This window comes from Pan troglodytes, chromosome 12, assembly GCF_028858775.2.
Source record: "Pan troglodytes isolate AG18354 chromosome 12, NHGRI_mPanTro3-v2.0_pri, whole genome shotgun sequence".
NCBI lineage: Eukaryota > Metazoa > Chordata > Mammalia > Primates > Hominidae > Pan > Pan troglodytes.
Genome location: NC_072410.2, coordinates 35,554,186 through 35,698,364, shown reverse-complemented (window position 1 = coordinate 35,698,364; position 144,179 = coordinate 35,554,186). Strand labels below are relative to the sequence as shown.

Sequence of the window (144,179 nt, the reverse complement as noted above, 5' to 3'; positions counted from 1 at the left end):
TGTTTTTCATGTTTATTTTCTGTCTCTCCCAAGAAAATGTAAGTTTCATTACAGCAAGTTTTTTTCTTTATTGCTGTATTCCTGATCTTAGAACAATATGTATTAAGCTTCATGTTTAATGAAAATGACTGAAAAGCTTCCTAACTTGTCTTCCTTCTACTGATCTCCCCTTCTGTAGTCCACTTCCTCCTATCCCCCAGGTAGTATACCAAAAAATGCATCTGATCATTCTCCTGCTTAAAAGACTTTGATGGGATCCCCACATCCTTCAGGGTCTGGCCCCAAATTTAATCTGTTTCCCCATTCCCCAAAATAGTTGTACACTCTCCACATACTAACACTTTTATCATCCCTGAACCTACTTGTGCCATTTATCCATGCTTTTCGTGTATCTCTGTTTTTACTTGGCCAAAGTTTTATTCATCCTCCAGGTCTAGTTATGCCATGATGTCTCCCAGAAGCCTTCATCTGTGTACCCCCAAAGCACTCAGTTCAGGCCTCCATTATAGTACTTGTGCTATACTATGTATTTACCAATCTGCTTCTGCAACTAGATTATAAGATCCCAGAGAGCAAGTTCATGATGTTGTGTCCAGAGTTCTTTTGCCAGTGCTTAACACTATACTTAGCAGAGAGGAAACACTGCAAGTCTGAAGAATGAAAATGTAATGAATGAAATTTTATAATGAATGAAATAATTTGTTTATGAGAGGTTGGGGGAAAAAAAGAGTCTTCCTAAGAGTCAGAGTGCTTTACAACATCAAACCTGAGACCTGATATGAGTTTTTACATTTGCTAAAGAAAAATTTCCTTTAGTAATGTCAACAATAGTTAAATTAGTGGATTCAGGAATCAGAAGTAAGTTAATAGCTAGTCAGGAAAGGTATTTACTCCACGGAACATACTAATTTACACACCAGATATTGTGTGGAGCAAAAAGTGTACTCCAATCTGAGAAAAGGCATCTGCAATTTTTTAAATTAAAGTTTATTTAAGTGGGAAGGAAAATTGAAAATGATCTAGTGCAACTACTTCATTTCACAAATGAAAAAAATCATGAAAAGGGGAAGAGCATTAACCCAAGTTAGAAGATCAGGATCAGTACCAAGGTTTTATTCAAAATGAAGGGCTCTCTCTCAAATGTAACACATTACAGTTCCAAACTACTCAAGGATTAAAGCCCAGAACTTATTCCATTACTTTGCTGTGCAAACTTAATGAAGAGTGAAGATAATATTGCAAGTAGGAAAATAATATTGCAAGACTGAAAATAATAATACCTGGGTTCTTATCTAGGTTGTATTTGTGAGATCTCAGACAATTCACTGAACCTTGTAATGCTACCTTAATTAACTACCACATGGGATTAATGTGAGAATCAAATGAAAGCCCTGTTGCAAATGAAAAGTATAATCATCTTTTCCATCCTCATCCTTTCAGGTTCTCCAGTGCAGTCTCTTAGCAAGTTTTCAATCTATATGGGGGGCCATAAACCACTTGCAATTCTGACTAGTTGGAGTTTTGTTGTTCTTGTAGTACAGGACAGAAAGCTGCGAGGGAAGGGTGGGGAGGTTGTTTATGTATTATAAACCTCCTCCCAAAGGGGAGTATTATCCATATCACCTATCAATTAAAGACTCTTTGAGACTCACAAGCTCTTAAAAGGTTCATGTTGAAAAATTATGTTTTTCCCCAGTACACGCCCTACAAAACCTTTTACCATTTGTATATTTCAGAAGATTCTGTAACAATTACTTGGGTTATATTTATCTTTTCCTACTCTACTACAGATGTGTCCAAAGCAGGGACTCATAGTATTTCATCTTCAGGAGCTGTGAATTGTTTTAATTGGGTCAACATCCAGTTGAAATATAAAACTAAGTGGCTGAAGTCGTGCCTGAGAGAACTGAATGAAAAAGAACTGAACGACGAGAGACCAGAATTATACCTCCCTCTGATTTCCCCCAACTCTTTTCCCTCTATGTCTATTATATATTTCTAAAGACCTTTAGAAACTAGGCTCTGGGCTGATGCAAAAGTCCTCTACTACATTCTACATAGCCACAAGTTTATTTACAAGTATTTTTACATTAATAACATTTTATAAAATACAATGTTTTAACTCCAGGTGTGAAAATATTTAAAGGAAAGTACACTAAATGGATTTTTAAAAATTATTCATTTGGCAAACAATCTTGTGCAAAATGTTCACTATATAATATGTACAAGGCCAGGCGTGGTGGCTCACGCCTGTAATCCCAACACTCTGGGAGGCTGAAATGGGAGGATGGCTGGAGCCCAGGAGTTCGAGACCAGCCTAGGCATACAGCGAGACTCTATTTCTTTAAACGAGAAAAAAATTATGCATTCTGTGAATTCCATTTACATTTAGAATCTCATTCTCATAAACAGTAATATTTTAATTTGTATAAAATCAAAGCAATTGTAAATATAAATCATAGGCTTCATTTTTTTCCTGCATACACAATATACCTTAATTTTTGAAAATATTATAAAAAGAATATCCTTGGCTGGGCACAGTGGCTCACGCCTGTAATCCCAAAACTTTGGGAGGCCAATGCTGGTGGATCACTTGAGGTTAGGAGTTCAAGACCAGCCTGTCCAACATGGTGAAACGTGGTCTCTACTAAAAATACAAAAAATTAGCCAGGTGTGGTGGCGGGTGCCTGTAATCCCAGCTACTCGGGAGGCTGAGGCAGGAGAATGGTGTGAACCTGGGAGGTGGAGCTTGCAGTGAGCTGAAATCATGCCACTGCACTCCAGCCTGGGCAACAGAGCAAGACTCCATCTCAAAAATAAAATAAAATAAAATAAAAAACGGATACATTGGATAACTAAAATAAAAAATTCTGCTCATCAAAGACACTGTTAAAGCCACATTCTAAGGGAAAATATGGTCAAGAACTCATGTCTAGAACATGTAAGAACTTCACCAGCTTACATATTTTTTAAAATCTAATTTACAAGTTGATAAAGATTTGAACAGAAACTTCACAAAAAGATACATAAGCAGCTAATGAGCACATGGAAGAGTGTTTAACATCCTCCAACCTCAGCCTCCAAGTAGCTAGGACTACAGGTTATGCGCCATCATGCCTGGCTAATTTTCAAATTTTTTTGGTAGACAACTGGTCTTACTATAATATGTTGCCCAGGCTGGTCTCCTGGGCTGAAGCAGTCCTCCTGCCCCTACCCCTCAAAGTGCTGTGATTACAGGCGTGAATTTTCATTTAAAAGAAATTAAATTAAAAGAAATTAAAATTACAGATGTGAATTTTAATTTAAAAGAAATTAAATTAAATTAAAAGAAATTAAAATTCATGCCTGTAATCGCAGCACTTTGGGAGATAGGGGCAGGAGGACTGCTTGAGCCCAGGAGTTTGAGACCAGCCTGGGCAACATATTATAGTAAGACCTTGTCTCTGCCAAAAAAATTTAAAAATTAGCCAGGCATGATGGAGCATACCGGTAGTCCTAGCCACTTGGAGGCTGAGGTAGGAGGATGGCTTGAGCCTAGGAGTTCGAGATTACAGCCAACTACGATAGCATCACTGCAGTCCGGCGTAGGCAAAAAGTGACACCCCGTCTCTTAAAAAAAAAAGAAATGAAAATGTATGTCCACGGGCCGGGCATGGTGGCTCACACCTGTAATCTCAGCACTTTGGGAGGCCAACATGGGCGGATTATTGAGGCCAGGAGTTTGAGACCAGGCTGGCCAACATGGCAAAATCCAGTCTCTACTAAAAAATACAAAAATTAGCCAGGCATGGTGGCGCATACCTGTAATTCTAGCTACTGGGGAGGCTGAGGCATGAGAACTGCCTGAACTCGGGAGTCAGAGGTTGCAGTGAGCCGAGATCGTGCCACTGCACTCCAGCCTGGATGACACAGCAAGACTCTGTCCCCTCCAAAAAAAAAAGAAAATATATATCCACAAAGACTTGCCAGTGAATTTTGGCAGTAGCTTGCTTTATTCATGACTTTAAAAAAAAAATGGAAATAGCCTAGATATCTACCAGCAGAAGAAGGATGGATAAACAAACTATGGTATATTCATACTACTCAGCAATAAAAAAGCACAAACTACTGATATCGGTAACAATATGAATGAATCTCAAAAGCATTATGCTGAATAAATCTTATACCAAAGATTACATACTATATTATTTTATTTACATCAAGTTCTAGAACAGGCATAACTAAGATATGGTGACAGAATTCAGATCAGTGATTGCTAGAAGAAGAGAATAAAGCTGATTAAAAACAGCAAGAGGGGCCAGGCCCAGTGGCTCATGCCTGTAATCCCAGAACTTTGGGAGGCCGAGGTGGGCAGATCATGAGGTCAGGAGTTCAAGACCAGCCTGACCAACATGGTGAAACCCTATCTCTACTAAAAATACACAAATTGGCCAGGCGTGGTGGCGCATGCCTATAATCCCAGCTATTCAGGAGGTTGAGGCAGGAGAATAGCTTCAACCCAGGAGGTGGAGAGCCGACATCGTGCCACTGCACTCCAGCCTGGGCGATAAGGCGAGACTCCCTCTCAAAAAAAAAAAAAACGCACAAGGAAATTTTATGGAGTTATAAAAATATTCTGTGTCTATATAGGAGTGTAGGTTACATGAGTGTGCATATATTAAAACTGATCAAACTGTAAACTCAAGATGTATTTCATTTTTGTAAATTACACCACAATTTAAAAAAACATATTTGGACCACTTAAGAATAATACCATGGAGGCCAGGTGCGGTGGCTCATGCCTGTAATCCCAGCACTTTGGGACACCAAGGTCAGGAAGGTCACTTGAGGTCAGGAGTTCGAGACCAGCCTGGCCAACATGGTGAAACCCTGTCTCTACCAAAACTACAAAAATTAGCTGGGCATGGTGGTGGGCGCCTGTAATCCCAGCTATTCAGGAGGCTGAGGCAGGAGAACTGCTTGAACCTGGGAGGCGGAGATTGCAGTGAGCTCAGATCGTGCCACTGCACTCCATCCCGGGCGACAAGAGCGATACTCCGTCTCAAAAAAAAAAAAAAAAAAGGAATATACCATGGAACTTGATACGATTGAGAACCTTAATTTAAAAAACACTGCATAAAAAAGGTAAATGCTGTCATTTCAGGTGATCAGTTGATAATAAAATGTCTACAAACCCAAACTGAAATCATGCAGTAATACATACATTAATTTTTGGATAATCATTAAAGGCCATAGAAAATGTAACAGATCCTACTCTTCAAAATAATTGCTATTCAGTATTAAACTAAATAAAGTGAAAGTTGTTGGAAAGATAGAGGAATTGATAGGAATACCACAGAAGTGGAAGAATAGTATGAATATCCATAAATTAATTTATATTAGCAAGAAATAATAATGCTTACATCATCAGATCCAGTCTCGGGAGGCCTTGCTTTTTTGGGCGCAGTGACAGGGGAAAGTGATCCTTCAAAGTCAAACTGAAAAGTAACCCCAAAAGAAAAGATAAAAATCATAAATGCATTCCTGTCAACTGATCAACTTAAAGGATTCAGAAATCAGTTCTGCCAATTATGAAAACTGAGAAAAGCCATCAAAACTCATTTTTTGATCTGGAAAGTCATTATTTAAATATCTTTCTTCTAGGTTACTGTAAAGATGAAATGAAATCATATTAATATATGCAAACATCTAGAACAGTGCCTGGGCTCCTAAGGACTGATTTTAATGGTAGTTTCCTTCCCTCTCCTACTTCTGTAACGACATAGATTACATCACATCTTTGGTAGAAAAAGAAACTTTAGGCATATCCACAATATACCAAGTCTCAAAGGATGAACCCAATATCAGTCAAATGTTAGAACTAAGCAAACATTTATTTACAGTCCACCTACAGTAAACTATCTAACAATCCTATGGCAGAGACAAGTAGCTACTCTGGAAAATCTTTTTTCTCCTCTTTCTCCTGAACCCACAGCCAGACTACATACATACGTCTGCCTCCTTTGAAGTTAGGTGTGACCCTTTGACAGAGTTAATTATAAATGGAAGTCACTGTCATCACTTCCAGGACCAGTCCAGTCCTACCCCTGCTCCTCCAGGCTCTTTGCCCCTTCCACCTGACTGGAATGCAGTCAACCAACGGCAAGCTTTGAACCGAAGACAAAAGATCCTCCATCAACCTGGGTTCTTGAATAACTGTGTGGCCTGTTTATCTGCTAAGCCCTGTTATGTAAGCAAGACAGACATTTTTATTGTGTTTGAGCCATTGTATCTTTTGAGGCCTTTCTATTACAATAGTGAGCCTATCTTTTAACTAGTACAACTACATCAAAGCAGTTTTCTGCAAGGTGCTCTTCTTCAATTTCCCCTGGCATAATCTTTGCTGCCCCAGCTACTTCACATGGGCATTGACCATCAACTAATAAACTGTAACTCTATAAATGGCAATGGCTATTTTCCTATGCTGAAAAACTTACATATTTATCAACTCACTCACCTAAACAGAGTTGATTTCTATATAAAAACTAAACATAGGTAGCAATAAAGTGATTTTTAAAACCGAATGTTATTGAGAGAGAAGATTTGCTTGTGAAGCATTCAAATAAAAAACAGCCCAACTCATATATATTATAAAAAACCTGGTAGTAACAGTGAAATCAAAGCAACAAATATAACAGTAACTATCTAACCTAAAACTTCAACCAAAATGTAACACACACAAAGTCCCACAGTCAAAAAGAATGTCCCTGCTATAATTATCAGATTCATAAGGCCTGGAGTTATGAGAAAGTAGAAACTGCCTGATAAGGATGGCTCTTTGTGCCATACATGGATCTGTTTAATCTTCACTCTTTCAATGTGTCTCAGGTTAGCCAACCCTGTTATATGCTCCTATGGACCCTTACCCTTCATCTGTCATAACACATGTATCAAATATTATTTATTTGTTTCCCTCAAGACAGTCAATTCCAGAGGAACAATCTGTTTTGTTTGGGGTATATGTGAGAAACCTGGCATCATGCCTGGCCCACAGCAGGGATTCAATATTTATCTAATGAAAAAAAGAGCAGCCCAAAAGCCACAAAAAGTTAACCCCAAATGCAACTGTTCCTACAATGTACAGTCCAGTGCACTCATGTAACACATCAGCAAATTAAAGAAAGCACAAAGAAATGCCAAAAATTGTGTAACGAGTCATTGGCAGAAATTCTGTACTCCACCACATTATATATATGAAAACAAAAAGAATAAATCTGAACAAAGCAAAATGAAAACCATTTGCCAATGAGGACCATTTCATCCTAAGCTTTGACTATGAGGACAAAAGATAGCAAGGGTTTAACCATGCAGTCCTATAAATAAATGGCAAAGCAACTTGGCCTCAAGAATTGATTTCCTTATTCCTTCCTTTATAATTATCATGCAATAAGTAAGTCAAAGAGCCATGTCCTTCTTTGCAAAGGAAAAAATGGGTAGCTGCTCAGTCCTCCCCAAAACATGGAAACGCGAGGGGGCATAGGTTCTCTGCCAGAGACTAGGACACAACAATCTGTACTCATCAACAAGTTCCAAGGACAATGATACACAAAACTACAGAAAGCTGACATGCTTTTTCATAATGTAGAAATCCAGTTTCTATGAGGCTTAATCTTTTCACATGTAATAAAGAACAGAAAAATTGGGGATAATGTCACTTGGATACAATTGTTTAAAATTAGAAAAGAAGGCCAGGAGCCGTGGTTCACACCTGTAATCCTAGCACTTTGGGAGGCCAAGGTGGGAGGATCACTTGAGCTCAGGAGTTTGAAACCAGCATAGCCCATGTGGCAAAACCCTGTCTCTACTAAAAATACAGAAATTAGCCAGGCGTGGAGGTGCATGCCTGTAATCCCAGCTACTCGGGAGGCTGAGGCACAAGAATCGCTTCAACTTAGGAGGCAGAGGCTGTAGTGAGCCAGGATAGCACCACTGCATTCCAGCCTAGACGACAGAGCAAAACCCCGTCTTAAAAAAGGAAAGAAAAGAAAAGAAAATTGTCCCTATTTTCCCATAAGATTTTTCTCAAGGAAATTGCAGACAGCAATTCCTTCATGTGCTGAAATAGACACAAACTCTTAAAAACAGTATCTCACTCAGATGGAAAATGGCATTCACTCAACAAATGTTCACTGAGTATCCTTCTATGCCAGGCAATACCACAGGTCCTGGAGAGAGAGAGTAGTAAACAAAACTAAGCAAAAATCTTTGCCTTCCTAGAATTTACATTCCAGTTGGGGGAGGAGGGACACAAAACAAAATAAGTAAAACATATAGTATATTATATTTAATTAAGTGAGAAGAAAGAAAAACAGGTAAATGGCACTAAAGGTATGGAGGCAGGTGTAATTCTATAGAGAGAGACAGGACAGGCAGCACTGAGGTGACATCTGAATAAAGACCTAAGCACGTCTTGTCGGAGGGAAAGCATTCTCCATAGAGGTAATGGCAAGTGCAAACACTCAGAGGCAGAAACATGCTGGCAGTGCTCAGGGAACAGAGCTGAGGCCAATGTGGCTGGGATGATGCGTGCAAAGCATTAAGAAATAAGACCAGGAAGGTGAGCAAGGGCTAGGTCACATGGCATCTTATAAACCTATGGCCTTTACTCTGAGTGACACGGGAAGTCACTGGGGGATTCTACACAGAGGCGTGACGAACGCAACCTGACGTTATCAAACAGGATTACTTTGGCCACTGGACTGAGAAGAGACTGGAACATAGACAAAGGACATGAAATACGAATAAAAAAATAAGAACTATAAATAACTGATGAAATTTTGAAAAAACCATTCCCATTTACCTATAGAGAAATAAGATAAAATTTCTCAGGAAGCTGACAAAGGTTCACCACACCACAAATAAACACTGTGGTGAAATGGGCGCTTTTAAATGATGCTAGTAAGAATGTCACCGGCGAACCCCTTTCCAAACATTACTTGACCTCACAGTTTCTCTTTTAAGATTCAATTCTTGGGAAGTAACTAGAGATGTGGTTAAAGAGTCGTGAAAAAGGATGTTTATAAATTACAATAATGAAAACAACAGATTCACAAGGTACAATTATTAGCTATTGGTTAATTATGATAAAACTACACTATGAACAAATGATGGAGATATTTTAGAAAAAATTTTTAATGATATGGGAAATTTTCATTGGTATTTTTATATAGAAGGTAACATCAAAAATATTTAGAGTGGTTATCTCTGAGTAGTATAATTATTTTCTTAATTCCTCCATTTTCCACATTTTCCTTTCATAATTAAGACAAAAAACAAGTTTTAAAAATGGATTTGCTGGCCAGGCGCGGTGGCTCACACCTGTAATCCCAGCCCTTTGGGAGGCTGAGACGGGCAGATCACGAGGTCAGGAGATCGAGACCATCCTGGCTAACATGGTGAAACCCCATCTCTACTAAAAATACAAAAAATTAGCCGGGCGTGGTGGTGGGCGCCTGTAGTCCCGGCTACTCGGGAGGCTGAAGCAGGAAAATGGCATGAACCCAGGAGGCAGAGCCTGTAGTGAGCTGAGATTGTGCCATTGCACTCCAGCCTGGGCGACAGAGCAACATTCTGTCTCAAAAAAAAAAAAAAAAAAAAAAAGGATTTGGTGTGCAAGGCTAAAACATATAGAATGGTACAGCTGAGCTACCTGGAAAAGGGGTAATTATAGTCTAGAGTGGTTTTTTTTCAGAGTGACCCAGGCAAAGTTGTCCTGGGAGTGATCTCCAAAGCTAGAAGGAGATCACCAATACTGAAGACACCACTCTGCTGATTTTGTAAATAATCTAATAAGGGCCTGTAAGGATGTTACTGGGGGAAGAGGGTAAGAGGTAAGGCTTTATACCATTAACAGAGTAGATACTCAGGCTAAAGTACTTTAAATCTCCCTCAAATCAAACCTTCCTCTTCACATCCCAAGCAATATGTGTGTAAAAAGACAATCTTGTCTTCAGAAAACAATGTTAAACAAGGAGTCAGAAGATGCAGTCTAGTCATAGTTTTTAAAAAATCACAGATCTGTGATTTCTTTGTGATCCAGTTTCTTCATCAATAAAACCAAGACTGTCACTAATCCTAGCATAACTTGCAGTCATTTTACAAAGGTGAAATGAGAAATAGTCATATATGCTTTAACATTCTAAAGCTCAGTAATTATAATCACTAGTAAAATGTTAATATTAAATATTAAGTGAGATTTGATTTACAACATATAGATACAATAAACCTTAATATTATTCTATTATTTTGAATATGGTACGCCTATTATGTAGTCTCAATATTATATTACCAATTATGCAACCATTACATTAACAGAATAACTCATAAAGAAAACAATTGTATTTACTTACATTTCTAGTCCATGCTAAGCGGTCTGTGTTATAACCCATCATGTTCATGAGACAAGTCACAAATAAATTCCACTCTGAGTGATAACTGGGTCCTCCTGGAGCACTGTGGACATTGTACCACTTGACAAGCATCTGAACTGCTATTTCTTTTGGCAGGATAAACTTAATTGTTTGCAAACACGTTTGTACTATTAAAAGCAAAGATTAATTTTAGTATTCTTACTCTGCATGCATTTCTTTTCCCCTTTCAATAACCAAGTTTTTTTAACTTCTACTATGTAAAGGCCAATTATTTTGAAAAGAAAACTGTCATTAAAGAGCCAATGAGATGCAAACATTACCTAACCCATCATCTGAAACTAAAACCAACTACTGAATTCAACAGGGCTTGAAAGGGGTCTGAAGACAGCTTTTTTTTTTTTTTTTTTTTGAGAGGGTGTCTCGCTCTGTTGCCCAGGCTGGAGTGCTGTGGCTTGGTCTTGGCACACTGCAACTTCTGCCTCCTGAGTTCAAGCGATTCTCCTGCCTCAGCCACCAAGTAGCCGGGATTACAGGCGTCTGCCACTGCCTCAGGCTAATTTTTGTATTTTTAGTAGAGACCATGTTTCACCATGTTGGCCAGGCTGGTCTCAAACTCCTGACCTCATGATCCACCCGCCTTGGCCTCCCAAAGCACTGGGATTACAGGTGTGAGCCACTGTGCCCGGCCAAGGACAGCTTTTTGATCATTAATTTTGCATCAGAAATAAAGTAACCAAATAGCCCAGTTTGCCAGAGACAGTCCTGATTTACATCCATTGCCCAGCAATTACTAACTGCTCCCCTTCACTCTTAAAGATGTTCTAGCTCAGGTGACAAATTAAAAGTCACTATGGGCCAGGCATGGTGACTCACACCTGTAATCTAAGCACTTTGCGAGGTCAAGGCGGGTGGATCACCTGAGGTCAGGAGTTCGAAACCAGCCTGACCAACATGGTGAAACCCCATTTCTACTAAAAATACAAAAATTAGTTGGGCATTGTGGCAGGCACCTGTAATCCCAGCTACTCAGGAGGCTGAGGCAGGAGAATCGCCTGAACCCGGGAGGCAGAGGTTGCAGTGAGCCAAGATCACGCCATTGCACTCCAGCCTGGATGACTACAGCGAAACTGTCTCAAAAAAAAAAAAAAAAAAAGTCACTATGAAAAACATACAACTTCTATGTTTATACATTTATATAAAATACTGCCTACATACTTCAGTAAATATATAATATTCAATATATGCATCCACGAATAGCAATGCTTAGCTAGCATTACATGATGTTCTAAATGAGTTAACATGCCTATTAACCAAAGCTTTATAACTTTATTTCTGATGTCGTTCAGTTTCTAAAATGTTTCACATGCTCTCTGCCTTAAAAGGGTTAAGAGTTAATACCACATAATTTACACCATTCTTTTTTTGGTAAGCGGAAACAGGGTCTTCCTCTGTCCCCAGGCTGGAGTGCAGTGGTGCAATTATAGCTCACTGTCACCTCCAGCTCCTGGGCTCAAGTGGTCCACCAGCTCAAGCTTCCCAAGTAGCAAGGACTACAGATGCATGCCAGCATGCCTGGCTAATTTTATTTTTCTTTCTGTAGAGACCTAGTCTCACTATGTTGTCCAAGCTGGTCTCAAACTCCTGGCCTCAAGCAATCCCCTCACCTCAGCCTTCCAAAGGGAGGGGATTACAAGCACGAGCCCACCACACCTGGCCTTATACCATTCTCAGTGGCTCCACATCAATTATAGCACTACACTGTCATACAATGATCCCCTCAGAGTGGCCAGGGCTACCACTGGGAAGAGACCCAAATCTGCTTTTAGTAGTAAATAATCCCAAACTGCAATGTTTGTGTACTCACATATCCTCTCTTCCAGGATTCTTTTTTCCCTTTCCACTGTCATGCCACTGGGCCCACCCTCATCAACATATCCTCTATCCCATCAGTTTGCAATATGCAAACTCACACAGCACAGGTTGGAAGCAAATAATATTAAAATACCATATAACCAAGTATGTCATAGCTGAATCCAAAATAAGTGTAAACCCAATGCTGCATGAGTGTGTGAGAACCCTTTGCAGGTAAAGTACATAAACTTACGTGCATAAACTATGGGGCTTCTATTTGGCTATAAAGGGGTAAGATTTTTTGTTTTTATTTATTTAATTTCTTCCATTATTATTTGTTTTTATATATTTTGCTTAGGCTTATAATACTTCTAGGTACCTGGCCTTGTGATTACGAAATACCTTTTAGAAGGCAAGGAATCTCTATAGCAACTTGGAATACCATTTACCAGCAGTGAAGATTCCTAAAATGAAAAAGTCATTCTTGTCTACAATCTGCCAATGTCTTGCTTTGGCAGTTAGATTGGAAACCAAGATATGTCATGAACTTCCTTATATCATACAGGCATTCTTTTCTTAACCTACGTTTGTTGGCAAATCCCTTCAATTCTAACATTTTGTTTACTATGCTATGTTCAGAAATATTCTCCTCTAGCATTTTTGAAATTGCAACTCAGGAATAATTCAAGCAGAATCCAATATTTATTAAGAAAATTCTGATTGTATTTTGACAATAATATTAAGTTTTATTCAATTAAGGCAATTAGGTTACTTTCACAATTTATCTGAAAATTGAGATATTTATTTTAAAATTAAAAACATCATTAATACATTACAGAAAAAAAACATTAAATATGCCAAGAATTATCTTAGTCGCTTAGGCTTCCAGTTTCCCAGATGTTCTTGCAAGAGACATGTCCATATATATACATATATATATATATATATATTTTTTTTTTTTTTTTTTTTTTGAGACTGAGTCTCACTCTATCACCTAGGCTGGAGTGCAGTGGCACGATCTCGGCTCACTGCAACCTCCACATTCTGAGTTCAAGCAATTCTCCTGCCTCAGACTCCCAAGTAGCTGAGATTACAGAAGTGCACCACCACACCCCGCTGATTTTTGTATTTTTAGTAGAGAAAGGGTTTCACCACGTTGGCCAGGCTGGTCTTGAACTACCGACCTCAAGCGATCCACCTGCCTCAGTCTCACAAAATGTTGGGATTACAGGTGTGAGCCACCATACCCAGCAGGCATGTCCATATATTATTATACTGCACAATATTCCCCAACAGAAGAACCTCAGAGAACAGAACTAGCACATCCTTCACCTGTACTCCAGCCTTAGAGCACACATAGAGTGGACGTCACAAAGCACTCCCTAGCTCTTTAAAGCTCCTCTACAAAGCTAAGAACTTGATCCAGTGGCTTCAAAAATGGCAAAATATTGTTTAAAACCCCAATTATTAATGTAAATCACAATTACTTCATGTCTTATAAATGAAACTTCTCAGTCGTACCTAACTCAGAGGTGGCAATTTCAGGAACAGTGATCCTAACCATGGAGCCATTACTCAGTTCCTAGATGGAAACAAATGAGAAAGTAAACAAAATCTGTGCATTCTAAGTCTTTGAATGTCTTAAAAATAGCTGGTACAAGACTTTGCCCATCAAAGCAATAAAATAAATGAAAAACAATTTTCAAACAGAAATGAACACTTCCAAATTTCAGAAACTTTAAATGTAATTATTTGCAAAATGTTTTCCAAAATGCTTGTTTTAATAAAAAGTGTTTAATCTTTATACAGTGAGTCACCATCATCAAAAGGACATTTACTTTTAATGAGAAGACAAAAAATCACATCAATATACAATTCAACTGACTCAACAAGCTTTTGTTTTCATGAAGTTTTTAATAATACAGAAACTGTAGAAAACAAGCAGAATTACTGTATAGTAAAAAGTAAAATAGTGCCAAAAAATGACACAATAGATTTTTTTAAATCATGAGAAATGTTTGTTGTCATTTTTCAGACAAAATTCTGTATTCTGTCAAATTTGAAATGCCAGCCCACTTCTTGGAAAGCTACCAAATGTTTATACTTACTAGGGTGACTCTGTTACGGACAGGATCTCTGATAGAATCAATGTAAGTTCCAAGCTGTTGGAAAGTACAATCCTCATTATAGAGAGAATCATGAAGTTTTGAAGAATCCCTCAGTTCTGGAACTGGGAACAACAGAAGAACCTGTAAAAAGTCGTAAATACAATACAAATGAATTCTTTTCTGAGAAATTAAGGACAAGGAAATTTAACTATTTCTTTTTTGCATATGGTCTAACAAACAATAATATGTAATGATTCAAAAACATTCTGCTCCAAGCCAAGCATGGTGGTGCACACCTGTATAGTCCCAGCTACTCAGAAGACTGAGACAGGAGAATCACTTAAGCCTAGGAATTTGAGGCTGTAGTGAGCCTGTGAATAGTCACTGCCCTCCAGCCTGGATGACACGGCAAGACCCAGGCTCCTTAAAACATTTTGTTCCAGATACAATGAAGTACCAGCAAACCAAGGTCCTCACAGAAAACAACTAGAAAAGGTAGATAAAAGGAAAACATCTGATTGGTGGCTGTGGAAAAGCTGTGGAAGCAACCTGGACTTGAGCGACCAAGATCTAGGAGAGAAGGCAACTGCAGGGAAGGGGGCCAACGTTCCTGGAGAACCTTGCTTTTTCTGCTCTGGCCATCTGCAAATTTTGGTGGTAAGAGGAACATATGGAAAGGCTGACAATATGCAAAGAAAGTCATAGCTAAGAGGGAGGGAAGCCAGCAGCACTGTTAGCAACCTTACAGGGCTAAAGACTAAACTGTGAGCCGGGACACGCGGTGGCTCATGCCTATAATCCCAGTACTTTGGGAGGCTGAGGTGGGCTGATCACTTGAGGTCAAGAGTTCAAGACCAGCCTGGCCAACATGGTGAAACCCCACCTCTACTAAAAATACAAAAATTAGCCAGGTGTGGTGGTGGGTGCCTGTAGTCCCAGCTATTTGGGAGGCTGAGGCAGGAGAATCGCTTGAACCCAGGAGGTGGAGGTTGCAGTACGGTGAGATTGCCCCACTGTACTCCAGTCTAGATGACAGGGCAAGACTCCATCTCAAAAAAAAAAAAAAAAAAACTAAAACTAAACTGTGATTTGAGGCAGCTGAGGAACTAAGAGCCCAGGAAGAAAGGACAGTAATGAAAAAGCCAACAAATGAGACCAGTATTTAGTGGTATTTCCCCTATAGGCAATTATTTATTCAAAACTACAGGAACAGCATTTATTTGCTTAACTGCAGATATGCAAACAAAAAATTTAAATGGTCTTAGTTACTATCTACATGCAGATGCTTCCAATCTTAATCTCTAGTCATGACCACTGATCCTTTTTTGATTCCTTTAATTCAATTTATATATCTCGAAGTGAATATCTTGTCAACACTGACAATCAAGACTAGGATGTATTTATTCTATTCCAGATTCTACTCTAAAAGTCACCAGGAAAAATTCAGCTCCACTGGTCCTGGCTCTAAGTCTACTAGCAAAATCTTCCAGAGAAGTGGAAAAGCCATCAGCCAATGTGTTAGACTATCATTTCCATGACTTTACACCTATCAAAAAGGCACTATTACCAGGCTTATAGAATTCTAAAAAAGTTGGAAACCATTTTCCATTATAAAAGAAATTTTTCCAAATCACACAAAACACTCTGACACTTCTCCAGTTCCCCCTTTGAATGTTCTGCAAATGTGCTGGTTTGAAGGAAAAAAAATTCAATGTGGCACATGTTTAAAAATATAATGAAGACATAGACATTATCAAATACAACAGATAGCACTAACTTTCCCTTTGAACCGTCCCTAAACATCCACACTCACATGTCCTTTAAATACAAACCACTTTTCTCCAGGCTTCCTAACTTGGTAAATCCAGGTACCTTCCCAGGTCGTTCAGAGAATTCGGAGCCTCGTTCCACATCACCTTTCCCCAGCCCAGCAGCACAAAACCAATCAGCTGACAAACTCATTTCCACCTCTCAAGGCCTCTCATATTAATCCCTCCTTTCCACACATATACTGCCCTAGCTCAGACCCTCTTCATACTTCTTAAACTGACACAGACAACCTCACTTGGAGGCTAACTGGTCTCCTTATCTTTAATCCCAAAATACACCTATTTACAACACAGATCCAAAACCTCGTAACTCCTTTCTCAAAATCCTGTAATGCCCTGTCAATTGCATTCAGAAGAAAACCACCTTTTCATCCTTTCTCCCTTTAAGAGCACATTAGTAAGAGTGTAAATCCCAGTTCTACCACTTAGTAGGTTTATTTCATTTGTAACCTCTATCTCATTTGTAAAAAAAAGAAACATAGTACTATCTTCTCAATAAAGCTGTTCTAAGGAAATAAGTATTACCAATAAAGCACTGAGAACAATGCCTAGCACATAGAAAATGCTCAAAAAAGGTTATTATTGTTATCCAAACCCTATCCTGCCTCACCCTACAGACTACTTGTACTTTTATAAGTATTTATTCTACAGATTTATTGAGTCCTTATGACTAGGAGATGAAGATACAAATATCCATTAAAAAATGTTCCGCATTATCTGGCCTTCCTGCCTGTGCCTGTGTGGTTTCTCCTTGCCCTGAATGCTCCTTTCTACCTACAGATATCCTACTCATCCCCAAGGTCCAAACGAAGACGGACATGTCTCTCAGAGATGAGGCTTTGATTTTGCCATGGCCTCCCATTGGATGGTATCTTCCCATCAGTCAATCAACGATGGTACTCTCTTTTCCACATTACTGAGTCATGAGTCTTTCTTAAATGCTAATTTCTTATGCAGACAGTACATCAACTCCACACAATTGTGAGATCCCTAGATGGAAAAGAATGTATCATTTCCATCTCTCCAGCACCTTCAAAAAGTATCACATACATCACAAGGGAGGTCAGTGTATGTTAACTGAATCACTTCTGTTTGAAAACATTTATTCTGCAAGTAGAAACTAAAATTAAGTGAACCATGGAAAGAACTAATGTTTAACCAAACTTCTTTAAAAAATGTTAACTTTTTGGCAGCACCTAGTCCTTTTCTTACCTCGTCCAATGATCCAAGGAGTTTACTAAGAGGCTTTGGAGCACTAACGCCATCTAGTGGAGTACTGGGCCGAGGCATTGTGTTGGACATCGTCAGAGAGGGAGCTGGCAGTCCAGGAATAAAAACCTTTCCCACCTTTAAGCAATAAAAACATGTGGAAAAAAAATACTGCCTTTAATGCATCACATCCTTAAATAAAATGTTAAGGAATATAAACATATATTTCTTTTGATATTTCTAAGTTTATGCTCACCAAACACAGCAAAGAAACAATTCAAATGTCAATAATCTATCCAATTCCACTATCCAACTGCAAATATGTTGGTATAATTTCTTTTTTTTTTTTTTTTTGAGATAAGATCTCACTCTTTCCCTGTGGCTGGAGTACAGTGGCATGATCTCAGCTCACTGCAGCCTCAACCTACCAGGCTCAAGTGATCCTCCCACTTCAGCCTCCTGAGTAGCTGGAACTACAGGCACATGCCACTATGCCTGGTTAATTTTGTATTTTTTGGTAGAGACAGGGTTTCACCATGTTATCCAGGCTGGTCTTGAACTTCTGGGCTGAAGCCATCTGCCCACCTAGACCTCTCATACCTTGGTATAATTTCTCTTGGTTGGATTCCTTCTTTTCATTACTGAAGACTTTTTTTGCAGGCAAGGAGAGGAATGTTAATATAGTCAACACATTATATAAAAATCTGTACACTATGTACTCTTCTACCTTATTGGTCATAAAGACAGTAAGAACAGCGGCCGGGTGCGGTGGCCCACGCCTGTAATCCTAACACTTTGGGAAGCCGAGGCAGGCGGATCACAAGGTCAGGAGTTCAAGAGCATCCTGCCTAACACAGTGAAACCCCATCTCTACTAAAAATAAAAAAAAAAAAAAATTAGCTGGGCGTGGTGGCAGGCACCTGTAGTCCCAGCTACTCTGAGGCTGAGGCAGGAGAATGGTGTGAACCCAGCAGGCGGAACTTGCAGTGAGCCGAGATCGCACCACTGCACTCCAGCCCGGGCAACAAGAACGAAACTCTGTCTCAAAAAAAAAAAAAAAAAAAGAATGAGTTGACAATCCGTGCTAACCACTCCTTATTTTGGCTATCTGTAGGGTACTTAGCAAAAACAGAAATTCACATCTGTACAGGCTGAAAACTTGATAAGACTAAAAAGGAGATGCTCAGAACTAAAATGAGATCTTAACAACGTACATATTCATGTTAACACACTACTCAACAGCTAACAAAATAACAGAAGTTGCCCCAATAAAATCCTTAGGCTTAAAAAACAAAAATAACAGTGAGAACTAATTATGCATAATTTTTAAAAGCTATCTCAAACCCCTAATTTACGAAAAGATGGAATAAGCACATACCATGCTATTCCCTCATTAATCACCAAAAAGAAAAAAAAACTGAATAAAATTTATAATGCAACTAACAGAAGATTCTGAAAAAGTGAAGAAAAGAAGACAAACTGGCTAGTAACCTGAGACCCAGGAATGACCTGATGACGAATTCCCTAGGTTTCTGGTTTTTTTGACTCCTTACATAACCAGGCCTCAGGCTTTCAAAGTGCCTATAACAAAGACATGCCAACGTTCACAGACAAAACACGCCCTAAGAAAATCTTACTCTTTCTAGCCAAAGTGTTGGGAAAAGAATGACCAACCAGGACAGAAACTTTTCACTATATCTGCCCTATTCTTTACAAACACCATGAAAAAAGTCATGGCCATCCCTTCCTCCTCATCAGGAGGCACAGTGAAAATTTTGAATGTCCCTCGTCTATTTGAGGAAGTCCCCTTCTATTTCTAGATGCTGAGGATTTTTTTTAATCATGGATATTTGATTTTATCAAATGATTTCTCTGCATCTATTTAGATCCTTGGTCAGCAAACCATGTTCCATGACCAAATCTGGCTTGTATCCTGTTTTTGTACAGTCTGTGAGCTAAGAATAGGTTTTATGTACTTAAATCGTTAAGGAAAAAAAAAAACAGAAGACAAATATGTAACAGAGACTGCATGCGGCCCATAGAGGCTAAGATACTTGTCTGAACTCCTACATAAAAAGTTTGCCAGGCTGGATGTGGTGGCTCATGTCTGTAATATCCCAGCACTTTGGGAGGCTGAGGTGGGAGGATCGCTTGAGTCAGGAGGTCATGGGTGCAGTGAGCTGTGATCCCACCACTGCACTCCAGCCTGAGTAACAGAGCGAGATACTGTATCAAAAAAAAGAAGAGAAAAGAAATTGCCAAGGATGGAGAGGACATGAACAACATTATCAACCAAATGGAATGAACTGACATTTACAAAATACTCAAGGGTGCCTTCTTGGTGATATGGCCCTTTAAAGTCTCTCTTTGTTCCTGGTCATTTTTTTCCCCCACTTTATAGCGACTCCAGCTATCTTTTGATTACTGTTTGCATAATATATCTTCTTTCCATCCTTTAACTTACCTATGTCATTATATTTGAAGAACACTTCTTATAACCAACATATATAGTTGGGCTATATTTTCTAATCTCTTCTGCTAGTCTCTGTTATTTGTGTTAGACCATTGTATTTAATTAGTGGCCTAGTGGGATTTAAATCTGCCATTTAATGTTTGTTTTCTGTATGTTCCCACTTTCTTTGCTCATCCAGAAGAAGCAACTCTTCAAGTTTGATCATAAGATTTTGGCAATTCTGTTCAAGTTTGGCAATTCTGTTCAGGTTTAATCATAAGATCTTGGCAATTTAGTCACATCTTCAGGCTCTACTTCTAATTCTAATTCTCTTGCTATTTCCACCACATCTGCAGTGACTTCCTCCACTGAAGTTTTGAGCCCCTCAAAGTCACCCATGAGGGTTGGAATCAACTTCTTCCAAATTCCTGTTTATGTTGATATTTTGTCCTGATTTCCCAGGTAGATGTCCTCAAACTTCATGCTTAAATAAGCCCTTCAAAGTTCTATTCTAATCCCTTTGATTATTTCAGGTTGACGGACTAGAGGTTGCTGTGTGTGTATGTGTATCACTATGTTGTCACCTGACAAATGACAAGGTTCATAAGTTTAGAAAAGAGAGCTTTATTTCTCATAAAGGGTTGCAGCCTGCAGGTGGCCATTCTGACAGGTCAGGAAGCATGGACTGTAGCCAGCAGCCCTTCAAGGGAGGGGTTAAGGAAACAGCAATTTACTCTGAGTGGGTTGGCCAGGTATATATATTCAACAGGTTATAAGAGGAGCTATGAATATTCATGAAAAGGAAGCACAGGCATAGTAGGCTAATGAATGCAACATGCATCCTATGTTCAACTTTAGATGTTGTATTAGTCAGGGCTTTCCAGACGGACAGAACTAATAGGATATATGTATATATAAAAGGAAGTTTATCAGGGGGAACTGGCTCACATGATCACAAGGTGAAGTCCCATGATAGGCCATCTGCAAGCTAAGGAAGAAGGAAGCCAGTAGTGGCTCAGTCCCAGTCCAAAAGCCTCAAAAGCAGGGCAGCCAACAGTGCAGTTTTCAGTCTATGGCCAAAGGCCCAAGAGCCCCCAGCAAACCACTCACGTAAGCCCAAGAGTCCAAAGGCCGAGGAACCTGGAGTCTGATGTCCAAGGGCAGGAGGAGTGGAAGGAAGCATCCAGCCTGGGAGGAAGGTGAAAGCCAGAAGGCGCAGCAAGCCAGCTTAGCCCACTTTCTTCCACCTGCTTCCTTCTAGCCGAGATAGGAGCCGATTGAATGGTGCCCACCCACATTAAGGGTTGGTCTTCCTCTCCCAGTCCACTGTCTCAAATGTCAATCTCCTCTGGCAACATAGACACAGTGAGAAACAAGACTTTACCAGCCATCTAGGCATCCTTCAATCCAATCAAGTTGACACCTAATATTAACTGTCACAGATGGTTAACCTAATGTATTACAATTAGGCCCTATACATCAAAAGGTGAAGCAGAGGACATGAAGGCCCTCTGTGTGCAACCTCTGTAGACTGGCCAGAACCACTCCTGTGGGCAGTGGTTTCTTATCAGGAAGGAACGTTGGTCAGTGTTGAAATTACAAAATGGAGAACCAGTCACATGGTTGGTTGAAGTTAGCAGTGGAGCACATTTTTTTTTTGGCGGGGGGTGGGGGGCGGTACAGAGTCTCTTTTTGTTGCCCAGGCTGGAGTGCAGTGGTGCAATGACAGCTCTGCAGCCTCGGCCTCTATCTCCCCAGCTCAAGCAATCCTCCCACCTTGACGTCTCGAGTAGCCGAGACTACAGGCATGTACCATCATGCCTGGCTAATTTTTTTTTGAGACGGAGTTTTGCTCTTATTGCCCAGGCTGGAGTGCAATGGCGTGATCTTGGCTCACTGCAACCTCTGACTCCTGGGTTCTAGTGATTCTCCTGTCTCAGCCTTCTGAGTAGCTGGGATTACAGGCACATGCCACCATGCCTGGCTAATTTTTGTATTTTTAGTAGAGACGAGGTTTCATAATATTGGTCAGGCTGGTCTCAAACTCCTGACCTCAGGTGATCCACCTGCCTCAGCCTCCCAAAGTGCTGGGATTACAGGCATGAGCCATGTGCCTCGCCTTGCCCGGCTAATTTTTTTAAATTTTTTTTGTAGAGATGGGGTCTCACTATGTTGCCCAGGCTGATTTCAAACTCCTGGACTCAAGCAATGCTTCCCTGTCTCAGCCTCTCCAAGTGCTGGGATTACAGGCATGAGCCACTGAGCCTAGCCAGAGAATCTTTTTTCTGGTTTCCGGTTTTTGTTTAACCCTTAGGGAAGAAAGCCTAGTGGCAGTTAGCGAGGTGGGGTGGGGTAGTACAATGAGGTATGTCTAAAGTCCCATCCTGTCATGGCTAGAAACTTAGTTTTTATGTTTTCTCTGGGGTCCCCTTGGCCAAGATGGGATCTGTTCAGTTGGTTGGGGGGCTTAGTAATTTACTTTTATTTCCCAGTGTTCATGTCTGTGATTGTGAATGGGAGCTGCACGTCAATGTGTTTGCACACACATTGTTGCATGTTTGCATGACACACAAGTTTGCATGTCTATTTAATGTTCTACACGTTCACAACCTAATTAATACTCATGGCTCAGCATTCACAGTGCAGAAGGAGCTTTCCTAACACTGGGGAAAGTAAAATTACAAGTTTGTTTACCCTGATAACAAAACCACTCTGAGTTTTTGCTTGAACCATGAATAAAACTGCACCAGGGTGAAATTTTGCATGTGGCTACTCCTTCTAGTCTCTTTTCCTTAGGACCCTGCAACCTAGAGTGTTGATTCTTCAGAGGGACCTTCAGTTCTAGAATGATCCACAAGTATTAATAAACCTTTGAATGGCGTGGACTAGCTTCCACTTAGGATGTTACAAAGCTCATTGGGTCAGAGCCCTGGGGCTGGCAGGCCTGGTCACCTATTGGGGAAATGACCAGTTCTGAGCTTTTCAGGTTCGAGGGCGAATCATCCACTTGGTGGTGGGAAGTTAAGGGGGTATGATTTGGGAAATATATATTTGGTCTTCATCCTGTTTCCTGAGATATAGCTTCGAAAATCTTTGGAATCTCCAAAGTGATAAGTCTTTTTGTATGCTACTAAGTTGACTGATGACTGGGGGTCCTGGATAGCTTCTGAATGGTGCTGGTCACAGAAAGACCAAGACAGGATGAGAGGGTTGGGACTAAAAATGTAAGCCCCACCCTCCAACCTCTAGGGAGGGGGAGGGGCAGAAGGTTGAGTTGATCACCGAATGGCCAATGATCTAATCAATCACGCCTAAGTAGTGAAGCCTCCATAAAAACCCAAAAGCAGGTGCGGTGGCTCACGCCTGTAATCCCAGCACTTTGGGAGGCTGAAGTGGGCGGATCACGAGGTCAGGAGCTTGAGACCAGCGTGGCCAATATAGTGAAACCCCATCTCTATTAAAAACACAAAAATTAGCCTGGCGTGGTGGAGTGTGCCTGTAGTCCCAGCTACTAGGGAGTCTGAGGCATGAGAATTGCTTGAACCTGGGAGGCAGTGGTTGCGGTGAGCCAAGAAGGCACCACTGCACTCCAGCCTGGGCAACAGAGCGAGACTCCAAACAAAACAAAACAAAACAAAACAAAAAACCCCAAAAGGACAGGGCTTGGAGAGCTTCTGGACAGCTGAACACATGGAGGTTCCTGGAAGGTGGCACGCCAGGGAGGGTATGGAAGCTCCAAGCCTCTTCCCCTAAACCTCACCCCATGCATCTCTTCATCTATATCCTTTGTAATATCCTTTATAATAAAGCAGTAAATGTAAGTAAGTATTTCCTTGAATTCTGTGAGCCACTATAGCAAATTAATTAAACCCAAGGAGGTGGGCTTAAGAACTCCAATTTCTAACCACTTGGTCAGAAGCACAGGTAAAACGACATGGGGCTTGTGGTTGGCATCAGAAATGGGAGATAGTCTTGTGGGACTGAGCCCTCAGCCTGTGGGATCTGACACTTTCTCAGGTAAGTAGTGTCAGAATTGAATTTAAGGCTGGGCGCGATAGCTTATGCCTGTAATCCCAGCACTCTGGGAGGCCGAGGTGGGTGGATCACTTGAGGTCAGGAGTTCAAGACCAGCCTGGCCAACATGGTGAAACCCCGTCTCTACTAAAAACACAAAAATTAGCCAGGCATGGTGGCAGGCACCTGTAATCCCAGCTACTCGGGAGGCTGAGGCATGACAATCACTTGAACCCAGGAGGTGGAGGTTGCAGTGAGCTGAGATCGCGCCACTGCACTCCAGCCTGGGTGATAGAGAGAGACTCAGTATCAAAAACAAACAAACAAACAAGGCCGGGTGCGGTGGCTCAAGCCTGTAATCCCAGCACTTTGGGAGGCCGAGGCGGGCGGATCACAAGGTCAGGAGATCGAGACCATCCTGGCTAACATGGTGAAACCCCGTCTCTACTAAAAATACAAAAAAATCAGCTGGGCGTGGTGGCGGGCGCCTGTAGTCCCAGCTACTCGGGAGGCCGAGGCAGGAGAATGGCATGAACCCGGGAGGCGGATCTTGCAGTGAGCCGAGATCGCGCCACTACACTCCAGCCTGGGCGAGAGAGCAAGACTCCGTCTCAAAAAAACAAACAAACAAAAACAAAAACGAAAAACCCCAAAGAATTGAATTTAATTAGCGAACACTCAGCTGGTGTCACCTCCTGGAGGATTGACATGTGGGGAAAAACTCCCATACATCTGAGGTCACAGAAATATTTCATGCTGTGAGAGTACAGGAAAAACAGAGTTTGTTTTCCTTTATGTTCTCAGAGGCTACTTCCAAAAGGCAGGCAGAGCATCTCCCTACCCCCCACCCCCTTATTCCAGCTCCAGGGTTGCTTCTCACCATTCCTGCCTTAAGGACAACCCAAGCAGAGGCATCCTGCCACCGTTTAGTCACCTTATACCCAATGTACACAGACACTTGTATCTGTATCCTGTGAATCAGGGGACCCAGGAGGTGGGTCCCGCTCTACCTGAATCAGAACTAGCAGCAACACTGGCCAATTCTGCTCTAGACACCTACCTGGGAGGAAGAGAACTCTGTCAGCGGGTCAGGCAGCTTGAGCCACCTGTGGGACAAGGAAGCCAGAACTCAGCCCAGACACATGCCTGCCCAGCTCCCTGGACAAGGGCAGGAGCCATCCTTCCCTCCAGACCCTCCTTTTTCCACTGTACTTTAGCCTGGGCAACAGAGAGAGACTCCATCTAAAAAAAAAATAAAAAAAAGAATTATTAATGTTGTTGGGTGTGGAGCCTTATGCCTGTAATCCCAGCACTTTGGGAGGCCAAGGCGGGAGGATTGCTTGAGGCCAGGAGTTCAGCACCAGCCTGGGCAACATGGTGACACCCCCATCTTTACAAAAAATGTTTAAAAATTAGTTGGGGGTGATGGTCTGTACCTGTAGTCCTAGCTACCTGGGAGGCTGAGGTGGGAGGATGACTTGAGGCCAGGAGCTGGAGGCAGCAGTGAACTATGATTTCAACACTGCACTCCAGCCTGGGCAACAGAGGGAGACCCTGTCTCAAACAAACAGAAAAGAATTCTTTTTTTTTTTTTTTTTGAGTTAGATTCTTGCTCTGTCACCCAGGCTGGAGTGCAGTGGAGCGATCTCAGCTAACTGCAACCTCTGCTTCCCTGGTTCAAGTGATTCTCGTGCCTCAGCCTCTCAAATAGCTGGGATTACAGGCGTGTGCCACCATGCCTGGCTGATTTTTGTATTTTTAGTAGAGATGGGATTTCACCATGTTGGCCAGGCTGGTCTTGAACTCCTGACCTCAAGTGATCTGCCCGCCTTGGCCTCCCAAAGTACTGGGATTACAGGCAAGAGCCACCGTGCCCAGCCTGGAAAATTTTTTTTTTTTTTTTTTTGAGGTGGAGTCTCACTGTGTCACCCAGCCTGGAGTGCAATGGCGCGATCTTGGCTCACTGCAACCTCTGCCTCCCGGGTTCAAGCCATTCTCCTGCCTCAGCCTCCTGAGAAGCTAGGATTACAGGCACCCACCACCACACTCGTCTAATTTTTTTTTTTTTTTTTTTTCAGTATAGACGGAGTTTCACCATGTTGGCCAGGCTGGTCTCTAACTCCCGACCTCAGGTGATCCGCCTGCCTCGGCCTTCCAAAATGTTGGGATTACAGGTGTGAGCCACCGCGCCAGGCCAAGAATTCTTAGCTGATAAAAGACGGTTAACTATCGTAAGTGGTTCAAGAGGACTATAAGGCAGGGGCTGACAAACTTTTTCTGTAAAGGGCCAGATAGGCAATATTTTAGGCTTTGTAGGCAAGAGGCACAATCAAAGACATTAGGCAGGTCCTCATATAACAACACAGAAGCAAATGTCCACATTTTTTTAAACGTGAAATTCAAAATAAAATAATGAGTACACGTTTTGGAATAACGTCCTATTAATGAAAAGAATGGGATCCATTTTGCTGGGATAACATTTTGCCTAGTTGAGGTTCCAATGTAAAATCTTCTCAGATCGAGGGCAGTAAAAAAGCTGGATTTGATCTGCAGGTGGTAGTGTGCCGGCCCTCCAAGCCCTATCTATGGGGTGGAGGGGTGGTGAACAAGGAACTGAGAAACTTGGAAGAGGGTCTGTCCCCCACAACTGAGATTCAGACCTCTGCAGAGAAAACCAGGTCACACAGTCCACCAAGGACAAAGAAATTTGTTAGAGGACACAGGACACGGACACGGACGAGGACGGATGGACACCGCCCCCCCACCCCCCCCCCAAGAAAAGGGCCAACTTAGGCAAAGTTTTTCCACCTGCCACTTCACAATGACCCTCCAGCGCCCTCTACTGGCAGAGACTAGCATCAAGCCAGCTGGCAAACCAGAGGCGTCTTTTAAGGTCCTGTTTTGCAGAGCAAAAAGACTGCTTGGAGCTCAGAGGCAAATAATTCCGTAACTTGCACAGGGATATTCACAGTGAGGCAAATAAAATTTTCCCCAACTTGTTGCTTGTCTTTAAAAGTATTTATTAGAAAGCCGGGCGCAGTGGCTCACACCTGTAATCCCAGCGCTCTGGGAGACCAAGTCGGGTGGATCCCGAGGTCAGGAGTTTGGGACCAGCCTGACCAACATGGTGAAACCCCGTCTCTACTAAAAATACAAAAATTTGCCGGTCATGGTGGTGGGCACCTGTAATCCCAGCTACTCAGGAGGCTGAGGCAGGAGAATCACTTGAACCCAGGAGGCGGGGGTTGCAGTGAGCCGAGATCGCACCATTGCACTCCAGCCTGGGCGACAGAGCAAAATGCCATCTCAACAACAAAAAGAAAAAAAAAAGAAAAGAAAAAAAAAGAAAGAAGTTAGTCAACTGCGACCTGTTCCCCACCCACTCAGTTCTCTGATCCCAGAACCCACAGTTATCGGTGCATTGTGTATCTTTCAGAGCTGTTCGATGCACACATACAATGCTTTATTTTTTAAATTTCCATTTTACAAATTTTACAACAAAATCTTCCACTTTACACAAATTTAAAATATCTCGGCAGTTACATCTATTAATTTTTCTTTGATGGTTTCTGGCTTGTGTTTTATTTAGGAAGGCCATCCATACTTCAAGATTAAAAATACTTTTCCCATATTTTCTTTGAATATTTTTATATTTTAGTTTTTACACATATATCTGTAAACCATCTGGGTTTTAATATTTGAATAAGAGTGTGAGGTGACGATTAGATTTTATTTTCTTCCAAGCAGGTGGCCATTTAACTGCCTCAGTGTTATCTAACCCGTCCTTTCCAGTGGATTCAAATGATTTAATACTGGGGCCCCCAGTCCGCAGTCATCAGTAACAACTGCCGAGGATGGCTTCATCCCACAGGTCCCTCTCCTCTGGGCCTTCCCTGCCTGACCCCTTCTTCTCTCTCCCAGACCTTCTCGCCTCTTTTGCGGCATCCCCACCCTGGTGATTCTTCTTGCTGCGTCTGGGCCTCTCTGCACTGCCTGGCGCCCCCTCGGCCTTTCTCCTGCCCCTGTTCCCTTTGTGTGAGTCTCCCTTCGCGCGGTGCTTCCTCTTGGGCTCTGCTTGCTCCTCCCCGGCCGCTCTCCGTCCTCCCACCTCCCCGTGCCTCCTCCTCAGGCCTCGGTCCCCACGGTCCGCCTGCTGGGCGCTGCCGCGGGGCTCCCAGAAGAAGCAACAGGAACCTTCCCTGCCGTGCGCCCCGCGGACGCCTGTGTTCTCTCCCTGCCCAGATGGGCTTGGAAGCCACCGGTGTTTGAAGAAATGGTCCTGATTATTTTGACTGTGGTTTACAGATTCCAGTCTTCGTGGCGCATAAGGAATTTTAGGCCAGGGAGGTACCCGGCTTTGCACGGTCCTCAGTCTTTCCAAGGAAGCGGGGAACACGTGGGGCCTCCAGAAGGGGAGTCCCTGCTGCTCCGGCCCCCGAGGCTCAGTGGGGCCCCTTTCTTGGCACGCGGAGTCCTCCGTCACCTTTGTAAAGCAAAGCGTTGGTTGCAATCCTCTGGCTTTCTGCTTTCTAATATAATCCTCCAGTTCATGTTGAAAAGAGTCAGAAGTCTTAGAATTTTCCATTATATTGATTACGGATGAATCTGTTAGGGAAAATGGGGGGAAGCTTTCTGTTAAATGTATTATTTTGCTATGATTTTTTTTGTGTGTCCTAAAAAAAAGATCAGACTCCAGTTTCTAGGGGAGATTATGTTATGTAACATACTGTAAGTACTACATAGTCACTGATGTTGAAAATATTTTTGACATAGACTGAGAATCATGAAATATAATGGACTAAGAAATGAGCCTTAAAACACTGTGTACATTTGAGGATCTATATAAAATAAATAAATATAACACATATAGATAGGCATATGATTTATCAGTGGTTACCCCAGGTTTAGGGGGAATTTAGATAATTTTAGTCTTACTTAATTGTTCTGGATTTTTGCCAAAAATACTATCACTTGTGTGATAAAAAAAGAAAATTAAGTTGTTTCAAGAAAATAGACAAGCCACTAAATTAATCTAAAATCATTCATAAATTCTACAAAAACAGAACAAGCTAGTCCTGTGCTTATTATATGCCAAGAAAGAAATAATAGAGAGATAATTAAACATATTTCCAGGACACTCACATTCCATCTATTTTAAATCTAATAGCTGAGGTGAAAAAACAGAGGAAGATGCTATTTATTGTGTTAAACTCCCAAACTATGATTATTCTTTTTTTTTTTTAACAAATGAAGAAACTGAGTCACAGAGAATTTGGGTTGCTTACTTAAGGTCACACACAGCCAAAAAGTACAGGCAGGATTTAAACCCAGGGAGAGAGGGTTCAGAGCCTGCTTGCTCAGTCATACTCTGTAGCTCAGAATGCTTTTCATCTCTGAGATTGGTATCAACCTTATAGGTGTTGTGGGGACTAAGACAGTGACTACAACTGAAGCACTAGGGATGCAGCAAGTGGCCAGTGACTTGTAGCTATTAATGTTCTCATTAAGATGCAGGAATGAGGACAAGTAGCATTAAATATTTTACTAGCAGTCTTATTCTGAGAACTTGCCTCCATTTTAGTTTACTAATTTCTTTTTTCTTTCTTTTTTTTTTTTTGAGTCAGGGTCACTCAGGCTGGAGTGCAATGGCATGATCACGGCTCACTGAAGCCTCGAACTCCTGGGAGACACCCACTACTCGACACCTCACAGCCAGCACCATCAGCAGGTCCTGCCAACTGCTCTATTTTCAAAACTCCGCCAGCGGGATGCGGTGGCTCACACCTGTAATCCCAGCACTTTGGGAGGCCGAGGCGGGCGGATCACCTGAGGTCAGGAGTTCGAGACCAGCCTGACCAACATGGAGAAACCCCGTCTCTACTAAATATACAAAATTAGCCGGGTGTGGTGGCACATGCCTGTAATCCCAGCTACTCGGGAGGCTGAGGCAGGAGAATCGCTTGAACCCAGGAGGCGGAGGTTGTGGTGAGCCGAGATCGTGCCATTGCACTCCAGCCTGGGCAAAAAGAGCGAAACTCCGTCTCAAAAACAAAAAAAAAGACAAAAAACGAAAAACAAAAAAACTTGTCCAGAATCTGACCAATTCTACTTAAACTGCTCTTGTCTGGGCCAGGGTGCCACATGTCCCCTGGATCAGGGCAGTCACCCTTCACTGGTCTTCCAGCACCTGCTCAATGAGCCTATTTCCAAACCAGCTGCCAGGATAACCATTTTAATGTGATGTCATCCTGGCTATCTCAAAACCAGTAGAGAGCTCAAAATCCTTTGCTCAAAACCATCAGAGGGCCGGGGGCGGTGGCTCATGCCTGTTATCCCAGCATTTTGGGAGGCCAAGGTGGGCGGATCACCTGAGGTCAGGAGTTCAAGACCAGCCTGGCCAACATGGTGAAACTCCGTCTCTACTAAAAATACAAAAATTAGCCGGGTGTGGTGGCAGGCTCCTGTAATCCCAGCTACTCAGAAGGCTAAGGCAGGAGAATCGCTTGAACCCAGGAGGTGGAGGCGACAGAGCGAGACTCTGTCCCAAAACAAACAACAAAAAAAGCATCAGAGAGCTCCTCCATCCCTCCCTCAGAAGGAAGCCCAGATTCCCACGGTGCCTACAAGGCCTGACACTGTGGGTCACTCCCTGTCCTGAGGCCTCCAGTTTCTCTCTGACTACCATCCTGTTGCTCCTCCTGTCCAGCCACACTTGTCTCCCAGCTGGAAGGCAGCAGAGAAGCACACCCTGGCCTCAGGTCCTCCCCGTCCCTAACTCTGCAAAGCTCTTTACCTCTGCACCCACACTGGAAGCCCCCTTGCCTCCCTGGTCTTAGCTGGAAATGTCACCTTCTCAGAGTTTTGACGACCCTCCCCATGGGACACCCTCTGCCCCTTCCCTGCTTGATTTTCCTCCAGGACATCACCATTCCCTAATAGAGTGCTTTATGATACTGAGATATCTCGAGGGTTTTGAGACAGGGTCTTGCGCTGTTGCTCAGGCCGGAGTGCAGTGGCACAATCACAGCTCACTGCAGCCTTGACCTCCTGGGCTAAAGTAATCGATTACTCAATTACTCCCACCTCAGCCACCTGAGTATCTGGGACCACAGGCGCACGTGACCACGCCCGGTTCATTTTTTGTATTTTTAGTAGAGATGGGGTTTTGCCATGTTGCCCAGGCTGGTCTGGATCTGCTGGACTCAAGCAATCCACCCATCTTGGCTTCCCAAAGTGCTGGGATTACAGGCATGAGCCACTGCGCCCAGCAGAGCTGTTAAGATGCTGGTTCTCTTGGCTGGGTGTGGTGGCTCACGCCTGAAATCCCAGCACTTTGGGAGGCCGAGGTGGGAGGATCACTGAAGGTCGGCATTTAAGACCAGCCTGGCCAACATGGTGAAACCTCATCTCTACTAAAAATACAAAAATTAGCTGGGCATGGTAGTACGCCTGTAGTCCCAGCTACTTGGGAGGCTCAGGCAGGAGAATCGCTTGAACCTGGGAGGCGGAGGTTGCAGTGACCCAAAATGGCGACACTGCACTCCAGCCTGGGCAACAGAGGGAGACTCCGCCTCAAAGAAAAAAAGACCCTGGTTCTCATTCTGCATTTCTACCGAGCTCCCTAGCAATGCTGATACTGCTCATACCCAGACTACGATTTGAGTAGCAACAACCTCACAATTTAATGTTTACATTTGGTCTGCCTTTTTTTTTTTTTTCGAGACGGAATCTCGCTCTGTCGCCCAGGCTGGAGTGCAGTGGCACGATCTTGGCTCACTGCAACCCCTGCCTCCCGGGTTCAAGCGATTCTCCTGCCTCAACCTGCCAAGTAGCTGGGACTACAGGCGTATGCCACCACACCGGCTAATTTTTTGTACTTTAGTAGAGACGGGGTTTCACCGTGTCAGCCAGGATGGTCTCAATCTCCTGACCTCGCGATCCGCCCGCCTTGGCCTCCCAAAGTGCTGGGATTACAGGCGTGAGCCACCGCTCCGGGCCATTTTACATTTGGTCTGTTTTCTATCTTACCGCACTTGGATGTAAGCTCCTCTTGGGTAGAGATTCCTTGACTGCTGTTTCCTCAACATGTCAAATTGTGCTTGACGTAGATGCTTAATAAATACTTGCTGAATGAATACATGAGTGAAGAAAGGCCCTGACCTCTCCCAACATGTTTAGTTCCACTAAGAACCCCAGATCTAAGGAGTCCTACCCACTTCAGCTGTGCGTCCCACACAGCCTCCTCTCATTTGCCCCTCAGCCGTCTTCCTTAACAACTAGCCATCCAAACGCCGCCAAACGTCTGGTTCACCTCTTACCTGGAATCACTGCCATGCATTAGTTTACTGAGAGAAATTTCCACAAAACAGATGGAACCCTCACACCCTTTAGATTACAGTCGTCGGGGCCCCACAGAGTGCAGAGGCCCACCTGGTTAGATAGAACTCAGAAGCAAATTAGGAGCCCTAGCACGGCGCGGGGAGATTTGCTCTGAGCTCCAGGAGAATTCCAGCTTCCTCGCTGCTTACCCGTCCCAGGAAGCAGGAAGCCACACCCCCTCCTTCGCCCCCGCCTCTTTGGTTTTAGGCCTTCTCATCCCACAGCTCCACTCTCAGGAGAAACAAATTCAATTACAGACACTAAAGTGATTTAGGAACGCCCAAGTTTATCGCCTTGGAACGCAATCAGCCTATAACCTAATCAGTATTATTAAATCCTGTCTGAAGAGTTTATCTTGAAAAAAATTTAATAAAACACTAATTCTTAATTTGTGAAATATAGCATACATGCAGAAATGTGCACGAAACAAAAATCTATAGCACAATGGTTTATCACTAAGACAAAGTCCATCCAACCACCGTTCAGGTCAGCAAACAGAACCGAGCCACTTGCCAGATGTGTCTCCTTTCCCTCCTAACCTTAACTGTCCCTTTGTCCCCCACTAGCCTGTGTTTTTTGGGGGAATCTCATCGTTGCTTTTCTGGATAGTTTATTACTTACATGCAAGACTCGAAATACTATAGTTTTGCCTGTTTTTTGGAATGTACTTTATGTAAATGGAATTGTACACTGCACTTTTTTGTACAGTGTATTTCTGAATTTTACCACGTTCATTTTCACAGCTGTATGGTATTCTATTCTTGAAAAAAGTATATATATTTCATATATTCACACATATATGTGTGTGCATTATGTATATATGTGTGTGTATATAGATAGAGGGATATTAACAGATTATTGATCTGTTCAAGGGCATTGTGACTGTCCCAAGTCCAGGCCATTTTAAACAACACTGTCATGAATATTCTTGTATATACTTCCTGATATACATAAACTTGCATTACTACAGAGTGTTTACCTAGAAGTGGGATTTCTGTGCTACACAACATGGTGTATTCAGCTTTATCAGACATAGTAATACCAAAGGTTTTTCAAAAGAGGTTAATACCAATTTTTTTTTTTTTTGAGACAGAATTTCACTCTTGTTGCCCAGGCTGGAGTGCAGTGGCATGATCTCAGCTCACTGCAGCCTCGGCCTCCCGGGTTCAAGCAGTTCTCCTCCTCAGCCTCCGGAGTAGCTGGGATTACAGGTGCCCACCACCATGCCTGGCTTATTTTTTGTATTTATTTTATTTATTTATTTTTTTGAGACGAAGTCTTGCTGTGTCACCCAGGCTGGAGTGCAGTGGTGTGATCTCAGCTCACTGCAACCTCTGCCTCCCAGGTTCAAACGATTCTTCTGCCTCAGCCTCCTGAGTAGCTGGGACTACAGGCACACGCCACCATACCTGGCTAATTTTTGTATTTTTGGTAGAGATGTGGTTTCACCATATTGGCCAGGCTGGTCTCGAACTCCTGACCTCGTGATCCGCCCGCCTCGGCCTCCCAAAGTGCTGGGATTACAGGCGTGAGCCACCGCGCCCACCCAGTTAATATCAATTTACATCCTTCCCCCAGCAGTGTTTGGGGGCTTCACATTCTTTCCAACACTTGTAATTGTCAAACCTTGAATTCCATATCTAATTGTGATTTTAATCAACATTTCCTGTTTACAATGGTACTGAGTACCTTCTTTATGTCTATAGGCCAGTGTTTTTCTCTTTTGTGCCACGGGGGTCCAGGTCTCTAGAACATTCTTGTGTTGGGTCGTTTGCATTTTTTGCTTATCTGTCTTCTAAGAATGAGCCCTCTGCTGGCTCTGTGTGTTGTGGAGATCTCCCACTGTTTGCCTTGTATTTTCATTCCCTGGGTGGTGGTATCTTTTGATGGACACTTAATGTTGTCCAACATAGGAATCAAACTTAACAGGCATAGTGCTTTTTTTTTGTTTCTTTTTTTGTTTTTTTTTTTTTGAGATGGAGTCTCCCTCTGTCACCCAGGCTGGAGTGCAGTGGCTCTATCTCGGCTCACTGCAACCTCTGCCTCCCGAGAGGGATAGTGCTTTTTAATGTCATGTTTAAGATATATTTTCCTAATCCTAGACCGGGGTTTCTCCACCTGGCACTGATGACATTTTGGGTCAGATGATTCTTTGTTGAGAGGGGCTGTCCTGTGCATTATAGGATGTTTAGCAGCATCCGTGGCCTCTACCCACTAGATAACAGTAGCAACTCCCTTCCAACCTAGTTGTGACAACCAAAAATGTCTTCAGACATTGCCAGAAGTCCCCATGTTTCAGAAACATTGCCATAGATCATAAACATATTCTCATATGACGCCTTATAAAAGCTTCATAGTGGGCCAGTGCGGTGGCTCACGCCTGTAATCCCAGCACTTTGGGAGGCCGAGGTGGGCGGATCACTTGAGATCAGGAATTCAAGATCAGCCTAGTCAGCATGGCTAAGCCCCATCTCTACTAAAAATAAAAAAATTAGCTGGGCATGGTGGTACACGCCTGTAGTCCCAGCTACTCAGAAGGCTGAGGTAGGAGAATCGCTTGAACCCAGGAGACGGAGGTTGCAGTGAGCCAAGATCATGCCACTGCACGCGAGCCTGGATGACAGAGCGAGACTCTGTCTCAAAAAAATAAAAAAAATTTAAAAAAAAGCTTCATGGTGGCTGGGTGAGGTGGCTTACACCTGTAATCTCAACACTTTGGGAGGCCAAGGAGGGTGGACTGCTTGAGGCCAGGAGTTCCAGACCAGCCTTGCCAACATGGCAAAACCCCATCATCTCCACTAAAAATATAAAAATTAGCTGCGCATGATAGTGCACACCTGTGATTCCAGTTACATGGGAGGCTGAGGCAGGAGAATCGCTTGAACCCAGGAGGTGGAGGTTGCAGTGAGCTGAGATTGTACCACTGCACTCCAGCCTGGGTGACAGAGCAAGACTCTGTCTCAAAAAAATAAAATAAGTAAATACAAAGTAAAAGCTTCATAGATATATAGTTCAACTGGAATTGATTTTTGTGCAAGCCGTGAGGCAGGCATCCTACTTCATTTGTTTGAAGATATGGTGGGGGGAACCCAAAGGGTTTCTGTTTTTTCTGTTCTCTCACTCAACAATCAACACAGAAGACTTCTGTGACCAAATGTATGGAGTTTTCCCCCACACACCAAGCAAACAGTCAATTCTGCAGCTGACACCAGTGGGTGCACAATCTAATTCACTTCTCACACTCTCAACCTGGAGATGGCGTCAGGTCCCACAGGTTGAGGACTCAGTCCCCAAAACTGCCCCTGCCCCTGACTTTGGAGGCCAGTTGCAAGCCCCAGGCTGTTTTACTTGTGCTGCTGATCAACCAGCTATGAATTAGGGTTCCCAGGACCTCCTCCTTAGGTTCAGTTAATTTGCCAGAGTGGCTCACAGAACTCAGGGAAACACTTACTTATGGTTGCTAGTTTATTATAAAATATATTAGAAAGGATACCAATGAACACTAGATGAAGAGCTGCAGAGGGTGAGATATGAGGGAAGGGGGCGGAACTTCCAGGTCCTTCCCAAGCTCCTCCCCATGTTCCACCCTCTAGGAACCTCCATTCGGCTGTCCACAAGCTCATCTGAACCCTGTCCTTTTGGGTTTTTATGGAGGCTTCACTACATAGGCATGATTGATTAAACCACTGGCCATTGGTGATCAACTTAGCCTTCAGCCCCTGTCCCCTCCCTGGAGGTTGGGGGGCAGAGCACAAAAATCCCACCCCTCTAATCCTGCCTTGGTCTTTCTGGTGACTAGCTCCCTTCTGAAGCTACCTAGGGGTTGCCAGCCATCAATCAACTCATTAGCACACAAAAATATATCACTTTGGAGAGTCTAAGGATTTTAGGAGTTGTATGCCAGGAAATGGGAAGACCAAATATGTATCTCACAATATCACATACCATACTTTTCCAACACCATTTATTGAAGTTTGTCTCCCTCACTGCTCTGAAGTTCTTTGTTATTTTATTTTATTTTATTTTTTTCTTATGTTGGACTGGTAACAGGCAGACCTTACCAGGTTTGAGAAAGGCTCATCCCACACATGAGTGTGAAAACCCAATCATCATGCTTATGAACTGCAAACAGATCTGCCTTTGTTATTCAACAAATGTCCATTTGTTCATAGTTCTGCGTCTAGTTTCTGTATTCTGTCATATCTTTGCACCAGTACTCCTCTGTCTTCATTACTGTAGCTTCATGAGAAGTCTTTATATTTGCTAGAGCAAGTCATCTCCCTATTCCTGTCTTTCCGTATTCAAGTATGTGTTGATTTCTCTTGGCATTTTGTTTATATATAAACTTTAAATCTGGCTCATCAATTTCTGTAAACACTTGCAGTTTTGCTTGGGGCTACACCGAATCTGTAGGTTAATTTGAGGAGAACTGACATCTTTCCAGCGTTACAACTTTCAGTATATGAATATGGCTTACGGCTCCATTTATATAAGCATTCTTTATTCTTTTGTGTTCCCAGAAGATGGACTTTGTCCACCAAACTTCTCCTAGAATCCTGAAAGGCCACACGTTTTAAGCCCTAGGCCCAATGTCACATATAATGCCTGTGCAATTTGTGGGTTTGCTTATTTATGTCAGATGTAATTTCGTTTTTAAATTTTTTATTTATTTTTTTGAGAAAGGGTCTCACTCTCACCCAGGCTGGAGTGCAGTAGCGCAATCACGGCTCTCTGAAGCCTTGACTTCCCGGGCTCCACTGATCCTTCCACCTTAGCCTCCTCAGTAGCTAGGACCACAGGCGTGTGCCACAGACATGCACACATGCACAGGTGTGTGCAGTAGAGACAGGCTTTCACCATGTTGCCCAGGCTGGTCTCAGAACTCCTGAGCTCAAGTGATCCTCGTGCCTTGGCTTCCCAAAGTACTGGGATTACAGGTATGAGCCACAGCACCCAGCTAGGTGTGATTTCAAGTACTGAAGAAGCTTACAAAGATAAGGACTTTATTAAAAGAATATTTGCAGGATGGGTGTAGTGGCTCACTCCTGTAATCCCAGCACTTTGGGAAGCCCAAGGTGGGCAGATCACCTGAGGTCAGGAGTTCGAGACCAGCCTGGAAACATGGCGAAACCCCATCTCAACTAAAAATACAAAAATTAGCCAGGCATGGTGGCATGCGCCTGTAATCCCAGCTACTTGAGAGACTGAGGCAAGTGATTCTCTTGCATCCAGGAGGTGGAGGTTGCAGTGAGCTGAGATCGCGCCACTGCTCTCCAGCCTGGGCGACAGAGTGAGACTCTGTCTCAAAAAAAAGAGAGAGGGAAAAAAAAAGGCCGGGCACGGTGGCTCACGCCTGTAATCCCAGCACTTTGGGAGGCCGAGGCAGGCAGATCACAAGGTCAGGAGATCGAGACCATCCTGACTGACACGGTGAAACCCCATCTGTACTAAAAATACAAAAAAATTAGCCTGGCGTGGTGGCGGGCACCTGTAGTCCCAGCTACTCGGGAGGCTGAGGCAGGAGAATAGCGTGAACCCAGGAGGCGGAGCTTGCAGTGAGCCGAGATCGCGCCACTGCACTCCAGCCTGGGCGACAGAGCAAGACTCCCTGTCAAAAAAAAAAAAATTGCAATGTGAAGAAATTTGGGAGAAAGGAAGATAAAGTGGGAGAAGAAACAAAATGGAGGCCCCTGCAAGTCCAGGCTGTATAGCTGCCCAGTCTTGGTGAGATTATTGTCACCATTGAGCAAGTAGGCACAGATTTCACCTTTGGGCAGCCCTGAATGTCAGGCTCAGCACCATGAAATTTCACACTTTATTGTGGGCTCCCTAATGTTGCGCTCTGATTATTTGATTCAAGTAACATATATGGGCATGGTACTGGCACATTTCATCTTCAAATAACCCTTGCTGAGGCAAATGGGTTTTTTTTTTTAATTCCATTTTAAGATGAAAAGTAAAGTTTAAAGAGGTTAAGTGACCTGCCCTTAGCCACCTATAGAAAATAGCATGTTCAAGCCCATCTTCTGATTCCAAGGCCAATGCCTGCCCTCCTTCCATTCTACCTCCCCACAGTGTGTGGGATTTCTGCTCTTGCTGTTTTATAAGCTCTAGAGACTTGGAAGATATCTAATGTACAGAAGGCAGATGCTAGTTATTATCAGACAAGCTGAAGTGAAAGCAGGAAAGGGCTCACTTCTTTTCTTTCTTTCTTTCTTTTCTTTTCTTTTTTTGAGATGGAGTCTCACTCTGTAGCCCAGGCTGGAGTGCAGTGGTGCAATCTCGGCTCACTGCAACCTCTGCCTCTAGGGTTCAAGTGATTCTCCTGCCTCAGCCTCTCGAGTAGCTGGGACTACAGGCATGCACCACCATGCCCAGCTAATTTTTGTATTTTCAGTAGAGACATGATTTCACCATGTTGGCCAGGCTGGTCTTGAACTCCTGACCTCAGGTGATCCACCCGCCTCTGCCTCCCAAAGTGCTGGCATTACAGGCCTGAGCCACTGAGCTGGGCCAGGAATCACTTAATGATGGCATTGCCAAGGGCTGTAGATGCTGAAATTTATCAAAAAGGGATATTCTTGTTGCTGTGATGGACAAGGGCTGCCCCACCCAGACTCCTTAAGGCTCTTCCAGCCCTGAAATAAACCTTGGTGTGGAGCATTTATATGCTAAACAGATCACTTTCTTGCTTACTTTATCCATTATTTCCATGGCTCTCTCTTGTCCCTAAGCTGCTCCTATGTCTATGGTTTCACCCTGGAGGGCCAAAGTTCCAATAACCAAGTAAAGCCCATGCTTGCTTAGCCCACAAAGGGGAACAAGTACTGCATACTTCCCATTTCAACATCTCTTTTGGGGGTACCAGGGTATAAAACTCTCTTGTCCTGCTTTTATTTTTTATTTATTTATTTTTGAGAAAAGGTCTGCTTCTGTCACCCAGGCTGGAGTTCAGTGGAGCTATAATGGCTCACTGTAGCTTCAACCTCCCTAGGCTCAAGTGATCCTCCTACCTCAGCCTCCCAAGTAGCTGGGACTACAGGCGTACACCACCATATCCGGCTAAGTTTTTGTATTTCTTTCTAGAGACAGGGTTTTGCCATGTTGTCCAGGCTGGTTTCGAACTCCTGGGCTCAAGTGCTCTGTCCACCTCAGCCTCCCAAAATGCTAGGATTACAGGCTTGAGCCACCATGCCTGTCCTGTCCTGGTTTATAACAGATGAGGTGAGGCTGCTATGCAACTTTTATTTTGAAAAAGAACTATGCAGTTAGATTTCCCTGACCTTTCCTCAATGAGCAACTCATTTCCCCATCTTCCTTTAATCTTGTCACAACGTACCCAAGGATGATATAAACCCACCTCCACCAACAGTAGAAGAAAGACTCAAAAACACCACACCTTTACCAATCAATGGCTGTGTCCTCAAGCCCTTAGGAGTAAATAAGTTTTGCAAATGAAATTTTATTTTACCTATAGAAAGACTAAAGATTTGTAATCAAAAATGCAATTTATTGCTTCTACCCAAGATCAAGGGTAGTATCTGTGCTTATTATGTAATATCTGACACATCCACTTCCTGAGAACAAAATAATAAGTGGGTTTTAGGAGCAGAAGAACAGTGCTCCAGGTAACTGATGACTCCAGTATGGCTCTATCCCTCATGCCCTCCGTTTTAATATGAAACCTGCCTTTTTCCCTTTTATTTATTTATTTATTTTTTACTTTTATTTTTTGAGGCGGAGTCTCCCTTTGTCACCCTGGCTGGAGTGCAGTGGTGGATCTCTGCTCACTGCACCCTCTGCCTCCAGGGCTTAAGTGTTTCTCCTGCCTCAGCCTCCGGTGTAACTGGGATTACAGGCCGGGTGTAACTGGGATTACAGGCGTGCACCACCACGCCCCAGCTAATTGTTGTATTTTCAGTAGAGACTGAGTTTCAACATGTTGGCCAGGCTGGTCTCAAATTCTTGACCTCAGGGTATCTGCCCACCTCTGCCTCCCAAAGTGCTGGCATTACAGGCGTGAGCCACCGCACCTGGCCTTTCCTTATTTATTTTATTTTTTTGAGACAAGGTCTCTCTGTTGCCCAGGCTGGAGTGCAGTGGCTCGATCTCAGCTCACTGCAACCTCCACCTCCCAGGTTCAAGCAATTCTCCTGCCTCAGCCTCCCGAGTAGCTGGGATTACAGGCACCCGCCACTACGCCCGGCTAATTTTTGTATTTTTAGTAGAGATGGGATTTCACCATGTGGACCAGGCTGGTATTTTTATTTTTTTTTAATTGAGACAGAGTCTCGCTCTGTTGCCCAGGCTGGAGTGCAGTCGCGGGATCTTGGATCACTGCAACCTCCACCTCCCAGGTTCAAGCGATTCTTCTTTGCTGAGATTACAGGCACCCACCATCATGCCCAGCAAATTTCTGTATTTTTATTAGAGACAGGGTTTCACCATGTTGGCCAGGCTAGTCTCAAACGCCTGACCTCAGGCGATCTGCCCGACTCGGCCTCCCAAAGTGCTGGGATTACAGGCGTGAGCCACCACGCCCGGCCTCCTTTTTATCTTTGTTATTTTTTGAGACAGGGTCTTGCTTTGTCATCCAGGCTGGAGTGCAGTGGCACAATCATGGCTCCTTGACCTCCTGGATTCATGCGATCCTCCCACTTCAGCTTCTTGGGTAGCTGGGACTACAGGCATGAGCCACCATGCCTAGCTAATTAAAAACATTTTTTTTTTTTGGTAGAGTGCCAGGTGCAGTGGCTCATACCTGTATTCCCAGCACTTTGGGGTTGGGGGTGAGGATCGCTTGATCCCAAAGCCCAAATCCCAGGAGTTTGAGACTAGTCTGGGTAACGCGGGGGAAACACCCCTCTCTACCAAACAAAAGCAAAAACCATATATACATATGAAAACAAAAAAATACACACTAGCCCGTTGTTATGGCACGTGTCTGCTGAGAGGCTGATGTGGATGTTCGAACCCAGGAGTCCAAGGATGCAGTGAGTAAGCCAGGATCGCACTATCTCAAAAGACTGAGTCTCGCCATATTTGCTCAGACTGATCTTGAACTTGTGGGCTCAAGCCATTTTCTTTCAAAAAGAGCTGGGATTGCCTGTGTTAGCCACCTCGCCTTGGAAAATTTAATCAAAATTGTAGACCCCTGTTTTTTAAACTGCTAGCATACCTGTGTTTTCTTCTTTAGCCACATTGCTGTGAAATTGGAAACAACCTTCTGATGTTTCCAAAAGTATACACCTGTTTTTGTCACTAATGCTTAGCAGGTGCACCGTTTCTGGAAGTACTGCAATACCGGATCGATGCACAGATTGGATAGGGCAAGCTCTCATTCCATCTCCCAATTCCAAAAATGCGTTTAATATAGCGTTCTCAAATACAGAACACACCAGATACTAAGCTAATAAAAACAAATACTACATTTGATCTTAGCTAAAACGTCGAAAAGCTGTACCAATTATGCGGGGGGGGGGGGGCCTCCCACGTCCTCCCTTCTTTCATCCACCTTAAGGTCACGGTGAGAAACCTCACCTTCGGTAAACATCTCACCTGCTTTCTGATGTAAATATTATATTGAAAACATAGGCCCTTTGAGACATTTTGTCCGCTTCTTGACTCTTAGTGACTCGAGCTTTGTCGCCCCTTTTCCTTGGTCGCGAGGGCCGTTCATTTGCATGTCCCACCCGCTCTGCGCCCGGGAGGCGTGGCCACCAAGGGGCCGGGCCCTGCACAGCGCCCTGGGGAAGCTGGTTTGAAAGCTCTGGAGCGACCCCAATGCCGGGTAAAGGACAAGATTTGCCCAGATGGAAGGGAATTTGGGGTGAAGTGGCCGTAAGAGTGTGGGACGAAACTGTTTCGGGCAGAGCGGTCGGAACTCACCTGAGGAAAGCATGGAGGAGGAGTCACTAATAAGAATGAGTGGCAGGGACAGGGCGGCCTTGCAGCGCCCTCGGTGTTGGAAGGGAAGACCGTACAGCGCGATGGGGACCAGGGCGGCGGGCCGCAGCCAGGGTGTGGGTGGGCGACGGTCAAGGTGCCTTGAAGCGGATTCTGTCCTCGGGAGCTGCGGTTCTTCCTCCTCCGCCCTCACCGGCGGGCGACCTTAGGCAGGGAGTGAAATGCAACGGGAGCCCTGGAGGGAGGGTGAAGCCGCACGTGCAGGAGGAACCTCCTTTTGGCGAGTTCAGGCCCCGCAGCTGCGGAGGTAGGGGACCCTGCGTGGCAGCCTGCTGAGAGGCTGCGTGCTCCGCGCGGTTGGAGGGGGGAACCTCCAGCCCACCTCCTCTTTTTCAGCCGAGAAACCGCTAGTTACCCCCTTTCTTATGCGACCAAGATTGTAATAACCCTGTCACCTTTCACGGCCCTCCGGGTCTGCGCCCATCCTCCTCTGAGGATTCGCTCATCCACCCCAGGCCTGTTTTCCTCACTTGTTGTCCCTCTGGCAGACCCTAGGCCCCTTGGAGTCCAGCCACCATCTATCTGCCCGCTGTTTCCACCCACCACATTCCCTCCCCAGTTCTATCCCAGCTCTTTAAACGGTTGGAGTTCAAACCTCAGACCATGACAGCACACGGGCCTGGACTCCGGTATGGCCCTGGACAAGTTCCTTAATCTCTCTGAGCCTCAGCTTTCTTCCGTGTGAAGCAGCGGTAACATTGTTATTAGAAGCCTCCCGGCCCCAGCACACCGACGTACATATAAGTGGATATCCAACCTGCCTGTGAGGGGTCGTCTTTTCTTTGGGTTGTTTGTTGTCCACAGAGGTCCATACTTTATGTTCCTGGAGGCACCAGCGGAGTCACTGATGCACCCCTGCATCCAGCATGTTTAAGGAAGACAGTCTGGGGAGGGCAGGGAAGAGCCTAGAGGGTCCCCTAATGATTAGGGCTGTGATGGGGATGTTACTGGAAAAGGGTCCCTATCCAGACCCCAAGAGAGGGTTCTTGGACCTCCTGCAAGAAGGAATTTGGGGCAAGTCCATAAAGTGAAAGCAAGCTTATTAAGAAAGTAAAGGAATAAAAGAATGGTTACTCCATAGGCAGAGCAGCGGCATGAGCTGCTCGACTGACTATACTTACAGTTATTTCTTGATCATCTGCTAAACAAAGGGTGGATTATTCATGAGTTTTCCGGGAAAGCCAATTCCTGCAACTGAGGGTTCCTCCCCTTTTTAGACACTATAGGGTAACTTCCTGATGTTGCCATGGCATTTGTAGACTGTCACGGCAGTGGCAGGAGTGTCATTTAGCATGGAAATGCATTATAATTAGCATAGAATGAGCAGTGAGGATGACCAGAGGTCACTTTCATCACCATCTTGGTTTTGGCCAGCTCCTTTACTGCATCCTGTTTTATCAGCAAGGTCTTTGTGACCTGTATCTTGTGCGGACTTTCTATCTCATCCTGACTTAGAATGCCTAAGCTAGTGGGAATGCAGCCTCGCAGGTCTCAGCCTTATTTTACCCAGCCCCTATTCAAGATGGAATCGCTCTAGTTCGATCGCCTCTGACAGGGGCAGTGCACTTTCACATCTTGGCCTTTGCTGCCTTATCCTTCCAGATCTTTCAGATGCTTGCCCTCTGGCATTCTAGGATAGGAAGACTGCTTCCAAAGTGACGCAGGATTTTTCTCAATTTTCCAACTGCAGACTTCTGGCTGGCGATGCCCCTGCCCATGCCTAGCTCTGCCCCAGGCAGGAGGTGCCCTGCCCACTTGGGCTTGCACTCTGGTGGGGATCCTGCAGCCACCGAGACTGCATGCTCAGCCCCAGGAGGAGGGGGTGTGTGATCAAGTGAGTGCCTCATCTTGCCAGCCACTCCAAGTGCTGGCACAGGAGCGGGGTCCCTTTGGGGCCTGCAGCTGGATCAGGCCTGTCAGAAGCGACTCCTGGGGTGAACTCTGGCATCCAGATGAAGGGAACATGGTGGCACCCAAACAGGAAAGCGCTCGACTCTGAAGCCCCAGAGGGGGTGTTACAGCCATGCTAACAGCTCTTTTAGTCCCACTGTCAGCAGCCTGACAAACAGGGGCATGTTAACAACAAACGGGGGGTGTGTTAACAACTCTGTCAGTCCTGTTGCCTGCTCCTGCTGGAGGCTCCCTGGCTGGCCTGGCCCTGCACTGCTTCTCATGGCAAGGGGTTGCCACTGGGCACAGACGGTGGGGGAGATGTGGAGGGCTATGGTGTTACTGCCTTTTTCATACCCTTTGCTGACAATGGAAGGGTGAAAAGGGCGGAGAAGAGTTTTATGAAGCGATGAAACAGCTCTCAGCTGAGAGGGGATGCAAGGGTGGTCCCTGACCTGAAGTCGGGTGGTCTCTCTCTCAGTGTGGCTGGGTCTGGGGATTTTATGGGCTCAGAAGTGGGGACTGCATGCTGATTGGTTTACGAGTATGCAAAAAAGGCTAAAACAAAGGCACCATTCAAAGGTGGCATGACAGTGTAGAAAACCAATTAGGGAAGGGTAGATACATGTAAAGTAAGTGAAGGGTGGGGATCAGTCAGAGGAAAGTGCACCAACAGGAAGAGAGGTTCTCAGTTCAGTCCATGGATTTATCCAAGACTTGTAGCTTAGCTTTCCGGCTTTAAACTGCCTTTGGTTTGAAAGTTGGGTTTCACTGGGGACATGCCACTATCTGCCTAGGGGTTTGTCTGCCTCCTGCCACTATTAAAAGTACTAAATCAGTGCATCTAGCCCGAGGGCTGCCCCTAGTCCAGCCAGCAGAGGTTTTTGTTTTGTTTTGTTTTTCTTTTAATTAAAATTTTAATTAAAAGGGACTAATATAGAGGGTTTTTAAAAAATTACCATATGTGTTGAGTATTTATGCTATGCCAAGCACTTCCCATATATTTTCTCATTTAATCCTCAAAATAGCAAGGGTGATTGCCTTATCTCCATCCTATAGATGAGAAAGCTGAGACTCAGAGAAATTAAGAAACTCATATGAGGTCATGTTGTAGGTAAGTTAGTTTTTGCTGCATCATAAACCACCCAACTGTTTATGATTTCAAACAGGTAATACTTGTTTCTCAACAACTGGATGGGGGCTGGATGGCCAAGGGGCCTCATATTTTAGGGACAGGAGGAGCTCATCGTCAGCTGGGTGATGGGGATGCGACTGCAAGTCTCATTATCCAGGAGAGCTTGAACATAGGGGTTGAGTTGCAAAAGCAGCATAAGGGCAGCAACACAAGAACTTTCCATGTCTCACTTATGTCATATTTGCTATTCTCCCATTGGCCAAAGCAGGTCACAAGGGCATGGCCAGCCGGTATGGAAGGGGACAACCAAAGGGGTGGACACAGGGAGTGAGAATTGCTGCTATTTTCCCCAACAAAGAATCTACCATCCATAGCTTCTAAGTGTACAACTGGAAATCAAAACTAAGTTTGTCTTACTTGAAAGTTCAAAACTGTCTTACAGCTACTGCCTGGGGTCTAGGAATCCAGAACATTCCACACATTGCCTAAGTCAACAACCTGTTGCACACACACACCTGCAACTGTTTTGCAAAAGTATGTGGATCTGGTTGTCATTGATAAAATGCAAATTAATTTAGATGTACTATTCAATTCGTAGTATAATTTTGTTGTATTTTCAAATCAACAGATATTTATGTAATTTCGAAGCAGCTCTTCACAAAATATTCATTAGTTACAGAAGGAAGTCACTTCACAGTGGAAAAATCTGGCAGGTGCCACCTTAATCAAGTAACCAAAATGAACATCATCAGTAATAGGACAAATTGCAATCGTGTGCCTCCTGATAGTCTAGCAAGAAGAACACAGCATCACTTCTATGATGCTCCTGCCAATAATATATAATTGGAATCTAATCCTAAAGCAACAAATTCAAATTAAGGAAAATTCTACAAAATAATTGGCCTGTAATAGAAGTGTTAAAGGTCATGAAAGTTAAGGAAAGACTGAAGAACTGTTCCAGACTGAAGATGAAAAAGATGTGAGAAATAAGTGCAGTGGTGATTCTGAACTGGATCCTGACTTGGTAAAACTTGAATAGGTCTGTTGGTTGGATGGTAGGAATATAGTAATGTTGATTTCCTGATTTTTGCTAGCTATATTACAATTTTATTGGATTCAGTCCTTGTTTACAGAAGACACACAGTATGTAGGGGTTATAAGAAGTCAGCTCAGGAACTTTCAAATCATTTAGCAAAACAAAAGTTCTTCGTACTTTAATTCCAAGACTTCTATAAATTTGAGATTATTTTTAAAATACTTAAAAAAAACTCCTTTAAAGTCTCTCAACATGCTGTCCTATTAATAATAGATTTCTAAATTTTTTATTTTTATCAACATTTTGTGTGCCCATAGTTTGAAGTATTAAATTGTTTTTATTTATTTATTAAAACATTTTTTAATGTCACTCCATTCAGAGGTAATGAAGTGTTAGTTTTTTTTGTTTGTTTTTGCTTTTTTTTTTTTTTTTTTTTGAGACAGTCTCGCTCTGTCACCCAGGCTGGAGTGCAATGGTGCAATCTCGGCTCACTGCATCCTCTGTCTCCCAGGTTCAAGCAATTCTCCTGCCTCAGCCTCCCGAGTAGCTGGGATTACAGGCGCCCGGCACCATGCCCAGCTAATTTTTGTATTTTTAGTAGAGACAGGGTTTCACCATGTTAGTCAGGCTGGTCTCGAACCCCTGACCTCAGGTGATCCAACCGCTTTGGCCTCCCAAAGTGCTGGGATTACAGGCATGAGCCATTTCACCTGGCCTGAAGTGTTAGTTTTATGTCTTTTTTTTTTTTTTTAAAGAAAAGTAGTTCCCTTATCTCCACTTTCCCCCTTTCCAGCACCTCAGAGGCAACTGCTTTCAGCTGATTACTTTGACAGGCGTGACCTTATTTCCACATAATTGCTTATGTCATGATTTTTTTCTTTTTGAGATAGGTTCTTGCTCTGGGGCCCAGGAGGGAGCGCAGTGGCGCTCTTGTAGCTCACTACAACCTTGAACTCCTGGGCTCAGATAATCCTCTGGCCTCAGTCTCCTGAGTAGCTGGGACTACAGGTACATGCTACCATGCCTGGCTAATTTATTTTCACAGAGACAAGGTCTCACTATGTTGCTTGGGCTGATCTCTAACTTCTAGGCTCAAGTGATCCTCCCGCCTCGGCCTCCCAAAGTGTTGGAATACAGGTATTGAAATCAAGTTTAGCCTAAAGCTGCCTCCTTATATATTTAAGTTTGGCCTAAAGGTTTGTCTGTATATCGTGACAAGTGGAGGTGTAAACAGACTACACTTGTGCCAATCACTGAGTTTTGGCCAATCAAATGTAACCAACTGTTCAAACCACGTTCAGATAAGGCAAATGCCAAGCTGTAGCCAAGCCCAGCTGTTTCTGTACCTCACTTCCATTTTCTGTCCGCAAACCTTCCACCGTGTGACTGCGCTGGAGTGTCCGAGCCTACTCTGGCTGGGAAGGCTGCCCAATTCTTGAACTGTTTATTGCTCAATTAAACTCCTTTAAATTTAATTTGGCTGAAGTTTTTCTTTTATCACAGGTGTGAACCATCGTACCTGGCTGTCCTAAATTTTTAAAAACTATCATGCAAGTCATAGGTGCTTCCTCAAGACTGTCATTATCACGTACTTGTAGTATGCCCTTACTCAATTTTTATGGTTTTAATTTAAAAATTGGAAAAAGAATCTGCCTGCTCCACTCAGTGTAGTTCAGTTGTGTGCTGCTAACAACTGAACCATGGCATCTATTTTGAAACCATTTGGAAGAAATCACAGTACTTTGGTATCTTACTGAATATTCTTAGGTAGTTGGCTCCTGAACAACGTGGGGGTTAGAGGCTCTGAACCCTGTGCAGTAGAAAATCCGAGTATAACTTTTGACTCTCCCAAAACTTTACTAATGGCCTGCTGTTGACTGGAAGACTTACCATATCATAAACAGTTGATTAACACCTATTTTGCATGTTACCTCTATTACATGCTATATTCTTACAATACAGTAAGCTAGAGAACAAAATGTTACTAAAAATCATAAGGAAGAGACCATAGATTTACTATTAAGTAGAAGTGGATCATCATAAAAATCTTCATCCTCAACATTAGTTGGGTAGGCTCAGGAGGAGAAGAGGAGGGGGTTGGTCTTGCTGTCTTTTTTTTTTGAGATGGAGTTTCGCTCTAGTTGCCTAGACTGGAGTGCAATGGTGTGATCTTAGCTCACTGCAACCTCCGTCTCCTGGGTTCAAGTGATTCTCCTGCCTCAGCCTCCCGAGTAGCTGGGATTACATGCGCCACCATGCCCGGCTAATTTTATATTTTTAGTAGAGACGGGGTTTCTCCATGTTGGTCAGGCTGGTCTCGAACTCCCGACCTCAGGTGATCCGTCCGCCTCGAACTCCCAAAGTGCTGAGATTACAGGCGTGAGCCACCACGCCCGGCCTTGGTCTTGCTGTCTTAAGTGTGGCAGAGGCAGAAGAAAATCTGTGTATAAGTGGACCTGTGCAATTCAAGGCCATGTTGTTCAAGGGTCAACGGTAGTTTTGAACTTCCCCCAAGCATTAGACTCAAAATAACCTGTGGAAAAGAATTTTGTCAACTCTAAAAATGCTGATAATTCAGCTGACCTTGTTTGTAATACCTGTCAATAAAGACTATACTATCTTGGGGTTTTCAGAGAAGAAGGAATCTTTTAGGACTGATAATTCACAGCCTGCTTGTGCTCTACTTCGGTTTTCTTTTGACCAGTAGACCAGACATGTTAAAAACAGAGGGAGTAAAATCACTGCACAAAAGAATCTTACTCTGTCAGTGCCATGGAAGAACAGTTGATTTGGGGATCTACTCAGTCACTTGGAGACTAGTCACATAGTCAATTATAAATCTACCTAATCATATAGTTTTTTAGCCTATATTATCATTTTGTCCAAATCTTAAAAAAAAGTTATATTCCTTACCTATAGGCAAATATATCACTAAGTTTATTTCCTTATTGATAGGATTAAGTAATCAAGGAACGGGAATAGTCTAATTTTTCTGTTCTTGGTGATTCTGATACAGCTCCGATGACTGGAGGAACACCAGGGTCCTTGGTCTCGCGCTGACAGGATTGACATGGACACACATGGATTGGTTTTAAGAAGCAAAAAGTTTAATAGGCTAGAAAGAAGGAAAGAAGAAGAAAACAGCTCCCCTGTACAGAGATAAAGGGAGGAGGGATTCAAACAAAGAGAAAACCCTGTGTGCCGCAGAAAAGTGGCTGCTTATACTGGGATGCTGGAGGAGGCGGTGTCTGGTTTCCATAGGGCCCAGGGGATTGGTTAGACAGGTATGTCATTCACGTAGCCCGTGAAAAAACTGGCCCTCCCATCCTAGCCTTTTAACATGCAAATGCAGGGTGCCATGTCATTCTACACACATGGGGATATGTTGGGGCAAGGGAGAAGACTGAGGGAATCGCCATGTCTGGGTGGACCCAGTTTCTAATGACCGGGATTTGCATAGCAAAGCTTGCCAGCCCAGCTCTAAGAGCAGGGGCTTTCCTGCTAGATAAATGTTTCTGGAGCTGCTTTAAAAGAAACAACTTCCCAAGGACCCCCTTTTCCTCTCTAGCTGCCTAAAATAATTTCTTAATAACTCCTATAACAATTCCATGTTGGGTTCTAATGGTCACCTTTTCCCCTTCTAGGCCACAGTCTAAGATGATTTTTTTTTTTTTTTTTTTTTTTGAGATGGAGTTTAACTCTTTTTGCCCAGGCTGGAGTGCAATGGCACGATCTTCGCTCACTGCAACCTCCGCCTCCCGGGTTCAAGCAACTCTCCTGCCTCAGCCTCCCGAGTAGCTGGGATTACAGGCGTGTGCCACCACCCCTGGCTAATTTTGTATTTTTAGTAGAGACAAGGTTTCGCCATGTTGGCCAGGCTGGTCTCAAACTCCTGAACTCTGGTGGCCTCCCAAAGTGCTGGGATTACAGGCATGAGCCACCGCGCCTGGCCTGTGTGTTTTGAGATTATAGGAACTGGCTCATGTGAAATGATTATGGAGGCTGAGAAGACCCACAATCTGCCATTTGTAAGATGGATAACTAGGAAAGCCTGTGGTTTAATTCAGAGTGTGAAGGCCTGGGAACTTGGGGGGGTAGGGCTGATGGTGTAAGTTCTAGCTGAATGTGAAGCCCTGAGAACTAGGAGCACCAATGTCCAAGGAAAGGAGAAGATGGATGTCTCAGCAAAAAAAAGAGTAGGCAAATTTGCCCTTCTTCTTCCCTTTTGTTCTGTTTGGGGCCTCAACAGATTGGATGATCACATTGGGAAGGCCATCTGCTTTACTAATTCACCAATTCAAATATTATTAATCTCTTCTGGAAACACCTTCACAGACACACCCAGAAACAATGTTTACCAGCTACTCAGACATCCTTTAGCCCAGTCAAGGTGACACACACAATTAAAAATCACAGATGGTTAAAAAAAATCACAGATGGGAAGAGTTAAGAGTATAGGCATGCTAATAAAAGCTTAAGTAATAATGATTTTATCCAGTGTTTATCTTTTCAGGCTAAAACTTGTAGTTTAGAATACAAAATGGGAAGGGCAGATAACTTTTGTGTGTGAATTTCCATCTCCCTACCATGGTAAAAATAATTTTAGCAAAACAATTTTAATGTTAATATTATAATAGACATGTAAGCACAACATTGTAGAATACAAAGAGAATTTTTTTTTTCTTTTTTTAAGTGGGGCTTGGGAATTTTCATTTCACAGAGTCTTCTTGTTATCCAAGGCATTTTTAGAGGCCAGTCTTTCTAGTCATATTTGATAATGAGGAAGATGAAGTAATTGACTTCCCCAAAGTCACATAACAACTTCATGGCATAGCTGAGACTAGACTCCTGCGATTCAGATTCTCAGGCCATCAGTCTTTCTACAACAAAATAGTGATGCTTAAATACTTGAGATGCGTATCACAAAAAAGGGGATTATTAGAATGAAAACACTGATTAGGACAGAATAATTTAATGGCATTTTATTTCTGATAAACTCCTCTCTCTTCAGTTTTAACTCTCTGAAAAAACTGTGGGCATGTGAGAGGCATGTGAACCAGAGCAACTCCATCTTGAATAGGAGCTGGGTAAAATGAGGCTGAAACCTATTGGGCTTGTAGTCCCAGATGGTTAAGGCACTGTAAGCCACAGGATGAGATAAGAGGTCAGCACAAAATACAGATCATAAAAACCTTGCCGATAAAACAGCTTGCAGAAAAGAAGCCGGACAAAACCCATCAAAACCAAGATGGCCACCGAGAGTGACCACTGGTCTTCCTCACTGCTACACTCCCAGCAGCGCCGTGATAATTTACAAATGCCATGGCCAAGTCAGGAAGTTACCCTATATGGCCTATAAGGGGGATGCACATCATCAAGAAATAACCATAAAAATGGGCAACCAGCAGCCCTCTGGGCTGCTCTGTCTGTGGAGTAGCCATTCTTCTATTCCTTTACTTTCCTAATAAACTTGCTTTCACTTTATTCTATGGACCTGCCCTGAATTCTTTCTTGCGTGAGATCCAAGAACCCTCTCTTGGGGTCTAGATTCGGACCCCTTTCCTATAACATCATTCTGGCGACCAGTGAAGGGACTATAGTGAGGAAACCCCCGACCCAAAGGCTAACTTTGGGTAAGTGGTGGGGTCCTGTAACAGTCAGTCATAGATTTCTACCTTAAAAACCAGGTTCAAATGTGAGTAAGCAAGGTATAATAGATAAGGAATTTTTACAGCTTCAAAATGTGACCTACCCAAAAGATCTTGCCTCTTAAGTATGAACTGCCAAGTTATTCTCTCCTCCTCCCAAGAGAAAAATCATTGTTAAATAGGAACAGACTGACACACAACAACATGTAGAAATTAGAATACTTTATTATAAATATTTTCAGAATATAAACTGATTTTGTATCAAGACTCTTTGAAACTTTAGAAACTTTATGTAACCTAAGATTATAATATATTTCATTTTCCACTTTCCAGCCTAGAAAATACACTGCAAGTTAGATCTAGTAAAGGAGAAAAAAATTGCTTCACAGAGAAAAACCAATGAACATAAAATACCCAACTCAAAACTATAACAAACCCAATCAAGAAACGGATTGTGCAAAGGTCATTAATCCTCCAATTTAAAATAAATAACCTGGAAAATAATTCCACCATCAAAGCAATTTGATGAATAAAAGCAGAGTCACTTTCATTAAAGGAAATTACACTATATGTTCAAAAAATGTAATAATGCTTTTAGAAAATGAGGAAAAGCAATTTCTGTGTTGGAGAGCAAGCATGCTAAACACTTTGTTTACTAGGCCTTTGTTAGAAGTTAAAGAACCTATTCACATAAGAAAAGTGGTATGAACACAGATATCATAAAACCAAGCTCTCACCTATTTTTTCAATTTAACTTTGGGAGAACCAACTTTGAAAGCTTCAAAATCCAAGAATAGACTGGTCCCAAAGCATTTCCTCCTCTGTCCTTTCTTGGCCTTGTTCCTTTTTCTTTTTTGTACGCTTACGTTCCTCTTTCTTAGAGACTACATCTCGGCTTTTTTTCTCCTTTCGATTCTTAAGCTTTTCTGTACTGACATGTACGGTTTCTATTTCCACCTCTGTTTTCTTTCTTTGGATGCTCTTGTGTTTGTCTAAGTCAATTTCCTCGCAGCTTTTTTTTCTCTTATGCTTAGACCGCTCCTCCTCTGATTTTTCTCTGCCTTCCTCTGGGTGCCTTTTCCTCTTCTGATGTATCTGTTTGTGACTGGCTTGATGAGTACTGGTACTGTTATCTGAGGAGAAGTGCTTGTAAACTCCAGGTTCTACACCATGTGAGCCACAAATATATTCTTGTTGATTAAAGTTCAGGGGTACTGGTTTTTCTGAGAAACAGTCCCTGGTGAACTGACAGTAGCTCAGAGAGTCTAGTCTCAATCTGCTGTCATGGGCTGGTAACCACTGAGGCAACCGATTTTCCACTGTTTGTGGGATATTGCATGATCTTGGGTAGGTCTGGATGGTTTCAGATGGGAGTCTCTGGTCAAACATTCTATACGTGGGTCTGGAATTAACCTCTCCTTTGTACCCACAGGTTTCCAAATAGTCCCCTTTCATCTTTCTGAAACAAGTCTTTGGCTCTAAGCCTCTGGCTTTCTGTACTTTAATATAATCTTCAAGTTCATCTTGAAAAGAGTCATATGTCTTCTTTGAATGCTTCATTAGGTTGACAAAATGGGATTTTCTGCAAAAAAGGGAGAAAATTCTTACCAGATCATCTTGTCCTGAGCATTTCCTTTGCTCTTTTTTTTTTTTTTTTTTTTTCTTGAGATGGTGTCTCGCCCTGTCGCCCAGACTAGAGTGCAGTGGGGGTGCTCTTGGGTCACTGAAACCTCTGCCTCTTGGGTTCAAGTGATTCTCCTGCCTCAGCCTCCCGAGTAGCTGGGATTACAGGTGTGTGCCACCACGCCCAGCTAATTTTTGTATTTTTAGTAGAGATGGGGTATCACCATGTTGACCAGGCTGGTCTCAAACTCCTGGCCACAAGTGATCCATCCACCTCAGCCTCCCAAAGTGCCAGGATTACAGGCATGAGCCACTGCACCTGGCCTCCTTTGCTCTTAAAAAGAGCTTTGAAAAACAAAGCAGCTCAAACAAATTACAACCTATTTCAGCATAAAAGCTGAGTATCTTGACATTATATGCCAAAGGGTAGCATCAGGATGGTCAGATACCTCCCAGGTCACGTACCAGTAACTTTACCCTTCTCAGAAGTGAGACGAAGAGGGCAGAAAGGAACTGATACACATGTTGCTGTCATAGGGCTAAAATGTGAGATAAGCAGGGATGTGTGGATAGGAACCACACAACCACGGTGGGTGGCTGATATTAATGTTCAATTAATTTCTGAAGTTCTCATGAATTGGTTTCCTGTATATTAGTTTCTAAGAGAAGTAAAAGAACCACAGATACAGAATTTGATTTTTAAAATCTTCAGTTCACTCAAGATAAAATAAACGTACTCACCTGACGAGAGTACTGTAAGACTTAACAATAAAAGGATGTTTATAAAATTGATTGGGAATGCTGAAAATCAGAAATTCAGTTATAAGATGAAAACTACTTTTAGGTATCAGGTATGAGGGAAGATGAAAGAACAGAGTTCTGTATCTTCTGTGTAGGCTTGGATTTCATTCCACTACTTCTGATTGGTGAAAAAAGCATTCTAGAATGTCTTCTGGTTTGTTCTCTCTTAAAGTACTGGTGAGAGGAATAAGGGAAGAAACAGGGGTGAAAACTGAAAAGGGATAGGACTGATTTGGAGAAAAGTTTCAGAAGAAACTTGCAGTAGATACACCATTTTTGTTTGCTTGATTCTTTTTTGGGGGGAAGGGCAAGACTGTTCCTGATTCTTTTCCTCACCTCAAATCCTGAATAAATACAAATATAGCAGAAAAGGTACTTACTATGAAATTATATTATATATATTAAAATATATATATATAAAATATATATATATATATATATATATATATATATATATATATATATTTTTTTTTTTTTTTTGAGATGGAGTCTTGCCCTATCACCCAGGCTGGAGTTCAATGGCACGATCTCGTCTCACTGCAACCTCCGCCTCCAGGGTTCAAGTGATTCTCCTGCCTCAGCCTCCTGAGTAGTTAAGACTACAGGTGCGCACCACCACGCCTGGCTAATTTTTGTATTTTTAGTAGAGATGCGGTTTCACCATGTTGGCCAGGCTGGTCTCCAATTCCTGACCTCAGGTGATCTGCCTGCCTCGGCCTCCCAAAGTGCTGGGATTACAGGTGTGAGCCACTGTGTCCCACCTGCCCTATATATTTTTGGTGATACAGTTTATCTCAAAAAATTAGGAGGGCATATATCCCATGTAGAACTGAACATTTCTTCAGCTCTCAGAAACAAGGCTTGTTTCTGCTAAAGGGAATAAATGTTCAGTTCTACATGGGATATACTCCCTCCTAATTTTTTGAGACTAATGATCAGCCAGTTTTTCAAATTTGGAAATTTGAGGTTAAAAAGAAAATCTAAATGAAGCCTAATTTGGCAAGTTAGAAAATATAGTTCTTGTTCAACTTAAATAGGATACAAATTCTGACTAGAAAAATAATAAAAAATAATGTAACAAATACTTGCTTAAATATGGGCAAACTATTTTAACCTATACTTCAGAAAAGAATATATGCAAATGGCCAATAAGCACATGAAAAGATGTTTAAAAGCACTGATCAGCAAGTAAATGTGAATTAAAACCACAATGAGATACCACTATGCACTTACCAGAATGACTAAAATGAAAAAGATTGACAATACCAGTGCTGATAAGGATCTGGAACTCTCAAATATTGTTGATAGGAATGTAAAATGGTACAACCACTTGAAAAACAGTTTGGCAGTTTCTTAAGAAGTTAAAGATACATTTACCATATGATGCAGTTATTCTACTTCTAGGTATTTCCTTAAAGGAAAAGGAGATACAGTCATGCACTGCATAATAATCTTTTGGTCAACAATGGACTGAATATATGATGGTGGTCCCATAAAATTATAGTGGAGCTGAAAAAGTCACAGTAATGTGAATAATGCACAATTCATTATTCATGTGTTTGTAGTGATGCTGGTATAAACGAATCTACTATACTGCCATATAAAAGTATAGCATACACTATGTACAGTACATAAGATTTGATAACTGGTTTATGATTTTTATTTACTATACTATATTTTAAATTATTTTAGAGTATATTCTTTTTCTTTATTAAAAAAAAAAGTTAACTGTAAAACAGCCTCAGGGAGGTCCTTCAGAAGGTATTCCAGAAGATGGCACCATAGGTGATGACAGCTCCATGCATGTTACTGCCCCTGAAGACCCTCCAGTGGGACAAGATGTGGAGGGAGAAAACAGTGATGATGATCCTGAACCCTGTGAAGGCTTAGGCTAATGTGTGTGTTTGTGTCTTAGCTTTTCATAAAAAAGTTTAACAAGTGAAAAAAAAAATAGGGCCAGGTGTGGTGGCCCATGCCTGTAATCCCAGAACTTTGGGAGGCCAGGTGGGTGGATCACTTGAGGTCAGGAGTTCGAGACCAGCCTGGCCAATATCGTGAAACCCCGACTCTACTAAAAATACAAAAATTAGCTGGGCATGGTGGCGCATGTCTGTAATCCCAGCTGCTTGGGAGGCTGAGGCTGGAGAATCGCCTGAACCTAGGAGGCAGAGGTTGCGGTGAGCCGAGATCGTGCCACTGCACTCCAGCCTAGGCAACAGAGTGAGACTCCATCTCAAAAAAATAAAAAAATAAAAATAAAAAATAAAAAAGTTAAGAATAAAATAGGAAAAGGCTAGGATAAAGATATAAAGAAATAAAATATTTTTGTGCAGCTGGACAATGTGTTTTAACCTAAGTGTGATTACAAAATAGTCAAAAAGTTAAAAAAATTTAAAAGTTTATAAAGTGAAAAAATTACAGTAAGCTAGGGTTAATTTATTACTAAAACAAGAAAAATTTTTAAAAATAAATTTAATGGGCTGGGTGTGGTGCCTCATGCCTGTAATCCCAGCACTTTGGGAGGCTGAAGTAGGCAGATCACCTGAGGTCAGGAGTTGGAGACCAGCCTGGCCGACATGGTGAAACCCCATCTCTAGTAATAATACAAAAATTAGCTGGGTGTGGTGTGGGCACCTGTAATCCCAGCTACTAGGGAGGCTGAGGCAGGAGAATTGCTTGAACCTGGGAGGCGGAGGGTGCAATAAGCCGAGATCGCGCCACTGCACTATAGCCTGGGTGACAGAGCGATACTCTGTCTCAAAATAAATAAATTAATTAATTAATTTAATGTAGCCTAAGTTTACAGTATTTATAGTCTACAGCAGTGTACAGTAAGATCTTAGGCCTTCCCATTAACTCACCACTCACTGACTCAGAGCAACTTGCAGTCCTGCAAGCTCCTCCATTCATGCTAAATGCCCCACACAAGTGTACTATTTTTTTTATCTTTCATACCATATTTTTACTGTGGCTTTTTGTTTAGATAGGTTTAGATACACAAACACTTACTGTTGTGTTACAACTGTCTACAGTACTCAGTATAGTAACATGCTGTACAGATTTGTAGCCTAGGAGCAATAGGCTATATCATATAGCCTAGGTGTGTAGTAAGTTATACCATCAGTCTATGATGTTTGCCCAATGAGAAAATCATGACACATTTCTCAGAATGTATCCTGGTCGTTAACGGACACATGACTGGGTGTCTATACAAAGACATGAATGTTCATATAGTTTTATTTGTGATAGCCCCAGAAAGAAAAGAAACTCAAATGTCAATCAACAGGTGAATGGATTAAATCAAACAGTGGTATAACGATACAATGAAATACTATCAGTGATAAAAAGGAATAAATCATATTGATACACATGACGTGAGTGAATCTCAAAATAACGAAAATAATTGTAATTCTTTTTTACTATTTAAAATAGTGATACACTAGGCATAGTGGCTCATGCCTGTAATCCCAGCACTTTGGGAGGCTGAAGTGGCAGAACTGCTTGAGCTCAGAAGTTCAAGACCAACCTGGCCAACACAGCGAGAACCCATTTCTAAAAATAAATAAATAAAAAGTCATAGAAGTCTGATAAAAGAGTACATACGATATGATTCCATTTATATAAAACTCTAGAAAATGGAAACTATAATAACAGTGGTTGCTTGGGGAGAGGTGGGAGGAAAAGATTCTAAAGGGGCATTTTTTGGGTGGTGATGGGTATGTCCATTATCTTGATTGTGGTGATCCTTTCATGGCTATATACATCTGCCAAAACTTACCAAATTGTATACCTTAAATACATACAGTTTATTATATGCTAACTATACCTCAATAATGCTGTTTTTACAAAGTCACTAATGGCTGGGCGCGGTGGCTCAGGCCTGTAATCCCAGCACTTTGGGAGGCTGAGGCAGGCAGATCACCTGAGGTCAGGAGTTCGAGATCAGCCTGGCCAACATGGTGAAACCTCCGTCTCTACTAAAAATACAAAAAATTAGCCGGGTGTGGTGGCACATGCCTGTAGTCCCAGCTACTTGGGAGGCTGAGGCAGAAGAATTGCTTGAACCCGGGAGGTGGAGGTTGCAGTGAGCCGAGATTGCACCATTGCACTCCAGCCTGGGTGACAGAGAGAGACTCCGTCTCAAAAAAAAAAGTCACTAATAAGATTTAAAAGATGTTGATAATTGTTGAAACTGGGTGATGGATACATGAAGGTTCATTATACAATTTTCTTTATTTTTGAGTATGTTTGAAATTTTTTGGTAATAAAAAGATTTTACTTTACATCTACTAGGAGGGCTATAGTGAAAAAAAGATACTAGTAAGTGTTAGCAAGAATGTGGAAAAATTGGAAACTTCATTCATTGTTTGTGGGAATGTAAAATGGTGCACCTACTTTGGAAAATAACTTAGCAGCAGTTTCATCAATTCCACTTAGCAATTCCACCCATATATAGCCAAAAGAATGAAAACCTATGTCCATGCAAGAAGTTGTAAACAAATGTTCACAGCAGCACTATTCATTACAACTAAAAAGTAGAAATAACCAACCAATGTCCATCAACTGATAAATGGATAAACAAAATATGGTATATTCATATAATATTATTCAGCATAAAAAGGAATGAAGTACTGATATATGCTACAACACAAATGAAGCTTGAAGACATTATGCTATGTGAAAGAAGCCAGTTCCAAAGGACCACAGATGGCACAGAGATGAATAAAGAGGTGAATGGAACCTTACTTACCCTTATCAGGCTGAGAATTTGGTGGAGAAATCTGATCATATTCACTCAGTTTTTCAGCATGAATTTTCAAACAGTGAGACTACACAATAACTGGTGAGCTAAAAACCACGATTCAGAGATCAAAAATCAATTTTTGTCCAATTCTCCACTCTCACTCATCTGAAACCAAACACAATCTTGTTACAAAGATTAAATAATTCAAAGTTTATAATCACATCAACATAGACCAATCATCTGAAAATTCACAAAATTCACCTTCATTTTATTAATTTGCTTCTTATAAATCTGAAAATAAAGCCTAACTTTTAAAAATGTTTAAACATACTTAATTTTTTAACAATATATTTTATATAGTTTTATTTTTAACTGACAAGTAATAATTGTATATATTTATGAAATACAATGTGATAGTTCAGTACATGTATATAGTGTGGAATAATCAAATTTGGTGAATTAGCATAGCCATTACTTCAAATGTTGATCATTTCTTTGCAATGTGAACACTTAAAATAATCTTTTACAGCTACTTTTAAAAATATTGAAATAATAAATACATTTTGAATATACATGAACTATAGTCACCTTCTTGTGCAATAGAACACCAGAACTTATTCCTCCTATCTACCTGTAACTTTGTACCCCTTGGCAAATGTCTTTCCTTTCTCTGTCCCCACTTCCCCACCCTACCACCCAGCCTCTGGTAACCACCATTCTACTCTCTACTTCCTTAAGTTTTTAGATTTCATGTATAAGTGAGATCATATGGTATTTGTCTCTCTGTGCTTGTAAAGCCCTAACTTTTTGAGCAATTTTTTTTTTACCCTGGAATAATAAATAAGATTTGTTTATTTAAGAAGAAATTACTCCAGATTTATTCTACCCTAGGTATATACCCCAAAGAACTATAAATTGAAAAGAACTATAAATTGAAAAAGCACTTATGAGTTTTAATATATTTGGTCTGAACTAAAAGTTTACGAATAGAATTTCGCTTGCTTTCAAATCAAAGCATCAGCTTCAGTAGATAATCCTATGATTAGAATTACTTCTAACATAAAGTTTTATGTTTCTGTTTGTGACAGAGACTACCAGTTGCCTTCCAATACATTTTTTTCTTCTTCCTTAGTAACAAACCTTAGGAAATGTGTCTAGCTTTTAGTCTTTTAGACTACATTTTCTGGCCATTCTTAAAGCAAGATGTAGCCATGTGAATAATTCTGGTCAATAAGAAGAAAGCTGAAGTGTTGTGTAGGATTCTAGGAGGGATCCTCCCTTCTGCTGCTGAAATGAGGATGCCATGGTTAGAAATGAAACAGTCATCAGAGAACATGAGGAAGTAAGTCAGGGCCTTAGAATAAAAAGAAAATGTCTGGGTCCTCTCTGATGATCATGGAACTGTCCTAACAGCTTTGTACTGCCTAACTCCACACTTTTAAATGAGACAAGGAATAAACTGTTATGGGTTCAAGCCATAACAGAAAATAATCTCTGAATATATTTAAAGCCAACCATGTAAGAGTAACTAAAATGTAAATGTAGGGAAAAGGACACTAACATTTTCAGAACACAGTTATGAATGATGTATATTTTCTGTATTTTTCTACATTGAATATTACTTTATAATCCCATGAAAGTTATTTTTAAAATTTCAATGAAACTCAAGTTATCACAGAGCCCGCCCTTTGACTATTTCTTAGACCTCTGGGCTCTGAAGACTGAGCCCAAAATATACTAGACTAGAATACAGTAGATTAAGAATTAGGGCAAGACAGAGATTGTCACTTCCATTTTTCAGGCTGAATAAACATACTTAGAGAGGTCAAAGTGATTTGCTCAGCAATTAATGGTGGAGTCAAGGCTTGAATCCAAGTTCTCTCAATCCAAGGCTAAGACATGACTGTAATTATGGTACTTTAATCTCAACCATCACACATGAAATAAAATGCAGTTTCTGACATGATTATCAAGGGGGAAAACTAGATGAGTTCTCTAAAAAACCACAGCAGGCCTTATGTTTCATTTAAGTAAATGTATCTACTACTTTTGGTATCCCAGACACCACAGATTAAAGAGATCCAGTAGCTCATCCAGGTCTCAGAGCGTGAGAAGAGCAGAATGGGAAAAGCCATTGTAATGTAGTATACAAAAGACTATTCTTTCTCCAGGATACTATTATACAGCAAAGATGATACAAGTGAGGAGCTATACCATATAAAAGGAAGTAACACTGGACAGGGAATCAGATCTCATTTATTGGCTTAGTCATGCCCATGACTATCTAAAAATAATCACTACTCCTCCGGATCTCAGTTTCTTCATCTATAAACTAAAGAAGTACGATCATTAGACATTTTACCTTCCAATGCTAGCATTCTATAATCCTGTGCTTTGAAAACAAGGCAAAGTCAAGGGTAAGACTGCTGCATATTGTGTTGTAACCTTTGATTAATTTGATTAGTAAAGGAAGACTCTGGGGATCTATAATATCTCTTGACTTATATTAATATTTTCCTGCTCAAGCTTCATAATATCTTCCTTATATTTACCACAAGAACTGATACAGTGGCTTTCTGGATAAGGTAGAAGACAGAATGGAGAAAGGAAAAGAAAATGAGCTTCAGAATTAGAAAGATCTGAGTTTAAATCCTACTTCCCCAAATGTAAGTAAGGAAGTTATTTCCCTTCTCTGAGTCAGTCATCAAAAGGACAATACTTTTCTTGTATGGATTAAATAAGATGACATATATGAAGTTTACCCACTATATTTAAAAAGTGACATTAGGATATATTCCTTCTATTTTCAACCTACCTCATAATGCAAAATCCTTTGTTATTTGAACTGTAACACTACTCCACAGACATCTTTTATAAAAGGTATCTGTAAACAAAGTTCAGTCTTTGTTCATTCAATGTGGTATCTATCAATAAAAGAGAGGTAAGACAGAAGATTATATTAAATAGTTAAGGTAATATTTTTAAACTTCAACTACTATATTTCATATACCATCTCAAATCTTAATTTTCTGAGTGCTTGCAAGGCTAGAGTAATAAATTTTTGCTCATTAGAGTAACAATTTTAATATGAAAATATTTAGTAAGACTGTAATATTTAATATACTAACATATTTTTTAGTCTACAAAACACCATCCTGAAGGAAAAGTTACTGGGGCACCAATATTGAAAGCCTGGGCTAAGAAATCCAGTCTTGGCATTTTATGTTTTAAAGCTAACAATCTCAAGAAATGCAGTCGATTTTAAGACAGCTAATGATTCTAGATACATCACCAATGTCATCTGAGAATCACATGGGGGAACCACAAACCATCTTTATTTTTTTTTTAAAACAGGGTCTGGCTCTGTCACCCAGGCCAGAGCGTGATTCTCCTGCCTCAGCTTCCTGAGTAGCTGGGAGTACAGGCGCGTGTCACTGTGCCTGGCTAATTTTTGTATTTTTTGTAGAGATGGGGTTTCGCCATGTTGCCCAGGCTGGTCTCGAACTCCCGCGCTCAGGTGATCCACCCACTTGGCCTCCCAAAGTTCTGGGATTACAGGCATGAGCCACTGAGCCCAGCCCACAGACTATCTTAACCTGTGGTAGGCAACCTTCTTCCATGGCTGGTACAAATACAACCACACAAATTTCACTAAATAGAGCTCAGACAAGCCCTTCAAAGCTACAGTCATATTCACATATTAGCTTCTACAACTTTTGCTGAAAGTGTTTCTCACTTAATGAATTATCTATGCCAAAATTACTACATTTACACTTGGGGTCTATACTTCAATCTAAAGTTCCTAACAGCTAAAATTTATTTTATAGAAGTTTACCAGTTTATACATAGGGTGCCAATCATGTAACATCAAAATTGTACTTTCTACGTGGCAGTTTAAATGGATGAGTTAGAATCATATGTAATGTCATGGAGAAATGCCCATGATATATTAACGGGAAAAACAATATGTAGAACTCAATCAATTGCTCAATCATAAAATCCAATTTTAGTATAAACAACCCAACATATACAACCCAAACTTCAGTATATACATATGTATTTACTGTAAGGAAGGAATTCATGCATTTGGCCTCCAATCCATTCACTTCCTTTCCTGGAGAAGAGGGAAAAAGACAAGGATGGTGACATCCAGACCTCAAGTAAAGAGCCTAATGATATTTGCTGGGAGGAAGAGATCTTACCACTAAAATGCTCTTAGCAAGATGTCCCTGGCTAAAGATTAGCTGTAGTAAATAAACCCAGAATCTATGAGACATCTCTTTCTGAAGAATGCCACATAAGCTATACAACTCTCTAGGGTATAACATGGAGATGAGTCACAATTTAAACATTCCCACTGTGTGAGGTGATCTTGTGAATCTTACTTAGAAACCTTAACTATTTATTCTGGGCAAGAGATACATGTCCAAAGGGGAAAACATGGTGTATTGGTCTGTTCTTACACTGTTACAAAGACATAACAAAGACTGGGTAATTTATAAAGGAAAAAGGTTTAATTGACTCACAGTTTTGCACGGCTGGGGAGGCCTTAGGAAACTTACAGTCATGGTGGAAGGTGAAGGGGAAGCAAGGCACTTTCCTTTCAAGGTGGTAGGAAGGAGAAGTGCTGAGTGAAGTGAGAAAAGCCCCTTATAAAACCATCAGATCTCGGGAGAACTCACTATCATAAGAACAACATGGGGGAAACTGCCCCTGATTCAATTACCTCCACCTGGTCTCTCCTTGACATGTGGAGATTATGGGGATTACAATTCATTATGAGATTTGGGTGGGGACACAAAGCCTAACCATATTACATGGTCTGAGGAGCCATCCTTCATGTATTAGACACGCTGCTTCAGTTGAGTCTCTTGACTGCCTGTATCCTTGAAATAATTAGTAAACCTGATGCGTTTGATTTGACAGTCTGATCTTGTGTGTTAGCTCAGTATCCACAGAAAAAAATCTGAAAAGATATATGCTAAACTTAATGGGGTTTGAGAAATGGGAAATTGGGTCAGAAAATGAGTAGGGTCAAACATTTAACATATTGCTCTTTGTACATCTCTGTATTAATTTTTGCAAAAAACATACATGACTTTGTACTTTTAAAAACTCCATAAATATTTAAGTTATACTGGGTATCTTCAAACTAATCTTAATATTAATGCCAGTGTATGGGTTAAAAAGATTTGCTTAAAAATATTATGTGCTCAAGATAATTATAAATCAGAAACATTTTAGAAAGGACTTGAAGAGTATTAAAAATGTATCTCAGGCTGGGTGTGATGGCTCATGCCTGTAATCCCAGCATTTTGGGAGGCAGAGGCGGGCGGATTACTTGAGCCCAGGAGTTTGAGACCAGCCTGGCCAACATGGCAAAACCCTGTCTCTACTAAAAATACAAAAAATTAGCCGGGCATGTTGGCACATGCCTGTAATCCCAGCTATTCAGGAGGCTGAAGTACGAGAATCTCTTGAACCCAGGAGGTGGAAGTTGCAGTGAGCCAAGATTGCGCCACTGCGTTCCAGCCTGGGCGACAAAGTGAGACTGTCTCAGAAAATATATATATATTATATATAATATCTCAATTATTTTTTAGTTGTTTTAAAATAAAGGACTTAATTACATTTGACTCTAAGGTCAGCAAGGTAAAAAGGTTAATACAAAGGTTTTCAGAACTTCCCTTGACTCAGAATTAATGTACAAAAACTGACATGGTGATGTGATGGTGACTTTTCCATTAAATATCTTAGTTTGGCGTAGTGCTTCGTGCCTGTAGTACCAACACTTTGGGAGGCTGAGCTGGGAGGATTGCTTGAGACCAGGAGTTTGAGACCAGCCTGGGCAACACATTGAGACATCTGTCTCTACAAAAATAAATCTTTAATAAGAACAGGTAAATACTGTCTTTTGGTGACAAACAAATCAGAATACATGGAAAGTTTACTGAGGACTAGTTATTTAGAAGCTCAAGATATCTTAAAATAGAACAATAATTTCCTTCCTGGTTCAACCCTTAATACCAACCAGGCATTTCTAAAAGGCAATGTTGTAAGCTGAGGTAAGAAACTTGGGGTTACCTTTAATTCCTTTGCCAACTAAGCTCTCATTTTTTATGTTAAATAGCAAAATATTCTCAAGCTCAAAATCTCAGCCATTTTCCTCCTGAGTCATGTCTGTTCTAGCTTTATAATATTTTCAAAGCTATTCTTTCATTTTTCAATACCTATAACATTATTTAGTTCAAGTTCTCCATGCTTTTGGACTTTATTAAACTTTATCACTACTTATTGAGTTTGTCTTCAAGGTACTCTGGTGAGTACTGTGGGAAAGGATAGGAAAAAAGAGATGAACCTTATCGAATGCCTACTGTATGCCAAACAACAGATTATTGTTTCAGTTTTTTACTTTTGCAAGAATTTCTCATAAAGATTAGGATATTGGGATTTAAAGAAATTAAAATATGTTGCCACATGTGCTATTTGATAAAGGCAGATATTAAACCTTGGTTTATCTCAACCCTTTCCCTTACATTACACATAGCTGTTCCACACATTGGGAATAAGTGAACAAGACAATTGTTAATATTGAGGAATTCATAATTTTGTAAAAAATGATATGCAAAGAACTATGATGCAAGACAAAAATGTGTAAAGTGCTGTAAGACATAAGAAGGTATAATGTGTTCTTGGTGAGGGGTTTGTGGAAAAGAATAGATTCTGAATGGACACTTAAGGAGATGGGTAAAATTTAGAGAAAAAAACATGAGTAAAGAAAGGGTATTCTGGAGGACAGAAGGGCATTAGAAAAGGCATTTCTGCTTTAGATAAAACAAGACATGCATAAAGGTAGTGAAAGACAGTGCTAAAGGTGGAATAATGCTAAATCATAATATGCCTTATTTGGACATTTGGATTTAATTCTGCAGTCAATAGGGGAAGAAAAAGAGACTCAAAATGGAGATATTGTTAGGTAGCTGTTGCAGGCAAGAGATTATTGGGCTGCACCAAAAAAGTAGCAGAGCTAACAGAAAGGAAGGGAAGAATATGAGAGATATTCTAAAGGTGGAATCAAAGGAATTTGTGATAGCTGGGAAGAGCAGATAGACAGGAGAGTGGGGGCAGAGACAATTCTAAGGCCTTGATCTTGGGTAAAGTTATCTTTGACAGAGAAAGTAAGGAAGAGGAAGAAGAGTTGTTACTGTTGTTGTTATCCCCCAGAAGGAGAGAAGTAGGGAGTGGAATGAATAAGCATTAAGCATTCAAAAAGCAGTGAATTTGATTTTGGAACAAATCCAGATTCTATCAAATGTATAGTATCTTGCACATCTCTCCTTTCCTGTTCCATTCTTCTATGTGTTTAATACCTCTATGTCAAGTTGGGTTTAAACAACCTGCAGATGTTTTATGTACCTTGAAATTCCTTACAAATTAAAACAGTTGGGTCCCTGAACTAATTGTATATGTATCAAACTTCAGTACACATGATGGGTAACAGGAACCACTAGAGGAAAGAAAGCTCGGTAGTGAACTCTAGGCATTTGTAGAAATCTTTCCTCAGAAAATTTTGACATCACCTCTCTTTCACTTGCATAGTGATTACTATATATTTACTCATTACAAAGGTTGCAGCATTATATAGTTTGAAGAACACAGACTGTGATTGTTGTGGAGTAAAGTGAAATTATCTCTTCCTCTAACCTGGACATTATTTTCATCCTTACCATTTTATTTTAGCATTAGTTATTTTTTAAATAGTCATCATATTATTGGTTTCTAATGACCTTTACAATTGTTAAAATCCTGGAGGTAGCATCTCTCCCCCCCGATATTGGCTATCTTCTCCCATGTGATATGGATGTTGACTGAATTATTTTTCTAAATGCAGGAATTAATACTTCATCTTGTTATGGGTTTAGACCATTATCTTTTTTTTTTTTTTTTTTCCCAGATGTAGTCTCCCTCTGTCCCCCAGGCTGGAGTGCAGTGGCACAATCTCAGCTCACTGCAAGCTCCACCTCCCAGGTTCACGCCATTCTCCTGACTCAGCCTTCTGAGTAGCTGGGACTACAGGCACCTGCCACCACACCCGGCTAATTTTTTGTATTTTTAGTAGAGACAGTGTTTCACTGTGTTAGCCAAGATGGTCTCGATCTCCTGACCTCATGATCCACCCCCCTCGGAATCCCAAAGTCCTGGGATTACAGGCGTGAGCCACTGCACCCGGCCTAGACCACTATTCCTAAGTGAGGTTTCTCTTTGTTTCTTTTCTTTGACTGCCCACGCCCACCCCACCTCTCTCTTTCTTTCTTTAAAAAACCAGAGTCCCTGAGGCTGGAGTGCAGAGGCATGATCATAGCTCGCTGCAGCCTTAACTCCCGGGCTCAAGTGATCCTCTCGCCTCAGCCACCAGAATAGCTAGGACTATAGGCATGTGCTAGCATGCCCAGCTAATTTTAAATAATATTTTGTAGAAATGGGAATCTCATTATGTTGCCCAAGCTGGTCTTGATCTCTTGGCCTCAAGCGATCCTCCTCCCTTGGTCTCCCCAAGGCTGAGATTACAGTTGTGAGCCACCGCAGCCACCTGAGAATTTTTTAAAATTCAAATGATCTTAATCTTGGTATTTGCTATGGCTCCCACACATACTTTTTATATGCATTCAGTCTATGACTTCATTCACATTACTGGTGAAAACTTTAAGCAGGATAAGGGCAAGATAATACCTATGGCATGCTACAAAGAATCTACTCTCTTCTTGCATCTAGGATTTATCTATTTATTAGCAATCTATGGGTTTAATTAGAAAGATATTAATAACTTGATAACATCTGAGTTTATTTCAAAATCAAATTCAGCATCTTTTTGAACACTATGCTTCTCCACTCTACTCCCTACTACTCTCCTTCTTATGGGTCTGATCTGTTTGTACTACACTGAAGTCTTATTTTTCCATTTTGTTGATATTTGAAATACAGGAAATGCCCTTCTAAAATTGTAACCATCCTTTCTACAGCAGTGGTTCTCAATCTCAATCATTTTGACCAAAACAATCTATAGGCAGATAGGAGTAAACTCTTGTAGTCAGGAGGTCTAGGGGTTACAGCTTAAAGAGATCAATCACACACACAGCAGAAGTATTTCAAGTTTCATGGTTTACCTTAACAACTCATGAACTTCTTGAACTCTAGTCTTAAAACTTCCATTTCATATAAAAAGTCATTATTTAATCTCTGAATAAATTATGCCAATTAAACTTCAAGTATATTCCTGGCACAATCTTGTATCTCAGAAACCTCAGGGAATCTCATTATGCTCACTAAAGAAATATGGTCCTGCAACATTCTTTTGATTTACTAGTAATCTTTCATAAAAGAAACTAGGCATGGCATGACTTGTGTTTTCAATAAATCCATATTGCCTTTTAATGTTTATTTCAAAGTATCACATTCACAAGCGACCTATTAATAATCTGTCCTGTAACACTTTTACAGCATTGCCCTTACAATGTATTAGGTACTGTTTCAAGCACTTATACATAGTAATTTTTTTTTGGAGATGAAGTTTTGCTCTTGCTGCCTAGGCTGGAGTGCAATGGCACCATCTTGGCGCACTGCAATCTCTGCCTCCCGGGTTCAAGCGGTTCTCCTGCCTCAGCTTCCCGAGTAGCTGGGATTACAGGCATGTGCCAGCAAGCCCAGCTAATTTTTTTGTATTTTTTTAAGTAGAGATGGGGCTTCTCCACGTTGGTCAGGCTGCTCTCCAACTCCTGACCTCAGGTGATCTACCCACCTCAGCCTCCCAAAGTGCCGGGATTACAGGCGTGAGCCACTGCGCCCGGCCTCACGTTACTAATTTTATCCTCATAAGAACTCTATGGGCTCAGTACAATTACTTTCTATATTTTATAGAAGAGGAAACTGAAGCACAGAAAGGTTAAGGAACATGTCCATGGTTGCAGTTAGTAAATGACAAGGCAGTCTGGCTCCATAATCTGTTACTGACTTGTGGCATGCTGCCTTCCTGATGTAAAACTTCTCAGTCTACATTCTGGAATCCATTTCTCCTCCTTAAAAATCTGAAACATTTTCTGATCTCCATGTTTTACATATCTCTCCATTAAAAAAATGGAAACTGGCTGGGCACAGTGGCTAATGCCTGCAGTCTCAGCACTTTAGGGGGACAGCGCAGCAGGGATCACTTGAGTCCAGGAGTTCAAGACCAGCCTGGGCAATGTACCAAGACCTTGTCTCTACAAAAGAAAAAAAAAAAAAAAAATCAAGCCACAGAATATAGGATAAATATTCTCAACTAACGTATCAGACAAGGGACTTACATCTAGAAGATATAAAGACTTTTTATGACTCAATTATAGGACAAACTCAATTTAAAAAGGGCAAAAGGTCTGAACAGATACTTCAGAAAAGAATATATACTAATGACTAAGTAAATATGAATTAAACCACAATGAGGGGTCTGCTTTTAACTTGGACTAACGTAACTTCTTCATGCAATAAACTGAAAAGAGCCATGCTGTCCAGTAAAAAAAAAAAAAAAAAAAAAAAAAAAAAGAGATACCACTACACTCTCACTAGAATGATTAAAATTAAAGGACTAAGAATAACAAGTGCTGGTAAAGATGTTAAATAACTAGAACTCCCATACATTGCTGGCTAAAATGTAAAATGGTACAATAATTTTACAAAGGAGTTTGATAATTTTTTTTTTTTTTTTTTTTTTTTTTGGAGATGGAGTAGCTCATGCTAGAGTGCAGTGGCATGATCATAACTTACTGCAGCCTTGACCTCCTGGGCTCAAATTATCCTTCCATCTCAGCCTCCTGAGTAGACGGACTATGGGTTCATGCCATCATGCCTGGCTAATTTTTTGTACTTTTTTTTTTTTTTTGTAGAGATGAGGTTTTGCCATGTTGCCCAGGCTGGTCTCTAACTCCTGGGCTCAAGCAATCTGGCCATCTTGGCCTCCCAAAGTGCTGGGTTTACAGGTGTGAGCCACTGTAAAAAATTATCAGCCACCCAGCTTAATTTTTTATAAAGTTAAATACATAGCTACCATATGACCTAGCCATTCTACTACTGTGTATTTGACATGAAAACATATCCATGCAGATTTGTCTATGAATGTTCACAGCAGCTTTATTTGTAACAGCCAAAACCTGAAACAACTCTAATGTCCATCCACAGCTGAACAGATAAGCAAAATGTGATATATACCCATACAATTATTCAGACATAAAAAGGAACAAAACAGCAACACATGCAACACAGATGAATCTCAAAACCATCACGCTGAGTGAAAGACAGACATGAAAGAGTATCTACTGTATGATTCTATTTATAAAAAGTTCTAGAAATGCAAACTAATCTCTAGTAATAGCAGCAGATCAATGGTTGCCCAGGGATAGAGGTAGAGGGGCGAATGGATTGTAAAGGGGCATAAGTACTTTTGGGGTTGATGGAAATGTTTGACATTTTGCTTATGATAGTGGTTTCATGGGAGCATACACCTATCACAAATTCATTGAATTGTACTTTTTTTTTTTTTTTTTTGAGACAGAGTCTCACTCTGTCGCTCAGGCTGGAGTGTAGTGGTGCAATCTTGGCTCACTGCAACCTCTGCCTCCTGGGTTCAATCAATTTTTGTGTCTAAGCCTCCCGAGTAGCTGGGATTACAGGCATGAGACACCATGCCTAATTTTTGTATTTTTAGTAGAGACAGGGTTTCACCATGTTGGCCAGGCTGGTCTCAAACTCCTGACTTCAGGTGACCCACCCACCTCAGCCTCCTAAAGTGCCAGGATTACAGGCGTGAGCCACCGTGCCCGGCCTGAATTGTACATGTTATATATGTGGAGTTTATTATAAGTAAAATGTACCTCAATAAAGTAACTAAAGGAGTTTAAACTTTTTTTGGAATAAGAGATAATTCTACCTTAAACTGATTTTGAAATGTTGGCTTTGTTTCCAGAAAGATCATCCACCCAACAAAGGTTAAGTCACTTCAGGCACTACTAAGAACTAGTGACTGTAATACTGTTACTTAGCTCCATTGCTCCTTTGAGTGAAACAGATATAGGAAGCCTGGAATCAGTTCTGCCACTTATTAAGTTATGTAACCCTGGTCAAGCTTCTCAACCTCTCCGCCTTAGGTTCCTTACCTCTAAAATAGAGACATAACATATACCTCAAAAAGTTGTTGTGGTCCTTATAGAAATTAATACATGCAAAGCACTTAGAAGAATGCATGGAACAAGGTAAGTGCTGTATGGATGAACTATTTGTATTGTGGTTCAGGATTTTGTCTATTTAACTGACATAGTGAGATGTTCTCCCAACCAATTAGTCTAGTAACTACAGAAAGACAAATAAGGTTACCCATAAACAAGGCAGAAGTATCTGAAAGGAGTACCTAATTCTTTGTATTTCAAGCTAACTGATGTTTTAGAGGGACTGTCTTTATGGAAGCTGAAGGATGGACCTGATCCTTACTCTCTTTTCTAATTGCTCTGATTTTGAACCAACTTTCTGTTTGGTTTTTTTGAGACATGGTCTCATTCTGTCACCCAGGTTAGAGTGCAGTGGTGCAATCTCGACTCACAGCAGCCTCAACCTCCCAGGCTCAATTGATCCTCCTGCCTCAGCCTCCCCAGTAGCTGGGACTACAGGCATCTGCCACCAAGCCCAGCTTATTTTTTGTATTTTTTTTGCAGACATGAGGTCTTGCTTTGTTGCCCAGGTTGGTCTCGAACCTCTGGGCTGAAGGAATCCACCTGCCTCAGCCTCCCACAGCAGTGGGACTATGGGCATGAGCCGCCATGCCCAGCCAGGTCTTTATTTCAGTAAAAATATGTAAAACCACTGTGAAAGTTAAAGTAACAAAAACTGCACATCAACTACTGTATTAAATATGAAACACATGACTCATAATTCAAAACTGTCTAAAAAGAGCTTCATATCTTAAATACTAGGAATCGTTCTACTTTTCTTAATTCTAGATTTACCAATCTGTTACATTCTACCTACCTTTTAGAAACAGCAAAACCTGAATTTGACTTTTTGAACATCTTTCTCACAAAACGCAACTTGACGCTGAATTATTTATTTATTTATTTATTTTATTTATTTATTTAAAGAACAGGGCCTTGCTATGTTGCCTAGGCTGGTCTCAAACTCCTGGGCTCAAGCGATCCTCCTGCCTTGGCCTCCCAACTGCTGGGATTACAGGCATGAGCCACTGTGCCCTGCCTAATTTAACTCTTGCACCATATGAAATGTTTTTCAGACATCTCATGTTTGATGAATAAATCAACTGAATTTGAATAAAAAATGTAATAAAAATTTTCATGCCTCACAGCATGACCTGTTGTGATAATGGCATTTAATCATAACAGCATAATAGGTTTGTGTTTTTTTGAGACAGGGTCTCACTGTCTCCCAGGCTAGAGTGCGGTGGCGTGATCTCGGCTCACTGCAGCCTCCGCCTCCCAGGCTCAAGTGATCCTCACACCTCAGCCTCCCGAGTAGCTGGGACTACAGGCACACACCACCACGCCTGGCTAATTGTTTGTATTTTTAGTAGAATCGGGGTTTCACCATGTTGCCCAGGCTGGTATCAAACTCATGAGCTCAAGTGATCTGCCGCCTCGGCCTCCCAAAGTGCTGGGATTACAGGCATGAGCCACCATGTCTGGCCAGCATAATAGGTTTTTAAATGGTTACTAAATATCTTTAATCTTTGAGGAAAAAATTTTATGAGCAAAATTAGGATGCTAATTTGGTTATATTTTAGGTGTCAGTAGCTTACTTCTTCTTCCTCTGTAATAAATACACCAAATTACTGACATGGTCCTAGACTTTTCAATCTAACTCACTAACATATATTAGGAGACATTTTATATCTCTCCATCATTTGCACCTTTTTTTCTGTCAGCAATGTTATGTCATTTTCAGTGTATTTTTTTTTTTTTTTTTGAGATGGAGTTTCACTCTTGTTGCGCAGGCTGGGGTGCAGTGGTGGGATCTCGGCTCACAGCAACCTCCACCTCCTGGGTTCAAGCAATTCTCCTGCCTCAGCCTCCTGAGTAGCTGGGATTACAGGCGTGCGCTACCATGGCTGGCTAATTTTGTATTTTTAGTAGAGACAGGGTTTCACCATGTTGGTCAAGCTGGTCTCTAACTCCTGACCTCAAGTGATCCACCTGCCTTGGCCTCCCAAAGTGCTGGGATTACAGGTGTATTGGGCCTGGCCTCAATATATTTTATTGAAGTTATCTAAAAGTATCTTATGTTTTATGAGAAGGCCTATGAATGCAGTTTTGTTTTCTGATATAACAGTAAATAGTATTTTAAAAAAATGTTTCTAATAGCTTTTTGCTGGCATTTAGAAATACTATTGATTATATATATAGAACTTGTACTTTACTCCCCTGCTGAACTCACTATTCTAGTTGCCTTTTCCTAGATTCTATGGGGCTTTTTACATAGATGATCATATACTCTGCAAATAAAGACAGTATTATTTCTTGCCAATCTGTAAACCTTTTATTTTTCTTGCCTGAATGTACTGGCTAGGCGCTCTAGTACAATAATGAATAGAAGCGGTGAGAATGGACATCCTTGTTTTATGCCTGCTCTTAGGGAGTTCTGTAATCCAGTACTATCTTAATCTTAGTAAAGACCATGCAGAGCACAGCACTAAATTTTGGGAGACTAGGCAACTGATTCTGTTATCTTTGCCAAAACATGTTGTTTGATTCCTTTTTTCCCCAGAGGTCAAATCCTATTTAAAGTGTTTTCAGAGAACTTAATTGGGGTAACAATGCAGCCCAATACCTGTCAACAGCATGAATACTCTTTGCTATAATATAATGCTCATTGTTAATCTTGCTTTTTCAGGAAATGAGACTAGTGTCTGATCTACAGTTTGCCATGTTCTAGCTACTTTACATTAATACAACAATTACAAAAATAACTAAGGGTTTATTATGGCATATTCCCAATGACAAAATACAAATGAAGTAACAAAATCATTAATTGGGAGTACATGTTTAGTGTCAAATTTATCTTTTTATTTAAAGTAAGTCTTTGAATGCCAATAATCATAAGTACTCTATGGCTAGCTAGCTCAGGGATCATGCTTGTGAAGTTAGTTTTACTTGGATCCAAGGCAGATATCCTACATCAAAGAACATCAAACATGCGCCATTCCTTCTAATGGGTTAGTTAATGTGAATGGGTTTGTAAGAAGGGGGAAGCGTATCAATGCTCACGTCCTTGGGAAGCTGAAGTAGGTGGATCGTTTGAGTCCAGAGTTCCAGACCAGCCTAGGCAACATGGTGAAACCCCGTCTCTACTAAAAATACAAAAAAACTAGCTGGGCATGGTGGCATGTGCCCGTAGTCCCACCTACTTAGGAGGCTGAGGTGGGAGAATCACCTGAGCCTGGGGAAGTCGAGGCTGCAGTGAGCTGAAATTGTGCCTCTGCACTCCAGCCTGGGCAATCGGAGTGAGACCCTGTCTCAAAAGAAAAACAAAAACAAACAAAAACTGAGATCAACACTTCTGTCCTAACATATGTGGTGAATATAGTAGGGGCAATTCTTAGTCATTTTAACATGCTTAGTTAATATTTTCACTTACTGACACCTAATAAAGGCAGCAAGTCTGTAACTAACAAATAATCGTTAATGTTTCTCCAGACACACTCTCTAATCATTCTTCCAGGCTGCCAACTTCAGATTTACATTAACATAATGTGCTCTGGTGTGCCTGTAACAAACATGTCATGTGCAGAGCACATATTTATGCAAAACAATGAACTACTCCTGATATCTCAGGAGTCCGACTAATCCATATTTAAAACTACATTTTCTCCAATTGCTCTTTATTTTTCTCCCTAATTTCATTAATAAATACTACTATTGAGCCCTATAAAAGGGCTGGCCTAATTCATCTGTATACCCTTAGTACCAAGTATAGTATCTGGCACATAACAGGAACTCAAAAATGTTTTCTGAATAAACTTAAGAAGGGTTATTAGCTAGATTTTCTTTATGTTGTTTAACTTGAGTCTCCGCTTAATATCATGGAAACAAAGGAAAATATTTTTAGGCAATTACTATGTAAATGAGTTAGTTACTCAATAAGTAGCCAGAAATGTCCTTCACTCCAAAACCGAGTCAATTTTTTTTTTTTTTTTCTTAAAAACAGGTAGAGCTGGGTGCGGTGGTTCACACCTGTAATCCCAGCACTTCGGGAGGCTGAGGTAGGCAGATCACTTGAAGTCAGGAGTCCAAAACCAGCCCAGCCAACACGGTGAAATCCTGTCTCTACTAATAAACACAAAAATTAGCTGGGCATGGTGGTGCATGCCTGTAATCCCAGCTACATGGGAGGCAGAGGCAAGAGAATCACTTGAACCAGGGAGGGAGAGGTTGCAGTGAGCCGAGATTGTACCACTGCACTCTAGCCTGGATGACAGAGACTCTGTCTCATAAAATAAATAAATAAATAATAAAAACAGGTAGATAACCAAGAATTTTTGTTGTAGTTTTGTTTTTACTATGATTACTCAGGAATACCATTATTTAGTGAAACTTTTTTTAACTCTCAAAAGTGTTTGAGAAACTTCACCAATTAAATTACAAAGTGTCCTGGAAAATCTTGACACCACAATAATAAATTCTAAGTATGTCTATTTCTTTTAACTATGGAAACATGGTGTTTCTTTGGATTTTTGTGATTAATTTTTTCCATTTCCTATTTGTAACCTTATGCCTTCTATATCTTCCTTACTTGCTTTTTTTTTTTTTTTTTTTTGAGACAGGGTCTTGCTCTGTCACCCAGGCTGAAGTGTAGTGGTGTGATCACAGCTCACCGTAGCCTCAATCTCCTGGACTCAAGCAGTCCTCCTACCTCAGCCTCCCAAGTAGCTGGGACTACAAGCATGCGGGGCCATGCCTGGCTAATTTTTATTTTTATTTTTTGTAGACAGGGTCTCACTATTTTGCCCAAGCTGATTTCAAACTCCTGGGCTCAAGCAATCCTCTGGCCTTGACCTCTCAAAGTGTTGGGATCACAGGCATAAACCACCATGCGCAACCTTTGCCAATTTTTAATCCTTACTGATATTTGCTCTTTATCAAGACCAATACAGAGGAGTTCCTCAGAAGGGTGCTATAGGTATAGGTGAAAATGGATTAGCAGATGCTCTTCAAATCAGTTTTAATGGTCCTATCAGAATTTTGAAAGTGAGAGTAGAATTTTAATAACTGGAAACATGACAATTCTTTGATACCTTTGGAGGAATCTGCTAACAAAGTCTTAAAAAAATTCTAGCTAAGTGCAAGCAACCTTTTTTCCATTGGCAATTAACTCTTATAAATACCTAAAATAAAAATATATTGAGTCCTAGCCATGTTTTAGATAGTGTGACATATCAAATATTTGCCAATTGTCAAGTGGCGGTAACTGAAATTTTAATGAAAGATATTTACCGGAAGTAAAGGGACAATAGGTAATTTTTTAGGTAACAATTATATTGTTTTTGAAATTCTAGTGAATAGTCTCAATCTTAACAGAGATTACTCTGAATGTCATCTGAGATTACTTTTTGAATGTCAGCCATTATAGGTCAAAGTTTCATATGCTTTATGAATTACAATTTTAGTACCCAGCCATGTCAAGCCATGGAAAGAATACCAACACAGATGTGTTAAATCAGTTCACAATTTTAAAGCTGTAAAAGAACTGAGTTTGGTTGGTGCAGGGTTCTTCAACCTCGACACTTCTGGCATTATGAGTAGGATAATCCATTGCTGTGTGAGTGTGGGAACTGTCTTGTTTATTTTAGGATATTTGTGGCATCTCTGGCCTATGCCAAGTAGGTGCTGGTAGCACCTGAACTTGCTCACCATGTTCCTCGTGGGTTTAGAAGATAATCCCAAATGTTGAAATCCCAAAAGGCCAAAATCCCAATTGCAGGATAGCTGCATGTTAGGGCAGCTTTCATGGACTATCTCTGTGCAACTGCCCATAATCTATTCCTGTAATACATTTTCTCATTTGCCAAATTATTTTTTTCCACTATCTTAAACTGTCAGACTTTTTAAAAAAAAATAATTCACCATGCTATGTATTTCATCTTTGCATCATGTCCAATACTGGAAGTGTAAACTGCAGAGACTTTGAGAGTTCTAATTTGTCTTACGCATTTTTTGCAAATTTGACTTCATGAAAGTACATTATCAGAACACTGACTTTGTGTGTAAGCACTGTGCATGTACCTTAAAACGCTGAAACTTCCTCAATAAATGAAGAGATAAGAAATGTCTTTTGCATATCTGCATTTGTGAAAGATAAAAATTTCTTGAGGTTTCAGTCCTTTGGGCAACTGCATAAGTGAATAGTGAGTGACCCATTATAGTTTAATTTCTTGAGGTTTCAGCCCTTTAGGCAACTGTGTAAGTGAACAGTGAGTGACCCATTATAGTTTTTGATCTATCTCATCAAAAGACTTGTCACAGTATTTCAGATGACCAGTTATAAAGCTAGGTGCACACGACTACCAACCATTGTGACATGCTTTTATACATTTCCCTTTTTGATCTACTTCTTCATGAATACAGTTCATCTGCTCATAACTGTTACATGCATGTTGTGACTGTTAGTATACTTCTGTCTGCAAAATGTTACTATTGCCTTTCATTGCGTGAAATGACCTACGAAGTGTTGTCATGTTTTTGTTTCTTAAATAAATCCCCCTTTAAAAATGTAAACAAACATATTTTAAAGAAGTAAAAAAAGTACTTTTCCCAGATTTATTATTTTCAATATTTTGGTCTTTTGTGACTGTGATTTTGAGGATTTTAGACTTTAGGGATTTTCATCTTTCAGGATTTCAACATTCAGGATTGTGTCTCTTGGAATTATGATTGGCTCTTCTCCCTCTCTGCTCAATGATGACAACGTAAAATATCTCCGCATTATCAGAGGTCTTCTCGGGGGTACGATCATTCCTAGATGAGAGTCACTGGGCTAGTCCAATTCCCCCACAGACAGATGACCAAACTCAAATCCAGAAAGTGTGGGACTTACTCAGGGTCATTTAGCTGTAGGAGAAACTTAGCACTAGAACCTATAACTAGTCAGACTCCTATTCCAGTATTCTCATTTTACCACCCTGAAGTGGAATAGAAAAGTTACTGCTAGTACTGTGTGAACTGACATCTTTTAAAGTCTTTTGCACATATTTAAAGTCATTGCAAAATCAAAAACAAAAACACATGCTGAGTCTGCCAAAAAGCTTTTTTCCACGACAAGTTGTTTCCAAATCTTCCTGTGGTCTGGCCATGTGAGCCAAACTGAATTGTAGTCTTTTAACTGCTCAGGCTTATTTATTAGTGAGAGGCAGGAAATGTGTTATAAAAGCAAAATAATCCAGGCTGACTGAAGACACTAAATCTAGTCTTCCAAAACTGCCTTCACTAAGAGAACTTAATAGTCTCATCATTTAGTTGCAATGACTAATCCCCATTTTTAGTGAACAGAAAAAGTGCTTACAAAAATGTTTTAAGAAATCTGCAATATTTTACTCCTCCGCCAGTTCTCCAAAGTCAATAGACACAAAGTCAATTGTGTAAAATATTATGGGATAACACACAAAATACAATATCTCATCATGAAAAAGGATAAAGAAGAAATCAGTATTTTTATGGGGTTATATTTATAGGTGTCTCTCTTGGAAAAAGGAATCTAAATTATTCTACAATATTCTGGCTCCCATCATCTTTCACTCTGAAGACAAAAAGCAACATAAGGCAACACAGCAAATACTAAAAAATTTGATACTGAACACGGCTGACTGTTTTACTTAGGTCTTCTGCAGTGGGATCAAGCACTATCAACTAAAATCATTCCCAAAACTGCTTTAAGCCTTATCTCATGATTTGCAACCAGCAGGCTGTTTGCAGACATATAGAACTATTATAGTAAGAACTCAAACATCTCTTAGATTAAGATGGATAAGAAATAGCATTTTGTGTTAGGGGCAATGTGTTGGAGAACTGCAAAAGCTCTCCCCATCCTTGGAGAGTCGACCAAAATTTAACATGGCCTCTAGAAGCCTAAGCCCACGTCCATGAGGGCAATCCAGCCCTCTTTTGAGTTCCTGTTGGAGAAGCCAGGCTGTCAAAAATATTTTTACTGTTTGTTCTAGCCAACACCTAATAACAGCTCCCTGACTTCCCTTTTAAAAGGCATTTACTAAAAAGGGCTCACAACTACGAATCCTCCTCTGTTCCTTTGAGATGTGTTTGTACCTCTTACAACTCAGGAGTGTCTTTCTCAAGGACCTGAAAGCCATCGCTCTGAAATGTAACCAGGAAGGACTGGGCCTGACTCCCAGTCTCTGTGGGAGGATAGTATTTTATCTTAGATAATTCCCAGATAGGAGACACAGCTGGCCTACTTGCGTTTTTACAGTGACCAGCACTTTGTAATTTTTCACCTCCCTGACTCTACTTGAGCCCTCTCTTCCCACTCCCTACTCCCTTCATCTCCCTTTAAAACTCGCAGTCATCTCGGTGAAAATAGGAATGGAGCTCAGCCTTTCCCCTCTGTCAGCAGTTGCGGAATAAAATCCTTTTTCAACGCTTTAATGTCCAGCTTCGTGTATCTCTGACATTGGTAGGTACATATTAAAACTCAGCTGGGCGCGGTAGCTCGCGCCTGTAGTCCCAGCTACTCCGGAGGCTGAGGCAGAAGGATCGCTTAAGCCCAGGAGCTGGAGGCTGCAGCGAGCTATGATCGCGCCACTGCACTCCAGCCTGGGCACAGCGAGACCTCCGTCTCTAAATCAGAGGATTAAAAGCACACACACATAAAACCCCAGATCACTATCAAGACGGGCCTATAAATCTTAGAAGCTTGTCTTACAGGGCCATATCCTCAAAAGCCTAGGATAACTCCAAAGTGATCCCCCCCTAAACCTCATCCCCTCTTCTCTTCCCCCAAGGGCCCCGCTACTTCCTGCTTTCCCCGATTCCTAAATCCACCTCTCCCTAAGCGTCCTACGTCAAAGTCTCTACTTTCCAGGATGCTGAACTTCACCAAACGGAAGCTTACTCTCTTCCACGTTTGGGCTTTTCTCTATTTATCCCTGTCCCCTCAATTTTCGAGTTTCCTCACCCCACTTCCCTTTCCCTGACGCTCCGGGTCTAGATTTCCTCCGGGTCTAGATTTCCTCTTGGTCGCCCCTAGTTTCCCACTCCGACCTCGGCTTCCTCCGCAAGCCGAGCGCCCCTTCCCTCCGCACTCCACTCGGAAGCCCTGGCGTCTCTTTCCGGGGGCGGCGGCCGGTGAGGGGTGCGCGGGACTCGGGCCGCGCCCTGGTCGGCCATTTCGCACACTCGGGGCGCGCCCGGCGGGCTGGGCGCGCGAGGCCTGTCCTGGAGCGCAGGAGTTGAGGGGCTGAAGACCGGGCCGCCCCCGCCGCCGGGGCGGGAACTCACCTTCTCTGAGGCAGGGGCGGGCGTCTACAACTACTGTCCCCCGCCCCGCCAACGCCGCCGGCCAGGGGTAAGCCGCGGTGGAGGTGGCGGAGAGGCAGGAACAACCGCTGCCGCCACCGCCGCCTCCGCCGCCGAGCAGGCGGGATGGGAGGAGGAGGCGGAGACCCGGCTTCCTGAGGGGAAGTCGCCGCCACTACCGGCTTATGACTGGACAGCACAGACGCCATGGCGGCGAGGCGCGCTACTGCGCTTGCGCGGCCAGCCCAGCGCCCAGGAAGCCTCTTGAGCCCCGCCTTGCTGCTTGCTTCGCCCGCTTGGCCTGGCAGTTCCCGGCGCGGCTCTAATGTTTTGCTGGCGCGACTGGTTTTGATCCTGTCCGTCTGCCCTCCTTTTTGGGGCAAGGAAAAGTTCGTGGGGGTCGCTCGCTCGCCTTGGGAGAATGAATATAAAGCCAACTGAGTAAAAAAAAAAAAACAAAAAAAAAACTGGAAATTTACAGTTCCACCCTCAAAGTATCTCAAAAATACATGATCTGTTGCCTTATCAACAGAACCTACAATATAGGTTCGTGTAACAAATGCGCAGTAAGCCAAACACCGACACATTCAGTGCTTAGGAGCGGGGGAAGGTTTATTCCGTTTGGCCAAAGCGAGAGAGCGGGAGAAGTCTCTCAAATACTGACATGCCTTAGAACGTAACTGGGGGGCTTTTATGAGTAAGGTAAGAATACAGAGGGTGGGATCCCCCATGATCAAAGCTGTTTCCTCCCTGGGACTCTAGGTCTCATCTGCCCCATTAGATGATGCCCCATCTGGACCATCAAGGAGGTCTGCGTGACCTAAGGGTCATGGTTGTTTTGTTTGTGATAGGGTCTCGCGTTGTCGCCCAGGCTGGAGTGCAGTGGTGGGATCACCACTCACTGCAGCCTCGACCTCCCAGGCTCAAGCGATCCTCTCACCTCAGCCTCCCAAGTAGCTGGGACCGCAGGCATGCACACATGCCCGGGTGATTTTTGTTCATTTTTTATAGAGATTGGGCAGGCGGTGGGGATGTCTCACTATGTTGCCCAGGCTGGTCTTGAACTTCTGGGCTCAAGTGATCCACTAACCTCGGCCTCCCAAAGTGCTGGGATTACAGGCGTGAGCCACCGTGCCAGGTCCATTGTTCTTTAAAAGAAAAACAAGTTCATCAATCTTGCCAGCACTCTGGGGTTAGGCTATGAAGTTAATCAATCACTAGTGACTACCCTCTACTGAAATGACTACGTGCAAGCAAGCATGCATGGAGGAAGAAAAAGACAAAGAAAAGGAATATAAGTAAAACAAAACATTTTATGATCTTTACAATAAAGCCTCAGTAATAATCTTTCCTTTATTATACCCTAAATACACAGAGTAGATTCAGCACAATCCTTTGTCATCATACGTCGTCATCATTGGTCCATAAATGACCTTTTTCTCTCTCTCCCTGTTGCTCTTTCAGCATGTACATCTATAATATACATTATACACACAAATATGTATGTATGTATATATCTCATCATCTCATCCCCTGTTTCCCAAAGAAATCACTAACCTGGTTTGTATTCATCATTTCCTTTCTCTATTTATTATCACACATAGGCATGGCTAAAACACATTTAGATTGTTTTTAAACGTTATAAGATTTACACCTTTATGCAGTACGCTGGGACTTGTTTGTTTCACTTAATATTTTGAATTTCGTCTAAGCTGTTGAAGACAGGTGTAATTTGTTCATTTCACTGCTGGACACGACTCCACTGATTTTCCTGTTGATGGACACGTCTCGTGGTATACTGTGGAAGCGTTTATTTTGGGTATTCTCTACTTTCCTGTCACATTGCCGTTGCCTTATTTCAGATTCTCATCATCTCTTGCTAGAAACGTGCTAAGATCTCCCTCTGACTTCAACTGCTCCAGTCTACTCTCCATATTGCTGCCAAAGGGTTCTCTCTAAAAGTCATTACTGGCTCCCCAGTGTCTGTTGGAAAAGGTCAAACTGAGTACTGTGAGGTTTCTGTGCACCTCCCTGATCTCATTATCTTTCCACTGCCCTTACCTCCCTACCCTGCTATTACTTGTGATTCAGCAACATTAAACCTATACTGATTCCTGTAAATACCACACTATTGCAAAACTCAACTCACAGTACTGTATACGCTTCTCCCTCTTTCTGGAATGCCCTCTTCTCCACTTCCTCATGAATTTCTCTTTCCCTCAGAAATAAATACTATTCTAAATTCAGCATTTTTCATTTCCATGTATTTCTTTAGAATTTTACTACATATGTATGTACCCCTAAGTAACATGAAATATTGCATTGCATGGTTTAGAACTTTACATAAGTGTTATTATACATATTGTTTATTCATCTGCAATGTTTTTTACATGGCCTTTTTTATATTAACTCATGCTGATATGTGAGGTTCTCATTCACTTTCACCGTTCAATAATATTCCATTTTATGAATGCACCACTACTTACCCTTTCTCCTACACGTTTTCGGTAGACACTGAGTTTGTTTCCTATTTTTGCTCCTCCAGTTGGTGCTGCTTTAACGTTCTTGTGCAGTCTCCTTGTGCGCGTGGATCAAAGTTTCTCCAGGTTTTATACTTTGGAGATGTTTTTCACAAGGAGGCCTCAGACATATTTCTTACTTCTCTGAACCTCCATTTTTTTCATCTTCAAAATGGCCACAATATCCACCTCAAAGGGTGCCATGAAACTTGCGGTAACGTAAGCAAAGAACAATGTCACACATTCGAAGAGATGTTGCTGTTAGAATAGCTTTCAAATGTATATGAAACACTAGGACATAAAATGCAGTAGTCTGGTGCCAGAATGGTAAAGAGAAGTATACTACTTATGCATCTGTAGCTCCTGCAGTAGCCTCCCAATTGTAGTTGTTGCACCTGTCACGCTGTTTCTTGGCCTTCATGTCTCTGCACATGCTGCCATGTCCTTGGATCTGAAGTGATCTCCTCTGGTTCTGAGATTCTGGTCACTCTCCCTACTTCTCTTGTCTGTCTCTTCTCCGAAGCTTTTGCTGGTTCCTCAGAGCCCTGGATACCCTTCCCCTTAGCCTCCTATCTCTCACCACCCTTACATGCTCTTCCATAATCCCCTTTAAAGGTCAATGTCTTGAAGACAGGGCCTACATTTTGCACATCTTTATTTTATTTTATTTTATTATTTTTTGAGACAGAGTGTTGCTCTGTTGCCAGGAGGGAGTTCAGTGGCATGATCTCGACTCACTGCAACCTCTGACTTCCTGGTTCAAGTGATTATCCTGCCTCAGCCTCCTGAGTAGCTGGGATTACAGGCACGTGCCACCATGCCCAGTTAATTTTTGTATTTTTAGTAGAGACAGGGTTTCACCATGTTGGCCAGGATCGTCTCGATCTCCTGACCTTGTGATCCGCCCGCCTCGGCCTCCCAAAGTCCTGGGATTACAGACGTGAGCCACCGCGCCTATTTTACTTTATTTTTTGAGAGAGGGTCTTGCTCTGTCACCCAGGCTGGAGTGCAGGGGTATGATCGTGGCTAACTGCAGCCTTCTCCTGGGCTCAAGTCATCCCCCAGCCTCAGCCTCCTGAGTAGCTGGGGCTACAGGTGTGCTCCACCACACCCAGCTAATTTTTGTATTTTTTGTAGAGACGGGGCTCTCACTATGTGGACAAGGCTGGTCTCGAATTCCTGGACTAAAGTGATCCTCCTGCCTTGGCATCTCAAAATGGTAGGATTACAGGTGTGAACCACCATGCCCAGCCTTACTCATCTTTATATCTGGGGCAGTGGGCACGGTGCCTGATACACGGGCTGATAAATGCATGCAGGATGAGTGAACTTAGGAATTCTTGGGAGGAAAGGATTGCACAACTAAGGATTTCTTGGAGCCAGAGGGAGAAAGAGGGAAGCAAGCATGCTTTTTTAGTAAGAACACATGGACTAGAGAGTGTGAAGTTTTGTCAAGGATGTAATTATGCAGGATATCATGGGTAATCAAGGAGGGCACCTGTTCCTGTCACCCTGGAATGTGAATGGTAGCTGTGCACAAGAACTTCTTCCTTGATCAGGTCCCTCACACAGTGTATGAAATGAATGAATGAATCAGTCAGTGAATGTACTTGAAAGCAGTGAGCTTCTCCCCAACTCTGGGCCTATGTGACATTGCCAGGTATTAAGCTATTATTAATCTAAGCATGGGTTGGCAAACGTTTTGTATAAAAGGTCAGATAGTAAATATTTTCAGCTTTGTAGGCCATATGTTCTCTGTTGCAATTATCCAACTCTGCTGTTGCACTGTGAAAGGAGCCATAGAAAATACGCAAAAAAAATGAGTGCAGCTGTTTTCTAATACACTTTTATTTATGGTCACTGAAATCTGAATTTCATGTAATTTTCATGTGTCACAAAATAGTTTTTTTTTTTTTTTTTCTGAAGTAGGGTCTCACTCTGTCACCCAGGCTTAGTGCAGTGGCACAATTTCGTCTCACTGCAGCCTTGACCTCTGGGGCTCAAGTGATCTTTCCACATCAGCCTCCCGAGTAGCTGAGACTACAGTCGTGCAACAACTTGCTTGGATAATTTTGTTTATTTTTTATAGAGATTAGGTCTCACTATGCTGCCCAGGCTGGTCTCAAACTCCTGGGCTCAAGCTATCCTCTTGCTTTGTCCTCCTGAAGTGTTGGTATTACAGGCATGAGCCACGGCACCTGGCCAAAATAGTCTTTTGATTTTTTTCCCAACCATTAAAGAAGGTACAAACCATTCTTAGTTTGGAGGTAAAGGAACCTTGACCTTGGTCTAATTGAACCTTAGCTCTGGGTACAAAGGAGGTCAAATCCAGGGATAAGGGCTGTCCTTTAACTAAAGTAGTCTTCAGATGTAAAATCTTGCAGCTCCTTTGATCTGCCACTAGATGGTGATCATTGCAGGTGTGTGGCTCAGCCAGTGGGTCTTTCAAAGAGATGGCTGGAGCTCTTCCAGGTATGATAGATAGATTAACAGCTACAGTATTAATACAGACACACAAGCTGTCCCAATGATTCAAGACGTATCGCAAACCACATGGATTTGATTGCTATCTACACTCTTTCACACTTATTTGTACATATTCCCTGAATTGCAACATACAGGGGAAATGTACTCACTCTCTCAAGGCCTCTGAGGTTATTAGCTCAAAGGCTCAGAGCAGTAATACAAACACAGACTACAGTTAAAGATTTGGGGGCTGCAAAGTGGCATCTGGGAACAGATTCTACCTATGATGCAATTTAACAAGTAGAGCCCCTTCTTACATTAAGAGGATACTTGAAGCCATGCCTAGCCTTTTGATGATGCACTGATAACTCTCCCAAAACAGCCCCCACTCCTGGCCTCATCATGTCCCTTTCTTCTACCTTTGAGCTACCTTTGATTAGGGACCCAGCATGACCCTTGCTTCGTAAATCCTGCATCAATTGCATCTCACATTCTTTAGGGTGAGGGAGTGCTGGGTATCCATAGGAATGTTCTTGGCTTGTGTGTGTATGTGTGTGTTGGGGAGGGGGGAGTTCAGCTGAAATAGAGACAGAGTGATGGCCTGGACATCTTGTTCCTTAGTGGTAATTTTTGTCATCCCCTTGTCTGAAATCTCCCAGCTCAGCCTCTTTCCTGGACCAGGAGCTCTTTGGCTTGAGCTATTTCATTCTTCTCCCTTTCTCACTACCCTTGTTTATTCAGATACAAAAAAAGAAGGTGCCTGGATGCTTACTAAAACCACTAACAATGGAAAAATTGACATCTTCCTGGAGTGGAGAAGGGCTTATCTACAGAAACATGACTGTGAAGGTCTGTGAAGCTCAAGTCTACGATCCTAATCACTATATCACATGGTCACACAGTTATGTCCACCCTGGCGCCTAGATTGATCTCTTAGGAGATGCAGAATGGATCTACTTTTTCCATATTTCAAGATGTAAGACATCAACATCGGCTGTCATGTGTTTCCTGAATTTTTTTTTTCTCCGAGATGGAGTTTTGCTCTTTTGTCCAGGCTGGAGTGAAGTGGTGTGATCTCGACTCACTGCAACCTCTGTCCTCCACCCCGGGTTCAAGCGATTCTCCTGCCTCAGTCTCCCTAGTAGCTGGCATTATAGGTGCCCACCACCATGCCCAGCTAATTTTTGTGTTTTTAGTAGAGACACGGTTTCGCCATGTTGGCCAGGCTGGTCTGGAACTTCTGACCTCGGGTGATCCACCTGCTTTGGCCTCCCAAAGTGCTAGGATTACAGGCATGAGAGCCACCGTGCCCGGCCTGCTTCCTTAATCTTTTCTTCTCTGCCCAATCATCTCCAATAGGTCAATAATGAAGCAGCCTAATTGTCTGGGGTGACATCTGAGGTTTGTTGTCTCACAGCCATGGAGATTAAGAATGTGGACACACAAAGAGTGAGGTTAACAGCAGAAATTCAACAGGCAAAATAAAGAGAATAGCTTTCTGCTACAGAGAGGTGTCCCAGAAAAATGGGTTGTTGATCCACGCTGAAATGAAGAGGGTTTTATAGATGAGCTAGTGGGGAGGTGGTGTCTGATCTACATAGGATGTGAAAAATGGGTTAGGACCAGGTGTGTCATCTGCACAGGGCTCGAATCTCTGACAGCCCCCACCCCAATCTTTTATTATGCAGGTGGGTTCTCTACCTGAGCTTCTCTTTGTGGCCCATTTCTTTTTTACTGTACACATGCTAACAAAAAAGGGAAGGCAGAGCCCCATGTTGGACATGCCTGGCCCCCAGGTAGCCCTTTTCTATTGGTGCAGCTGCCGGCATCCCCTGTGCAAGCTTCCAGCTTCCTTATCTATGTTTGCAGTTCGGTCTTCCAGGCTGCTCTTTGCTAGAAGGAAATGATTTCTAGGGCTGCTTTTTGTTAGAAGGGAAGTTCTGCTGCGCACTCTTTTGCCCTCACTCTCTGCCTAAATAGTTTTTTTTTTTTTTTTTTTTTGAGACAGAGTTTTGCTCTGTCACCCAGGCTGGAGTGCAGTGGCATGATCTCGGCTCACTGCAACCTCCACCTCCCAGGTTCAAGTGATTCTCATGCCTCAGCTTCCCTAGTAGCTGGGATTACAGGCATGCACCACCACGCCTGGCTAGTTTTTGTATTTTTAGTAGAGACGGGGTTTTACCATGTTGGCCAAGCTGGTCTCGAACTGCTGACTTCAAGTGATCCACCCACCTTGGCCTCCCAAAGTGCTGGGGTTACAGGTGTGAGCCACTGTGCCCAGCCTAAATAATTTTTCTATCTCCTGTATCAATAAGAAATCTTTTCAAAACTCTAGATGTGCTTTTTCTCAAGACAAAGACCAGTAGTTCTCAATGGAGGCAAATCTACTACATAGGAAGCATTTTAGAAATGTGGGAAGAACTTTTGTTTGTCACAATAATTGCAGGATGCTACAGGCATATTCTTGGCAGCACCAAAGTCATCAAAAAAGGGTTGGATTTCAGTAGGGGGAAAAACAAACTGGGAAGGGCTGCAGCAAAGGCAGATGGGCAAAAAACTTTTACATAGGATTTATGTTGATACGTGACATATGAAGGCCTTATGCCCCCTTCCCCACCAACAGTCTGGGAACTACTGTCAACTCTGTGTCCTTAATCCTGGCCAGAGATGCTAGATCCTCTGAGAAGCAGGGGACAGCCTGGTACAATGAAGACTCTCTGCCCACCCTGCACAGCCTCAAATATCTGTATATGCTTTTCAGGTAGGCAAAAAGCCAGTTTATGATTGTCTGAGTCTGGAAATCCATTTTGTAAGTAATCGTAAAGTAGTTTTTGTAAAGTTTTAATATACGCTGAATTTTCCAGCAAGGCAACTCCTTGTTAACCAAAGAAAGATCATACTTTATTTTCTTTAGAACTCCCCTAAGAGTCGCTCACCATTTCAGAAAATTATGGTCACAGGCAACAATATGGTATTTGTGTCCTCAAAATCAATCTGCATTTTTGTTCTCACTATCATAGTGATTCCACTTAGAGGTACAAACATCTAGCCATTTTATCTCATCTTCTAATATAGTTGTACCCAAGCATATGCATGGTGAGCACATTTACACATTTAATTTACAATAAATAGATATTACTACAAATTAACTTTGATTTTCTTTCACCTTTGTTAGATTAAACTAGTCATTTTTCTTAGGTATAAGAACGAATAAATTATATTATGTAAGAATTTCACTTTAAAGTAACAAAAAGCATGTTACATAATATTTACTATAATGAGACTAATATAGTAAATATTTACTATATTTACTATTGCTGCTGTGACAAAATATGACAAATTTAGAGACTTTAAAGACATAAATTTATTATCTTACAGTTCTGGTGGTCAGAAGCCAGAAATGGACTTTACATGGCTGAAATCAAGGTCCGCAGGGCTGTGTTCCGTCTGGAGGTTCTAGGGTAAGAATCTGTTCCCTGGCCTTTTCCAGTTTCTTGGCTCATGGCAGCTTCTTCCATCTTTAAAGTCAGCAACGTAGCCCCTTCAATATCTCTCTGACTCTGACCCTCTTGGTTGCATTGTCGCATCTCCTCTGACCCTGGCCCTCCTGCCTTCCTCCTATAAGGATCCTCATGATTACATTGGTCCTACCAGGATAATCTAGGATAATCTTCTCATCTCAAGATCCTTAACTTGATCACATTCACAAAGTCCCTTTTGCCATGTAAGGTAACATATTCACAGATCTAAGCATTAGAATCTGCACATCTTTGGGGCCTGTTATTCTGTCTACCACCCTTTAATAATATAATAACCATTGTTCTGATAAGGTTGAGGCCCACAGGTATAATTAAAGTCCTGGGCTTCCTCTCTCCATATGGTCTTGGGGCTGGTAAATTTCTTCCTTGTCCATGGCTTGGGCTGAACCTGCTCCAAGAGTGCCTAGTCTGGGGAACAAGCTCATCTGAGCCAGGCTGAGCCCCTGGCCCCTGAGGGCAGACAAGTTATTGCAAGACCCTGAGTTGCCAGGCAATGTAGATACAGGGTATTCATTGGGAGTCAACCTGGATTGAAAAAACCTTTTTTTTTTTTTTTTTTTTTTTGAGATGGAGTCTCGCTCTGTCACCTAGGCTAGAGTGCAGTGGCATGATCTCGGCTTACTGCAACCTCCGCCTCCTGGGTTCAAGTGATTCTCCTGCCTCAGCCTCCTGAGTAGCTGGGACTACAGGCGTGTGCCACTACGCCCAGCTAATTTTTGTATTTTTAGTAGAGACGCGGTTTCACCATGTTAGGCAGGATGGTTTCAATCTCCTGGCCTCGTGATCTGCCTGCCTTGGCCTCTCAAAGTGCTGGGATTACAGGGAAAAAACCTTTTTAATATTTCCTCTCCTCTCCTCTCCTTTCCTGAAAACCCCTCCCCTCCCCTTCACTTCGCTTTCCTTCCCTTCCCTCCCCTCCCTTCCCCTCCCTCCCTTCCCCTCCCTTCCCCTCCCCTTCCCCTCCCCTTCCCCTCCCCTTCCCTCTTTTTTCCTGAGACAAGAGCTTGCTCTGCTACTCCTCCCCTCCCCTCCCCTCCCTCCCCTTCCCTCTTTTTTTTCTGAGACAAGATCTTGCTCTGTCACCCAGGCTGGAGTGCAGTGGCACGATCATGGCTCCCTGCAACCTCTGCCTCATGAGCTCAAGTGGTCCTCCCACCTCAGCCTCCTGAGTAGATGAGACTACAGGCATGCGCCACCATGCCTGGTTTATTTTTTGTATTTTTGGTAGAGACAGGGTTTCACCATGTTGCCCAGGCTAGTCTCAAACCCCTGGGCTCAAGTGATTCACCCACCTCGGCCTCCCAAAGTGCTGGGATTATGGGCATGAGCCACTGCGCCTGGCCTTCTTTCTCTCTCTCTTTTTTTTTTTTTTTTTTTTTTTGAGACGGAGTCTTGCTCTGTTGCCCAGGCTGGAGTGCAGTGGCGTGATCTTGGCTCACTGCAAGCTCCGCCTCCCTGGTTCACGCCATTCTCCTGCCTCAGCCTCCCAGTAGCTGGGACCACAGGCGCCGGCCACCACGTCCAGCTAATTTTTTGTATTTTTAGTAGAGACGGAGTTTCACCGTGTTAGCCAGGATGGTCTCGATCTCCTGACCTTGTGATCCACCTGCCTCGGCCTCCCAAAGTGCTGGGATTATAGGCGTGAGCCACTGTGCCCGGCCTCTTTCTCTTTTTTTAACTCTCTGTTTTGTAGAACTGTTTTTCCCCTTGGGAGCATGCAGTGTTTACTTTTTGAGGCACCTAACTTTACATGTCTTAAGTTATTTTGCTCTTCAGGGTACATCAGAAGCTGCAGAGATATTCTCTTGCTGTCATGGCTATGTATTCTTACCTAAAAATCAGGATATATGATCAGACAATGAACTTTCAACATGCTTCCAAGAGTCGAAGGTGTTTTGGGAGATTCAATTGGTTGAAGACATGTTAAAATTTCTGGTACATCGTGATAGTTTAGGGAGGATAATGTGACAGAGTAAATAAAATAGAATAGCTATCACTTAATGAGTACTTTATGAAGTGCTAAGTGCTGTGTTATCCCCTTTATACATATTATCTAACTCTCACAATCCAGTGAGGTAGAAATTACCACCCTTGTTTCACAGGTTCCATCTCAAGTGGTAGTAGCAGGCTTAGAATTCAAACTCAGATTCATCTGACTCAGAAACCATACACTCAGAAAAATCCAGGAAATGCCCCTGCCCACTGCCCTCCACCCCCGCCATCACTCGCACCCCCCCCCACCCCCACCAGGAAATAGATGCATCCCAGGAACTAAAAATCTTACATGGAAGTCAAGCCAGAGCTCCAGATCTGCAAGTGTATTTCTTTTAAACCTCAGTAAAAGCTGCCTGATAGCCAAGAACAGTGGCATTTAGTTCAACGGGGATTTTAGATTCGTCTTTCCAGTGTCCTCACTCCTGAGTAAGAAGAAGGACAGAGCACGTTGGTATTTTCCTGGCGGCAGACACATGTTAAAGGAAATTTGATAGAAAGATAGAGATGGGGGTTGCTATTTTTATAGCCTGCCTTGTCTGTATCCAGCCTGCCTCCAGCATACCAGCATCACCAGCAGTGCTAAGAACAGGGAATTCCATGCTGTGGAGTAGGGGTGCTGTAGGAGCCCCAGGTGATACTGGAGAGGAAAAATGCCCCCTTGGAGTCTAAATAGTACTGTTATGTATATGCCAAGGGCTCAGTTTAGTTTCTTCTTCTTATTTATTTATTTATTTATTAATTTTTTGTTGAGATGGAGTCCCACTCTGTCGCCCAGGCTGGAGTGCAATGGCGCGATCTCGGCTCACTGCAACCTCTGCCTCCCAGGTTCAAGCAATTCTCCTGCCTCAGCCTTCTCAGTAGCTGGGATTACAGGTGCCCGCCACCACGCCCAGCTAATTTTTGTATTTTTGGTAGAGACGGGGTTTCACCATGTTGGTCAGGCTGGTCTTGAACTCCTGACCTCAGATGATCCATGTGCCTCGGCCTCCCAAGGTGGGGATTACAGGCGTGAGCCACCGTGCCCAGCCCTCAGTTTAGCTTCTGCTGCTAAACAGTCCACCCTTGGGAGAGAGACTGAAAAGGGTGGGGCGAGGGCCCATCTCACTTGAGAAAGTGCAAGCCTGACAGCTGAAGGGTCCCAGAGCAGCAAATATCACCTTGTTTCTCTTGGACCATTCCAGCTGTCTGCTTTTGATTGACAGAGGCATCTGGCTGCTAAAAATACCCTCCTGACCAAATGTTCCCTACTCCAACTAAAGCCGAACAGGATTGTTGCAGTTCAGAACTTAGCACATACAGATAGCTTCTGCTTGCAATGGAACCTCTCAAAACTTTTCAGGCCCTATCCCATATTAACCCATGGTCATTTTCTGTTCTGTCGGCTTTGCTGGGTGATGAATGAAACCCTTCCCAGTTCACTTGTTCTCTTGTCTGTCCCATCCCCACCTCCAGGAAAAGTAGCAGAGGGGGAGGTGAGGGCCCAGTAGCTGAGAGCGAGTAGGGAAGGGGAGGTGGCTTGTCCATTTATAGTCTTGCTCTTTGGGATGCTGAAGGTGCTGAAATAGCAATGACAAGAGACTTGGCTCAGTGTTAAATAAGTGCCGCGCTGGCCTGACAGACTCTGAGATGACAATAGAGAGAATGGAGAACGTGGAGGTCTTCATCACTGAGGGCAAAGGAAGGGGTCTGAAGGCCACCAAGGAGTTCTGGGCTGCAGATATCATCTTTGCTGAGCGGGCTTATTCCGCAGTGGTTTTTGACAGGTATGAAATGTGGGGAGTTGCCTTCTCTCCTGTTGGTTTGGCTGGGGCCAAACTCTAAAATACTTTGCTCTCAAAAATCATCAGGGGAAGGGATAAAATTCATGTGCTCTTTTTTCAACAAAATGGCACTTCTGAGAGCTAATTTTTCTGGCATAAATTTTTCTGCAAGGGATCATTGCCACTGTGATTTGCTGTGGCTCCTAGAAGGGTGGTGAAGGTGAGCAAAGGCTTCGGGGGCACTTTCTCCCAACACTGGCCAACTTGGCTGAGAGGGTGTGCTGGGAGTGGAAAGGTGGGTGTGGTGCTGTGGGAAACATTTTCCGACAGAAAGCTCTATATTTTCGGCTTTCTTTTTATTATAAATACATTAGCAGATAAAGTAATTGCTGAGACTTTAAAAATTATGAACTATTTATATATTTATAATTATGAATAACCCAGGAATCCACTTTCCCTTGAAAAATCTGAGTATCACCCAATCCCAGTCCCCTCTGTCTTTCCTCAGATATTACCCCTGCTATTATTTCAATGTATTTCCTTCTAGAATGTTCCTGTGCTATTACATACATATATCTGCACTTATCAAGATGGATGGCTGTAGTTTGTCTGTTTTTTTTTTTTTTTTACAGAAATGGTGTCATACTTCAGATGTCATTTTAGAACTCACTCTTTTCCCTAAACAACACGTTTTTGATGTCTATCCTTGCAGGAACTTTAAATCTATAGATATTTCTTTTAAATTCCAAAGATCTATTTCCTTTATAGAGCTATCCATATAGATTCATATGCCATATGAATCATCAATCTTAATTTTAAATATTTCATCCTATAAATATATGACATTTTATTTATCCATTCCCCTATTGAGAGACAATTGGTAGTTTTTAATTTTTCGTGAAATAAAATGAAAATCCTTGATCGTGTCTACCTGTACATATGTTCGATTGTTCTCCAGGGCACAGGACTAGAAGAGGAATTGCTGGGCCGTAGGATGTGATGTTTTCAGTTTTATAGGCTCTCCAAACAGGCTCTATTAAATTTACATTCCCGCTTCCTCACGACCTTGGCCACACTAGACTACCAAGCTTTTAAATTAGTAATAAATCTTCATTTTAAACAAACCTACATGGTGATTACATTAAATTGTCAATATTTTCTGAGATCAAGGTTGGGGTGACCTGCTTGACATCTATGTGGTTTGAGTCTCATAACCTAGGCTTTGTGGTTGGCTGGCTGCACTGACCACCCTGGGAAAGGGCACTGCTTCCCACAGATAACTTGATTAGTATTCACATTCTCTTGTCTTCCTGCCCACTAAGACCTTCAGGGAAAAGGGTGTGAACTGGGGCATATGGCTCACCACCACTTGAGGAAAATAAGGGGCTGAGGTGACTTTTTCAGGGGGAGCTTGTCTTATTTCATTAATCTGTGTGTGTGTATGTGTATGTGTCAGGGGAGGGGTGAGTACAGTTAGGGAGCCAGCTGGATTCAGAGTGAAAACAACCCAGAAACACAGGGACTGTCAACACTAATTCTGGCGCTGCCAGTGAGTTACTGCCTGGCCTTGTGAAGAACATCTCCATTTGCTGCTTCCAATTCCCCAAAGTCAATCTAGCCAATCAGTTCCATTTCAAGAAGGTTAAAGTTGAATGGGCTTTCATTCCATTATAAAAGCAAGGCATTGTCATTTTAGAAAATTTAGAAAGATAAGACATCACACAGCGATAACCACTCTTAACATGTTGGGTATCTGTTTTCGGTTTGTTTTAAAACATAGGTTTCATTTGGCTGTAATATACTCATTATACAAGCTATTATGCTTTTTCATTTAATAATTTTGACATCTTCTGTGCTATTATACACTCTTCAGAGACATAGTACTTAAGGGCTACGTCTTCTTCTATTACCTGCTGATGACTGGCCATTTGGATTGTTTCCATGTTTTTGTTATTATAAATAATTTGTCATTCATTTGAAGTAACAACTATAAAAACACCTTCATATACATTGCAGATAAATGCTACATAAAATCATATATTATTTTTACAATGGTAATAAAAGTGGGATAATTGGTATAAATGACGTTTAAAATGATTGAAAAAAAATCTAAAAGAGATAGTTTTTTTCAAAAAATGCTTTACCCAAACTTGTCACTGCATAGATGAGGGAGCTGTGCTTTCTTTGGTTATACCAGAGACAGCCCAAAGAGGCATTAAAGGAAAGTTTTATGCATTTTAGGCTCCTGGTGAGGCTCAGCCACCATAGATGAGAAACTTGATTGCAGAGGTGGGACTGAGTCACCCACAAAAGTCACTGTACAAAACTGGCTTGTTTTAATCCATCTTACTGCAAGACAGGCTTTCCTACTCTTCCACACAAATGTGGAGAAAGATTTTATTTTTAGTTGAGCACTGCATTAAATGAAAATTAATTCTTTCAAACAGTGTGTATTATATATTCTAACATATATATTATATGTTATATTGTATATATTCTAACATATATTATATAAAGCATAGCAATAAATCAACACCAAACCAACTTAACTAGAATATTCCAATATGTTACATCTTCTCTATCCTGTCGCATGCCTGCTCCAAAGGTAATTATCCTAGGTTTTGTGTTATATATTCTACTGCCTTTTAAATAATAGTTTTGGCCGGGTGTGGTGGCTCATGTCTGTATTCCCAGCACTTTGGGAGACCCAGGAGGGCGGATCACCTGAAGTCAGGAGTTCAGGACTAGCCTGGCCAACATGGTGAAACTCTGTCTCTACAAAAATATGAAAATTAGCCAGGCATGATGGCAGGTGCTTGTAATCCCAGCTACTCAGAAGGCTGAGGTGAGAGAATCGCTTAAACCCGGGAGGCAGAGGTTGCAATGAGCCAAGATCATGCCACTGCACTCTAGCCTGGGTGACAGAGCAAGACTATTTCTCAAAAAAAAAAAAAAAGTAATAGTTTTATCACAGTCACATATTTCTAAACAATGTATAATTTAGTTATGTTTTGTTTTTGATCTTTTAAACAAAGGTACAATATTATATGTGGTTTTATGCCACTTGTTTCTTTCACTGAAATGTTTATTATTCATCTGTATGGTTTTGTGAAAGTAATAAAATGAATAAACTTTGTGTGTGTCTGTGTACCAAATTTATTTTTCCATTCTCCTGTGAATGGTTGCTATGAACATTTTTGCTCCTATCTCTTGGAAAGCAGATACATGAGGTGTGTATCACAGAAGTGTAATTACTAGGCCAGTAATATATGTGTTATTTGGCTTTAAAATATAATGCCATACTGTGAAATGCTGGTTTGTAAACCTGAATTGTGTCTTTGTTAGAATGGGCTTTGTTTAGCATTAACAGTAACAATCCAGGCCCTTAAATTATGGTCCTTAGTCTGGTTAGGATCTCTTCACCTTTGATGGTTGGAAAAGCAGGTACTCTTCTTGAAGGTAAGAGAGCAAGAATAAAGCTGGGAAAATTCTTTCAGGCCTAGCTATTATGTAGCACTTGGATTAAGTGCTAGGCATGACTAATCAATCAGGCACACCTTCCTCCTGAACTCCAACTTGGCCTCAGAATCCCTTCCAGCAGGTCCTCCAGGGGGCTACTACCAATCAATGAGAACTAGCATTTAAAAATGAAGTCTATTTGCCATCCTCTTAGGTGTTGTGGTTGGGTGCTGGAAGGGAGTGAAGTACCGTTACCAAGGGGTTGCCTTTTTTGGACACAGTATTTTATGGTAGTTGAGATACTGGGGGTGATGCATGAGTGGGTAAAAGTTGCTCTCTGCCCCTTTAACTCTCCACTCTGAGAGTTTCCAGTTCTCAGGGGGAAAGTGAGTGGGAGCTCTGTGGTACCTTAGCCCAAGTGATCCTCCTAGCTTCTACATAGCATGGGGCCAAACTGGGAATTCGCAATGCTGGGTTTTGTTGTTGTTGTTAAGGAAGAAAATAATAATTCTCTGCAATCTTACCATTTGGAAAAAAAAAAATCCAGCTATTAACATTCTGGTGTATATCCTCCTTGTTTTCTGATGCAAATACAATGCATATAAAATATTTTCTTGATTCTGATGAGTTATAGGTGGGGTGGGGGTCCTGGAAGAAATACTACATTATTATTGTTATTATTTTTATTTTTTGAGATGAAATCTTGCTCTGTCAGCCAGGCTGGAGTGTAGTGGTGAGATCTCGGCTCACTGCAACCTCTGCCACCTGGGCTCAAGTGATTCTCCTGCCTCAGCCTCCCGAGTAGCTGGGACTACAGGCGCATGCCACCACACCCAGCTAATTTTTGTATTTTTAGTAGAGACAGGGTTTCACCCTGTTGCCTAGGCTGGTCTCGAACTCCCGGCCTCAAGTGATCTGCCGGCCTTGGCCTCCCAAAGTGCTAGGATTACAGGCGTGAGCCACTGCGCCTGGCAGAAACACTACATTAAATATATGCTTTGATTGTAAGACACAAAATGTCCCTAAATTCTGGATATTAAAATATGGGAAAAGAAGTTTATTTCAGAATGGAGGGAAAATGGGACATACATAATATGCTATATTTATCAATTCCAGAATACATATTTTAACTTCTCTGAAATCATAATGTATCCTAAAATCTATGGCTCATTATGGTTTAATTGGCAGATTTTTTTTTATTTCTTAGTAGTGAATAAAAATGGTGCATTTAATAATTTCAGGTTCAATGTAATTAAGTTGTATACACTTTTTCTCTCAAAAAAGTTGGATTATTTTGTAACCTGTTTTATTTACTTCCTAATATGTTGTGAACAACTTTCAAACCATTAATATCCTTCTACACCATTTTAATGGCTGCATAGTATTCTTTTTGTTGACTTGTATATTAATTTAATTAGATGCCATATATTAGTTTTTATTTTCATTTTAGATTTTGGGGGTACATGTGCAGGTTTGCTACATGGGCATGTTGTGTGATGCTGAGGTTTGGGCTTCTAATAATCTGCTTGCCCAGGTAGTGAACATGGTACCCTATAGGTAGCTTTTCAATTCTTCACCCTCTCCCTCCCTCTCCCCTTTTGGAATCTCCAGTGTTTATTGTTCACATTTTTGTGTCTATATGTACCCAATGTTTATCTCCCACTTCAAAATGAAAACATGTTATTTGGTTTTCTGTTTCTGCATTAATTTGCTTAGGAGAATGGCCTCCAGTTGCACCCATATTGCTGCAAAGGACGTGATTTTGTTCTTTTTTAACAGCTGTGTAGTATTACAGGGTATATATGCACCAGGTTTTCTTTATACAGTCCACCATTGATGGGCACCTGGGTTGTTTCCATGTCCTTGCTACTGTGGATAGTGCTGTGATAAACATATGAGTGCAGGTGTGTTTTTGGTAGAATAATTTATTTTCCTTCAGGTAGATATTCAGTAATGGGATTGCTGGGTCGAATGGTAATTCTAGTTTTAGTTTTTTGAGAACTCTCCAGGCTGCTTTCTACAAGGGCTGAACTAATTTGTAGATGCTATGTTTTGGAGATCAAGGGCGTGCTCTTCTTTTTCCTAGTAGATCTTCCCATATATCTCTGATTATGTATTAAAGACAAATTCCTACAAGTATAAATTTTGAATTCAAAATACATTTTTAAGGCTTTTGATATAGATTTCCAAATTACCTCACCAAAGGAGATCATACATTTTTCTACTAGCAGCACAGGGGTTGTCTCCTCATCCCAATACTGGCCAACACAGAAAACTATTTCACTTTTTCATGTTTGTCAACTTAATCTGTTAAAACTTTTTTTAGTATTGTTTTAACTTGAATTTTTTATTATTAGAGAAGTGAAAGTTTTTTAACATTTGTTCTTTTATGAATTGTTGTTTTCTTTTGATGCCCTCAATTTTTAAGTATATGCATAACTCATTTGTTTATTACTCCTTTATGTCTAGTTCTCCCCTCTATTACCTAGCTCGATGCACATAACAGATGCTCAATAAATACTTGTGGAAAGAATCAGGGAGGGAAGGAAAGAGAGAGAAAGAGAGAGGGAAAGAAGATGGGGTTTCACTATGTTGCCAAGGCTGGTCTCAAACTACTGACCTCAAGAGATTTGCCTGCCTCAGCCTCCAAAAGTGCTGGGATTACAGGCGTGAGCCCCTAGGCACCTGGCCTTTAGTTCCCTTTGCTGCTGTCACAAACTACTGTAACTTCAATGGCTGAAAACAACACAAGTTTATTATCTTATAGTTCTGGAGGTTAGAAGTCTAAAACAGGCTGACACTTCTGTTTCTTTGCTATCTCCGTCTTCTTGAGGCTGCCCACATTCCCTGGCTCATGGCCCCCTTCCTGAATCTTTAAAGCCAGCAGTGTAACATCTTGTTCCCTGCTGACCTCCTGCCTCCTCTTATAAGGACTTGCAATTACATTAGGCCCACCTAGGAAATTTGGGATACTGTCCTTGTCTCAAGGTCTTTAACTTAATCACTCATGCAAAGTTCCTCTGCCATGTAATGTAATCTATTTATAAGTTCTGGGGATTAGGACATTGACAATTTTTGGAGGGCTATTATTCAGTCTACCCCAATGAATAAGAATTTTCTAGATTGATCCAATTCATCACAAAATATGTTAAGAAGGAGCAAGGACAGTTAGTGGATTTTTTTTTAAAGTTCTTTAAATAAAAACTTGAGCAGTCTCTAAATTATTCTGGTTACAAAGTTGAAAGTGACCCGGAGATTATGTATATATAGTGTGTATATAGGGAAAAAGATAGTGGGGAACATGAGAAAAAGTTGAGTATTTGTAAATAAATTACTGTCAACCAGGCTTTTTTTGAAAATGGAACCAGTTATGAGCTTTCTTAGGTGCGGCAGAGCCGGTGGGGTTTAGTCAGTGTAATTCTGTGTGAGCATGTGGGAATGGCAGGATCAGCCCTGGCAGACACACAAACACACATGTGGCCTTTAATCTGATAACAGCTGGTGGTTGGTTATTGGGGGATAAATGATGCTATAAATGGAAATAATTTAATAAAAGGATTAGAGAAATTCCGGAACAATTAGTTCAGAAAATGAGTAAGTGCTAAACTATTCAAGTGACAGCCTTAAATGTTTGCATTGGATGTTGAGAATAACCACAGTCGACTTAGAATTCTGCTTTTCATTTGGCACTTTTAGCTGCAGAGGCAAGACATTTCGACATGTTACACAACCTGTTGTGAGCTGTATTGCTAAATATTGCTCAATAATTCTTAAATCCAGAAGTCTGAGAATGATTGCCTTTTAAAGATGGATTAGATCAAATGGCAGGTTGTCCCCATAATGATGCTATCTTTACCCACTCGCATCCCAGGATGTGTTCTGAACATGAATTGAGGGGGGTGCTTCAGCTAGGCCATGGAAATGTATACAGGTCTTAGTAGGGTGTGTAAGCTGTGGCAGAGAAAATCTTGAGAATTGGTGTTTTAATAAAAAAAGGGATGTTAAAAATAAATTGGCAATCTCCAGGCTTGATCCAAGGAAACAGTACCTTTTAATTCTTTTTTTTTTTTTTGAGATAGGGTCTCACTCTGTTGGTCAAGTTGGAGTGTCATGGCACAATCATGGCTCATTGCAGCCTCTACCTACTGGGCCCAAGCCATCCTCCCACCTCAGCCTCTGGAGTAGCTGGGACTACAGGTGCCTGCCACCATGGCTGGCTACTTTTTATTTTTGTTTTTTGTAGAGGCAGTGGTCTCACTATTTTGCCCAAGCTGGTCTCAAACTCCTGGGCTCAAGTGATCCTCCTGCCTCAGCCTCCCAAAGTTCTGGGATTACAGGTGTAAGCCACTACCCCGGCCCCCACTGACTTCTTATGTCAAGGTATTTAATAGTCAGTGCAAACATGAATCTCATGATCTCATCCAACGGCTAACTCTGTCTCCTATATTTACACCCCCGCACCGACACATTTGCCTATGAGTGCCTCTTTCTGGAAGACCTCAACCTTCTCTGAGTACAAACTCAGCCTATCTCTCGAGGTCAGAACAATGCCTCCTCATCTCGCAGGTGATGCCTTTCTAGATTGCCTCTCCTACCTCAGTTGAAGTAGTCTCTCTTCCTCGAAACTTACAGCAAGTTACCATGCTTGTGGAATGTGGGTCCTGCCTTGTTTATATGTGTTTATGTCCCATCCCAGCCTGGGGACTGCTTGAAGGCAAAGTCGGTATTTCCTTTATCTTTTTTGTTTTTGAGACAGAGTCTCGCTCTGTCGCCCAGGCTGGAGTGCAGTGGCGTGATTTCGGCTCACTGCAAGCTCCGCCTCCTGGGTTCACGCGATTCTCCTGCCTCAGCTTCCCGAGTAGCTGGGACTACAGGCGCCCGCCACCACGCCCAGCTAATTGTTTTTTGTTTGTTTTTAGTAGAGACAGGGTTTCGCCGTGTTGGCCAGGATGTTCTCGATCTTCTGACTTTGTGATCCGCCTGCCTCGGCCTCCCAAAGTGCTGGGATTACAGACGTGAGCCACCGCGCTCGGCCTTCCTTTATCTTTTAAGGCCCTCTATTACCTAGCTCAATGCACATAACAGATTCTCAATAAATACTTGCAGAATGAAGCAGGGAGGGAAGGAAAGACAGAGGGAAAGAAGAAAAGAAGAAGGAATGAGAAAAAGAATTTAAAATATTGTGAAGTTATCTGGGTACTTGAGGGATGGGATGTTCTTTAAGACACCTACCCCAGGCTGGGCACAGCAGGCTCACGCCTGTAATCCCAGCATTTTGGGAAGCTGAGGCAGGCGGATCGCTTGAGCTCAAGAGTTTGAGACCAGCCTGGGCAACATAATGAAATTCCATCTCTACAAAAAAATAAAAATAAAAACAAGCCAAGCGTGGTGGCATGTGCCTGTAGTCCCAGCTACTTGGGAGGCTAAGGTGGGAGGGTCGCTTAGGCCCAGGAGTTTGAGGCTGCAATAAGCAGTGATTATGCCATTGCATTCCAGCCTGGAGGACAGAGAAAGACCCTGTCTCAAAAAAAAAAAAAAAAAAAAAAAAAAAAGACACTTCCCTCTAATTTTTGAGGAGAGACCTTCTGGCAGGCTGGGAGTTTGTAAGCAGCCCTGAAAGACAGAACTGTTGAACTGTTGGTCCAGTCCTCTCTGGCTGAGTTTTTGGAGGGCTTGCCCACCATGCAGGCACCTTGTCTTCAGGCACCTTGTCTTTGCATTTATCTGTCCGTGAGCAACTATTTCCATACAAGGAGCTGAGCAGCAGCTGCCCTTCCAGCCCTCTTCACTCTGACAGATCACAGAGTCCAGCAGGGCTGCAGAGCAGAGTGAGAGGGGACCAGCTGCTGGAGCAGGGCACATTCAAGGCTGCAGGCCAAGCAGGTGGGCCTTGTAGCTGCATCCGCCCGCCTTCTGTGCTGGGAGCAGCGTCCGGCGTCAGGGACCCTTAAGAGAATAATATCCCTGTGAGGATAATGATCTCGGCCAGTCTAAAGGGTTGCTGTGAAGATTTTTTAAAAAACGAATCACTAAAAACATCTCTTTGAAATGGCAAAGTGCTGTGTAAGTGGGAGTTGATACCTTCTTGTGTGAATAGGAATGTAAGACTCGGGAGAAACGAGACTTGCTGAAGGTCACCCAGCTAAGCCTGCCTGGGACAAATGCTCTTTCTCGGAATCCAAAAAGTGGCTTTAGGACTTCATGTTATTTGGACACTCTCCTGCACTAGGGGCAGTAAGGCAGGGGAGGGGTGGGCATTTCTTTTTTTTTTTTTTTTTTGAGACGGAGTCTCACATTGTCACCCAGGCTAGAGTGCCGTGGCGTGATCTCGGCTCACTGCAAACTCCGCCTCCCAGGTTCAAGCGATTCTCCTGCCTCAGCCTCCCTAGTAACTGGGATTACAGGTGCCCGCCACCACGCCTGGCTAATTTTTTGTATTTTTAGTAGAGACGGGGTTTCACTATGTTGGCCAGGCTGGTCTCAAACACCTGACCTCAGGTGACCCACCCGCCTCGGCCTCCCAAAGTGCTGGGATTACAGGCATGAGGCACCATGCCCGACCATGATGGGCATTTCTGTCAGGGGAGTGCCCTTGTCCCCATATGATGTTCTCGTGTAGCTGGGCTGTCTTCCTCTCTGGCAGCTGCCTGGAATGAGCTGGTGCTGGGGGTGAGAGAAGCTCAGCGATCAACCTGGCCCAGCCCTCTCTGAGTGACAGGCAGGATGGGTGGCCCGGGCTGATGTCCACTGAGTACTTATCCAGTGCCAGGCTCTGTGCTGACCATCTTACACATGTTATTTCTTTTAACTCTAAAATCACTACGAGAGTGGTGAGATTTCAGAACTTCTTGTAATTTTCATCTTGCTTGAATTTTTTAAAATAGTAAGTATATTTCATTCAAAAGTACTGGTCAGTAGTCTAAAAGATATCAAGATCTAGGTGTTGCTATTCCCATTTTCACATAAGGAAACAAAAGCTTGGAGAAGTTAGGGGACTTGCTCCAGGTCACACAGCCAGTAGATATTGGAGTCAGGAGTAGAACCCAGCTCTGACCAACTCTAGGTTTGACCTTCCATAATACCCAACCCCATGCCAATGAGGGGAGATGGGAACCAGAGGGACAGGCTTAAAAAAAATTTCAGACTACATTTGAAAGAAAACAAAAAAATTCTTGCTACTCAAAGTTGAAGCATCAGTATTGCCTGGGAGCTTGTTAGAAATGCAGAATCCCAGCCCCCACCCCACATACTAAATCAGAACCTGAGTTTTAACAAGATTGCTGGTGTTGTGTGTGCACACTGAAGTTCCAAAAGCCTGACTCTGCATCCTCCTTCTCCCCAGCTCCAGCCTTGCGGCTAAGCCCTACCAGCAGCCGAGGGCATAGAGAGAAGCTCAGCTTCATCCCAAAGGAAACCTAAATTTAAGAACGATAACTTAATCCTTCCTGGGTTTCACCGGCTTTTAAAACTTGGCTCTAGGCCCTAGCAAAATTACAGAATGGGATATAAAACAGATCTGTGATCCTGGAGGAACTATTTGGTGGTTCATATTTGGAACCCATCCAAGTTCACCATGGGAAAAGAAATCATTGATCACATTTTCTTTTTATGAAAAGTATTCGAAGTTTATTACAGCAAAGAATCTCATGAGATAACAGGAATTCTTTGATAGCAAAGAATCTCATGAGATAACATGAATTGATCCAAGGCCTGATAAAATGATTATGTAAGTGTAATGTTCTCCCTGTCACCCAATCTTGGGTGAAGGCTGCTTTGGAGCAGCTGAAGGCTCTGTCTCCAGCCTTCTCCTGGTCACAGTGGTTATTAGTGACTTTGAGAACATGAGGGTCATGCCACTGGAATTTATTCTTAGGGACATAATATGGCTACAGATAATAGCAGATAGATTATTCTATAATCAGGCCCTATTAGAAGTGTATTAAGTTAGTTAATGGGAGCTTGGAGGCAAATGCCAGGCCAGACATATTCTTTCTGTTGGAGCCAGGCTAGGAAAACTTGCCGTAATAAACCCCACAAGCAGCGTGGACTAAGTAAGGACAGGGTTGTGCAAGGGGTCCATCCCTGATGTCTGCAATAAGGTCATTGAGTAAGGGGTCTTTGCACAGAATTTAAAAACAATAATCCCAGCACTTTGGGAGGCCAAGGTGGGCAGATCACGAGGTCAGGAGTTCCAGACTAGCCTGACCAACATGGTGAAAACCCGTCTCTACTAAAAAATACAAAAATTAGCCAGGCGTGGTGGCGGGTGCCTGTAATCCCAGCTACTCGGGAGGCTGAGGCAGGAGAATCGCTTGAACCCAGGAGGCGGAGGTTGCAGTGAGCCGAGATCATGTCATTGCACTCCAGCCTGGGCTACAGAGTGTGACTCCATCTCAAAAGAAAAAACAAAAAACAATAAAAGTCAATCTGTTTTTTGTTACCACCATGTACCAGCAATTCTAAACAACGTCAAGGATAAAATACTTCTCCTCACCCCAAAATCCATAAGGGTCTAAGTTCTGAAAAACTGCTCTTGGGTAAACCTCATTTTAGCACATTTTAAAATTACATATCTTTTAATAAACATTGTATTCTGCCTGGAAGTTAATTCTGAGGACCTTTGGTTATACAGTCAGCCATGTGGACTCAACTACATGTGTTCATTGTGAGGGTAAATTCTTAAGCTTCAGAGTTGTTCCAGGTTGTGTTGGCCACAGTCTATGTCTCCAATCCTTGTGATACCACATATTCCCACATTTTTAAGTAGATTAGAAATAAGCAGTGATTATAAAGATGAAGACTCAAAATTTGTTGTTCTAAGTGTTCACCTAGGTGATTACCTAGGTGATCACCTGGAATTTTCATTTGTGTTTGAAATTTAAAACAATAAAACAGAGAATTGTGAAGTGTAATGTTTTCGTTTGGTAGGCACACATATTAGTGTATACATGAAATATGAATGTGTGAATATATGTATATGAATAAAAAGATGGAGGATATTGTACTAGGCTATTCTAAAATGTCAATTTGGGTGTAAAATATGAGAGCAGTTCTGGTGTGGGGTTGCTCTCTGATGGACGACCTTGGAACAGACAGGCATGGAGTTACAAGTGGCAGGTTACAAGGGACAGACAGCATGATTGTGCTTGCGTCTAACTGTTCCCTCTCCAGACCACCTCCTGGCTCTCCTCCCTTTCTCTCCTGCCTTGGGTTTGTATTCCTGGTCTGAGCCCTGATGCCCCAGAGGTGGACATCTGCTCTTCCTTCCTCGTTCCTAACCTAAGACATACTCTGAAATTTGCAGATGACTCAGAGGTTAGCATACCAATATAAAAGATGACAGAAGAAAATTCAAAATGACCTTGATGTTTTGGAATGCTACCTTGAAAATCATCAGTTAGGGATAAAGGTGAAGACTCCAAGTTAAAAAATTCAGTGTCACAAAGGAGCTTTTGGGCTGATGGATATATTCATTATTTAATTTTTTTTTTTTTCGAGATGGAGTCTCACTGTGTTGCCCAGGCTGGAGTGCAGTGGTACAGTCTTGGCTCATTGCAACCTCTGCCTCCCTGGTTCAAGCGATTCTCCTGCCTCAGCCTCCGGAGTAGCTGGGACTACAGGTGCCCGTCACCACGCCCAACTAATTTTTGTATTTTTAGTAGGGACGGGGTTTTGCCATGTTGGCCAGGCTAGTCTTGAACTCCTGACCTCAGATGATCCACCTGCCTTGGCCTCCCAAAGTGCTGGGATTACAGGTGTAAGCCACCGCGCCCGGCCCGGATATGTTCATTATCTTGATTGTGATGATGGTTCTGTGGGTAGATGCATATGTCAGAACCTATCAAAGTGTTATTTTTTAACACTTGTTGTATGTCAATCATACCTCCATAAAGATGTCTAGAAAATGCAATTCTGTCTAGACAAACAGAGTGGAAACTCTGTCTTGACTGCAGCACCTTTGAGAAAGCTTGGGAGGTTCTACTGACTATATTTGTAATTTGACCCTAATTTTTTCTTTTTTTTTTTTGAGACAGAGTCTTGATCTGTCACCCAGGCTGGATTGCTGTGGCACGATCTCGGCTCACTGCAACCTCTGTCCCTGGGTTCAAGCGATTCTCCTGCTTCAGACTCCCGAGTAGCTGGGATTACAGGCATGCCCCACCATGCCCAACTAATTTCTGTATTTTTAGTAGAGACAGGGTTTTACCATGTTGGCCAGGCTGTTCTCAAACTCCTGACCTCAGGTGATCTGCGCACCTCGGCTTCCCACAGTGCTGGGATTACAGGTGTGAGCCACTGCACCCGGCCATTTGACCCTAAATTAATGTGAGGTTTTCACTAAAGAAACTAATGGAAGCATAATGTGGAGATCCGGCAAGTGTACATGGCACCACATCTGAATAGCATACTCTGTTCTGGGCACCATAATTGTGAAGTATTGACACCCAAGCTCTTACCTGTGTTTGGCCAGGAGACAAGATTTGGAGCCTTCTTGGAATCCAATTTACTTGGATTTTTCAGGAGTCCAGTTCCTGCTAATGGACTGCAAATTCCTGCCAGAAAATGCAATCCTGACTTGAGGCAGATGTAAGAAATTCATAGCTCTCCATCTCCAGGGGTTTAGAGAGTTCACTAAGTGGCCGGAGTTCCATGTGGGCCCCATGTGCTCTATTCTGCTGGGGCACTTATGACAAATGACCTTCTCAGGGAGGGTGCACCCTCTGTGGCCTAGTTATGATGGGCTGCAGATCCTGCACAGTTCTACGTATGCTAGTGTAATTCTACTCCTCGCTCACTAGGAAAGTTTAAGGGAAGGCAAGTGTAAGAGTAAGGAAGCTGTTACTATGAGGATAACCTTGAATCTGCTTATTAGAAATAAGCACTGAACTTTCATGCCCTCAAGTACTTTATGATTGTTAACAAATTAGTAGCAATACACCTCCTAGTGGATGGGGACACAGCAGTGTGTTGAGCTGGCCAGCCAGAGGCTGAAAACTGCCTGGACTTTAGGAAGCCCAGGATGTAGCATAGAGCAGTAGCCCCTGCGGTGCCCTCAGCTGGCTCTGCACCTGTCTATCCCCTTCCAGATGCCATGCTGGGATCAGTGCTAGGGATCAGGCTCAAGGGTCAGGCCTGGCCTTTGGGCTGGTCCTTGAGCCTGACCCCCTGGCACTGGCCAGCACATTTTGCTTGATTTCTCAGCTAAACCCAACCTCCTTTGGCTACAGGGATTTCTGTAGGTGTATCAGAGGCCACCAGAAAGGTGTGAGAATTCTAGAAACCATGTACAAAGAATTGTTTAAAGATCTGGGAGTATTTAACTTGGAGGAGAGAAATGAATGGGAAGCAAGGCAGTGGTCTTCAAATTCTTGAAGAACTGACCTGACCAGGCTTGTTCCATTGGGCAAGGACACAGAAGGCCAAATTAGGGTACAGGAGCAGGTTTTCTGGGGAGGCAAATTCAAGCTTAACACAAGGAGGAAGTTTGCAACAATTAGGACTGGCCAACAATGAACTGACTGTTCTCAGAAACAGTGAACTCCTTTTCACTGTGGGAATTAGAATATTCATGGCCAGGGATAGACACAAAGGATTTCTGTGCTTGAATGTTCTGTGGAAGCTTCTCCCTCCAGGCTCTGGAATTCTGTGATTCTAAAAGCTCCTGTGTTCTTATACTTTGGAGATCCCTGTTTAGACTGTGGACATCTGCTTGAGTTTACCCATCCACTTCCTTCCCGGGAGCTCAGCGCTCCCCTGCACATCACGGAAATGGTTTTCATTATTTCTTTGCTTCAGAGGTTGGGATTTCTCTTCCCCACATTGTGGGAGCATGAGGTTGAGGTCCAGAGATTCTGTACATCATACCAGATTTCCCTCACTCTGGATGTCAGGCTGTGTCCTGAAATACATTTCCTATGGAGCCTATGCCCTTTTCTGTTTGAACGATGGGTTTAACATGGGATACACGGGGCTCTCTAATGGGAACACTAAGAGGCTGGAAGCACCGGGCGGGGATCCTCATCTTCCCACACCTCTCTCCCTCACCCATCGAATGGGCATGCATTTTCCTCCTCATCACTTCCACCCTCGCTCTGAGCTGGGAGAATATGTCAATGACAGTGAAATCAGTAATCTTGTCATTCTTACTGTTGCAAAATTCACAAACTGTGACATATATCATAGTGTGTAGATATTCTTTTGCATACAATACTGTGTTCTCAATAACACTAGTTCACCACACTGCATGTTCAATTGTTTCTCTAGTAATTTGTGGTATTCCCAGTGCCTAATACATTTAGGTCATCAATTTACCCTTCCTGAATTGAATTGAAGGGCTTATATGCAGAGGGTAAGAGTGTCCTTCACATGGGGGTCACTTAAAAATATTTGGTAGGCCAGGCCCAGTGGCTCATGCCTGTAATCCCAGCACTTTGGGAGGCTGAGGCGGGTGGATCACTTGTCAGGAGTTCGAGACCAGCCTGACCAACATGGTGAAACCCTGTCTGTACTAAAAATACAAAAATTAGCTGGGTGTGGTGGCACATGCCTGTAATCCCAACTACTCAGGAGGCTGAGGCAGAAGAATCGCTTGAACCTGGGAGGCAGAAGTTGCAGTGAGCCGAGATTGCAGTGAGCTGAGATCGTGCCATTGCACTCCAGCATGGGCAACAAGAGTGAAACTCTTGTCTCAAAAAAAAAAAAAAAATTGCTAAAGTAATTGTTATAGCTGGGAAGGGCCTTTGGAGGCTCAAACTCCTCATTTTGGAAGGTGGAAATCTGAAGTTTAGATAAATAAGGACCAGCCAGCTGAACCAGTACTGGAACACAGGTGTCCCACTGGCTGCATGGTGCCCTTTCCACTGTGCTCCCAATCATGTGTCTTCTTTCTCCATTTCCAGCCTTGTTAATTTTGTGTGCCACACCTGCTTCAAGAGGCAGGAGAAGCTCCATCGCTGTGGGCAGTGCAAGTTTGCCCATTACTGCGACCGCACCTGCCAGAAGGATGCTTGGCTGAACCACAAGAATGAATGTTCGGCCATCAAGAGATATGGGAAGGTGCCCAATGAGAACATCAGGTGAGAGCTGGGCACCCTGGTGGTGCTTCAGATTTCCAAATGTCAGGCTGGAATGGTGGCAGTAACAACATTCCCAGATCTAAGGAAGCCAAGCTGAGTGCAAGTCAGGAAACAGCCTCAAAGACTGGATATGGTCACTTCTCTTCACTCCCTTAACGTCTAAGAGGGAGAACTGGCTGTTGACAGCAGTGATTCCAAACTGCAGTCACAGGCTGAAACTGGCTTGCAGATTCCTTCTGTAGGGCTCCCCAATGTTTAGTTTATTTAGGTATTTTGGATACAGGGTCTGCTCTGTTTCCCAGGTTGGAGTGGAGGGGCCCTGATCACAGCTCACTGCAGCCTTGACCTCCCAGGCTCAAGTGATCCTCCCACTTCAGCCTCTCAACTAGCTGAGACCACAGGCACACACCTCCACATCTGGCTAATTTTTGTATTTTTTTAGAGATGGGGTTTTATCACGTTGCCCAGGGTAGCCTCGAACTCCTGAGCTCAAGCGATCCACCCGTCTCGGCCTCCCAAAGTGCTGGGATTACAACCGTGAGCCACCATGCCCGGACAAGGGGCAAGTATTTTTAAATTGATCCACCAATGTTTAAAAATTGGGAAATTTCACATTTTAAAATTAGCATTTCTGACTTCTCTTGAAAAAAAAAAAACAAAAAACTGAAGATCTGGCAAAATAGGCTAGAGCTGAGTAGTATCTGCCACCTTTGAAAAAATACAGAGCTTTCTAAGTCACAGCAGCACCACTGCTCCCTGTGGTCATACACATTACACCAGAGAGTGCATTTGAGTTTGCAACTAATGGCCTTTCCTGGTGGCCATCATCAGAATCTCAAGGCCTATAGCTCCAGCCCAAGAGATTCCCAATCCTGGAGGTTCCGCTGGGGTGGGGCTCGGTGCTGGGCTGCAGGGAGATGCTCAGGAAGCCAGCACTGCAGAGCAAAGGAGATGGAGATGGTGACTGGGAGCATTTTCACTGTGTGCATAGCGTGTGAAGTTAAGGCACAGAATGGAATTGTCATATCCTGATGATTTTTAGGAACCTGCAGGATGAAATGGCTCAGTCAACCTCTCCATGCCCCTTAGCTCCATCTATTGAAACACTACATATTCTTCAAGACCTGAAGTAAATGGCACCTCCTATGATACTGACTGAGTTGAAATCTACCACCCATTGACCTCTATTCTCTGAGCTTCATGACCCTTTCCTCGTTATTTGGAGGCAGCAGATCTTCCCTGTGCTGAGTCGTATTTTCCCCAGTGCTGCCCTGGGCTCCCTGTGAAGACACCTCAGTTTCCAGGCACCTGGAGTCCCATGCGGGGCATTTCTCCAGAAATAACTCAGTGACTCAAACAGGAGAAATCGGGAAGATGAAAAAGGTTCTGGAAACAGATGGTTGGTGATGGTTGCACAGCAGTGTGAGTGTGCTTAATGCCACCAAACTGTATGCTTAAAAATGGTTAAAATGGTTCAAAAAGAGGTGGGGGGACAGAAGGGACCCTGAGGTGATGGCACTGGTTAGTGTCTTGACTGTGTAGGTGGATACATGAAGCTACATAGGTGATAGCATTGTATATAATTAAACACACATACACATTCATGAGTGTAAGTAAAACCGAAGAAATCTGAATGATACAGGTGGGTTAATATTCTGGCTGTGATATTAGTTCTCTAAAATGTTACCATTGGAGAAAACTGGGCAAAATGTACAAGGGATCTCTTTGTATTGTTTTCCAACTGCCTGTGAATCTGCAATTATCTCACTTAAAATTTCAATTAAAAAAAATGAGGAGAGGGCCTCAGGGACAGGATCTGTCCTGGACCACCATCCCCTCCCCAGATGCCTGAGAAGTGTGCAGTCAGTGGGTGGCAGGAATATTAAAGTGTCCCTGGGTCATAAGCTTCATCACAGGCCACCTAATAGTTAACAAAGAGGCCTTCAGGATGAAGTACACCCCTTTGTCTCATACTCAAGTCCCTGTGTCTCTATAGGTCTCCTCCTGTCCCACCTGGCCTCCTCCTCTTCCCCCAGAGCCCCGCTCCGGCCAGGCCAGGCCCCTCCCTGCTTCCTGCACGTGGCATGCCCGTGGCTGCCTCGAGGCCTCCGCTCACACTGTTTTCCGGCCTAGATTGCCTTCTCCACTTTCTCACTCCCCAATCATTAAGAATACCAATACTTTCACACACAATGCAGACACCTATTACCTCACTTTGTCTTCTGAATACCTCTGGAGGTTAGCATAGCAGGGAATATTTTCCCTATTTTACAAGCCACCAGATAGATTCAGAGAGGTCAAGTGACTTGCCCAGGCTCACATAGTAAGAAGTGGAAACAGGCCATTAGACTCCTGATGCAGGGCTCATCCCAGTAGGCCACACTGTTGAGAGACCCAGGCTGCCGCACCTCTCTGTTTCCCCAGACCCCACAGAACCTGGCTCCTGCCCACACCTCCACCTTTATTTGGTCTCCATTTCTTGCTCCCTGTGCTCCAGCCACCTCTGCCTTCCTGCTGCTTCTCCATCATGCCAAGCTCATTCCTTCTTCAGGGCCTTTGTACTCACTGCCCTCTCCTGAAGTGCTCTTTCTCCAGTATCACAGAGCCAGCTCCTCCACCCCTTCCAATTCCAGCTCAAATGTGCCTCCTCTGTGACACTTCCCTGGAAGACCTTAGCTTCCCCACCCCAGTCACTCTCTATAATGCCACCCTGTATTATTTTTTCTGCATAGCACTTTCTATGTAAAATGTGCTTGTTTACTTACCTCTCCCCCACTATATGAAGCATCATGATAGAATAAATTCCATCCATCTAGTTTAAAAACGTATCTTGGGCCCAACATTGTGCCTGGCATGCATGAGACACCCAGTAAATGTGTGTTGAAGGAATGAATGCAGCTGCAGTGGCCTCCTGACGCTGCCCTTCCCACAGGCTGGCGGCGCGCATCATGTGGCGGGTGGAGAGAGAAGGCACCGGGCTCACGGAGGGCTGCCTGGTGTCCGTGGACGACTTGCAGAACCACGTGGAGCACTTTGGGGAGGAGGAGCAGAAGGACCTGCGGGTGGACGTGGACACATTCTTGCAGTACTGGCCGCCGCAGAGCCAGCAGTTCAGCATGCAGTACATCTCGCACATCTTCGGAGTGGTAGGCCCCCTGCGTCCCTTCTCCATCCTCCCTGTCTGTCTCCTCTTTCCTTCCCTCCTCCCACTTGGGGAGGGTGGGGCTTCTCAGAAGTGAACTAAGAGGCAGAAGCCCTGTCTGCCCTGGACCCTGATTTCTATTTCCATAAAGGTCTCATCTAGCCCAGGCAGCCAGAGGCGCTGGAGAAACCGCCTTCTATTTACCGCATGTAGCAGAAACATCTACTGCCCCTTCCATTTCTGAGCCCAGGGACAGGCCTCCAAATGACCCAACTAATAAAATCCAGAGATTCTAGAGTATGATTCCTTATCAAGGAGGGGCCATGGTGACAGCTGGGATCGTCCAACTAAGAAGTTTCCAGAAACTGTCAGGCCAGAGTTGGGAGGGGAGGCCAAGAGGACTGAAGGAGGACAGGAGTTTGAAGTGAAGCCCCCTCATCCTGGACTCTGTCTTCTGGCCTTGTTTACTGTGAGGCCATTCCTGCTGTATCTGAATTGGCATCCCACATACAAATTTTACTTATTTATCCATCTCTGGATGGTAGATTTGGATGGTAATTTATCCTCTTACTTATCTGCACTTTTTACATTTTTTTCCTCTCCACGTTGAAAATAAAGACCCCCAATCACTATCCCTTCCTGCCCACCAGTCACTTTGGAAACCTTTTTCCAGGTCTGCCAGGCAGGATTGATGTGGAGCCTGGAGCAGTGGGGGATGTGAGCCAGAGAGAGGGGAGTCAGGGTTTTGGGGTGGGAGCAACCAAGCCAGATGAGGCCATAAGAGTCCGGGAAGTGGGGGCGAGAACCCGGTGGATGAGGAGGCTCAGGTCCTGGCTGTGGGGATGGATGTGTTCCATCTGGTAGGCCAGGACCTTTATGTGGTGAAGGTGAGCAGGCTGAGGACGGAGGAGGACAAACATCACACTGACATCTCTCCAGTCTTCACCATATTGGGGGGCGAAGGGAGAGAGATTGATTGAGTCTAAGGATTTGGCTCATGCAATGGTGGAGGCTTGGTAAGTCCAAAATCTGCAAGGTAGGCCATCAGGCTGGAGATCAGGGAAGAGTTGCAGTTCAAGTCCGGAGGCATTCTGCTGGCAGAACTCCTTGCTCAGGGGAGATCAGTCTTTATTCTATTCAGGTCTTCAACTGATTAGATGAGGCCCACCCACATTCTAGCAGGCACTCTGCTTTACTCAAACTCCACCAATTTAAATGTGAAACTCATCCAAAAACACCTTCACAGAAGCATACATTATAGTATTTGACCAAATATCTGGGCACCATTGACCAGCCATGTGGGCACACAAAATTAACCACCACAGCTTCCCATGTATTATTTTACACAATCTTTACAACACAAGGTAAGGTCCATGCTTTCAGCATTTCTATTTTATAGAACAGAAAACCTAGGCCCAGAGGGGTTACATGACCTCCAAAAGCCACATGGTTAGCTTGTGCCCAGGGAAAGTCTAGAAGCAGTCTGTATTTTCAGGAGCCAGAGCTTCTACCTCTTTTTTTTTTTTTTTTTTTTTTTTTTTTTTTTTTTGAGATGAGGGTCTTACTCTGTCACTCAGGCTGGAGTGCAGTGGTGCAATCATGGTTCATTGCAAACTCCATCTTCCAGGCTCAAGTGATCCTCCCGCCTCCCAAGTAGCTGGGACCACAGATGCATACCACTATGCCTGGTTAATTTTTGCATTTTTTTTTATAGAAGCAGGGTTTCACCATATTGCCCAGGCTGATCTCAAACTCCTGAGCTCAAGTGATCTGCCCATCTCTGCCTTCCAAAGTGCTGGGATTACAGGCGTAAGCCACCACGCCTGGCCTAAGCTTTTACTTTTACCTGTTATGTTCTATAGCCTTGGGGTGAATTGGTGTGTTGAGTAATCTTCGGCATCCCTGATAGGTCTGGGGACTAGGGCTAGAGGTCATATAATTACCAAAGGTTAGAGCTGAAAAGATCCTTGGAGCTTATCTAGTCCAATTTATTCAACCTATAGATGGGAAAACCAGGGCTCAGAGAAGAAAGAAGTTTGCTCCAAGTAGTACAGCTTGTTAGTGGTACTCAGAGGCTTGACATCATGAACTTACTAAATGTCTGATGAGAATAAATGGAGAAAGTGACACTCCTCCATATCTATGACAAATATCCATGTGAGGGCATAAATGTCTACTGGGTTTCCGTTATGTACAGCATGTATTCATAGATGTATTTATAGATGAAGTGGAAATCTGCATGCAGTTACTAATGTATTCTACGTTATATTTATTCTTATGTATTTTTCCTACTGTGAGAGCAGATATTTGGTGTCTGTTTCTGTAAAGAAAAATTTATTTTTAAGGAAAAGAAAATCACTTGGATGCCACATCAGTAGTAACCAACTTGATTTGCCTTGAATCTCAGAGATAAGTGTTAAATATGGTACTCATCAGATTTAACAACTGTGAGCAGGGAATATAAAACTATGCACCAGATACAAAATAATCAAAAGAGATGTCAATTTTTTTTTTTATGAACAGCTACAGGAGTTTAAACTGAGTAGGCAGAGGAAACAGGGGAAGGAAAAGCTCACACACACACACACGCCCACGTGCACACAAAGCAGGGTACAGAGAGAAAAACCAAGACAGAGACTGAGGAATACTCATGTAAGACCCAGATACAGAAAAAGGAAAACATTTCCACCTTTGACTCTTTTAGAATAGAGCCACAAAAAACTTTCAAGGTAGGGTTGCATTTTTGCAGGTATGGGACTGTTCCATGGCCCTAATCTTGTGTATCATTTGGAGTCATGCAGAGAACAGGAGACGAATTGTTCTGTGTCCAGACTCCCTAAGCATCTCCAGGGTGAGACTGGGTCTTCTGTTTTTTAAAACTCCTTTCAACAGCTAGGATGTTGTTCTGTCCATGTCTGTCGACTGACCTTTCATCTTTTCCCCTGGGTAGATTAACTGCAACGGTTTTACTCTCAGTGATCAGAGAGGCCTGCAGGCCGTGGGCGTAGGCATCTTCCCCAACCTGGGCCTGGTGAACCATGACTGTTGGCCCAACTGTACTGTCATATTTAACAATGGCAAGTGAGTATGTCTTTATCTGGGGGTGTGTGTGAAGGGGATGGGGAGACCTATGGTGTTTTCTCCACTTGACTTAAGCCAAAGTCAACCTGCTAAACCTGAACTAGCATAAATTTTAAATGTATAGCACATAGAAATCTCATTCCAGAATAATTGTGAATGAGAGAAAGGCATCATGGAGGATATCGAAGAATTCAACCTGGGTCATTTCTGAATGTGTATGTTTCTTGGGGCTGCCTGGACAGGTTAGATAAACCTTTAACTACTATTTTAAAACTTGAAGCCTAGGATTATCTGTCTAGAGGTCATTTAGTCAAGGTCTCAGCAGGAATCAGGGGGCACACTCAAAAGGGTTTACCCAAATAGAATTGAATGAAGGGACAATTTACAGAAGTGTGGGCAGGGTTTAAGATACTAAAAGGGGCAGGGCCTGGTGGCTCATGCCCGTAATCCAAGCTCTTTGGGAGCCCGAGGAGGGGCAGATCACTTGAGGTCAGGAGTTTGAGATCAGCGTGGACAACTTAGTGATACCCCCGTATCTATAAAAAATAAATAAATACATTAGCCGGGCATGGTGGTGTGTGCCTGCAGTCCCAGCTACTCATGAGGATGAGGCAGGAGGATCACTTGACCTCAGGAGGTTGAGGCTGCAGTGAACTATAATCATGCCACTGCACTCCAGCTTGGGTGACAAAGTGAGACCTTGTCTCTAAAACCAAACCAAACAAAACCAAACAAAACAATATAACAACAAAAAGAAACTAACAGGAATGGTGAGGTGCCCAGGGACTAGCAACACATGAAACCATCACCACCTCTAGGCCTGGAAGGGCAGGTGAAGGAAGCACTGTTTCTGCAGCTAGTGAGAGCTGGACCCGGGATAGAGGGCCCCCAACAGCTCAGCTGTGGCTTACAACTGTGTCTAGAGAAACCAGCCAGCTGGCACCATGGCTCAGAAAAGAGGAAGCCAATGGACTAGATAGTCCAACCCCTCATTCCCCCAACCTTCTGCTCTCCTACCATTGGCCAAACCCCAACCAGAAGCCAGACCACAAAGAAACCTGGGTGACGCAACCCTCAGAGGTCAGCCCTCTTTTCTGAGACAGCACAGATGAGGGGGGACATAAGGGCACATGATGGATTTGGGGGTGGGGTACAAATGGAGAAGAATCAGCAGATGGAATGAGCTCCTGCTGGTCCATGGCTCAGGATGGGGAGATGTAGGGGAATGAGGCCAGAGCAATATTAATTGCTTTTGCTCTTAGAGATGAGCTTTTATGACAGATACAAGCTGACTTTGAGCCATCAACAATGAGCAAGTTTCCCCCAAAAACTTCCTAGAAGCCAGACAATGGTGTCTGGTTCTCAGCTGAGAATCGGGCCTAAGCTTCAATATGCCAAGTACCCTGATTTCTCTTTTCCTTCCTATTTCTGAAACCAGGCTCTTAAATAATTGAGAAAGTCACTCAAGATGGGAAAGTTTATTTTGGACTCAGATGATAATCTTTTCTCAGCATTTGTGTTTCCTTTCTGAAGCCTTTTGGGGTCACTGGCCTGGATCTTAGGGAATCCTCCCTAGAGGGGCTGTTGACAGAGCTTGACCTGGTTGGCAGAGAGGATCAAATTCAGCCATGTATGGGCCTGGGCCTTCTAGATGGCCCTCTTCTAAGTGGTGGTGACCCAAGGCTCCTCTTGTCATTGGGTGTAACAACCACAGGAATCTAGGAACTCTTTCTTCTGTGTCTGCTCTGGCTTCCTTGCATCTACTAATTTCTAGCAGCCACATTTTATCCAGGCTTCTTGGCTTTTGTGCAAGAGAAGGTGACTTTGCATTTCCTGTCTAGCCACCTGCCATAGTGGAAAGAACCCTAGACATGGGGTTAGGGGCCCAATTTGAACCCCAACAATTTTTACATACTATCTCTGTGACCTAACCAGCCTCCATGTGCACTTCAAACTCTTTGCAAGACAGACATCCAAAGAGGCAATGTTTATTCACCCAGGATGCTTAATAGAATGATAATAACAACATTGTGCATGTTTTTTCAGCACTCTGCTTTTAACTGTATCATGACAGTCTCATTACAGGTGAGAACACTGAAACACAGGGAAGGGAAGGAACTTGTTCAGGTCAGGGCTGAGTACCTTTGAATCCAGAATGTCTTGATCCAAATTCAGTGCACTTTCCACTATACCAGGCTGTGTCTTGTCCAGTGAGTCCAGCTAGAAGGGGCTAGGATAAAGGTTGTTGTGATGGCCAAAGCTTTGATACTGTGACCCAGAATGCTGTACACCCTTGCACTGGATCACACCTGATCAGCCAATGATAATGATTTCCATATGGGTGTCTGTTTTGTCTTTCAGTCATGAGGCAGTGAAATCCATGTTTCATACCCAGATGAGGTGGGTCAGTCCTTTCAAGCATCCCTGCTCCTCTGACCCATCTCCCTCACTTGCCTGGTTTGCTGGGGCCACCCATTCCCGAGACTTCTTGGCTGCCATCTGTCCATAACGTCCTTCTGTATCCCAGTGTCTCATCTTTTTAATGCATTTAAATTAACCATTTTTTCCTTACCCACATACCACCTGCCTTGCCTTTGCTTTATTTTGCCTCCTTTCTTCCTCCCTTTCATGCCTCACTTCCACTGCTCTTCCAACCTTGAAGCATGAACCCTTGTAGTCCACATCGTCTTAGCAAAAGCCTATCTTGTCTCCCTAAACCCTGCTTACCATGAAATGGGGACTGTGACTAACCTACTAAAGGACTGTCTGTTTATAAGCCCCAACTTCTCACCCAGACTGGGCTCCAAAAAATAGCATCTATAACTGATATTTTTAATAAATATTTATTCCTAGTATTCTGCTTACTGCTTCTGACCAACTATGAATTAGTAGTTTAGGTTAAATTTTACTTTTCTTAATGACAACCAAATGGACCCAGATGGGTCTTTTCCTCAGGGTGGGGTTGACAGCTCTTGAAATAGTCTTTGGATTAAGAACAAAATGCTGTGTGGGAGTTTGGGCTTTGGGAATGCTGGGGTAGAAGTGGTTGGTGCACTTGAGTCTGTGCTGGTGTGCACTGCACGTGAATTTGGATGATTCACGTCATCTCTTGGACTTGGGTTCCACATCTGTAGAGAAAGGTCAAGAGGAGAGTGCTCTAGGGACCTTCCTAGTTCTAAGTCTCTGTAGCTCTGGGCTCTGTCCCTAACCTCTGTGAGAAATACTTAAATAGGCTGCCTACTTGTGGCTCAATTAGCTGAACTATAGAATTGCAGATTGTTTGAGGTAGAAGGGGTCTGGGGTCCAGGGTGGGGATGAAGCTTGTCCAAGAAAGCTGGTTGGAGGGAGAGCCAGGGCTAAAACCCTCATCTCCTGCCTCCTGCAGTGCTTATTTCAGGCTGGTCTCCATTCCCCTCCCCCAATCTCCAGTTTCAAGTAAGGTAAAATGAGGCATACATATATGCATCTTTTCATATTTAAGTGACATTAAGTTAATTTGGTTTTGAAAAATTTCTAATACCATTGAAATAATCAGACACCCTGAGACTGTGCAAGAATTGGCACAATCATGATGGGAAGTAAAATTACTGGAAATTCCAGCCCAATTGGCCACTGATTCACTGTTGAATTAGAATATGTCACTACAGTGAGCTGCCTCTGTAAAAGGGACTCGTGGGGGCAGAATTGGTTACTTACCCAACAGAGTTAAACCCCAGAGATCCACACTCTATCCTGGCCCAGGAATTTCTCACACAGAATTATTAAGGACATTAGTAGAGTCCTAAAAATCAAGGGCTTTGATGCATCTTAATTCCCATGCATTGAAGACCCAGGAAGCAGCCTGAAAGCAACCAGGCAAGGCTACTATGTTGAGGACAATCGTGAATGGTATGAAGTTCTAATCCTGGCTCTGTCCCGAAAGTGTTGTGGGACCTATCCCTCTTGTGTCACTATCCTCATTTGTGAAATGAGTGTCCCTGCAGCTCACACATAGGATTCTAAGCAGAACTGTGAGCAGAATCACCCGGCCTTCCTCTCCTACTGGCCTTTCATCACTATAGTAACCGCTGCTGCTGAAAATTGGGGTAAGGAACAAAGGAAAGGAGGGACAAATGGTGAGCAGGCACTTCAGTTTTGCAGGCTTCACAGGAGTTGTTTTTATACATATTATCACATTAATAGGCATGTCAGTGTATCTCACTTTGGGAGAAGGATTTTTATCCATAAGTGGTCACCTCAGATGCCTGGATATGAACGTCACTACCATTCAGCAGTTGCTCCCTTGACTGTCACCTCAGACCACAGGGAAGGGGCTGCCTTTGACTGGGACTCTTCTCAGATGCTGGAGTCTTGCCATTGCTTTTGCATGCTGTCCAACTGAGCCTTTCTGGAAGGTAAAAGAAATGACCACGGATCTCTGTGCAGATGCTCTCCCCAGCCCTCTGCATCCTGCCACTTCCTCTCTGGATGATGGCTTTCTACTAGGCAGGGAGGTCCCAGGATTCTGGGGAGATACAGGAGCATGGTTTAGGACCCAGCTTGCAGGGCCCACCACTTGTTTTCTGTAGCTGTCTGGCCTTGTGGTGGAGGATGCATGGTTGAGAGGTCCACAGACTGACCTCCACCTGTTTGGCTCAGCTGGATGTCAGTTCTGCAGTGGGTTTTTACCTTCAACATCTTCAGTACCTATCACATTAGGTAAGGTGGGTAGTGCTGTAGCTAATTGAGAGTCAGGTCTAGGCTGGAAGGGAACTGAAATGCCATCTGCCCTTGCTAACTACCTTCAACCAGTAAGCCACATCTCCCAATAAACACCAAAGTGAACAATGCAGTAAGCTAACAGAGCCAGCCTTTGTTTATTTGCCTTCAGTGATCTCCAGTGGGCTAAGTCTCCTCAGGTAATTTGGCCTGAACCATTGGACTGAAGGTTAAGAGGTGACTTCAAGTTAGACACAGAATGGGCCAAGGTTGTGGGTAACCGAATGTGTATGTTTCTGAGAGAGTAGTCCCCAAACTAACCAGAAAATATTTTTAGGTTTCTTCTTGTTTGGAGTTTTTGCCTTATTATTTCTCCCTTCCTTTGTTACAGACAATCAGTAGCTAAAAGTAAAGGGAGGCTTACGGGCATGGACATTCTGTCTGGTTTTATGACCAAGCCCAGCTCTCTACTAGGAGTCTATTTGAGCTGATTCCACAGTAGTTAACTGAATGGAATGGATCAGACTGTTCTAAAGAATAGAGTAGAATTATCCGGAAAATCATCCTTTAAGTCACATTTCTCCTTTTGTGGGGTCAATGGGAGTTTCTGAGTGTCAGTGAAAGTCATTGTCTTTGAGACCCAACTCCATGAAGCCTTGGAGAGCACGGATCCCATTCCAGTAGGCCTGGATTCGATTCACCTTTTCCTTTCACCCTGCCTCAGAATTGAGCTCCGGGCCCTGGGCAAGATCTCAGAAGGAGAGGAGCTGACTGTGTCCTACATCGACTTCCTCAACGTTAGTGAAGAACGCAAGAGGCAGCTGAAGAAGCAGTACTACTTTGACTGCACATGTGAACACTGCCAGAAAAAACTGAAGGATGACCTCTTCCTGGGGGTGAAAGACAACCCCAAGGTACACACAGCCCTGCTGCTGAGGTGTTTGTGTCTGTCTTCTCCAGGAGCCAGTCACAGGTGGTTTCACAGCTAATCCGTGTGCCCTGCCCATGAGCTTCCTAGGGAGCAACTGTCACCCTGGGGAGGAGGCAGGGCATGAGAGCAGAGCACCGCAGGTGGGTCCCAGCTAGGTCCTGGCACTGCCACTTGCCAGGTGTTTGAGTTTGGGGAAGTCACCCAGTTTTCTCAACAGTAAAATAGGAATGATGGCCCCACTGCAAGAGGTTGTTATAAAGATTAAAGAAGATGATGTGTGTAAAAGGAGTGGCATACGGAGTAGACACTGGAAATTTTGGTTCCTCCTCTTACTCCTTTATGAGTTGAGTGATGTTGAGAATTTAAGGTGTTCAAATCAGATGGGCAAAGAGATTTATCATCTGGTTATCAAAAAGATATTCCTAGTCCCATGGGGATGGGCAGTGTGGAGACAGGGCTAGGTTTAGATTGGTCAACATCCTGAACTCCTGGGTAGCTGTTGCCAGTTGATGGTGAGTCTGTTGAGCAGCAGAGGAAGGCTTGCTGAGGGGAGGTCAGGAACCCAGCTGAGCTGGGAGAGAGAGCTGAGCCGCCAGGTGTCAGAGTAGCCAGTTAAAGCAACAGAGCAGAAATGAGAGTGAAGTATTTAATCACTTACTGCAATAGTGTAAGCAAGAAGCTAAAACCGAAGAAAGCACTGACTCCTCTTGTCCATTTCCTCCAGTGAAGCTGCGCTCAGGGGGAGGATGAGGGGGATCAGCACAGGCATGGAGGCGTCTCACATGACATTCTCTTTTATAAGGACGCAAGTCATACTGGGTTAGGAGCCCACTCTACTCCAGTATGATCTCACCTTAACTAATTACATCTGCAATGACCCTATTGCCAAGTAAGATTTCATTTTGAGGTAGCTTCTGGGACTAGACTTCAACATATGAATTTTGGGAGGATACAATTTAACCCCTAACACTGTGTGTGCTACCATTTATGAACATTAAAAGGCACACACACACACATGCACACCCATGTGCATGCAAGCATACTCGGTTTCCATACAGACAGAAGTAGGAGGACCAGCGATGCCTGGGGTGAAGAGATTGACAGTCACCCCTCCCAGGCAGAGACAAAGCAGTTGGGGTCCAAGGATTTATGTTTTCTATAGGAACAACCTCTTTTCAGAGAATCAAAGGTCTGTATTCTAGGACATGTATATTGGATGCATGTGAGAGGCACTGAGCACTGCATCATGGGCGCTACAGAAAAGAATTTGTTATTGCACTCACCCTCACACCGACCTTTCAGAACCTGCAGATAACATGTCTTATCTGTGAGCCAGTCAGCCTTCCCTCCTGGAGACTGGCCCTGAGTATTTGTTTCATAACTTGCTTCCACACTACTTAATTTATTTATTTTTATTAAGAGGCCAGACCCTCTTTTCTCTATTCTAAAATAAAACAACCATGTGATCATTTCTTTAGATTTTTTGATGTTTACCTGGCAGTTTCAATAGTTCAGTAGGCTATGTGTGGCCTTTAGTTCCCATCCCTTCACTTTAGATTTGCTGTTACCAGCTGGTGACAATACACACACGTCTCCAGTATGAATAGCAGAGTTGGCATTTCTCTTGATATAAAAGATTGATGATTTCTGCTTGAACCTACCTGAATTCAAGGCAAAAGCTTTCTATTATATTTTATATCAAATTGAGTTTCTCTATTAAAACAACTCAAAATAAAAATAACTCACCTATACTAACTGAGCAGAAAAATATTGAGTATATCTTTTTAAAAGCAAATGCTTCCTCAGGCATTAAAAAAAGGCCATCATAATATAGTAGGAAGAATACTGGAAGAAGAATTATGAGGCCTGTGTACTAGTACTGGCTATGACTCTAAACATCTGAGCTTGGCCAAGTCTCTTCCTTCTGGGCCTCAGTTTCCTCATCTGTAAAATGGGGAGTTGGACTAACTTATTAACCATTTCCTCAAGCTGGACTATCTACAATGTCGTCACAATCATTTCCTTTCTTTTCCCTATAATGCTGTACCCCACCCTGATAAGCCTCCATCAGTACACCAGCCTCAAACCTTCAATTGCCATCAAAATCTTTCCTAGCTCCTTAATATATGCGTATGTAAACCTATGTAGAAATAAAAACCAAATATTTTTAAAACGGGAAAATAATAGCAAAACTTATGACATTTTTCCTCAGTTGTGTCTCTGGACTGTCTTTGTTTAGGCTGCTTAGGTTTTCTTTTATAATCATTCTTTTTTAAAATTTATTTTATTTTTATTTATTTTTGAGACGAGGTTTCACTCTGTCACCCAGGCTGGAGTGCAGTGGTGTGATCTCAGCTCACTGCAGCCTCGACTTTCTGGGCTCCAGCAATTCTCCTGCCTTAGGCTCCTGAGTAGCTGGGACCATGGTGCATGCCACCACTGCTGGCTAATTTTTGTATTATTTGTAGAGACGGGGTTTCACCATGTTGCCTAGGCTGGTCTCAAATTCCTGGCCTCAAGTGATCCGTCCGTCTCAGCCTCTTGAAGTGCCGGGATTACAGGCATGAACCACAGTGCCTGGTGGGTTTTCCCCTTTCTCTCTCCAGCCTTTACCCATGGTTTTCAAATAGGAATGTGCCAGGCCGGGTGCGGTGGCTCACGCCTGTAATCCCAGAATTTCTGGAGGCCGAGGCAAGCAGATCACGAGGTCAGGAGTTCGATAGCAGCCTGGACAATATGGTGAAACCCCATCTCTACTAAAAATACAAAAATTAGCCGGGCATGGTGGCCCACGCCTGTAATCCCAGCTACTCGGGAGGCTGAGGCAGAAGAATCACTTGAACCCAGAAGGCGGAGGTTGCAGTGAGCTGAGATCGTGCCACTGCATTCCAGCCTGGGCGACAGAGCGAGATTCCGTCTCAAAAAAAAAAAAAAAGAAGAAAAGAAAAAAATCAAATAGAAATGTGCCAATTTTTCCAGGCTTGGGAACCAACATCCTTCTTACTCCTTCTCCTTCCTCTTTGGCTCCTTTTCCTCTGGCTCCTCCCCTTTCCTCTGGCTCCTCCCCCGTTCATCTGGCCCTTCCCCCTTTCATCTGGCTCCTCCCCTTGTCCTCTGGCCCCTCCCCTTATCCTCTGGCCCCTTTCCTTATCCTCTGGCTCCTCCCCCTTTCCTATGGCTCCTCCCTTCTCCTCTGGCTCCTCCCCCAGCCCCTCAGATCCCCCAACTCCTGCTCCTTCTCCTATGCCTCTGGCTCCTCCCTCCCTCTTCCTCCTTGTTTTCTGTAGAATTTGATGCTCCTGGTGACAGCGGCCTTTCACCGCGGGGGTTCCTTAAATCCTGTCTGCAAATCAGAATGTTCCTGCCTTTTCTCTGAAGAGTGGAGCCAAGTGGAACAGCCCCGTTTCCTTTCTCAGAGTAGATTTATCACATGTTGCACTTATTAATTAACAACCTTTCTGCCAGGTTGTTTTGGGGAATCTTGTAAGTTGCCTCTTTAAAAAAAATTGACTCACTTCCAGAGCTTCAAGTGACACTCCCTTACATCATCAAATTGAGCAAGACTTTGATGAACACTTAACCAGTTAGTATTCTCTTAATCTATCCTACAAGCTACTGATTACTCCAGAAGATTCACTAAGAATTTTGAGATTTAAAGATAATAGAATTTACAGTACATTAGATACTAGGGGTCATAAACTATACATGATTTTGTGAGTCATTACTTGGGCAATAAGCTATGGCTATAACTAGAAATGTAGGTTTGACAGATTGATGGCACACCTCTGGTCCACCAGTCACAGAACTCTGCACAACCAGGCAAGACATGGGCTTAATTCCAATAGGCTTAGGAAAGCAGTCACACACTGAAATGACTTCTTTGGAACAAAGACATGATTTGAGTTCACAGAGGGCTGAACAGCATTCCAGGGCATAAGGCAGCAGCTGGTAGCAGGCAGGAGGGCAGCCAAAGCCAGAAATCTCAGCCAAATCAAAGGTCAAGACAAAGGTTAAGCTAGGAGTGAGACCTGCAAGTAGAAGCTAGCGCACTGATGGGTGCATCCATTGTCAGAGTCAGGCCATGGAACAAATACAGGTAGACAGAATAACTAACTCCAGGGAGGCCCAGATACAGAAGGATATGGAAACAAGGATAGCCAAAATTATAGGGATAGCCAAGAGCTACACAAAAGCCAAAGTAGGTGAGGTGGGCAGAAGAACAAATATAGTACCCCTTTCCTTAGGAGAGCCTGACCCTGAAGCAAGGTGTCCTGGCCAGAGGACTTTCATACTGCAAGATGAAAACCCACGGCAGAACTGGTCCAGGACAGCTGGAAGAAGGAGGGAAGATGGTCTACAGAGGGGGATACATTTTCATTGGAACAAAAGCCCATTCTCTTGTTACTTTTTGGTAGTTTACTGAGAGTGACTTCACAAAACAATGTAAACCGCAAATCGAAAGGAAGCTGTTGAGTCTAACTCTTTAGAGTGAAAAAATTGGACAACCAGAGAACTGGTTAAATAAATTATCCTAGCTTCATATAGCGGAAAACTTTACATTTATTAAAATGATGATATAGATAGTTTTATATTGATATGGGAAAATGTCTACAATATACTGAGTGAAAAAATGCTATAGACAGATATATGGTATAATTCCAGTTAGAAAAAATAGTCAATCCTATTGGCACATACACACACATATGCATGTGTGTGCACACGGACTGAAATTCAGCCAGTGCTTACTGGTAAAGTCATTTAGACATATCCATTGTTTAATTTAATTTAATCTAATAATTTAATTTAATTTTCTTTTGAGACAGGGTCTCACTCTGTCACTCAGGCTGTAGTGCAGTGGTGTGATCTCGGCTCACTGCAACCTCCGCTTCCCGGGTTCAAGTGATTCTTGTGCCTCAGCCTCCCTAGTAGCTAGGACTACAGAGTGCGCCACTATACCTGGCTAATTTTTGTATTTTTAGTAGAGATGGGGTTTCACCCTATTGTCCAGGTTGGTATCAAACTCCTGACCTCAGGTGATCTGCCCGCCTGGGCCTCCCAAAGTGCTGGGATTACAGGCGTGAGCCATCGTGCTGGGTTGACATACCCATTGTTGATGGTCACTGTCTGTGCTTTGATTGGTCAGTGCTTTTTCTGTATCAGTCATTAAGTATTTTAAATATTATTTCTGTATGCATGCATAGGAAAATATTCCCCCAGATACTAACTGTAGTCATTAGGTGGGTTCTAGGGATTTCTTTTTTTTTTTAACCATACTTTTTAATATTGTTTTAATTTTCACAACTTGCATATGTCAATTTTACAGTCAGAATAAATAATAAAGTTATTTTCATTTTGGAAGAAAGTTATAAAAGATTTGCTTAAGCAAAAAAAAAAATGTTTCAGAAAAGGACTTCTGATAGGAATAGGCATAGCATGTAAACTTCTTGTTTGGACTTTGAGAAATTTGGCTCTTTTTCTTCAAAATTATTATGTCCCTGTGGGAACTGCCTTCTTAATTATGGCACTTCCTTGCCTCAAATATCAATACCTTGTTTTGTTTTGTTTTGTTTTGGTAAGATCACTAGGCTGCTTAGGCAAATATAATAATCCTAATGAGTCTAGATTTCACAGGAACAGCTGACAGATATTCTCCTGATATCCTTTTGGTCAAGACAAGGAAATACAGGCTGGATGCTAAGACATTTGGAAGAGTTTGAATAATTATAATCACAAGGACCCTCCTTAATGAACTCGAAGACAAATTGGAGTATGATTTTTGGGTCAAGTCCCTGGGCTCTGTCTTTAGCCCTGTGCTGGCTGGTATTTAAATCAATGACTTGGATGAAAACAAAAATGTAAGGATGTACCTGTGGAATATGTGGTTGACTTGAAACAAAGAGGGAGAGCAGCAAATATTTTGGGTGATAGAATCCAAAATGCCAGAGAAAATACAATAGGGATCAATGTCAGGTTCTGCCCTGGGGTTCAAAGGGCCAGGAATTTGCACAGGCTGGGATGATTGGCTGACAGCAAGGGTCTGGGACTTGGCTTAATAGAAAACACAAGTCAGAAATATGATGAGGGAACTGGAATAGCTACAGGATCTTGGGTAGCATTTACAGGAATGAGGCATTCAGAATGAGGAAGACATTAACCTTGTGCTACATTGAATGTCAAAGATGGCAACTATTCAAAGGTGGAATGGGTTGCCTCATGAAGCCATCTCTAGCTCAATGTGTCTCTCTTTCCCAGCCCTCTCAGGAAGTGGTGAAGGAGATGATACAATTCTCCAAGGATACATTGGAAAAGATAGACAAGGCTCGTTCCGAGGGTTTGTATCATGAGGTAAGAATTCACTTGTTATAGAGGATGGGGGTAGAAAGGAGGGTGGAAACATTCTCCAGTGAGGGAGGGAAATGGCGTGAGAACGGCGGCAGGGGAGGGGAGCTACCAAGCAGGTTATTTTTCTAGAAGATGTCCCTTGGTTGAGGTCATGACTCTTCTTGTCCGTAAACCTTTAGCATCTCTTAGGGATGCGTTCTCAGTGACTGTTTAACCCAATGAAACTGGGTCTGAGGGGAGCAAATGCAGCCAGACACTTGTCCCTGGGGGATCTGTGACAGCTAAACGTGGTATCAGAGATGGGGGAATGCAAATGCCAGTGGACATACTGGGAGTGAGTTGCTTGTTTTCCCATAATTGAATGCATGTGCCAGCTACAATTTTCAGTCTCTCCCAACTGAGCATTCAACCTTGGCTCTTGAAGCACCAGGGATTCTCAGCTGGCTCTACACTAGAATCACCTTTGAAAAATTTTGATGCTCAGGCCCCCACTCAGGACAATTTCACCAGAATCTCTGGGCATGGGACCCTGATATCAAGATTTTTAAAGCTCTTGGGTGATTTCAATGTGTAACCAAAGCCGAGACCCACTGTCAAACACTGGCCTGCGGGGTATTTGTATTGAATTAACCTGGGCAGCTTATTGGAAATACTGATTTCCATTCTCACACTCTAAGATGTGACTCATTCAATCTGCAACAGAAAACAGGGACCATCAATTAGTATTTTGTTCCCCAAGCTCGCTAAGCAACTCGAATGTTAATGTCACTAGGGCATGCAGATTTGGGAGATTAATTTCTATTCATTTCTATTTCTATTTCTTTTTTTTTTTTTTTGAGATGCAGTCTCGCTCTGTCACCCAGGCTGGAGTGCAGTGGCACGATTTCGGCTCACTGCAAGCTCTGCCTCCCAGGTTCACGCCATTCTCCTGCCTCAGCCTCCCAAGTAGCTGGGACTACAGGTGCCGCCACCACGCCTGGCTAATTTTGTGTACTTTCAGTAGAGAAGGGGTTTCACCATGTTAGCCAGGATGGTCTCGATTTCCCAACATCATGATCTGCCCGCCTTGGCCTCCCAAAGTGCTGGGATTACAGGCGTGAGCCACTGCGCCTGGCCTCATTTCTATTTCTATTTCCCTTCTCCTCTTCCTCCTTCTTTACTAACTCATTTATTGCACATTTCTAAACCCTTACTGGGGTGGCCAACACAAGACACTCTCCTTGCCTGGAAGGAGTTCTGTCAGGTGGGTAGACAGTCACACACACAAAGTGTTATTGTACAACATGGAAAATCTGTCAGAGGCACGAGGTGGGAGCTGGAGTGAGCAGGAGGGCCCCACTGGCTCCATTGCCCTGGGTTCTCTCCTGTTCGTTTCTTCTCCTTCTCCATTCAGACTTGGCAGGGGTAGGTGTGGCTCTGGACACTGCCTCCATAGGTTTAAGAGGATTGTTTTCAGGATGAATTGATTGCCACCATCATTTTTCCACTCCCCGCCACCTCGGGGTGGCCCCCACCACCTCAGGTTGCCTCATGAACTCTGGGAAAGTCTCAGAGCAAAATTAGTTCTCACTGATTTCAAATGGAATTGTATGACATTTCTCCCATGAGAGCAGCAAAGGAAGGAGAGGAGAACAACAAACACCTAAAATCTAGAGACCACTAGACTTTGTAGGGTAGGGCCTAATCCTATGTCTATACAAGAGTCAGTCAGAAAAGCCTGACTCCAGGACGATTGCGGTCAGGTCCATCTTTTTCCTCACCAGGGCCAAGGCTGCATCCTTCTGGGGATGTTTCCCAGCTTCCTGGGAGCCTCCTTCTCTGCTCATCCATCTTGTACACTTCAGTAGGACATAATTATTCAAACTCACTGAGCCTCAGGACCACCCAGGGCCTTATACAAACTACACATCCAGGGTTTTTCTCCCAGATATTTGGTTTCAATTGGTCTGGGGTAGGACTTGAACTTCAGTGTTTTAAAAAAGCTTTCAGATGTTTCCAAAGCACAGTGAGTGGAGAATCACAGGAATGGTGGTGAAGCTGTGGCTCAACTGCTTGGTTTCAGTGCTCACCATCTGTGTGACTTTGGCAAAGTATTTACCCTCTCTGTGCTTCAGTTTTCTCATCTCGTAAAATGGGATTATTAGTAGTACTCATCTCAATGTGTTCTTATAAGATATATAAATATATTTGTATATGTATATATGTGCATGCATATATATATACACACACACACACACACACATATCGATATCTTTAGAGAATTGGTTCTAGGACTGCCACAGATATTAAATCTTCAGATGCTCAAGTACCTCGTAAAAATAGTGTATTTTTGCGTACAACCTATGCACATCCTTCCATATACTTTAAAGCATCTCTGGATTACTTATAACACCTAATACTATGTAAATGCTATGTAAATAGCTGTTATGCTGTATTGATTTGTTTGTATTGTTTTTTGTTGTTGTATGATTCTTTCTTTCTTTTAAAATATTTTTGGCCAGGTATGGTGGCTCATGCCTGTAATCCTAGCACTTTGGGAGGCTAAGGTGGGCGGATTGCCTGAGCTCAGGAGTTGGAGACCAGCCTGGGCAACATGGTGAAACCCTGTCTCTAGTAAAAATACAAAAATTAGTCGGGTGTGGTGGTGTGCACCTGTAATCCCAGCTACTCAGGAGGCTGAGGCAGGAGAATCGCTTGAAGCTAAGAGGGGGAGGTTGCAGTGAGCTGAGACTGAGCCACTGCACTTCAGCCTGGGCAATGGAGTGAGACTCTTGTCTCGAAATACATATATATATTTGACCTGCAGTGGGTTGAATCCATGGATGTGGAACTTGTGCATATACAGATCTGACTGTACATATATGTGTGTGTTTGTGTGTGTGTGTATGTATAGCTTTCATAGCTTCCTGCTACCTATTGATTTTGGAAACTCCTCGCTGTGCTGCATCTGCCATGTCTCACACCATTACCCTTCCCATTCTTACACCTTAGCCAACAGGACCACTTTGCAATTCATACCCCAAACCCGTGCTTTCCCACCTCTGTCAGCAATTGCCCCAGTCTTAAAAAGAATGATTGTCTGGTATCACCATGATGGTCGCGTATGTGAATTAAACTTGTGCTCTGGTGCAATGGTAATGGGCAGGGCCTCTGTCTCACTCTAGGTTGTGAAATTATGCCGGGAGTGCCTGGAGAAGCAGGAGCCAGTGTTTGCTGACACCAACATCTACATGCTGCGGATGCTGAGCATTGTTTCCGAGGTCCTTTCCTACCTCCAGGCCTTTGAGGAGGCCTCGTTCTATGCCAGGAGGATGGTGGACGGCTATATGTAGGTGACGATTCTAGGTCTCAGATAGTCTCCTGGAAGTGTGTCTATTCCAGGGATGGCAAATAGATGGCACATTTACTGGTGCCTCTCCCTCCTATACCCACAGCAGGCGTCAGTAATCCATCATGGTTCTCTTTTTGACTGAGTCTTTTTATCATGGTGCTCCAGTGTTAATGACCAATCAGAGTTTGTGCTTGAGATGAAACCTATTTGTCATCCCTGGTCTTTCCCAAATTCTCCAGCACATCTATCACTTGGGTGGCATCTTCTGCTTTTGACTTCCTTCAGGCTAACCCCAGCTTGATTTTAAGTGATTGGACCCTGCCCTCCACCCTGTAATCAACACAGGCAATTCTAGGAGCTTTTATTTATTTATTTATTTATTTATTTATTAAAGAGCCATCAATCACTTTGCTTAAAAATTGTAAAATTCTGGCCGGGCGTGGTGGCTCACGCCTGTAATCCCAGCATTTTGGGAGGCCGAGGCGGGAGGATCATGAGGTCGGGAGATAGAGACCATCCCAGCTAACATGGTGAAACCCCGTCTCTATTAAAAAATACAAAAAATTAGCCAGGCATGGTGGAGGGCACCTGTAGTCCCAGCTACTTGGGAGGCTGAGGCAGGAGAATGGCATGAACCTGGGAGGCGGAGCTTGCAGTGAGCCTAGATCGCGCCACTGCACTCCAGCCTGGGCGACAGAGCAAGACTGTCTCAAAAAAAAAAAAAAAAAAATTGTAAAATTCAATTCCCTTGCCTTCCATCTGCCAATACCCTCTCTTGCTTTCTGTGTTTATGTTGTCATGCAAATTTGTGTTTCTGGCCAAATAAGTTGACACAAGTTCATTTCTTTGAGAGGATGTTAGTCATAAGCAAAATGTAGATAAACTGTACAACATGCTAAGGAAGCCCTGCAAAAGGGTGCCAACCAGGTGAAAATACAATGCTGTCTCAAAAAGGACATTTAAATTATTTTTTTCTCCCTTGACCTTCCTACCACTTTTTGGGGAGCTGTCTGAGGTACTCCTGAATGCTGTGAGCTTCCTGTGCTCAAGCTCAGATAATATGGAGTCTACAGAGGCAGGGAGGCCTCCTTGAGCTGCAGTGGGCTCCTCCCAGTTCGAGCTTCCCAGCGGCTTTGTTTACCTACTCAAGCCTCAGCAATGGCGGGCGCCCCTCCCCCAGCCTCGCTGCCGCCTTGCAGTTTGATCTCAGACTGCTGTGCTAGCAATGAGCGAGGCTCCATGGGTGTAGGACCCTCCGAGCGAGGCGTGGGATATAATCTCCTGGGGTACCATTTACTAAGACCGTTGGAAAAGCGCAGTATTAGGGTGGGAGTGACCCAATTTTCCAGGTGCTGTCTGTCACCCCTTTCCTTGGTTTGGAAAGGGAATTCCCTGACCCCTTGCACTTCCCGGGTGAGGTCATGCCTTGCCCTGCTTCGGCTTACACTCGGTGCGCTGCACCCACTGTCTGACAATCCCCAGTGAGATTAACCTGGTACCTCAGTTGAAAATACAGAAATCATTCGTCTTCTGCGTCGCTGACGCTGGGAGCTGTAGACTGGAGCTGTTCCTATTCGGCCATCTTGGCTAGAGTCCCCAAGCTCAGATAGTATGATCCTGGTCCCTTTTTCTCACAAGGAGTTGGCTGGGCAGCCCAGGCCAGAGTTTCAGCTGTCACAGCCTCGCTGTGTAGAATGTTTGGCAACTTGTTCCATATCTCTGTGCCTCAGTTCCCCCTTGGCGGCTACAGAAGCCTTGCAGTGCTGAGGGGAAGACAGATGGGCTTAATCAACAAGGGCACTTTATACATTATTAAATTAAGTGCAGATATAAGGGTGATTGGTATGATGTATGATTATCTGCTATGCTCCCACAGGAAGCTCTACCACCCCAACAATGCCCAACTGGGCATGGCCGTGATGCGGGCAGGGCTGACCAACTGGCACGCTGGTAACATTGAGGTGGGGCATGGGATGATCTGCAAAGCCTATGCCATTCTCCTGGTGACACATGGACCCTCCCACCCCATCACTAAGGACTTAGAGGCAAGTAGCGTCTTGAGGCTGGTGTTCCCTTCCTGGCCTGAGCTTTCTGAGGATGACAGTGTGAGTTCAGGTGGACTCTGCTTTAGAAAAGTCCACATACTCCCAGCTAGACAGAAGGGAACTCAGAAACGCTTTAGCCCACTACCCTTGTGTGTTAGACTGTTCGTGTTACCATAAATGAATACCTGAGACTGGGTAATTTATAAAGAAAAGAGGCTTATGTTGGTTCATGGTTCTGCAGACTGTATAGGAAGTGTGGTGCTGGCATCTGCTTCTGGTGAGGGCCTCAGGAAGCTTCTAATCATGCCAGGAGGGAAAGGGAGCCAGTGTGTCACCTGATGAAAGAGGGAGCAAGAGAGAGAGGCAGAGGTGCCAGGCTTTTTTCAACAAGCAGATCTGGTGTGAACTCAGAGCGACAACTCACTCCTACCAAGTGGGTGGCACTAAGCAATTCACGAGGGATCTGCTCCCACGACTCAAGCACGTCTGCCAGGCCCCACCTCCAACACTGGGGATCACATTTCAATGTGAGATTTGGAAGGGACAGATATCCAAACCATATCACCTTGCTTCACACATGAGGAAACTGAGGTCCAGGGAAGGAGGACAATCTGTCCATAGTCACATAGCAAGCTAATGGCAAAGCTGAGACTTGAAGCCTGAGTCTGTTGAATCATAACACCCCAAGCCTGGGCTGAGGAAGCGTAAACAATGGGGTGTGTGTGTGTGTGTGTGTGTGTGCATGCACACAGCCATTTATATTAGAAAGTATTCTGTGTAACATGGAGTGGAGTTAGGGATCACAGGCTCTGGAATCAGACCTCCAGGTTGAGTTCCAGCTTCACCGCTTTCTGGTTGTGTGATTTTGCAAATATTGAATGTATGGCTGTCAGTCTCCTCATCAGTAAAATAGGGGGAAAGGATAGGGTCGTGATGCGTGTTCATGAGTTAATGTGTGAAATGCACTTAATGCCTGGCAAATGGTGCTGCTGATGTCCTTGGTGCTTTGAAAGGCTGGTTTATTTGAGAGTGACAGGGCTGTCCTCAGACAGTACAGTCTAGGGAAGGTGGACAGACTTTGGTGTTATAAAATGTAGGATGACTATGACATTTAGGACTGGCGTGGTCTCAGACATGGATGTCCTCTTACTATTCAGATCCCAGGTTTCCTCATCTATAAAATGGAAATAATATATTAGCCCCTTAAAATTGGCAGGAGGACCAAGTGAGGGGCAGAGAAGCGGACTAACTAGCTTTATGTTTAGGGTACCGAGCCTGTCAAAGGCAGAGCCTTTGTCGATTTTACTCACGGCTGTATCCTCAGCCTCTGAATGCCTGGCCCTTAAGAAATATTTCTTGAATGGACATGTGGGAGGATGAGGGCTCTTCTGTGTGTCACACACTGTCATCTTCCCAACCCACGGTAAGGTACGAAGCCACAAAATGGGTGAAAAAACTGACGGCTGAAGCGATTACATCTCTTGCCTGAGGTCCCACACTAGTATCTGCAGGGGCCAGGGTTCAAATCCAGGTCCCCACTGGGCAGTTCCTGAGAACAAGCATTCTTTTCTGAGAACGGTTCCTTCAGCTACTCTCTCAGGGTTCTGACTCCCTCTCCCTGACAAAGTGGGCCCACTGCCAGGACATTAGGCCCTTGATGAATGAGTGTGTGTGTGTGTGTGTGTGTGTGTGTGTGTGTGTGTATTCTGAGGGGGTAGAGTTGAATCTCCGTGGCTGGAAATAATTTACCCCAAGGTATATCAGAGACCAGCATGTCCTAGGGGCTTGCTATCACTGTTTACGGTGTATCTGTGTCCCACAGGCCATGCGGGTGCAGACAGAGATGGAGCTACGCATGTTCCGCCAGAACGAATTCATGTACTACAAGATGCGCGAGGCTGCCCTGAACAACCAGCCCATGCAGGTCATGGCCGAGCCCAGCAATGAGCCATCCCCAGCTCTGTTCCACAAGAAGCAATGAGGACTGCCCAGTGGAGGAGGGGCGATGTGGCTGGGGAGCTAGGGAGAGACTCTGGAGGTGGTGGGTCTCTGGGGAGACCCCTAATGAGGAAGTTGAGGTAATGCTTAACATTGTTGCTGTGAGAATTTACTGCCCTGTGTTTCCCAGAGCCATTTTGGCTCAATTCAAGTCTATTCAATTCAAGTTAACTCTAGCCCAGCCCAGATCAACTCCTCCTACAAATATTATTGGATGATAGGCCCTAGAACCCAATAAAGGAGCTCCAAATGTCATTGGGTGGGGAAGCAAAATGTAGAGAAACATTTAAAGCACACTGTAATAATAAATGCAATTATAAACTATATGGAGGAGGGTGCAGAGGAGGGAATGTGTCTGGTGTGTGATGTGTGTGTGTGCAGTGGGGGTATCACAGAGAGTATGACATCTGAGTTGAGGGTAGCAGGTGCCTGGAGTCTCAGGTGGCTGCTCACCCATCTGTGCAGGTGTCTCTGGGGCTGCTGGTCTCACCTGTGGTCTGCAATAGACACAATTGGCTGAGCAGGATATGTGATACTGTGTGGTTGGTGTGGAGTTTTGAAGAAGGGGCTGTGTTTGGGCCACTTAGGCTCTACTCAGAGACCTGAAACCACTTCAGAATGGTGCATATGTCGAAAAAGCTGGCTGGGGGCCTTGCCCAAACCACCTGAGGTCTTAAAGTCCGGGGAAAAAAAAATCTGGGTTCCAACTAGAATTCTAGAAATATTTCTAGAACACACAGAGAGGGAATAAGTCCCTCTATCACCCTTATCACCAAACCTTGTGGTTCCCTGTGATTTTAGATAATGTCTGATATTTTTCTGGCTATTTGCCTAGTAGGATTTAAAAAATATTTTCAAAGTGAAGCTGAGAGAGAATCTTGGAAACACACATACCTGTTGATCATGGGCCCTGCAGAATTGGCCCTTGGGGGCTTTATTTGGTTACATGTGCCTGGGTGGTCTTTACCAGCTTAGACTCTATCATGGGCCCCCATGAAGCTCCATTCTCAATATTGAATAATTATTACTTCCCTTGTTGAGTTTCTTTTTCTGTCATGCCCTGGGGGCTTCTGCTCTTCTCACCAGAAAGAACATTTGAATCTGGATTCTTGTACACCTGGGTTAGACCCTCTTCAGAGGTGTGGCCAATTTATCCCCATCTCCTGGAAGGCTGTTGTGATTTCCATCTAAGAAATGAGGGTCTTGAGAATCAACCAATCCCAAGATTAGCCTGTTATCCTGTTATCTACTGAGACCCCAAATTTCTCACCAATGTTTTGGGAGATCCTGGAAAAGATCCCTTCAGTTTGGGGTGTCACCAAGACTTCTACACAACCCAGGACTACCATTGACCTCAGAGCTGTACCCCACATCTTGAAGTAAATTGATCCCACCAGGTCCCACATTTGTTATCTCTGCCTAAATGTTAGCTTCTCCATCCTCACCACATGATGACCTACTGTGTCCCTCTGAGCACTACCCAGTGGCTGAAAACTCTGCAAATGGGCCACACTTTTGCAAAATACTTGTATCTGACACTTAGGTCTTGTTTGAAGATTTTCCTTTCTGGAAGGTTTTACAAGAAGACTGATAGTCTTTCAAGCCCCCACATCACAGGCTTAGGGACGGCACTAACCTTCTCCCAGGGATCTAACTGGCAAGTTCAAATTATCACTCTTTTACCTTCATATAAAATGTCTCCCCCAAACCTTTTTCCCTTCTTTGTCATTGTTATCTGCTAAGCCACTGGTCATTTCCCCATATTCGTAGTCTTTTTTTCCATCCTATCTTTCTAATATTTGTTGTCTTTAACAAACTGTGTTCTGTGTCTGTGCTCCTCCTTCCCTCTCAGACCATTGGAATGCAAGTCCTTCTTCCCTTTGGAATGTACTCTGGATCCCTTCCCCTGCTTTGACCCCCAGACTTTGCTCCATCTATTATTGCTTCTCCATCCTGGATCCTTGACATTTCTCACCCCACTGGCCTTCTCAAGTGCAATCAGTAAAAATGCTGAGAACTCTTGGATCTTAATCTTCATGACTGAGTTTTTTTTAGTTGTATAGTTATCATCTGCCTTTCTTCACTTTGCATTTCTTCTTGAATCCATTGCAGATTGACTTCCACTCCCACTCCTTCACTAAAAGGGCTCTTACCAAGATCAAATCTAATGGGTACATTTTAGTTCCTATGTGATTTGGCCTTTCGATGTCAATCATCACTCCCAGCCATTGATTTTGGTGACCCACTTCCCTGTGATGATCTTCTGATCTAGTTTCTCAGGTTCCTTCGCTGGTCCTTTTTCTTTCCCTGCCCCTGACATATTGACATTTCCTGGAGTTGGTTTTGTCCTTGATTCATTCTCATGTCATTCTGCACACAGTCTCTGCATGAACTCAGGCAGACCCTTCATTTAATGACCACCTTAGGGCTGATGATTCTCAAATCTGTATTCCCCGATCTTGCATTTGAGCTCCAGCCCCACTCATCCTCTCGGATGTTCTGCAGGCCCAGCAAACTCATCATGTCCAAAGTGAAACTTTTTCTCTTTCCTGTCTCGTCTCCTCTGATCTGTTCTTTCTTGGAACACCACCCAAGAACGTCACCTCCTCCATCAGATTGTGAGCTCCTGGAGGGCAGGAGCTGTGTCCTTCTATTCATCTTCCTATCCCCAGAACCTTGCACAGGTCCTGGAATGTGGTAGGTGCTCAGTAAATGTGTGTTGAATAAATGAATGAATGAATGAACAAATGAATGAATTTGCTTACTTCAAGGCAAAAGAACCATGAAACTGTATTTTGAGTTTCTATGTTATAGCAGTCAGCAAATCCTATTAAATACTTTGTGTTTCCAAGCAAATAAGTGTGGCTTCTTTCTTTCTGACAATCTTTTTAGAGCAGCGCTGTCTAATGGAATTTTCTGTGATGATGGAAATGTATTATATCTGTGTTGTCCAGTACAGTACAGTAGCCACTAGCAGCTTGTGACTATTGAGCACTGGAGTATGATTGAAGAACAGAATTTTAAATGTTATTTAATTTCAACTAATTTATACATAGTTAGCCAATGTGGCTAGTGGCTACCATATTAGAGGGTGCAATTTTAGAGAAATACTTCAGTGTCATTTCTAAGAACATGGACACTAAGAAAAACTGTCTAAGTTTGTCTTTATCCCAGCTTTCCTAATCTTATCCTTGTGACCTTGGACTAGTTATTTCACCCATGCCTCAGTTTCCTGACTTCTACCTAGCGTAAGTTTACTGTGAGGACTAACTTTTTAAAGAGTAAAGCCCTGAGAACCCAACCCATCATATGTGCTTAGTGACTATTATTAGCTATTATTACACTTTGAGCATTCCAACCTTGCTTCTCCTGGGGAGTTCCTTCTCCCAGTTAGAAGATGAAGGTGAAGGGTTGAGGCAAGCAGGGGTGTGATGGAACTAGCTCTTATCAGCTTGGGAGAGCTGGCAGGGCACATCTCTTCCCAACTCTACATTCATCAACATCACACTGATAACTTAAAATTGGCCATGGTGGGAATATTTAAACCATGGTAATGGCCTAACTTCAGAACACATTAATTTGCGGTGTTGTCAATCTATAAAGGAGCTTCACTACATGGGAGTAGCAAAATAGATAGTAGAAAGATCATTAAAGAAGTCTTCACTTAAACTGGGGTGAAATATGCATCCTGAAACCTCTATTCCTTAGGGCCATGCCAAGCAAGTCTAAGACCTCTGATTACCCTTTAGATGAAGCCATCTGCCCACTGCACCATCAATGTATTGACAAATACATGTATTAAAGGGCAGACATAGCCATTGCTTGGGTGAGTCACAGAGTGTACTTCTCTAAAGGATACCAAAGGGAAAAATATAGTTGGGGGCACATACCAGAGAGAATAGCAACATTTCTTATTATTATTTTTTTAGAGACAGGGTCTCCCTTTGTCACCTAGGCTGGAGTGCAGCGGAGCGATCATGGCTCATTGCAGTCTCGACCTCCTAGGTTCAAATGATTCTCCCACCTCAGCCTCCCAAGCAGCTGGGACCACAAGGCGTGCATTACCGCCCCTGGCTAATTTATTTATTTTGTAAAGTTGAGGTTTCACCATGCTGTGCAGGCTGGTCTCAATCTCCTGAGCTCAACCGATTCACCTGCCTGGGCCTCCCAAAGTGCTAGGATTACAGGTGTGAGCCACTGCACCTGGCCAAGAATAACATTTCTGAGGGCAGTTGGAGGTCCAAGCTTCTGGACCAAGGCGTGCACAATTGTGGATAACATCCAGTGCATGAAAGTAAACAGCCCTTCTAGAAGCTCCCTGCCCCTCCTGGCCCAGCATTAATTACATTCACATCCCAGTCTCAACTGGGCCAGGAGGACTCCTCTGTCGTAGAGAAGTACAATAGGCAGCACGGCTGTAAGCCATGGTACTGTTTTGCTCACTCTGGCAGACACTCAGTCCTCATTTCCCAGTCCTGGCCTCCCTAGCTCACGAAGCTTGGTCTGAAAACAATCTGGCCCAAGCACAATGCTACAGTTCCCCAGATGTCTTTAGGAGTTGTGTTTATTTCCCATGGCTGCTGGAACAAATCAACACACACATTTTGCAGCTTAAAACAACACAGATTTATCATCTTTCAGTTCTAGAGGTCAGAAGTCCAAAATGGGTGTCACGGGGCTAACATCAAGGCACCAGCAGGGCTGTGTTCCTTCTGAAGGCTCCAGGAGAGCAAGCGTCTTCCTCTAAAATGCCCACATTCCTTGGCAGTGGCCCCCAGCCAGCAATCACATCACTCTGACTCCCCTTCTGTCATCATGTCTCCTCTGCCCCTCCTACCTTCCTCTTTTACTGATAAGGACCCTTGTGATTCCATTGGATCCACTAGGATCATCCAGAATAATCTCCCTATCTCAAGGTCCTTACCTTAATCACATCTGCAAAATTCCCTTTGTCATGTAAGGTAACACATAAACAGGACTGGGAATTAGGACATGGACTGTTTGGGGGACTTCACTCTGCTTACCACAGCAGTCTTGCTATCGAGTCCTCGGACCCGCCATGCATCCACAGTTGCAAGCCTCTGAGCAGAAGACCTGGGACTTGAATCCTGCAGTCCAGACCCCTGGAGAATGAATATTCCTTTCCATACAGCTCTTTGATGGCCATGTCCAGTTTGCCTTCTTTCTCTTCCCTGTTCACCAAGGCAGGGTTTTAAAATTCTCCCTTTGTAGGTCACAGCCCTTTCTCACTGCTTCCCTTCTGCTCATCTGTGCTGGGCAGGTGTGGAATTGCTTTACAGACCCAGCACCTTTCTGGGGAATGGCCAAGAGCTGGGACAGTGCAAGGGACTACAATTTGAGGCAGCAGATAGAATTCTAGATATGTGGTTTGTGTCCGTCAGTGGCACTTATATTTGGCCTTGGTGGACACTTTCCAGCCCTTTCTCTAGGGACACTGCTCTGCACCAGGAGGCTCTGAGGAGGCGGTTCAGGAGAGGCTGGTGCAGGATGGAGCCTGAACCTGTCACAGCACAGCATTTCCTGACACACGGTCATGGCCCATGAGTCAATGGAGTGCCGGTAGAGATTTAAAAACAATGTGAACAAGAGCCCTGATCTGTAGCATTTGCCGATTTCCTTGGTGTAAACACTCCCGCGAAGGCCGATGTCAAATGCTAAGCTGTATGCTGAATCGGCACCTGGGACTAGGTGGCTCCAACCATACTGCTTGTGACTGAAGCCAGGCAATTGGACCCTTGTTAGGCAACCCTTTCCCTTCTGAACTGGAGGAGGAGGAGTCCTTGCTGTTCTCTAGGAATGCAAGCTTTGTTTGTGACCATGGAGGTGCTGACAATCATACTCTCTGCCGTGTGGAGAGGCCCAGGAGACCACAGCTTATATTGATGGAGAAATATTGAGTTGTTATGCAGCTTTGGATCCATCTGTCCCTTCTAGCTCTATGAGCTAGTGAACCATGTTCCCCCTGCCCCATTTTTATTTTTGACCTAACCCATTTGGGTGGGTTTCTTTCACTTGCAACTGAAGGAGTTCCCATTGTGCTGGTTTTTCTCCATTTCTCCCACAGGCCTTCTCCACTCTTCTCTGCCCTGCTTTGTGTCAGAAAGGCTGACTTCTTCTTTCTCATTTAACCAATAAGAAGCACCAGCAGGAGACTGGAATGCAGAAAGACACCCCCGACAACTGCCCAGCCAGCGGTCCAGCTCCCATTGGGTGGTCGTCCTACGGCTCTAGGTCTCCCTGGGCTCCGGTAACGCTGTCCCCTGCATTGTCTCTTCAGGTCTACAGGTGGTGGTGGCTTCCTGCAGTTGCTGGCTAGGTGCCTCAGCTACCTAATGGGTTCCCTTTACTCTAACCACATCTTTGTAAATAGTCCTTTTGTTACCAGTGGCAAATCCGAATTGGTCCACAGCAGTGTGATTCTCGCCTCCCGAGAGGAAAGCATTTGTCTGAGGGGCATAAGCCAGAGTGAAAGACTGAGGCAAGTTTTAGAGCAGGAACGAAAGGTAAAGTACATTTGGAAGAGGACCAAGCAGGGGACTTGAGAGATCCAAGTGCCCTGTTTGACCTTTGATCTGGGGTTTTATATGTTGGCATGCTCCTGAGTTTTTGTGTCTCTCCTCCCCTGATTTTTCTTTGGGGCAGGCTGTCCGCATGTGCAGTGGCCTGCCAGCACTTGGGCGGGGCTGCACGCGCAGTGTGTTTACTGGAGTTGCGCACATGCTCATCTGAGGTGTTTTTTTCCTCACTAGTTGAAGGTTCCTAGAGGAAGGTCATGTATTAGTTAAGCTCTGCCATTTTGTCTCTTAATGAACATGCTTGAACCCACTTGCCCAAATCCTGAGCTCTTATTGGGAAGCTGCTGACCACCATCTTAAGGGATTTTCTATCTATTGGGAGACAGCTTTTCCCTGGCGCTGGCTGTGACCAATTATTATTTTAGAGAGACAGTTTAACAACTACCTGACCATCACCTGATGATTGCCTGACATTCCTTGGTGGGGGGCCCTCTCCTGCCCTGCTCATGTCTACCTAGCTACCTACTCTAACACTTTCATTAAATTCTCACAGTGTGCGTTAGTTCCTGCTGATACATCTTAACTGATACATCTTGCTAACGCACATCCCAGGTCTAGTAACTAGAGCCCGTGGATTCTAATTCCTAAATATGCTTAAACCTTTTGCTATGTTCCGTCCTCATGGGCACTGCTTTGGTTGAGGCCCCCAGCATCTCTTGCCTGGACCATTGCCACAGCCTCTGAATTGTCTCTCTCTATTCAGCTTTGGTTCTTTTCACTGGTCCTTGACACTGTGGCCAGAAAATTTTTTTTTACAAACCATTTAGTATCATGTTACTCTTAGAGCTTAAAACCCCTCAATGATTCTCTACTGTCTTCAGGATCAAATTCAGACTCATTGCTAGAGTCAAAGGATACTCATGGTAGAGATTCTGTTCCTTCTCTGCCTCCTCTTCTGCCAAGCCCCAGTTATACACATCTCCCTGTGAGGCAAATACCCTTAGATGCTTTCATACTGCCTCTGAGATGTTTTTTCTAGGCACCACCCCTATCCGGTCTGCAGCAGGGGCTGGAGCTAGTACCCACCTGCATCACAGTGGATGACACTGTCACGCTTATGGTCCCACTGACAGTGAGTCACCCGGGGATCACTGTATCCTCAGGGCTTAGCACTGCCCAGCCCTGCTTTGGCTGAAAGAAGCTAGGCTATGTGGAGAAGATGCATTTAATTCCACATCTCCATGTTTTTCTAGTAAAACATGCTACAAAATCATGGGATGGTCAACATGCCTCTGGTGTATACAGAAAAAGTGCTCTGAAGATAAAGCATGGACTAAGTTAGGCAGCACCCCCGCCCCTTCCCCTGCCCACCAATCACTGTACTTACTCTAATGGCAGTGAGTTTTAAAAAAAAAGGAAATAAAAGGCTACTTTTGTGTGGATATAGATATCCAAACTGGCTCTTTGCAAATCAATGGTCTGTCACCGGGAAACAGCACTTTCTGTTGGTGGGATGCCCACAGGACAGGCAGAGAGGAGGCGTGGAGGGTCCCGAAGTGCGGGAGGGGTCAAGGTAAAAATAGCCCACACCATCAACAGCTGTTTATTCCATTTATTTAAGCAGGCTTCCGGCCCAAAGTTCTCTGGGCACCTGTACAAAATCTAAATTCAACATATAAAATTAATTCTCCTTTTCAGGAAAAAGCACAAACAATCCCCTCAAAAACCCATAGATGTTCTCAGGGGAAGAACCCCTTTAGCGGGGAGCCTGGGAATTTTGTCAGATCCCTGGAAGCTTTGCTGAGAAGACCTGGTCTGCACTACTTTCTTCTCCCATGACTCCAGAGTCAAAGCACCTCAGTGCCACTGTCTGTCGGCTTGGTGGGCCAGAGCAAACCTCTTTTCCTCCCTGAGCCTCTGCATCTGCTCTCAGAGGTTCACTTCTCTGGGCACCACAGCTTCTGCTAACAATCTCAGTATCAAACCCAACTGACATCCCCTGAGGAATCTGAGAATGGAAATAATGACATGTTTTATTTGGATGGCATTTGGCTTGCATCATTTCATGGGCTCCTTACGAAAGCCATGAGGGAAGGGATTGTCTTACCCATTTTACAGGAGAGAAAGCTGAGGTCCACAGTTATAGATTAGTTAACTAGAACCATGTCTTCATGCCCAATATTTTTACTTTGTCATCTGCCTTTAAAAAAATTTATTGCTCATTAAAAATAATAGTTTCACAAAATGAGTTCTTTGCAGAAGATTCAAACGATATAAATAATGCAAAAAGCTCTCGACCTCCCACCAGTTCTGTTCCCAGAGCTAATGGCTATTATTTGGTGTTCTGGATAATGATGTCCAACTATTAGATTTTTTTTCTATGAGTTCACATACATAGATGTATAAACATAATTTTGTTTCATGTTTTAACAACATTTATTTGAATATAGTATACTGTCAATATTATTTCTAAAACTTAGTTTTTAAAAGAAATGCTTTGTCTTAGAGATACTTCTATGTCAGTACATACAGATCTACTTCATTGGTTTACTCTATTGTAGGTTATGACAGAGTATGGCTGTACCACAGTTAATCGAACCCTGTTTTTACTGAGGA

General features: G+C 43.1%; 2 protein-coding genes and 2 non-coding genes across 8 annotated transcripts; 1 reads left to right on the top strand and 3 right to left on the bottom strand.

Moving 5' to 3' along the window:
- Positions 1–36,284: 36,284 nt before the first annotated feature.
- LOC112208294 (small nucleolar RNA U13) lies at positions 36,285–36,385 on the bottom strand. Its single transcript, XR_002942704.1, has one exon. It is a non-coding gene; the product is annotated as a small nucleolar RNA U13 (small nucleolar RNA).
- A 5,136-nt stretch (positions 36,386–41,521) lies between these two features.
- On the bottom strand, positions 41,522–41,712 carry LOC112208301 (U2 spliceosomal RNA). The gene has a single exon (XR_002942707.2). It is a non-coding gene; the product is annotated as a U2 spliceosomal RNA (small nuclear RNA).
- A 10,421-nt stretch (positions 41,713–52,133) lies between these two features.
- On the bottom strand, positions 52,134–80,879 carry KRCC1 (lysine rich coiled-coil 1). 2 transcript variants are annotated; one of them, XR_010149075.1, is made up of 4 exons: positions 80,305–80,546; positions 61,910–62,018; positions 59,101–59,259; positions 52,134–53,508 (listed from the first exon to the last, which is right to left on the bottom strand). XR_010149075.1 is itself a non-coding variant. In XM_001139925.7 (4 exons), the coding sequence occupies exon 4, from the start codon at positions 53,484–53,486 to the stop codon at positions 52,707–52,709; it is 780 nt and encodes a 259-aa protein (XP_001139925.2). In that variant the 5' UTR covers positions 53,487–53,508; positions 59,101–59,259; positions 61,910–62,018; positions 80,628–80,879; the 3' UTR covers positions 52,134–52,706. The 2 variants fall into 2 exon arrangements, 1 of the variants encoding a protein (XP_001139925.2); XM_001139925.7 differs by lacking the exon at positions 80,305–80,546 and adding an exon at positions 80,628–80,879.
- On the top strand, positions 80,528–137,886 carry SMYD1 (SET and MYND domain containing 1). Of its 4 annotated transcripts, XM_063788985.1 has the most exons (12): positions 80,528–80,694; positions 84,302–84,383; positions 86,372–86,479; positions 89,009–89,091; positions 109,283–109,459; positions 112,392–112,605; positions 115,552–115,682; positions 121,105–121,294; positions 127,564–127,656; positions 130,818–130,981; positions 132,861–133,029; positions 134,852–135,353. In XM_063788985.1, exons 2-12 carry the CDS (start codon positions 84,318–84,320, stop codon positions 135,008–135,010), a joined length of 1,554 nt encoding a protein of 517 aa, XP_063645055.1. In that variant the 5' UTR covers positions 80,528–80,694; positions 84,302–84,317; the 3' UTR covers positions 135,011–135,353. The 4 variants fall into 4 exon arrangements, with proteins under 4 accessions (XP_063645055.1, XP_016804403.2, XP_054533973.1 ...); XM_016948914.4 differs by lacking the exons at positions 80,528–80,694; positions 84,302–84,383; positions 86,372–86,479; positions 89,009–89,091 and adding exons at positions 92,725–92,927; positions 118,044–118,082 and having other exon boundaries at positions 134,852–137,886; XM_054677998.2 differs by lacking the exons at positions 80,528–80,694; positions 84,302–84,383; positions 86,372–86,479; positions 89,009–89,091; positions 109,283–109,459 and adding exons at positions 92,725–92,927; positions 118,044–118,082.
- Positions 137,887–144,179: the final 6,293 nt, after the last annotated feature.

Bases quoted from the DNA above. Each gene is read 5' to 3' on its own strand.
- KRCC1 (XM_001139925.7), bottom strand. From the start codon at position 53,486: ATGAAGCATTCAAAGAAGACATATGACTCTTTTCAAGATGAACTTGAA.
- SMYD1 (XM_063788985.1), top strand. From the start codon at position 84,318: ATGTGGACAAGGCTGGTCTCGAATTCCTGGACTAAAGTGATCCTCCTG. The intron at 112,606-115,551 runs GTAGGCCCCCTG...TCCCCTGGGTAG, and splicing joins TCTCGCACATCTTCGGAGTG to ATTAACTGCAACGGTTTTAC. The intron at 130,982-132,860 runs GTAGGTGACGAT...ATGCTCCCACAG, and splicing joins AGGATGGTGGACGGCTATAT to GAAGCTCTACCACCCCAACA.